This window comes from Vigna unguiculata, chromosome 7 (assembly GCF_004118075.2).
Source record: "Vigna unguiculata cultivar IT97K-499-35 chromosome 7, ASM411807v1, whole genome shotgun sequence".
NCBI lineage: Eukaryota > Viridiplantae > Streptophyta > Magnoliopsida > Fabales > Fabaceae > Vigna > Vigna unguiculata.
Window position 1 is genome coordinate 6101680 of NC_040285.1, and position 122870 is coordinate 6224549.

General features: G+C 33.3%; 6 protein-coding genes across 14 annotated transcripts; 4 read left to right on the top strand and 2 right to left on the bottom strand.

The window, feature by feature from the left end:
• The first annotated feature begins 311 nt into the window (after positions 1-311).
• Positions 312-7519, top strand: LOC114191733 (pseudouridine kinase). 6 transcript variants are annotated; one of them, XM_028081095.1, is made up of 10 exons: positions 326-451; positions 621-758; positions 1158-1283; positions 1462-1564; positions 5113-5160; positions 5247-5347; positions 5496-5610; positions 5723-5805; positions 6207-6768; positions 7186-7519. In XM_028081095.1, the coding sequence occupies exons 2-10, from the start codon at positions 699-701 to the stop codon at positions 7242-7244; spliced, it is 1257 nt and encodes a 418-aa protein (XP_027936896.1). In that variant the 5' UTR covers positions 326-451; positions 621-698; the 3' UTR covers positions 7245-7519. The 6 variants fall into 6 exon arrangements, with proteins under 6 accessions (XP_027936899.1, XP_027936896.1, XP_027936897.1 ...); XM_028081096.1 differs by having other exon boundaries at positions 5250-5347; XM_028081100.1 differs by lacking the exon at positions 326-451 and adding an exon at positions 836-891.
• Positions 7520-17367: 9848 nt separating this feature from the next.
• LOC114190106 (FKBP12-interacting protein of 37 kDa) lies at positions 17368-18951 on the top strand. Its single transcript, XM_028078874.1, has 2 exons — positions 17368-18119; positions 18301-18951. The coding sequence occupies exons 1-2, from the start codon at positions 17681-17683 to the stop codon at positions 18540-18542; spliced, it is 681 nt and encodes a 226-aa protein (XP_027934675.1). The 5' UTR covers positions 17368-17680; the 3' UTR covers positions 18543-18951.
• Positions 18952-25789: 6838 nt separating this feature from the next.
• Positions 25790-26696, top strand: LOC114189589 (late embryogenesis abundant protein D-7-like). The gene is made up of 3 exons (XM_028078194.1): positions 25790-25925; positions 26216-26350; positions 26438-26696. The coding sequence occupies exons 1-3, from the start codon at positions 25872-25874 to the stop codon at positions 26513-26515; spliced, it is 267 nt and encodes an 88-aa protein (XP_027933995.1). The 5' UTR covers positions 25790-25871; the 3' UTR covers positions 26516-26696.
• Positions 26697-28408: 1712 nt separating this feature from the next.
• LOC114189587 (DNA mismatch repair protein MSH1, mitochondrial) lies at positions 28409-70810 on the bottom strand. Its single transcript, XM_028078193.1, has 22 exons — positions 70620-70810; positions 68283-68424; positions 68051-68148; positions 66274-66349; positions 65687-65806; positions 65530-65577; positions 65342-65406; positions 60490-60575; positions 56938-57102; positions 56337-56446; positions 56127-56232; positions 55972-56047; positions 54246-54304; positions 46834-46901; positions 43939-44112; positions 38888-39094; positions 38540-38796; positions 38287-38430; positions 36957-37014; positions 36329-36625; positions 29688-30380; positions 28409-28869 (listed from the first exon to the last, which is right to left on the bottom strand). Exons 1-22 carry the CDS (start codon positions 70736-70738, stop codon positions 28660-28662), a joined length of 3378 nt encoding a protein of 1125 aa, XP_027933994.1. The 5' UTR covers positions 70739-70810; the 3' UTR covers positions 28409-28659.
• Positions 70811-83051: 12241 nt separating this feature from the next.
• LOC114192451 lies at positions 83052-118250 on the top strand. 4 transcript variants are annotated; one of them, XM_028082175.1, is made up of 19 exons: positions 83056-83572; positions 86448-86506; positions 88728-88809; positions 89005-89072; positions 89473-89542; positions 91045-91126; positions 91329-91393; positions 91747-92796; positions 92936-92998; positions 93077-93123; positions 94097-94142; positions 94250-94329; positions 101884-101997; positions 109352-109433; positions 114758-114883; positions 115343-115423; positions 116521-116646; positions 117196-117405; positions 117960-118250. In XM_028082175.1, exons 1-18 carry the CDS (start codon positions 83288-83290, stop codon positions 117256-117258), a joined length of 2589 nt encoding a protein of 862 aa, XP_027937976.1. In that variant the 5' UTR covers positions 83056-83287; the 3' UTR covers positions 117259-117405; positions 117960-118250. The 4 variants fall into 4 exon arrangements, with proteins under 4 accessions (XP_027937977.1, XP_027937978.1, XP_027937980.1 ...); XM_028082176.1 differs by lacking the exons at positions 109352-109433; positions 117196-117405; positions 117960-118250 and having other exon boundaries at positions 83052-83572; XM_028082177.1 differs by lacking the exons at positions 109352-109433; positions 115343-115423; positions 116521-116646; positions 117196-117405; positions 117960-118250 and having other exon boundaries at positions 83052-83572; positions 114758-114884.
• Positions 118251-120340: 2090 nt separating this feature from the next.
• On the bottom strand, positions 120341-120788 carry LOC114190249 (small acidic protein 1). The gene has a single exon (XM_028079059.1). It carries the CDS (start codon positions 120735-120737, stop codon positions 120552-120554), a length of 186 nt encoding a protein of 61 aa, XP_027934860.1. The 5' UTR covers positions 120738-120788; the 3' UTR covers positions 120341-120551.
• Between the last annotated feature and the right edge of the window lie 2082 nt (positions 120789-122870).

Below are 122870 nucleotides of genomic sequence, written 5' to 3' on the forward strand. Positions count from 1 at the left end.
TATAGAAAAATAATAAACTAAAGAAATTTTCTTTTCTTACTCTTATTTTTAACATCTCAACTACAATTTTCAATAACTTTCGTCTTAATAAAAATATATTTCATATTAATTATAATATATTTTATATATTCTCTTATTTATAAAAAAAATAATAAAATAACGAGATAATATAATAATTTATCATCATCGAAAAAATACAACAGACTTAATTTGGAAGTTACAAAAAAGTTGAGTAACAAAAAATAAATAAAAAATCTATCTTGAAAATACCTAAATTTCACATCTGTTATATAAACATCATTTTATAACTTTAGGTTTAGGTTAAAACTGGAATTCGTGGAACCAGTGGGCTCACTTTGTGTTCATCGTAAGAAAGTTTCCAACCGCGAAGAAGGACTCCATGGCGGAGTCCACCGTCCGTAAGGGGCATCAAAAACCCCTTACCTCCGAGGTTACTTTTGCTTCTCTTTTTGCGTTTTGTTTCTTGCTGTCTTCAGTAATTCACTAGGGAGTTATATGTATATTTCATAATGGTTGATACATGATACATTAATTGCGATTAGAATAAACCTGCTATTATTTCACAAACAATTTTCAAATTCCACAGTACTGTTCTTCAGGATTGGTTGTTCCGCTCTGTCTATTTGATGTTTTTCAAGTACTGTATTACATTTAGTGCATTTTGACTTGGAGGCTAAATGATGCTTGAACTGGGGACAAATTTCACTTATCAAAGCAAACGGATTATTGGTACAAAGGTATGGGTTTGCTCGCAGCAACAATCGAGTAGTTTTGAATTGTTACCTGCTACTTGATTGGTTCTGTGCCAGTGTAGGAGTGGAAAAAAATTCAGTAACAGGAATCGAGGGTAGGATTAGGAGAAAAATGCAGGTTTGTGAAATGAGACTAATAAAATGGTTATGCATCCTACAAGCTCTTTTCATGCTAATATTTATTTTTTTTGTTCTAAGTGAAAGCTCATGTTAGCTGCTAATATTTTTTTTTTTGTTTTCTAAGTGAAAAGTCATGTTAGCTGCCAATATTTGTTTACTATCTACATTTTTTTTTCATGTTATTTTGTTTTATTTATCTCTTCTTTTAACTTATCATTGCATATTTTGCAAATTTACTTGATTGTTGTTGTTGATGGTGGTAAGGTTGCGCTCAGAGGCAAAAAATTGGAGCATGGAGATGGAGAAGTAGTAATAATTGGGGGTATGGTGTTGGACATTCATGCTACACCTTCAGTGAGAGCAAATTCTGGGACAACTGTCCCTGGCAAGGTTGTAATCTATCTATACTTTATCTGAGAAGGAAAGAAGAAAAGAAACCTAATAGGGTTCTGTTTGTGTTAACTCAATTGTGTCAATGATGTGACAAGCATAAGCAGTCACTGCCCTGATGGAATATTCTTTATCCTTTTCATGTTTGTATCTATCTTCTTATACTGGTGAATTTCAGGTCTATTATGTTAGAGGAGGTGTGGCTAGAAACGTAGCAGAGTGCATGTCGAAACTCGGAGCTAAGCCATTCATGATCAGTGCTATTGGGTTTGACATGGCCGGTAAATTATTACTATCCCCAAGCATTTTCTTGCAATGCTGTCATTCTTTTTACTTCAAGCATTTATTGTGGTCAAGAGGCACCCTTTATGGCAACTTCAGCTGATATCTATTAAAATCTGTTGGCTGTTCAAAATTTGGATATATGTTTATGTGCTAGTTAGAGTAAAGCACTGATGTAGTATTGTTTTTAGCATAGAAGTAGTATTATTTTCAGCAAAGTGTGGTATAAAATAATTTTCTTAGGGATCTATGGAGTCCTAGAAATGAGAGGAAAGGATTGGAAATGGTCCTTTGATGGAAATTTTATAAAGATTATGAAATCCCCAATCCTACAAATATACATGAATGCCCTTCTACGAAATAGATACGGTGTGCTTTTACCCATAATACTTCATTAATCAGATCAATAGTAAATGACAAGTCCTACTAATTAACTCCAATAAACTTCTAGATTTGACTGACCTGTGGTGGCTTAATTATTGATGTTTGATGCTTAACACTTTGATTTTTTTACTACCTTTAATTACTTAGATCCTTGATTACAATACTAGACTTTCTACACCAGTTAAATACATAAAAATTAGCCCTTGTGTTACAAAAGAATCTAATAATTTAAACAGTAGGAACCTATGAAGCTTTGACACGACTAAGATGTCGCACTTCCCTGCTTCATACGTGTCTCTAACAGGGATACGCAATCGACACTGTGTTGGATACACTGTTTTGGGTCAAGCGCAGTTCTGTTCTTAGACACAGTAGTGGTCACATGGTCCACTTCTTGGACACGCCTATTACTCCCGATTTAGGAGAAACAAATATGAAAAAACTATATATCACAAATTTGATTCACAAAAGAATCACGCAAAAGAAGAAGAAAGAGGAAGAAGAAAAAAATAGTAAATTTTGAAGTAAAGGAGAAGAACTGTCTGTTGTGTTGCAGTTGCAGAAGAAGACGAAGTTTTGAAGTGAAGAAGAACCATTTGTTGTGTTGCAGTTGCACAAGAAAACGTTGCACACATGCAAAAAGAAGAAGAAAAGGAAGAAAGATACACAAAGAAGGGAGAGAGGTACATCAATTTTGCTAAACAAAACTTTTTTTTATTATTATTTTATCCAAATCCTTTAATCATTATTCTACTATTTTATTCTTATAATTTTTTATATTGCATATTATTACATTTTGTTATAATTTATTTACATTACATTTGTTTTCAACAAGTAATGATTTTTTATTTAACTTTTATATTTGATTTCCATATTAAAGTAAATTTTCTATAATTAATTTATTTTTGTTATAGAAAATTAAGATGAATCAAGTTATGGAATAAGAAGATGAAACAAGACCTTTGTGGAGCTATGTTTCAAAGTCAAGAAATATTTCTGGTGGTGGAAATAATATGATGGGATGCACTATGTGTGTTATTTCATATAATGAATCTTATACTCTTGTAAGAGGTCATTTGTTAAAAATTAATGGGGAAGATTAAGAATTTCTCCAAGCATAATCTTGTCAAAACTTGTTGATAATTCAAAGAAAAAGAAAGGCACCCCTGTATTTGATGAAGCAAATCAGACAAACAATGGTTTTACTACAAAACTCAAAGGTTCTTTACAAGTTTTTTTCAATATTCAAGCTAGAGACACTCTTGATGGTCAATTGCGAGGATGTTTTACTTTTTTGGACTACCATTCCATTTGCCAAGAAGTCCTTACCATAGAAGTGTATTTTTTTATGATGTAATGGATATTTATAACCACAATAAATTGAGTGGTCATTTACTTTAAAAGAAAGATGTTATTTAGAAAACCTTTTGCAACCTATAAGAAATTCATGAAATTAGAAAGTTGTGCCAACTGGTAGTGATGTTTGGAGTGATCCTCAAATAAGATCTTTTATAAATTTCATGGCTATGACCTAGAGTGAACCAATGTTTTGGAAGTCAATAGATGGATCTAATGAGATAAAAGACAAACAATTTATTGCTAGACATTATATATTGGTATATATATATATATATATATATATATATATATATATATATATATAAGTGATTAAAATACAATTTGTGTAGCAATAAAATTTTTGTCCTTTATCTCACCAGATCCATCTATTGACTTCAAAAACATTTGTCCACTCCTAGTAGTAGTTATGAAATTTATAAGTGGTCTTCTTTGAGGATCACTCCATCCATTACTAACAATCCTCACCTTTTCTAATTCCATGAGTTTTTATAGGTTGTAGAAGGTTTTCTATGTGACTTCTTTCTTTTAAGTAAAAAAACCTCTCAATTTATTGTAGGTCAACAATACATATCTGCTAAGATTAGAAGTATCAGCATAGAAAATGCACTTCTATAGTGAGGGCTTCTTGCCAAATGAAATGGGAGTTCTGAAGATTAAAACATCCTCATAGTTTCACAATCAAAATCAAGAGTATCTCTAGCTTGAATATTGAAAGAAGTTTGGAAAGAACCTTTGAGTTTTGGGTTAACACCATTACTTGCTTGATTTCTTTCTTCAAATACATGTATGTGGTGGAGGGACCCCTTTTTTTTTTTCTTTTGAATTTTCTATTTTCAATTTTGCTTTCTAAACTCAACAAGTTTTGATGGGGTGACATTTGGACAAATTCCAACTCCTTTGTTAATTTTTAACAAATGAGTTCTTATTTGAGTACAAGATCCATTGAATGAAAAATCACAAAGTGTACTTGATCATATTATTTTCACTACAAGGAGTCTTTCTTAACCTTGGAACGTATCTCCACAAAGATTTTGTTTCATCTTTTTGTTCCACAACATTATTCATCTTAATTTTCTATAACAAAAAATAAATTAAATGTAAAAAATATTCTAGAATATGAAAATCAAATAAAAAAATCATGATTCAAATTTTAAATTGGAAAGAAACGTGATGTAAATAAATTATAACAAAAAGTAATCTACAATATAACAAATTATAAAAATAAAATAATATAAAAAGTTGTATATAATAGAAAAATGATTAAAGGATTTGAATATAATAATAAAAAAAGTTGTTTTTAGCACCCTGATGTACCTTTCTCCCTCCTTTGTGCATCTTCTTCCTCCTGTATCTATGCAATTTTTTTTTGCAACACAACAAACTATTCTTCTTCACTTCAAAATTTTGGTTTTTTTTTGTTACTTCCTCTTTTGTGTAGTTTTTCTGTGAATCAAATCTGTTATAGATTGTTTGTGCCTATTTGTTTCTCCTAAATCGGTGTGATATGTGTTACCATTGCTGTGTCCAAGAACATAACCGTGTATGACCGAATATAGTGTATTTGACACTAGTTCGTGTTTCTGTGTCAGAGACACAACTGAAGCGGAGAAGTGCAACATTGTAGCTATGTTAGAGCTTCATAGAATATACCCCTCCATGGATGCCAACTGATATGTATGTCATTCCAGTCTGTTAAGAATCATCCTGCCAATATTCTTCAATGACTTGTGTATCAGAAGACAATTTGTGAAAATGACATTTGGAGAATAAATTTCTTCTTCTACTATATTTTTTCTTCATCTAGGAAATCTGTTGTTGAATCAATGGAAATCTGCTGGTCTATCTGCAGAAGGTAAGTTATTTTTTCTTGGTGGCTTCATCATCAGATATGCCATTACTGTAAAACAATGATTCTTTTGTTTGTTTTTGAATTTGAAGTAGGTATTTTGAAGGATAAAGATATTGAAACTCCAGTCGTATGCAATTTATTTGATATTAATGGGGAGGTAGCAGCTGGTGTTGCTAGTGTGGAAGCTCTTGTAAGTTGACCATTCAAGTATTAAGCTATCAAGTAATCTCCTAACTTAAGCAAGCTAAAAGATATGTCTTGAAACTTTTTTTGTAATGACGGCTGTGTTAAAAAACTGAAGCAAGGAAAACATATATAATACAATCATTATGTTGCAGGAAAAATATCTGACACCTGACTGGATCTTGCACTTCAGAAATTCTTTGCCTTCTGCTCCAGTGTTAATGGTGGATGCCAATCTGAGTCATCCTGCTCTTGAAGCTGCTTGTAAAAGTACATTGCATGCTAACATTTTAATTCTCTTTTTTTTCCCTCTCTCTGCTTGATTATGAACTCACCACAGATGTTGTTTTCCATTGCATAAATAAATATCTACATTCCTCAGTGGCGGCTGACATGGAGTGTCCTGTGTGGTTTGAGCCAGTATCAGTTACTAAAGCCAGAAGAATCAGTTTTGTTGTTGAGTATGTGAGTGCCGTGCTCTACACAAACTTGATATTCTTTATAAGATTTATCTCATGGTTTTGTTAAAGTTGGTTGTGGTTAATTGGGGATTGCAATAGTCTGAAGTAGTTGTTTAGAGTGGACAATTCACAGTATTTCATAATAACCCTGATTATCGTTGTAAATAGTTTTTTTTGTGTCATCAGCTTTCCTTACTTTGTCTGGAATTTTTGATTCTTGATATTCATCATCTTAATAATGATTATAATATGCACAAATTTAAATATTACCAGTATCACTAGTTTTCTTTAGATATATAACATTGTGGAATGTGCATATGATTTAACTCTATCAACGTCATAGGATAGCATTTGTGCTTTTCTGTAAAAAAAGTTGTTTTTGACACTTGTGAATATTTTGTGTAGGTGACTTTTGTTTCACCAAATGAAGATGAGCTTATTGCGATGGCAAATGCTTTATCTGGTTGTGATGAGTTTCAACCACTTAAAGAAAGTCAGAAAAAAAATATTTCAGTAATGTCTTTGTTTCAATTGCTGAAACCAGCAATATGGGTTTTGCTAGAAAATGGCATTGAAATGGTCCTAGTGACCGTTGGCTCTAATGGAGTGTTTTTATGCAATAAAGGAGGGCCTCGCCACTTTAAAAAGCATACAGAGAAAATAAATCGGACTGGTTTTGGTGGACAATTATACAAGGCTTTCATGCAAAAAAACCCACCTAGTCGCAGTTCTGGTATTTCAGAACTTAATAAAAGCTCTCATCTTTTTGCTGTGCATTTTCCATCTCTTGCGGCATCAGTTGTGAGGCTTACTGGTGCTGGTGATTGCTTAGTCGGTGGAATACTCACATCAATTTGTGCAGGATTAGATATTATGCAAAGTGTGTCAGTTGGTATTGCAGTGGCTAAAGCTGCTGTTGAGGCTGAGGCTAATGTCCCTAATACTTTCAATTTATCGGCTATCGCAGGTAATGTTTTAGCTTTGTATTTTAGTTACATTTTGAAAGTTACGTAATGAATTGATTAGCATCCCTGATGACAAATAATTCATTTTTTATTAATTCTATTGCTTTTCTGTTTGGGGATTGGCAACCTACATGATGACTTGAATCAGTGTTTGAGAAATGCAAAATTCATATAAAGCCTAATAAGTATTTATTTGAAATATGGATCAAGATGTTAATGCACAGCAAAGAGATGTTGATAAAGAGTTTTTTGGTTGGGCAAAATTTTATGTTGTACACTACTTAATATAGTATTTCCTCTTCCAATTATGGAGTAAGATTTTGGATGGTTTTTTTATTGATTGTCGGGTGCTTTTATAACCATTATGATGCCATCTTTTCAATTATAACCCTCTCTTTTCCTTTTTTTGTCTTGTGCAGAGGATGCTAAATCTGCATACTCCGGTGCCAAAGTTCTTTTCCACCAATCGATGTTGTAATTTTGAATGAGGATTATGGTAGATAAACAGCTTGAGTCCTCCTTTGCTCAGAAAAAAATGGTAACACCATCCAAAGGCTTATCGCATTGAAATATAAATTAATAACTATTTTTTGAATTTTTATTAAAGTTTTTAGATATAGGATTGTAGTTGATACACTTTTTTATAACATAACATTGGTATGCACTCGTATGTTGTACTTTATCATGTCATGATGTATATCTCTATGAGATATATACAAAAGAGTTACCAAAAGAAATTTGGTTACAATTCCATCTCCAACTGTTTTATTTATTTATTTATTTTTAATTCGGGTGAATAGTAAAACTATAAAACAACAATCGATACAACACAACGCAACAACAAAGAGAAAATATAACAACGAAGATGGAAAAAATAATGGAAACGACATGAACTAAACTAATAAATCAAACAAAACACGAAACTGTAACAACTGAGAAAAGCAAACACTGAAAATAGTGATGGAAACAGAGACAAAACATATAAAAAAATAGAAAATAAAATACAGAAACAAAATAGAAACACATTACTTCTTTCCAAATTGATAGAGAAAATTAAAAGCACAAAGTGAACAAATCTAAAATAGAATTAAGATCTATGAAAATAACAACAGATATTGATATTTACGAAGAAAGGCACAATCATATGTGTTTTTGACAATAACGTCGTTTTTATTTTGGATTAAATATGTTTTTGGTCCTTCAAGTTTAACTGAAATTTAAAATTAGTTTTTTTTTTTAAATTTTTGATTAATTTAATCTTTTATATTATTTTAATCTGTAACACTCCATTTAATTAATAATGCTAATTAAAGGAAATGTCACACAAAATAATATTGAAAACAAATGACTGGAGTATAGACACTACTCCTTAACGATATAATACATGAGTCGTGGCCTTAAAAGAAAGTTGGAAATCCAGTCTAGAGAGACTAAGCAGTGAAACTTCCATCGAAATTTTATAATACAGTGTGAAATAACATAAAAATGAACTCATCAATCAAATTTGTTTATCTTAAGACCTTGTAGGAGGTTTTTTTTTTTTAATTTTACTTTGTATTTTTATAGTTTGAATAGGTTTTATGCATTTATGAAAAATAAGATTGATTCACTATTCAACATTCAACCGGTTTCTGAGCATCATTATATAGGAGAGATGGTCGAGTGGTTCAAGGCGTAGCATTGGAACTGTTATGTAGGCTTTTTGTTTACCTAAGAACAGAAGTAGGGACTTCAACAACTTCCTTTGGGGTAACTAATGCCACTCTTAGGTGAGAGACTCCGTAGTAGAGTAGCCCTCTCTCTTCACATAATGACTTTACCCATCTCTTAGTTGCAAGGTGGTGGCATTATCATCAATTAAGCGGTGCTCCAAGGCTGAAGGAGCAAGCAAGGGCTTAAGGATTAAGGCTGCCGGATACATATAATTAGTCGGATTCAGGATACATATAATTAGTCGGATTCAGCGGATGTTTGCACTTGTGGTGGTCTTTCCTGCTCTATCGAGCTAAATGTTACCAGTGTTTCATCCCCACACACAAGGTTAGCCCCTAATGGGTTTCAGGCCTCTACTACTCTCACCACTCGAGTCAGCACGCTCTATGTGAGACTAACTGACTTTTTAGAGTGTTAGGATGTAATCCTTACCTTGAATCCTTACTAAATTATATAAATGGGGCACTACCATGAACTCCCACTAACAGGGGTCATAAAATTACGTCCCAACAAATTGAGGCACCACCATGAGGTCTCACTTAGAGGTTCATGGAATTATTTCACCAATCAATATAGGATCATTTCTCATGCCAATTCCATGCTACTTTTATAACCAATCCTTTCCATACATTTCATATGTTAATATCATCTTAAACTTATCCATCACAGACCTTAATTCATGTTACTCATGCATTTTCACTCAATTCATGCTCTTAAAGAGTAATCAATCCAAACATATAGCAAACCCCCAAAAACAGAGAAAGAAACAGAACAAATGCACCTTCTCGCCCAGTTCTCGTTCAGGCGGACGAGTCTCCCTCACGCAAGAGGTTTCCCTCGCTCAGGCAAGCTCTCTTCGCCTAGGCGAGAACTTGAAAAGTGGAACAATGGTGTTGTCGCGCTCTCTCGCTTAGGCGAGACCTCACCGCCTGAGCGAGATGGGCTCTCGCTCAAAACAGGAGCTCGTCGCCTGAGCGACAGCTCGCGCAACACCTGGGAGGGGTTTTCTGATACTCTCGCTTAGGCGAGCTCCACTCGCTTGGGCGAGATTATCAGATCTCCTCTACTGTTCATGCATGTCAGTACACAGATTCACCCAAACCAATGTGGAATATACATTCATATCAGGTTGAGCATCATACACACACCATAAGTACGAAACAGAACTGAAAAGCAAGCAAAACACATCCAAACTCGAAACCCTAGCTTCCCTTACCTAGAAAGGGCTAATAACAGATTGTGACCTCTAAGTCAATGAACCCAACAGCTTCAGGAGCAGATTTATGAACTGGAATAGCGGTACAGAAAGAGAGCGAGGTTACCACAATGAACCTCTGTCGAAAATACGAAAAATAAGATTATAGAGGAACTAGTATGAGCTGAGAGTTAACTTACGTGAAGTAGAGTAGGGGTTAAGGTAGCTTGAACCAGACTAAGGACTAAACTCTAGCAGAACCTCTGAGAACCTCAGTGGAGAGAAAAAGAGGAGTAAGCAAGCACTATTTTGCAAGAATGATAGAAGTGAGAGGGATTTGACTGCCTTAGGGTCCTTGTACACCCTATGGGCCAGCCCTTAGGCCCATTAGATTTTTGGGGCAACTCTAAAATATTAGGACTGGAACATAATCAAATTTGGTTAAGTTTATTTGATATTTTAAACGCGTTTTATGATAATATTTGAGTTAACATTGAAGCGAAAATATGTCAAATAGTGTAAACAATTTAAATACTATCATGATTGAAATGATAAATAAACTTAACAAAATTTGGTTAAAAGAAATAAATTCATGCATTTCTAAAAATAAAGGATTAAATTGGTCAAAAATGTTAAAGAGTAACTAATTTTAAATTTTATTTAAATTTGAGGACCAAAACATATTTAACCCTTGCATTTTCAATGTTGTTTTTAAATTAACGTATTTAAGTTTTTTCTGCACTTTTGCGATATAATATATAATCTAGGTCAATTGTGAAATTACACATGTATATTCGATCTTCATTTCCAATGTTTTGTAAAAATTAGTTTTGGGGTTTTGTTTAGAACACAGTAAAAATGAAACGTACGAAAAAGAAGAAAAGGATTCAGTATATGTCATTAGAGGAAATTTAATATGTTCTGACTTAATTGTGGTTTCTAATCTTAACTTTAAAAAAAACTCGTAGAAAATAACTTAGGATTATATTAATTTTGAAACCTTGAGAATGTTGAATGTAGGATCATACAAATGAATTCCGACAAAAGTAATACTACTGAAAATAATTATGTATAGTAAATCCAATTTATTATTATTAAAAAAATAATTTAAAAACTGAAAAATAAAACATATTAAAATTGTTTTCAATATACAATAAACTTATAAATATATCTATATTATAAAACACATGTCAGCAATGTAAAATATAAATTTTAAACTATGTAAACAAATTAAATAGTTTAAATAAATTTACCAAGAAATGTGAACATTCTTGAATTGAATATTAACGTATAAAATATGATATTAACATAATGAGTACGAAATGTTTTTAATAATTTGAGCTGAAAGATAAAAAATAAAAAAAAATAAAAAACTTAGCGGAATTTATGAGATTAAGTTTTATCAAATTGTCAAGAAACAATTTTATGAGATAATTTGAATTTTGAGATCACATATAAGTATGAAATTCTGTAGATATTTAATTTTACAAACTTTTAAGTTCTGACTCGTTCAGTTTTTACAAGAAATACACAGTGATGAGAATTAAAACATACAAGTGAAGAAGAATTTTCATTTTAGAAATCTTTTATTGGAATATGTTGAAATTCTTATGGTAACAGTAAAGATTCAGAAAATGTCATTTTAAATTCTCATGGTAACAGTAAAGATTCAGAAAATGTCATTTTAGAAATTATATGATAGAATTTAAAAATACTGATACTCGATAATTTTAATAATAAAAGGTTTTAATATAAATTAAATAGTTATAAATGAGATTGTATGATCGATTCTTGTGACAAATTCTTTAATTTAGATCGACCCATTTTTTTGTTCTAGTTTTATTTCTATTTTTTGTTGCATGTGAGTCTTCGTCCATTTACAGACGTCTTTTCAATTATCAATGATCATAATGGTATGTCTTGGTCATTTTTGTGTTGTTCCTAGGTATAGATAGAATATCCTGTAGAGCTAAAGGTGTTTTAATGTCTCTAAGTTTGCTGAACAATTTTAACAAGTAAGGAAAGCTAGTGCTTATCTATGTGTGTGAGTTTATCAATTTAATGTTTGCATGTTATTGCCTTTGAGAATGTAGATTTGGTTAGTTATGATGAATCTGATTTGATTTGTGTGGTTTGGATGATTGTTTTAAGCTTGAGTGTTTTAGTTGATTTTGTGTTGATTGAGGGAATTAGATTATGAGCAATTTAGCTAATTGGTACGAGCTTAATATTTTAAAATTGTTTTTGACCAAGGCACTAATAGGGGAGTACCAAATTGATCAATTGAACATGTCCCATTTTCTCCAAATCACAAATTTTCATCAGCTAATAGTTGATACAACACTGATCGGTGGCTAACTAGCGCTCTGAGCGCCAGTCTCATTGTGCAGGTCTGGAAGCATTTTAGTTATAAGCTGTTGAGCACCATGGTTTGCGAATGTTATGGCACTGAGCGCCATCTTTGCATTACATATCTGGAGCATTTTAGCTCAAAGATGTTGAGCGCCAAAAAGTGTCATTTAGTGTTGCCTTTTTGCGAGAAGAAAGGGCATTGAGCGCCACCTTTTTGTGAGAGGTGTGGAGCTAAGCGCCAATTTGTATGTTAGCTTTGTTTTCTTTTTTAGTTGTTTCATGTTATGAAGTTGAGGTATGTTTACAATGTTCGTTATTATTAATTGAGCTGATAGTATGGTTGTGGATATGTATGATGGTGATGTTTAGGGATTTTCAAGGAAAAATTCTTTGTGGTGATAAGATTAATGTATGTCTTGACATAGGAGATGTTAGTATGGAGTTATCCTAAATTCTAATAATCATTCACATTCAAACAAAGTAGAATGAGTTATGTGGTGAAAGTCGCAAGAGATCCTAGTCTTTGAACTTATTTGGGTCTTAGACACTAAAGGGATTAACCTTGTGAGTAGTAGGATGATAACTACTTTGTTTAGGGTTCTACAAAGCATAAATACTATTGCAAATGCACGCCTCCTCCCGTGAATTTTATGTCAATGACATATATTTAAATAATTGAGTTTAGAATCATCTGTTTTGTGTGCATATTCATTCCTTGTATTTTAGTCATATTTAGTTTGTGTGCGTGTGAATATGTGTGTATATATTATGATTTGTTGATGTTAGGTTAATTCTTTCCTACTCTAGCTTATTCTTTTATATGCTTTGTGTTTTCTTGTATTGTCGTCTCCTTCTTTTACGATGATCACCTATTCAGTGAGAATAGATGAAATTGCAGGTTTATAGACACTTTTAAAAAATAATAAGCCATCAATTAGAGGAGTAAAAGGTCTCATAAAACTTTAGTTTTTGTTAATTTTTATATAGAACTTATTGATTTTGAATATGATGAAATGTTCTCTATTTTTAGTTTAAAGCTATTGAAATGAAATGTTATAGTAACTTGCCAATATTAAAATGTTTTTATTTAGTTAGCTGAAAATACTATTAATGAATTATCAATGAAAATTAATTCTTGACTAGTACTATCCATTTTAGCTCTTTCAATTTATGATAATACTGTATGAATTATTTATAGATAATTACTTATGAAGTTGTATAAATATTTCAACTTAAAAATATAATATTATATTTATACTAATGTGAACAATTTAACTTTTAATTAAAATTACAAATAATAAATTCATTTTATCATTTTTTATGTTTATAATAAAAACTATATAATGTAATTATATAAAAGAACAATCAATTACAATAGAAAAATCATTTTCAATACAATATTCTGACAAATTGTAGTCATTGTCAAAAGTTCTTTTACTTCTTCACTTCTCTTTTCTCACACTTTAACTTTATAATAAAAAAATCATGCTCGAATAAATAAATTGTTTAATTTCTTTAACTAAAATTATGCTTACTATCACAGCTTCTTCAGTTAAAAAAAAAAAAAGTGGAGCCATACTCTTCAACACAACTGCAATAAGAAAGGAAAAAAATAAAGCCATATTTAAAAATGCACCTTCAATTAAAAAAAGTAAAATCCTATTTGTAAATACAACTTTAACTAAAAAATAAAAAATAAAGGCCAACTAGCAAGTACAAATACATCTTCGATTAAAAAAATCGTAAACTTGTTCTTGTAAATACAAATACAATTAGGGTAAGAAAAAAAAGTCTAAAATCATTGAAGTAAGGATTGTATGTAAAGTCATGGTTCCAAATTCCAATCACTTTTGACCCATATCCATAACTTTTTCAAAATCTACCCATTTCAGAAAAATAAAATTACACGGATTCCATAAATTTTCCCAACACTTCTCTGACTTTTGATTCATTATGACTGGTTTTTATAGCAATACGTACGAACGAAAAAAAAAAACATTAACAAAAATGAAATGGTGACAAGAGATAGCATCAATAACAAATATTGGTGACAGCTAAAATACTAAATCTAAAACATTTGCAACCGTAATTCATATTACAGTTCTAAAAATTACTATTAGTTTTAAATGAAATAAGTTTGTTCTATCAATTATTCATGCATAACAAGTTCATTGTCTTTTGCAATTTTCAAGTAACTACTTTTTGAATTATTTTATTTATAACTTCTTTGATTTTCTTATATCATAGCTATTTATCGAGAACATCTATTGAAAATCACTTATTCAAAACTCTTAAGATTGATTTTAACTATCAAGATAATTTATTTCAAAGTTTCGAAACATAAAGTTTTCTCAAATCATAAATATGAGGGTGTCCTATCTTGAATTTTATAAATAATTCTTATGAAATATCGCTTTAGCTTCTTATGTTTTAACATGACTAAAATAAATTATTTCCCTTTCCAAGCAAATTTCATATTATAACACAGTCATAATAATATCTTAAATAAAAATACATCTAATATCTTCTCAGCTCATTGTATATAAAACTTAAATAAACACACACTTGATTAAAATGATCATTAAATTTATATATTTCTAACATTGAACTAAACTAAATCAAAATTTTGAAGAGAGACTAATTCTAATTTTATCTGAAAGTTAACTAAAAACATATTTAATCTTATAAATAATTAACACACATATGCATAATATATGTGTCTTCACTAGTATATATAACTATATATATAAAGTACATATATAAAGTAGATTTTTTTTACCCACATTTACTTATTTTTAATCTATCCTTTACAATATAATTATTTATTTATTTTTTAAAGACTAACAATTATTTTTACATGTTTTCTATAAATTATCCTAACAATTATTTTTTATTATCTTCCTTGTTTACTCCACTTTAATTTTAATAAATATAAATTAATTTTATATATTAACTTAGTGATATTACACTATCATCACCTAATATCATATATATTAAAAAAGATTGTATACCAGAGTTGCTATTACGCCCATTTTTACCCTAGTTTTTATAATTATATTATAATAATAGTAATTTTATTGTTTTTTATTAATATAAAAACAAAAGTTGGCACACATGTTGCACAATAAGATATAATCCATAAAATTTTTCTTTAAGAGATGAATTTGACTCCGATACCGATGTTGAAATTTATTAGAGAGATTATACTATTTTTAACCTAAAATAGTGAAAGTTTATGTGTGTTTATTTTTGCATTCCTAACAAGTCGAAAACATAAATATGACTGTAAACAACACACTTAACATACCTACTTCATAACTTTGAACCACTTTAGTTTGCAAAATTTAAGGAGTTTTGGCACAGTCAATTTGGTACAAATATATATCTACTGAGATGTAGAAAGGACAGTAAGATTTAAATAACATACGAAAGAAGATGAAGAAAAACAGAGATGAATTGAATGATGGTGAGTGATTGAGCTTGCAGGGAAAACCTACACTGCAACCCCATAATCACAGGAATGCTACAAGTCCTTTTCATGCAGGGAATCCAAAGGTGGCATCCACATACCATTATTAATGATTTTTTGTACCTGCATGCAGCCTGTCCTATTTCACACATTCAAATTTTGTTTCTTTGGAACCAAAACACAATCATTAATGTCTGCAAAAAAAAAATAGGATGCTTCTCCAACATGGCTGAGTCTGAGTTTCAGAATATTGTTGTCACACTCTCTAAATGTGCTTCCCATCACAACCTTTCTTCTCCCAATCTGCTATCTGCTATGGACCACTCAGTGCTTCTTTCTTTCTACCAATTTCTCTTTTTTTAAGAATTCATCATCTATGTGTCACAATGGAGTAAATCACTATGTGGGGGTGTTTAAGTGTTACTCATGTGGCTTATGGGGCAAAGTTTATTCTATTGTTCAGGAAAAGTGGAAAACATTTTTTTATTCCTTGCTCATAATTATTATGGAGGGGAATTTTTCCATTGCAAAAGGTAAGCATTCATGAGTTTTCTTTGCCTTTTTCAGTCTGATCAACATTGACTTTTTGTTTGCACAAATTGTCATCTAGTAAGTACACATTTTTTTCTCCCTTGCTTTCTTGTCTCTGAATTTTGTGATCTAGAAAAATAACCCCTATTATTAAGTTCCAATAAACTTCACGAGAGTTATGTTTAGATGTACCATGGCCATGTGGGAAGGAATACGGCACAAGGATATTTGCACTTAAATAAGTATTTACCTCTTCAAAATATTTGCATTTCTTTTGTCTTTTCTCTCTAAATGGTTTTTAATTTGTTAAACAGATTGTTAACTATTTCTTAGAACTTATTTAGGAGACAAATGTGTGAGGAATTCAATAGTTGAGTGAAGATGGGTGAGACGAAGGATATATAAAAAGAAAGACTCAAAAATCCATTATTAAGATTTTGAATGTCTTTTATATAAAAATCGACTCATGACTCGAAATTTATTAGATCTACATTTCCGAGTTCATATACCTATTCTTTCTAGGATATTCACTTAAGGAACTCAATTATATATGTGTGCGAGAAATTCAGGTACATGACCAAGAGTTTCGATTTAGGTGTAAATGAGTAAGATGAACAATATATATATAAAAAAAGGGTTAAATATGTTTTTGATCTCTCAATTTTCAGTCAAAATTAGAATTAGTTCTTCTTCGAAATTTTGAACTAATTTAGTCTTCCAACTTTAAAAACACGTGAATTTAGTCCTTTTAATCAAATTTTGTTAAATTTATTTAATATTCAAAGGATATTTCATCATAGTATTTGAATTAACATTGAAGCGAAAATGTATTAAACAATGAAAACAACTTGAATACCATCATGAAATGTACTTGAGACGTCAAATAATCTTAACAAAATTTGGTTAAAAAGACTAAATTCATGTATTTCTAAAAAGAGAGACTAAATTGGTCAAAAATTTCGAAAAAAAACTAATTCTAATTTTCACTTAAAGTTAAAGGAACAAAAACATATTTAACCCTAAAATAATAAAGTTTTTATGATCTCATTATCTTAAGAATTTGGTATCGTAACATCATGTCTTTTATATATGAATCTAGTTATGGTTCGAGACTCATTAAATCTAAATTTCTCGGTTCATGTACAGATTCTCTCTGATCTGTTCACTCTAGGAACAAAATATAATGCATAAAAAAAAAATGTTGGAATGTGACCAATTGGAATTAGCCAATTATGTTGTTTAATTATTGAGGGTCATAAATCTACCCTCACGCTCGCTCTGGAGAAATATTTGCATGTGAATAGGTGAATTCCTATTTATAATTGGTATGCAGGCTAAACATGTGGTGTGTATGTGTGGAATGTAAATTCTCACAACTTGTCAAGTGCTACTCACGAGTCTCATTTCACCACTTCCATTATTGAAATGTTAGTACAACAACGACCCTTATCTCAGTTTTCATAAAATACGCCAAAATTCTTGGTGCGTTTTCTATCAAAATTCAGGAGCCTATAGCCTACCCTGTACTCAAGTTTTTACACCACCATTCATCCTCCACCATTATCATCATCATAATCTCTTCTTATCTAATCATCGTTATAATACATTTCCAACACGTAACCGACAACCAGACAACCACCTGAGAGGCATAAACATGGGTGGAAGAGTGAGCAAAAGTGGGAGGAGTTCTTCTGAGAAATATGTGATGAATTTGAAGGAGAAAGTTAGGGTGTTGCAAGAGGAGATCAAGGAGATGATGTATGAGAGGGAGAAGGAGAGTAGAAGCTATGAGAGAGACATAATGGTGTTCACTTTCAAGGAGGCAGATTGGAAGCAAGAGGGGAAGAGGCTGAGGGAAGAGGTGAAGCAGTTGAGGAGTTTGGTAGAAGAGAAAGATGAGAAGATAAGGGAGATGGAGGTTGGATTGATGGAGAAGAACAGTGAGAAAGAGTGGGAATTGATGGGAACTAAGCTCTTGGTTGAGCAGATGAAGGAGGAGAGAGCAAGAAGAGATGAAGCTGTGGAAAAGTGGAAGCAACTTTATCTTGAAATCAAGAATGAGCTTGATGAACTCATTCAAAGAACATATGATGGTATCTCTCTTTTTCCCTCTTTATTTTTTATAGTACTTTTTGAACAATTTGCAGAACATGTTCAATGTTTTGGTTAGTTTTTACTTTGTTCTTCAGAAATGTTCATGTTACTGGTATAACTAACCAATGAGCTTGAAACAAGTGTGTGAAGTTGTAATATGGTTTGGCTTATTTGTGACAGGGGATGGTTTGTATTGGAAAGCAGAGGAAAATGACATAGAAATGGAGAATCTGAGGAAGGAATTGCAAGAAAAGGAAGAAACTGTGAAGGCTTTAAAATCCCAATTACTTGCAATGGAGAAAGAGAAGAACAAAAAGGAGAGGGAGTTTGACTTGTTAAGGCAAAGCCTGAGGATTATGAATGGAAAGAAAAGTTCAATTCAAACCAAAGAGAGTTTCTTGAGGAGCAAATTGGGAAAATGAAAATGCAAACACAGTGCACACAAAAAAACTAGGTTTTTTCATATCCAAAATTGAACAATGTGGTTATGTATTACTGTTGTATACTGGGTTAGTGGGTTGGTTTATATTTTTCAAAAAGCACCTATTTTCCTTTCAATTTTTTCTTCCCTTCTTTTTCTGCAGAAAAATAAAGAAGCAGAAGAAAAAAAAAATTCTTCTTTCACCCTTGAAGGAAACAGAACAAGGAGGAAGAGTAGCTACTTTTTTTCTTTTTTTTTTTTTCTTGTGGACTAGTTTAGGTGTTGAATATGGCAGAGTCTAAGGACTAGTGAAGGAAAGATACAGAGAATATGGTTATTTATTTATTTATTTACCTATTTTTGTTTGCATTATTGAAGTTAGTTTCTAATAGAAGTTTCTGTTCCTCTTATTGAATTTGGTATATTTCCCTTCAATGCAAATGCAAAAGAGTGTGGTGGCCACCAAGTCAGTGACTGTTGACTCTCAAAATAGATCATATCAACTATATTTTCTTTTTCTGAATGTTTAGTGTTATTTTTGCTGAATTTTTAAAATATTCGGATGTTATTATATTAAATTTTTTTAATATATTTAAAAATATTAAAATTAACATTTATTAGTAGATTTTAAAAGTTTACACAAAAAAATAGCATAAAAAAAATTAAATTCATTTATGAATATTGATTAACAAATATCAAAAGACAAGAGCACCATGTGACTGTAATTAGTACAAAATAAGTAAATGAATAGCATAGTTGATAGAAAGCAGTGGCATATTTAATGACTATTGGATTCCATTACGAAAAGAGGGAAAAAAAGGAACCATTATCGAAATTAAGAGTAGAATAAATAATTAATTCTTAAAAGCTTTTAATAAATTAAAGAAAGATTGGTTGTTTCATATTCTTTATTTATGCTTTACAAAAGCCATTCTTTTTCAGTTTTTGATAAACTAACGGACAAATGTATTATAGACTTTGGGTTTGGCTTTTTGTATACACTAAGTAATTAGAGGCATGGATGACAGAATAAATATTTTATATTTAATATTTAATGTACCTGGGCAGCAGTGTTGGCAACATATTATTGTACACTTTTATTTATTTATTTTTTAATTAATTTTTATTTAAGATATTAAACTTCGAGTAATTAAGTAAATTATTTTAGTTTACCTATTTTTATCATATATAATATATATATAAATATGTATGTGTGAAAATACAAGCAAGCGTTACCATTTTTCTTATGATAATGGAAAAAAAATTGAAAACAAATTTTTTCTATGATTATATTATAATGAAAAATAATTACCAAAATATTAAAAAAGTAAAATTATAAGAAAAATAATAATGTAATTTAGTTGCAATTTATAGCAGATATTTTCCACCCAAATCTGGACAAATTTGGTGTCTTTGGATTCTCTTTTCAATAAAAAAAGTCTCTTTCAAAAACTAACTATATTATTGTTTAGAGATATGAAAATAAGTTTTAACTCATAAATTATAAGTTTGAGTTTGGTTGTGTTAGAAAATAATTTAAATTTTTTAAATGTGAATTAAATTAAACTTAATTTACTTAATTGCAAGTTAAACATATTTGCATCTGGTTAAATGTAGATTAACCTGCAACTCATCACCAACAACCCTTTCTTAATTTTTTTTTTTCATTTTTTTAACAATTCTTTTTATTGTAATTGTTTATTACTTCTATGTAGGTTAATAATTTGTTGTTTTCAAACATTATAATAATGTTAAAAAATATTTGAATAATTTAAATATTTAATTTATTTGTTTGTCAAATTATATAAAATAATACTTTAATTTTCACCAAATATATTATAGTAATGTTTGGTAACATAGTAAACACTGCTATAAAATAATGTTAAATGGATTAATCCAATAATCCATCAATCTGTGTGGTGAATTGAATCTAATTTTAAAATTTTTATCTAAAAAAATAAATGATACTAAATCGACTCATCTTTAGTTTAATCTCTAATGAACCAAAATCTATGAGTGAGATTGATTCACTTTAGCACCACCACCCATATTTTGCGAATGAAAAAAGAAATATTACATTTAATACCAAAAATGCACTTCGTATAGTTACTGGTAAAGTGAAAACATATGAAGAAGAAAAAGGTCACAGGTCATAAATTATAGTTACGAGACTCTTTTATTTTATGTCCATCATCATATCTTTTTCTTTTTCCTTTTCTATACCATGTCTTTCTTCTTATCATTTTCAATGCACACTTTATAAACATATAAACTAATAGATCAAAGTTATAATACCAAGAACTTTCCTTTTTGAGAACCAACATGTTTAATGCAACTTATATATTTTGAGGTTGAGACACGTCAGTACAACAAAAAAGTATTTCCACTAAACAATATTTTATTATTTTATAGCTCAAAGATAAAGATTAACTTAATTTAATCACATAAAATAAGGTAAGCATGCACTCACCAAAATATCGAAAATTTAAAGTTGATAAATAACTTTATTATTCTTTTAAATATGTGATTATGAGATTAAAATTTATTAGTATTTTAAATAAATTCAATATTTTAAGAAATTAATCATTAGTTCCCTCTTAAGAACACCTTAAAATAAAAAAGGAAAAACAGAACATTGAAATGAAATCCGAGATGTATATGACATTTTGAAAAATAATGAGATTGAATCCGTGATCTATGACATTTTGGGTAGAAAAATGTTCATCACTCTCATCATCAATATTGGTTCTTTTTGTGGAAGGTTATTTGGAGAAGGGGTTGAAAGAACGAAAACCTAATCATGATTTTTTTTTTTTAATGTTAATCATGACAACTAAAAGAAGAACTGTTTTTTTGTAAATTATTCAGTCTTTGAACAATGGAAAGTCCAGTGTAATATATCTATAAAAATGAATCTCATTATTTCAATATATGAATCACATAAAAATTTGTGTATTTAATATTGGATCGAACATTATTTATCACAATGTCAAAAACTATAATTATTAGTCATAATATAATTTTTTCTATTCAAGCATCACAAATTCAATTATGACTCGATTCATTTAAATTTTATTACAAGACAATTGATGTCTCTTACAATATTTAATTTTTATGAAGTGTAAAAAACTTGTAAAATTAATATTTGGTTGAATAAATTTAAATAATTTCGTGACAACAAAAATACACTCTTGAACTGCATGGTTTTGAAAAAAAGAGAAAAATTACAAGCAATGTAAACTTTTGAATTTTTGAAAAGACACTTTAACCCACTTTGATTTCAAATGTTGATTCACACATATACAACGACAAAAGCAACAATCTCAGAATGAATTGTAAGTGTAAAATAATGAATTTTTGATTTGTGGGGGCTTAAACTCTCTCATCACAAAACAACAATCTTCTCTTGCATCCAGGTCCCATTCAGAGAATCTAGGGCATTATTGCAGTTACTTTATGCCATCTTAGTGCAAAAAGTAGAGGTTTTTCTCCGTTTTGCTCGGGTTTTTAACATCTTCTATCTATCGGATTCAATTGTTGTGACAATTTTGGTGAAAGATTCAGTTCAAAAAGGAACAAAAGGTATAAAGAAAAGTTGTACACTCAACACTTTGTGCTGCAGTGCTATATAATGTATTCACATATTGGGTAACGTTCAATATGATTAATGGTAGAAAAAAATTATCGATACACGATTGTTAGTCACATTCATAATGTCGTAAATCTCACGTACACAGAAGAAAAGATAATTTCGTAAAATATAAAATACAAGTGAAATACAAACTTTATCTTATAAATCGATTTTGTATAATTAAGTTAAATAAAAAAATTTACTTTTTAACATAATATAATGTGATAAAATGTGTTGGAAGTCTTACATCAACTAGAAATAAAACACTTTTGAGTGCGGTGAAACCAACAATAAATATAAACTTATCAAGATATTAAAAGAAAAACACTCTTATCTATTCAACCACACAAATTGTATCTAATAAGCTTAATAAGACAGTCTCCTATGAGAGAACCTGATGCTAAGATTATGTTTATACTTTAAACACATAACTAACACCACATTGAAGGGTATGTTGAAATTTGATTAAAAAAAAAAAAACTTATTCATTGAATGACATTTTTCAAAACTGAAAACAGTTAGTCTCAACATAATCATTCAGTATATTACTTTATTTAAATTGTGTTGTTGAAAAGATGAAAAGTAAGCAAAAAATATCGTCTATAAATACTTATATGTACTATTCCAAAAATTGACAAATATACTAAACATATACCTTTATAAAGGTGCTAGAAGCAGTACATAAGCAAAAGTAGAAAATGGGCATGTGAAAGTAGAGAAGCTAGAGAGAATTACATAGTAACCTCTTAAGATTTTGGGAATCTAGGATAATTGATATAATCGATAACTTAAAGAAAACAATCATTATATGCTTCTAGTAGTTAAACTTTTTACCTATAAACAAATGTGTTCCAACTTTCGTTATTTTCATCTTCTTCTGCAAATAACTAACTCAGAGTTAACTCTAATACCAAGGTTAGTTCTCAAAAAGAACTTTGAATAAAGCTTATACAAATATTTTCAAAAGTTTTTTAATAGTTTTAGAAAGTTTAACAATTATTTTCACAAAATTTTATAAAAAAAAAAATAACTCTCACAAAGAGGATAGGAAAATAAAACGTTCTTTATTCTAGAGACTAACTTCACACAAATGAAGAATTACAAATAAATGTTTCTCTCTAATCTTGTATCTAATCACTTAGAAGCTTCGAATATTTTTTGCATAAAACTTATACATGGCATTATTTTTTTTACATGCTTTTATTTTCTCCTTCTGTCATTGTTTTTCAAGAATTTAAATTCTTTGTTGGATTTTTTGGTATTATTTTTCTACCGTGTCTTCGTAATATACTATACTAATTATCACTAATTTTGATATTTTAAAATATATTTAAAAAATATTTAAAATGACAACACAATATATTTCTAATATTTAATAGATAACAGCACAAAATAATTAATATAGAATCTGGACTTGTCTTCCAAAATATATAAAAGTTTTCGTTGGCACCTAGGACAATATCACCACTTTCCACTTTCCATCCAAGTAAGGATAAAACATTAACAACTAAATATTGAAGATTTTAATGTAATTCATAAAACTAATATTGGGTCAAATTGTAACGTTTTCAAAAATTAAAGGACTTAATCGAGACTGTTTTATTAATAAACGAATCAAATTGAATAAAATAAATATATAATGAAAAAATTAAGCCAAGTTTTTATTTTAAATTTATAACTAAAAATTTCTAAATGCCTTTTTTTTAGTACTAACAATAGTTTCATTTCAAAACTTCATTTCTTTTAGTTATTCGAGTTTTAGTTGAGAAGGGGAAGAGAATTTTTTTACTTAATCATAAGAGATTCTGAAAAATATATTTTCTGTATTTTATTATATAAGATAAATATTTTGGGTAGAGGAATATACCATCCACTCACCCATCTTCCCTTCTAAAAACTTTAACTTAAAGACATTATTTAAGGGAATTGAGTTAGTACAATTAGTACAATTTCAACAACAACAAAAAATGTTAATATTATAAATAGGTTGAGATTAATATTCTAAAACAATACATAATAAAATTCCCTGTTTTAACGAACATATTTTATATATTTATTTTATTTTTAATTATATTTTAAAATTATAATATTTATAACAATACAAAAAAAAATCCCTTTTCATATACATTTTATATTTCTATTTTACCTTTAATTATATTTTAAAATTAAAAAATTATAAAAATATATAATAAAAAATACATATTTTACTGTTAATTCTATTTTAAAACTATAAAAAGAAAAATAAATTATTCAAATACTAAAAGTAATCACTGAGTAATTACTCATTATTTTTATATATTTATTGTTATAAATATTTTTTTCTGAAAATATATGTTCCATTAGGTAGATATAAAGCGTATCATGCTAAAATATTTTGTAATGAGATGACCTAATTCATCATTAATTGGTTCTCAATAATTATCGAAACATTTGTATCAAATCTTGATTTGAAAGACAGACCAAACCAATTTGAATAAAATTGAAACAACAAGATTTGAATATATTTTCCATTTTACTTGTTTAACATCATGCATTAAACTTTTAGTAATAATCTATAAGCTAAATGACAAGGAAGATCCATAGTACGAAAAATATATCTTTATTCTTTAATAAGCTGAAAAATATTTTTTTATTAAAAATCACAAAAATTATGTTTGATTCAATATTGAATATAAATTTATCTTTCTATCCGTAAATTACATCCATTCATTTTAAAATTGAAGCATTTGATATTTTGTCAGAAGCTTTTTAGTTTTGACCAAATCCTTGACTTTAGGGTTTTTTTTTTATAAATTTAATTGAACTCTAAGCCTGATTCCATCAATTTAAATGTAATGTAAGAAATAAAATAAATATAGATAAATTCAAAATTTAATCAAAATTAAATACTTTCTAAAATTAAAAAATGAAGATACAAATTGTAAATAGAAAATTTTAAATTATTTAATAAATTTCTTTTGGAATTTTTTAATTTTAAATATTTTTCTAACTATAAAGTGTTAAGAAAATTATTTTAAAATATTTAATCTTAACATTCTTTGGAATTTTTAAATGTATATATATATAGAGAGAGAGATTCCTATTTTGCTATTTCTTCATATTTCCTATGTTGCTCATGTTTTCTTAGTTTGGATGGTGTTATTTGTTAAAAAAAAAAGCGTGAAAAATTCTAAATTGTATAATTCAAAAATCAATTTTAATTTTTGAATTATATAATTTGGAATATATTTTTGATTTTTGAATTGTACATTTCAAAAGTCAAAAATAATTTTGAGATTGTTTAATCCGAAAAGAGTAATATTACGAAAAGTTTTTTTTAATGTACTAGGGAGGTGTAGAAAGAAAGTGCCTAATTGTAAATGTTAAGTTTTATTTTGTAACATTGAGATAAAGTCCACAAAAATTTTGGTACTCTTACCAATAAATCCACAATAAGAAAGCATTTGTTAGTAATGAATGAAAGTAAAGGAAAGATGAAGATGCGTGATTATCTGATATTAGAGGCAAACCTCATTTGAGAAGCAGAAAAATGCGCACATTCGTTAACAGAGTATAAGACGATCCTATATTTATGCATTTCTTACATCACTTGTATATATAAATAAAGCATCTGAAAGAAGATAACACAAATCACCAAATAATAACACCATTTTACATTTATTCCTTCTATCTTTCTTTTTCATCAAATATCAATCAAACATGGCAAGTGCCCAACAAAGCTTCAGTGCAGGCCAAGCCGAAGGCCAGACTCAGGTCAATAAACCATTCAAATTCCATTTCTCAACTCAAAACCCAAAACCTCACTCTCTTTTCTCATATATTACTTGTTTCTTTTAACCCAAAACTTTGCTTGAATGAGTTTATGGATATTTTTATCTGTATTCTACACCACTTTCAACTCAAACATTTTTATATATTTTTATATATTATACATGAATTGAAGATGTAACTCTGAATTAACTTACACAATACATGTGTAACACTTTCTTTTATCTTAGGAAATTGAAAATATTGTTAATGAGTGTTGTTTGATTGTGGTTTAGGTTCAGGCCGAAAATTTAGTCCAATCTACGAAGGAATCAGCTTCAGCAGCTGTTGACAAGGTTAATGAAGCTGCCAACACATCAGGGCAAACTGCTGAGCAAAACAAAGACGAAGCAGCTGGTTTTCTCCAACAGGTTCCTCTTATTTCTCATATCAATGAACATTAATTTTTTTATTAATTATTTAAATAGTGTTCTAATTTTAATTACACGTTTTTGCAGACTGGGGAGCAAATGAAGACCATGGCTCAAGGTGCTGTGGAGAGTGTGAAACACACACTGGGAATGGACAAGAACTGATGAAGCTCCATTTCTGAAAGTCTTTCTCTGATTCTTCAATTTGAATGGAGAAGAAGATCAATTATATATATGTTTCTTTGTTTTTATAGGTTCTTGCTTATTCCTAGTTGTTAGGGACTAGCAAATTAAGTATTTATTGATTAATTATTGTGGAGTTTTCTTGAAGGAAAATTCATTTGTAATAAAAAGTTGTTTATTTATACTTTTCTTGTGTTCTGGATTAACTTTCTGTAGTATTCACTTTTATATATTATTATGGTTTAATTATTAATTTAAATCAGATAATTATAAAACTGTAACTTTTTACTACTTTTAGACAATTTAGATGGTAGTAAATAAAAGGGCTAAAAAAAGTTGTATATGTAGGAGTTTTAAGAAAAAAGGTATATTTTATAAAGACATAGGCTGAATCAGAACTGATTAGGGTAGGGTAGACTTAAAAAAAAAGATTTATTTGCTTTTATTTTATTCTAAAACTATAATTTTAACTTCATAAAAATAATTCTAAAATGACTCAACTTTTAATGTATTATCAAAGATATTTTCTTCAACTTTCTAAATAAAATATATTATTTTTTTATAGCAGATAAACATACTTCATTTAATAGTGAATTTGTTTCAAAATATTTTTTCAATAAATAATGTAATAATTTGTAGTAATAAATTTCAAATTTATACAAAATACTTATAATTGTATATTTAAAAATGGTAACAGCATATAATAGTTATTTATGTTTTAAAAAAACTCAAATAGTTAATCTCTTTTTAATAAATGGTACTAAGTTTTTTAAATTTATGACCAAATTAGTATTATATAAATATTAATAAAAATAATTATTTGCAAATACAATAACTAATACATTTAAAACAGTAACAACATAAAATTAAAAATATATTTGAAAGACAAATATTGTTTAAAAATTGTTATCTTGAAGATAAAGATTATGAACAAGATATAAACATTAATATGAAAAGAAAAGAATATAACTATATATAATATAAAAAAACAAAAATGAAAATAGAATATATTAAAAAATAAGTATAAATAACACTTACAAATAATTATTTCCATGATAAAAATAAAAAATTAAAATTAACTAATATAATATTTTCATTTTATAAATATATATTAATTTAGTATAATATATACAATTTTTAACAAATAAAAAGTACCCCACTCTATAAGATTGGTTCTTGATAGAATTTGTTGGTACTTTATTATTTTGAATGTATTAAGGGACGAAAACAAATTTAACAATACAATAAGAATAAATTGAAAAATAAATAAATTAGAAGGACTATAACAAAATAGCAATGACCCAAACAAAAATTGAAATTTTACAAAAAGAAAATATTAAGCAAAAAAGATTTTTTAAAATATAATCATATCAAATGTACCGTTGCAACACTTAAACCGAATAGCAAAATGAATTTGTCTCAACACTACTAGCATGTTTGATCATTTTTGCTTATTCTCATTCCTAAAATAAAATTTATATTCATATTTCCGTCACTATTTTCGTAAAATACGAAATTTGTATTCAATTCATATAAATATTAAGTAGTGAATGTACTTATGTCCATGTCCATATCCCATCTCACAATATCAAATATTAATTAAATATTTTTAACAAATATTAAAGGTTACAATAAAAAAAATTATATATTAATGTTAAAATGTTTGTGGTTTAAACGATGTAATGTTTAAAGGATAACATTAATGTTTATATTTTTTAAAATACAATGCATTTTTTGAATGAAACTATTTAAAGAAAAAAAAAAGTCTAATAAAAATTGCAACAAGATATAAGAAAGAAAATGAGAAAAACAATCATAGAAAAAAAGAAATTTTCAAATGAAATGAAAAGGAAAGACCAAATAGAATATTTGAGAATAAGTTTTTTTCTACCTAATCTTAATAATTTAAAACAATAGACCAAACAAGTGGGTGTGCAAAGAGACCTTTTTGTAAAAGTACATTAATACAGCTACAGCCACTAATTCTAACAAAAATGCTGCAGACATTACTTCCCAAAGTTCATCATTATGTGCACACCGTACATGCACTATGATAACTAAAGTCATTTCGCCACATAAAACTGGCAGAAAAATTGAATTAGATATTATGAATGTCTATGAACTAGCTATGCACACAGATTGGAAGTGCCAAAGTTCCTATGTTTACCATCAGACATATTGCTCAGTTGGAAGCCTTGACTAGAAAGCTGGTTGATGAGCAGAGATTCAAATTGGCATGCCAAGCTTTTTCCAGGGACAAGGAAATACAGGAATGATGCATCCTGCATACCTTCTTTCAATCTATGTCTTCGAACCCGATTTTCAAGATCATCAGTCTATAACATTTCAATGCAACAAAAAATCAACTAATTGACAAATATTAAAAAAAAAAGGAACTGTGTAACATAATGATAGCATCCAAACTAAACGAATAATTTGCAGCACTTGAGACAAATTACAAGTTTTTGTTATTGTGCTAAAAATCATCACAAAAGATATTTAGAGATACCATAAAGGGGACGGACACCATAAGTCCACAGAAAGAACTGTGGGTCCAATTATAGAATTTTTATTAGTAATTGTCTCTTTTCATGTGATCGTTCATGTGAAAGGGATCAGATCCATCCTACCCAACCATTGGACTAACTCACGCAGTCAGGCTCAATGTTAAGGATTTGTGTTCTTGTACGAAGAGATTAACATTTTCATAACAATGATATTAGAGCCTAACAATGAACCAATGTCTGGAGTTCAAACCTGCAACTCCTCCAGAGGGGACCGACTGCTTTTGCCTAAAAACAGTTACCATGGAATCCATGGTATCCCCACAGCTAAGTATTTAGAACATCTTTATAGCCAGAGACTACTCCCTTGTAAAATAGAAATAAAGAAAAATGCTAGATAGTCAAAATTAATAATAGAAATAGATCAAAATAAGTTGGTGTTATTATTGATTCCTGGATAAATTAGGAATGTCTACCCGTTTGTTTTCTTCAAAAACCAACTTCATATACATAGCTCAATTTTGCCTATATGGTGTCTAGTTCTTTTCTCGCGTTGTAGTATCTATCAAGCAAAGATAAAGGAATAAAACAAAATAAATAAGGAAAAAGGTTACTTCAAATTTCGATAATATACTAAAATTGGTATTTACCTCTCCTACATAGAGTTTCTTATCTGGCCTTAAAATCACATAGACGCTTGAAGAACCTACAACTGATGGAGGTGGCTGCTCCCTCGTACCGATTAGGAGACATTTTATCTCAGGAAGCTCCAATGCAATCTTTTTGCTCTTCCGTTCCAATATATAATCCTGGCATATCACAGTGATGGCTCTTTCAACTTCCTGGCGTAAAACTTCCATTTGATTAACTCCTGATAAGGACCTTTTAGAATGAAGACGTGATGTATTCAAATTATTAAAATTGTTGCAAGTAGAAAACTTCTCCTCATTTGGGAAATTTTCCTCAGCATAAACTGACTGATAAAGATATTCAGCTCTTCTGATAATAGGCTCAGGAACTCCTTCCCTAATGGCAGTTTCAAAAGCAAGACTTTCCTTACAGACTCCATCTGTCAGCTTCCACGTAGGTATTATTTGTCCATCAATGGACGTTGTGCCCATTGCTTTGTGCACAGTGCTTTTGATGTTTAGGGGCAAAGTAAATATTCCATGCAAGTGAGTGGACACAACACCCAGACAACCAATTCTTTCTAGAGTTTCAATGATGCTACCAGCAATACAAGTCCCTTTTGCAGTTTCTGTTCCTCGGCAAATTTCATCAACAAGTACAAGGCTCCTTTTGGTGGTTCCGCCAATGATGGATCGAAGTTCTGACATTTCCACCTGAAACAAATACAAAGAAGATAGATGAAATGTTCAAGGTAACTATGAAAATTGTAATTCCATAAAGCAACAGAAAAGTATTTAATTATATGGATAATTATGTTGACTTCCCCTATCTTGATAATTCCTCTCAAAATTAGAAGAAAATAATTTCTCTCTTATTTAGTCTCATTACATGCATGTGATATATATATATATATATATATATATATATATATATATATATATATATATATATATATATATATATATATATATATATATATATATATATATATATATATATACATTGATTGGATAATTTAGTAAAGTTGCATAGCCTATGGGAATTTCTGATTGGATATAATTTAGGAAACAATTTATGAGATTGTGGTATTGATATGCTAGTAATAAAAACAAGATAAAACCAATATACAAAATTAAAGCTAATGGGAATAAAATCTAAAATAAGTGTTCTGCATTCCCAGATTGGATATAATTCTCTCAAAGTTACTATTGTTCAACCCCTTGGTAAGTATGTCTACAAGCTTTCTGTAAAATAAGGTGAAATAGGGTTTGAGATTAATCTACCTTGTGTAAACCCTACACAAAGGATAGTTTATTTATATTGATAATGGGCCAAACCCAGAAATACATAATGGGCTATAATGGGCTGAGCCCAACTACTAAACACAATATTATATCATCTAACACTCCCCCTCAAGCTGGTGCATACAAATCGTATATACCAAGCTTGTTACAAAGATAATCAATTCTAGATCTTCAAAGAGACTTAGTGAAAATATCTGCTAATTGATCACTTGAGTTGACAAACTCGGTCTTGATGTCCCCGGATAGGATTTTTTCTCGAATGAAGTGACAATCAATTTCAATGTGTTTGGTCCTCTCATAAAAGACAGGATTAGAGCTAATGTGAAGAGCAGCCTGATTGTCACATATGAGTGTCATTTGAGTGACATCTCCAAATTGCAATTCTTGAAGCAATTGCTTAAGCCAAATAAGTTCACACGTGACTAAAGCCATAGCTCTATATTCCGCTTCTGCACAAGATCTTGCCACAACACTTTGTTTCTTGCTTTTCCAAAAGATCAAATTACCACCAATCGAGACACAATATCCGGAAGTAGATCTTTTGTCGGAAGAAGATCCTGCCCAGTCAGCATCTGAATAACATACAACTTTTGTATCAGAGTTGGAATCATATAGTAAATCTTTTCCAGGAGAGCTTTTGATATACTATAATATGCCAATGACTGCATTCCAATGTTCTTCACATGGAGAATTAAGGAATTGACTCACCACGCTAACAGCAAAAGAAATATCAGGACGAGTAACAGTAAGATAATTCAACTTTTCAACTAATCGTCTATACTGTTCAGGATCTGAGAAAGGCTCCCCCTGTTTAGGTAGAAGTTTAATATTAGGATCCATGGGTGTTTCTACCGCTTTAGAATTCATTAACCCAGTTTCCTCCAGAATATCCAATGCATATTTTCTCTGAGATATGACAATACCACTATTGGATTGTGCTACTTCAATACCCAAGAAATACCTGAGTTTTCCAAGATCTTTGGTCTGAAAATGACAACAAAGATGTTGCTTTAAGGTTGTCGCTTCCTGTGAGAACAATGTCATCAACATATACTATTAAGTAGATACATCCAGCACTGGAGTGACGATAAAAAACTGAATGATCCACTTCACTGCGAGACATGCCAAATTGTTGAACAACACTACTGAATTTTTCAAACCAAGCCCGAGGAGACTGCTTTAGGCCATATAAAGATTTGTGAAGACGACAAACCAATCCAGAAGACTCCCCCTAAGCAACAAAACCCGAAGGTTGCTCCATATAAATTTCTTCATTCAAATCGCCATTGAGGAATGCATTTTTGACATCAAGTTGGTGAAGAGGCCATTGGCAAAGAGCAACCATGGCAATGAATAAGCGAACAGATGCCATCTTGGCCACTGGAGAAAAAGTATCACCATAATCCAAACCAAAGATCTGTGTGTAACCTTTGGCAACAAGGCGAGCTTTGAGACGGTCAACAGTACCATCAGGGCCAACTTTGATAGCATAGACCCACCTGCAACCAACAACAGATTTCCCGGATGGTAATTGGACAAGATCCCATGTTCCACTATGCCTGAGAGCACTCAATTCATCAAGCATGGCCTGACGCCAACCAGGGTGGGCTAATGCATCACCTAAAGATTTTGGAATTGACAAAGAGGAAATAGACGAAAGGCATGTATAGAAAGATGGAGAGATTCTATGGTAACTCAAAGCAGCATAATGAGGGGAATGATTACGGGTAGAACGCATACCTTTACGAAGGGCAGTGGGAAGATCAAACTCGGTTGTTGGAACCAGAGGAGACAAATAACTCGGCACTTGATGTGAGTCATGTGTTGGTTGTTGGCAACGGTGTCTTCTGCTATAAACCTGAAGAGGTGGTCAATCCGCAATAGGTACACTCGGAGGTGGTTGAGGAGAATCCGAGGTGGCACTGGAAGTGGGCACACTAGGAGGATCACACACAACAGGGATATCTATAGTAGTAGATGGTGGCTCACAACGAGAAGAGGGGTGTGTGAAGTAAACTGGGTTTGTGAGCGGGGGAATCCTAAGAAGACACATTTGTGTGCTCTCAGAGACAACTTATCCAAGCCAGGACTAAAATCATGAACAAAACATGTGGACCCAAAGACTGAGGAATCATTAGCACAAGTAGATGTATCAATGATTTGTTTTCTTGGCATACGTAAAAGGGCAGAACTACTAGCAGTGAAGTTGGGCACAACAGGAGACCCCAAAATCTGGTCGCGAACATGGGAATATTCATCAGAAAGACCATGTAATGCCAACAACATAAAGAACTTTGACCGTTGCTCATGTTCTTCGGCTGGAGTGGAGGCCGGAGGCAATAACTCATTAAACTCATGGAGAAGGGCATGAATTTGGCCCAAATATTCAGCCATGGGACCAGGACTCCGCGGAGCAACAACCGTGAGAAGATCCTGACAAACACCATAAAGACGCTAAGTGTCATTGGTGTATAACAACTTGGCCTGTGCCCAAACGTCTGAACATGTTTCATATGAACGAAACATTTGTTTCAGCGAAGAGTTAATGGTGGACTTAATGACGATGCATAATTGGGCATCAATTTTCGTCCAGCAGAAAACTTCATCTGCAGCAACTGTAATTACACTCTGGGTGAGATGATCTTCATATCCTTGACTCTTGAGCCAAAGTTTGATATCGGATGCCCATGTCGCGTAATTTGTGCCATCCAACTTGTCAATAGATAAATGCACATTGACGTAGTTGGTATAAATAGAGGGTTCAGACAGCGGAGTGCTTGAAGACGACACACCCGAATTGGCAGCGGAAGAAGCCATAGAGGGAGAAACCCTAAAAATTCAAGGTGCCCTGATTGAAACAACAACCACAGATCCAGAAAGACCTGAAGAAGGCGATTCAGGCGAAGTTGGTCGGCGCAGAAAACGACCGGCGTCGTCACGCGCGGCGGAGAAGGGGCGGCTGCCGGAGCTTGTGACGACGCGTGAGAACTCCGATGGCAGCGATCTCTGCGGCATTGGAGTCGCCTGGCCGAAACGAACAAAACCGTCTGGTCGTTGGTCGAAACTGCAGCTTCGGCGACAGCGACGTCGGCGACGATGACGGTGGCAGAAGCGGCGGCAATGAGCGGCTGTAGTAAACTAACCTAAGCTCTAGATACCATGTAAAATAAGGTGAAATAGGGTTTGGAATTAATCTCCCTTGTGTAAACCCTACACAAAGGATAGTTTATTTATATTGATAATGGGCCAAACCCAAAAATACATAATGGGCTGAGCCTAACACTAAACACAATATTATATCATCTAACACTTTCCATGGTAAGTATGTCTGCAAGCATGGTTTAGGAGATTCACCAAAGTGATGATGAGCCTTAAAAAGAAACAGAACCATGGGGACCACACTTTATTTGTCAAGCATTCTGATTTAGGGGGAGTAACAGTTCTATTGACATCATTGTTACTGAAAATGACAAAAAGTAGCAACAAAAGTTGAGACAATGCCTTGCCAAAGTGTTGGAATTCAAGATTATAGGAAAGTTAAAATATTTCTGAAAATGTAAGTAACTCATTCCAAGAAAGGGATCTTCATATCCCAGCATAAGTACATTATTGACCTGCTACAGGAAACCGGTAAAACAGCATGAAACCAACATGTACACCCGTTGATCTAAATACAGAGATGGGAAGTGCAGAGGGTGATATTGTGGATAAAGAAATGTACCAGAGACTTGTGAGAAGACTTATTTATCTATTTCACACTAGACCAGATATTGCGTTTGCTATGAGTCTTGTCAGGTGATTTATGCATCAACCAAAGGAAACACATTTACAAGATGCTCTTATAATTGTCTAGTATTTGAAAGGGACACCAAGAAGAGGAATTTGGTTCAAAAGGTACAAGAACGTTAGTATTGAGGCATATATTAATATTGAGTATGCAGGTTCAGTAATGAATAGAAGGTTAACTACTGGATATTGCACCTTCCTAGGTGGAAACCTAGTAACTTGGAAGAGTAAAATACAAAGTCTGATAACTTGATCTAGTACCGACGCAAATATTTTAGCAATGGCTCAAGGAATATGTGAATTGTTACTGTACAAAAAAAAAAAATTGTTTCTAACATTATTCATGGAGGTGCAATTGCTCTTTATATAGAATACATTGACATATTAACTGAAAATCCTAATTTACGATAGATATAATCTTTCTCTACAATTCTCAATCAATGATCTTGTACAATTGATATAAAATATATTATCAGTCTGTTAATCCTCCTAATTATGTAACTAAAACTATACAAGGAAATATTAACTCCAACATAATTTAAGGGCTCTTGACACTTATGGTTGTAGATTATATTGGAAGGCTCAAAGATAAAGTGGGATGAGCCTGAGGTTATATTACAACAATAAATTTGCAATCAGCATAGCTCACAATCAGTACAACATGATAGAAATAAACACATCGGAGTGGACAAACACTTTATCAAAGAAAAGCTTGACAGTGGCTTGATTAACACTCCATATGTGTCTACTCAAGGACAACTTGTAGACATACTCACCAAGGGGCTAAACAGAAGTAACTTTGAGAGAATTATATCCAAGCTGAAATGTAGAAGACTTATTTACAAGCTTGAGAGGGAGTGTCGAGATATTTTAAGAGGTTTTGGATTTTATTTTGTTGAGATATTTTAGGAAGCTCCAGATTTTACTCCCATTGGTTTTAATTATGTATATTGGTTTTATTACTAGCATATCAATCCTGCAATCTCAAGGATTTGTTTCCTACAATAGGTTGTTCTTGTTTTCTAAATTACCCGATGCATGTATGTGTATATATCATGTGTATGTAATGAGACTCAATAAGAGAGAAATAATTTTCAACTAAACTTGAGAAGAACCCTTACTGACTCTTTCAGTAAGCAATGATTTTAATGTCTAATACCATGCTTGAGGATCTTTAGATTGTGACTTTGGAGCTGCTGACCATATTTGAGATCATATTCTTGTTTTCTAGCATACACTACTTTCTCTAGTAAACATCACATTACTACTGTGTTTATAAAAATGGCAAAATAATGTGTTAATACTACACAGTAAAAAGGTACTGCAGAAAGTAAAAGACCAACATCCTTGGAAGTCATAGAATAATCCATTTTCAAGTGTTGATAACTAAGTTCTTTTGGGAAGAAGCTTTATCTATGATACTTAATAAGTGGTTATTTCTCCTGGTTATGACCTCATTCTTGCTTTCCGTCCATATTTGAACACTCTGGTGTGGGGTTTGGGTGTAATCAGAATTGTATAATATTTTACTATGGATGAACATGAGACAAAAGCATGAGAAAATATAAAACCTGAAAGGAACTCTTTTTATCAGCTGGACTATCATATGACTTCATATGAAGTGTGATGGAGTCAAAATAAGGAATCACGGCTGATTCTGCAGGAATCATGAGTCCACATATCCCAAGTAGTGCAGCAGCACAAATTGAACGAAGTAAACTTGATTTGCCGCCACCATTTGGTCCTGTCAACAGAAATAATGATTCCATATCAACATCATTACGCACAACACCCTCTGCGATGTGGAACCAATACGGTGATAAACCAACTATCTTCATCCCATGGGTTTTCTCCGACGGTTTCACATCCTGCAACAATTTAACATATAGCCATCATCTCACAAACCCAAACAAATTATGAATAAAAAGTAACTAGCCATTAGGTGATAGAGAAACACATTTATACATCTATGCTCAGAGGACTGATAGACATTTGTAATTGTCTAACAATGATAACCGTTGTAATTGCCTAATCAATGGAGTTATTGTAACTACCTAACAGCTGTAACTATCTGACCAAGATACAACCCATTTACAAGACTGTACAATATACAGAGAACAACCCATAAGTGTATTCTCTGCAAACATAAACATTATCCATCAATAACAATAACAGCACTATCAAGTTGTTACATACTACCTCAAACCCATTCGAATCTGCAAGTGTTGGGAAAACCCATCTCCTTCTTCTCCCTTCACTGAAAGGCATCAATGAATAAATAACTTCACCATTTCAGTACCACAAAACATGGATAGGTAACATCACGTTTTACAACCGCCAATTTCAAAACAGAAGAATTCCACAACATTCTGAATAGTGGAGAATGATTATTTTGTGGTATGCTTCATTTATTAAGAAATAAATAAAGATAATAACAATTAACATGACCATTGATGCACCCTTTTCCATAAACAACCCAAGAAAAGCAAGCATACATGTTAGATTCCCACATATGTCCGCCAAATCAGAGAGCCTATCACAATATGCAATTATCAAGATGAGCTATAGTCTATGATACCATATCAGATTTCATCCTAAAACCTATTGGTATAAAGTGAAGTTACACAACAAATATATAAGCCGTACACCAAGAATTGAGGCAGATGATGTGGGATTTCCCAACACCCACCTTATATTAGAAGTCTTCCAAACCAGGAGAACCTACCAGTATAGGTACTAAGAAGAGTTATAGTCTCTGATACCATGTCAGATTTCATCTTGAAACCAATTGATAGTAAATGAAACTGTCCAGATAACACTCCAAAAGTTAAGGCAAGTGATGTGGGACTAACTAACAATGTACACTGAGACTGATAGCACAACTTTCATGCTGTCTTCCCATTCCTAAATATTTTTTGAACTACTGCTCTTACTTAGCTTTATCATATGACAATGAAATATATTAGTGTTTAATATAGAGAAAATAGAGTTTGAGATTAATTTCCCTTGTGTAGAAAATACACATAGGGACTGTATTTATAATAAAGAAAATATGGACTAAACCCAAAATACATATAAAGACTAATAACAGTAGAAACAGAAAATATTAACATATTAATGATATCTTAACAATTAGTTTTTGTTAAAATATTATTCAGATTAGATATTCAGTGTTTAGTTTTCTATGCTTTGATTCTCTCCACCTTTCCTCACATAAACTGTTGTAAACACTAAACTTTACGAGCTGATTTTGCTGTCCATCTGCATAAATATTGAACAAAATCATATAATGCAATACACAATTTTCATAATACTGTTTCAGGTTTTCCAATGACTTCAATTCAATCATTTGTGCCCTAGGAGACAAATGCCCATGAAACTAAATTTAATCAACAAACTGAAGACAGATACTTGTAGCTTAAACAGATCTAATAAAACGCACTTACAAAAATTAATGCACCACAAAGAAAAATACCAATGCATTTTATCCATAAAAATACAGCAGAAGCAACTGCAATTGTTTACAAACCTTGCATGAGCGAATAAAGCTTTGGTAATAACAAGCAATGTGGATGAAAAGACAAGAATGTTTATACTGTAATGCAATTCAGTAGCGAGTTCCCTTAAAATTTCCAAAACTCGTTCTGTTGCCTTGGCATTTGCTTCATGGTACCTTTAACAAATAAACTTATCAACATATATGATTTAGCAAAAAGAATCACAGGTGTTTGACAAAATAAAAATAATAATAATAAGATACAATTATTCATATAAAAAGGTACCTTGTTAATGCAGCCTCAACCTTCGGTGTGGTAAACCATTCCTCCCCAACCTTTTTACCTTTAGAATCTAAAGCATGCCTAAGCTGTTTAATCTGTTCCTCCCCAGGGCTACCAGACCACAAATTCGGTGTAAAGCGTTTGCCTCTGAACCAAACGGCCTCATGCTCACGAGCATAAGAAATTTCCCCCTTCGGACCTCCGAATGGGGCTATAGTAGCCTTTACTCTAGAAACAACAGGAACAAAATCTTCAGTGACCTGCAATAATATTGGGACAACATTAATGTTGCATAAACAAGAGTCCAAACATGCAAACATGTATAGACAAGGTTGAGTTACATAGACCTACTGCTATGTGCAAGACCTCAGCTGCTTTTTGTACTGCAGTAAACACGTCATCTATGTGGATTCTTTTTATTCGTCCTTTCCATTTAGACTCCGCATCTTCAAAAAATTCATGAGGAATAAGAGAGAAAGAGTTTATTTTCTGATCATTCCCACCATCCAGAGAGATTACTTCACCAATCTTACAAGATGCAACTTCACATCCCGCAACCTGGAAACAAAATAACATTAAGGTAGTCTAAATATTAGGGTATAATCAAATTATTATATGGGTAAGAGTACATATATATATATATATATATATATATATATACACACACACACACACACATATATATACAAAATTGGAAAACTAATTTTGGAAATAGAATAACACTTAAAGTAATAGATCCCTATTATTAAAAAATATAATTGGATTTCAATATTATTTAGGGATATTTATGTTATATGTTGAGAATGAAGAAAATAGGGTTTGAGATTAATCTTCCTTGGGTAATCTATTCATAATAGAGAGAGGTACAATTAAAAAGAGTAACTGAAAATAAATAGAGTAAATAGAAGATATTGTTTGATATTGTGATTAACAATATCTAACACTCCCCCTCAAGCTAGAGCATACAAATCGTATGTGTCAAGCATATTACAAATATAATCAATTCTAAGTCCCAGTAAAGACTTGGTAAAAATATCTGCTAACTGATCACTTGAGTTAACAAACTCAATCTTGATGTCTTCAGACATGATCTTTTCCCAAATGAAATGACAATCAATCTCAATATGTTTGGTCCTCTCATGAAAGACAGGATTAGAGCTAATATGAAAAGCAGCCTGATTATCACACACAAGTGTCATTTGAGTAACATCTCCAAATTGTAACTCTCTAAGCAATTGCTTGAGCCAAACAAGTTCACAGGCAGCTAAGGCCATAGTTCTATATTCTGCTTCTGCACTGGATCTTGCTACAACACTCTGTTTCTTACTTTTCTACTTGATCAAGTTACCACCAATGGAGACACAATACCCAGATGTAGATCTTCTATCAAAAGGAGATCCTGCTCAATCAGTATCTGAATAGCAAACAACTCTTGTATGGTTATAAGAACCATATAACAATCCTTTTCTAGGGGATCTTTTAATATACTTCAAGATACGAATAACTACATTCCAATGATCTTCACATGGGGAATTAAGAAATTGGCTTACCAGACTAACTGCAAAGGAAATGTCAGGACATGATAAGATAATTTAATTTCCCAACCAATCTTCTATACTATTCAGGATCAGATATAGGCTCCCCTTGATTTGGTAGAAGTTTAGTATTGGGATCCATGGGTGTATCAATAGACTTTGAACTCATTAACCCAGTTTCCTCCAGAATATCCATGGCATACTTTCTCTGAGATATAACAATACCATCATTGGACTGTGCCACCTCAATACCCAAGAAATATTTGAGTTTGCCAAGATTTTTGATCTAAAAATGGTGACAGAGATGTTGTTTGAACTGAGAGATGCCATGGTTGTTACTCCTTTGTAAGAACGATGTCATCAACATATACTATCAAGTAAACACATCCATCACTCGAGTGTTGATAAAAGACAAAATGATCTACTTCACACCGAGTCATACCAAATTGCTGAACAACATTGCTAAACTTTCCAAACCAGGCCCTAGAAGATTGTTTTAGGCCATATAGGGATTTGCGAAGATGACATACCATCCCAAAAGACTCCCCCTGAGCAACAAACCCAGGAGGTTGCTCCATATAGATTTCTTCTTGCAAATCACCATTGAGGAAAGCATTTTTAACATCTAGTTGATAAAGAGGCCATTGTTGAAGAGCAGCCATGACGATAAATAAACGAACAGAAGCCATCTTTGCCACGGGGGAAAAGGTATCTCCATAATCCAACCCAAAAATTTGAGTATAACCTTTGGCCACAAGACGAGCTTTGAGGCGATCAATAGTACCACTGGGTCCAACTTTGATAGCAAACACCCACCTGCGACCAACAACAGATTTTCCAGACGATAACGGGACCAGTTCCCAAGTTCCACTGTTATGAAGAGCACTTAGTTTATCTGTCATGGCTTGACGCCAACCAAGATGGGCTAAAGTGTCACGGGCAATTTTTGGAATGATCATAGAAGAAAGAGAGGAAAGACATGTATAAAAAGGTAATGACAATCGATGATAACTCAAAGCAATATAATGGGAAGAGGGATTACGGGTAGAACACATACCTTTTCGAAGGGCAATGGGAAGGTCAGACTCAGGTGTCAAAGCCGGAGAAGACAGAGTAGTTGGCACTTGAGTGAAGTCACATGGTGGTGGTTGTGATCAATTTCGGCGACTATAAACCTAAAGAGGTGGAAAAGGAGAAGCTGACTGTGGAGCAAGAATCGAGGGTGAAGAAGACACAGTAAGAGGGTCACAAACAATAGGAACAATAAAGGTACTAGGAGAGTTGTCAGGATTGGATGGAGTCAGAGGTGAAGATTGACTCGAAGATTGACTCTTAAAATAAAGGGAGAACTCAGCAAAGGTGACATTTGCAGACACAAAATAACGGTTAAGAAAAGGAGAAAAACATTTGTATCCTTTTTGTGATCTTGTAAAATATAGTATGTTAAATATGGAGTAAGAAAATATAATTGTTGACACTTTCCCTCAAGCTGGTGAATCTGTTTCCATTCCCAACTTGGAAACAATTTGATAAATATGAGAATAGCGAAGGGCATAATAGGTATATGTAGAATGTCTATGAAAGAAGAAGATGCAAATCCATAACGTGGGGACCACGAAATCTTTCCCAATCATTGGGTGCAAGGGTTTTGCCTTACTAGCACAGCGAGAGAGGGATGCAAGTTCTGAGAGTGTCAGCCCTTTTTATCAGGTGGAATAGCCATACGTGAGTGGGAAGGTTTTGGTGGTGAATTTGGGGCCAAGAAGGCTACGAAATTGGATTGTCTCCCTCAATGTATCCTTTTTTGTTTTCTACAAATCCAGCTCATAATAAAATTCTTCCCTACTTTTACTCATCTGTGAATGTTATCAGTATTGCTTGATTTCATGACGCTATTAATTGGTATTCAGAGCACGGTTCTGGGAGTGCATGGTCTTCACCTGCAAAACCATGGAGAAACGCATGATTGGGATCAAAGAGCAATTGGAGGAGTTGAAAAACATGATTATATCACGTGACCGATCTCGTATTAGCAGACCCCACTGGCACTGATCACACAGAAGATAGAAGAGGAATGTGGAGGTGGATGGAGAGGTTGATAGCGAGGAGGGAGACGACCGAACCAGTTACACCTCTCGAAGCATGAGTAGTGACTCATCGTGAGACTTTGGAGGCAGGAAATTGAAGATTTCATTATTCATGGGGGAAGATGCTTATGGGTGGATTGTTCGTGTGGAACGATATTTTAAATTGAATTTAGTGGAAGAGGAGGAAAAACTATATGCAGTATTAATTGCTTTGTAGGATAGAGCATTGAGTTGGTACCAATGGTGGGAAGAGCAAAGTCATGAACTCAACTAGGAGGAATTCAAGGGTGGTTTGATTAGACGGTTCCAACCAGGGTTGGTGTAAAACCCTTTCGGTCCATTGCTGAGCATTAAACAAATTAGCTCAGTTATGAAATATAGGGAGAGGTTTGAAAGGGAATTTGCTCACTTGAAGAGGAGAGGATTATGTTGAAGGGATATTCCTCAATGGCTTGAAGGGGGAAATCGATGCAGAATTAAAACTCCACATTGTGGGCACATTGGAGTTGATGGATAAGGCGTTATTGTTAGAGGAGAAAAATAATGCGTCACGGAAAGTAAGGCCGATGAGTTGGGAGAGGAAAATGGGTGAAAAATATATGGCCATATATAATAGAGGCTTCACGAGGTGGGAAAAAGGAGGGAATAAAGAATGAGCAAGTAGCAAATCGATGGAGAGTGAAGGAAATGAAAAGAAAGTAATGGAGGGATGATAAAAGGTGACCCCTCCCTTTGTAAATTGCAAGCTTCGTGGAAAGCTATGGTGAGGTGAAGGCTCTCAATGAAAAAGGAGCTGATACATTCAAAGTTGGCTGTTGTGTTAAATTAATATGAGGATTTATTTTGAGAGCCCACTGACTTGCCCCCCAAAAGGGTATGTGATCATGTTGTGATTCTTAAGGAAAAAGCGAACATTCCCAATATTAGGCCCTATAGATATCCTTACAACCACAAAAATGAAATTGAAAGGTCTGTGAAGGAAATGTTGACAACGAGAATCATAAGACATAGCAACAGCCCCTACAGCAACCCTGTTATTTTGGTTAGGAAGGACAGGGGATGGCGGTTTAAATAAGGTGACATGACTGGGAAGAGCCATGATTGGATCTCAAATCAAGGTATCATCAAATCAGAATGAATGGAGATGTTCCTAAAACTACTTCCAGAACTCACTAAAGACATTATGAATTCTTAGTCATGTCCTTTGGACTTACACATGCACCATCAACTTTCCAAGCTCTTATGAATCAAGTCTTGCGCCCTTACTTAAGGAAATTCACGTTGGTGTTCTTTGATGATATCCTAATATATAGCAAAAATTAGGAATATAATAACATTTAGTGTACTCAGATCCCTATGATTCAAGAACATAATCAAATCCTTATTATTCAAATGTATAATTAGATTCATACTATCCAAGGATATTTCCGTTACAGACTTTAATTATAATTTACTAAATATGGAATAATAAAATCTGATAGCTAACAAATATGGAAATATGGTACGATTTTATTTCATTAAATAGGGAAATTTCTTAACAAATGTTTCTCATTATTAGTCAGTTAATATTGTTCCTGATTGCTACATCTCTTTTTCATTATAAATAAGAATCACATGCATACAACTCACAATTACAAACAATTCGTTCTATAGAGATAAAAAAATTATTTATGGGTCATCCTATAGTTGATATGTTTTAAGAAGTGGGTTAACCCAATTTCCTACCAGTTCTCTAACACTTTTTATTTCAATAAAGTGAAAAAACAAACTTTTCACTCACCAAGGCTTCAAAGTCAATTTCTAACCCAGTTGTTGCCCATGTGGGTGCGATTAAATTTTCCAATATTTCATTGAGCTCAGGGGTTCTATACATCTGCAAAATTTCATCGACCACATTCTTTATTCTACAAAATTCCATATGATTGACCTCTCTCCATTCAAGTAGCTTCACAAGCTGCACAAATACAGTGAACAATCAGACACAAAAATGAACATGCAGAATGGTTAAAATAAAAAAAAAAAAAAAGTGTAAGGTTCTAAATATAAAAGGTAATGAAAATATAGTACAGTAAATTTTATTCCACTTTAAATATTGACTGTGTAAGAGATGTAAATAAGGATTAGGCCAATAGTCTCAGACCAATCTAGGAATAAAACTTGCGACTAATCTCCACTTAATTGGCAGAAAATTAAAAACGAAAAGAACACGAGATATCCTAAAATATTGAAAATATTATTCTCTTGGCTGTACAAATTAGAATTAATCAGACGATTCTCTTTAATGATATAAATCTGAATGAAACTTCTTAATAAAGGCTCAATAACCAACACATAATATTGGAGACCAAAATGGAAAAAAGGAATTTTGCATCATCTAAATAGAAAAGAAAAAATGTCAATTCAAGTCTCTTGCTCAAATAAAAGCAAAAAAGTATGAACCATGACATAAAACAGTCGTGACATACAACACTTTTGCAAGAACTTGTTTCTATCTAAATTTCCATCAACAATATAAAGTTCGGACACTCCTCTTCAATGGTGTGTCTCCCTATCCGACACATATATGACACCAACCCACGTATGACATTGGTGCACCACATATCAGCCAATGCTGAAGTGCCAAATTTAAAAAACGATTTCTAATGTCTGACACAGCTCTGATATGACTCCAACAAAGTTTAATGAGGACAGGCAGTGATTTTCTTATTCTAGAAATCCATAAAACTTAATGAGAAAGTTTCTATTATAATTATAGAAATAAGAAGCAGAGCCTATATAATGAAGAATATCAAGAGTTAGGAACATTTTATTTATTCTTGTATCATATCTTCATATATTATGATATTCTCTGAGGTTGTTAATTCTCCTTAGATGAACCCCGCTAGACAGTGTTTTTCAATAATCATGATCAAGACTAAAATGAAATAGATTCTTTTATACTTTTCAAAGTTTAGACTCATTTTTTTTATTAGGCAACATAATGTTTTAACTATTTATATTAGACTAACTTTTAAATAGATGATTTCGAATATAAAATTTTGAATGTCAATTTAAAAAATTAATAGTAATGCTCAATATAAATATATTCAAGTTGCTATATCTAAAATTTTGGAGGTTATAACGTCCTTATTCATTATCTATGTTCATGTCCATGCTTTATAGAATTTGGATGACCCTGGCCTAAATTTCTTATGTCTCACTTCACTGATCTCATCCTTTCATCATCCAAACCTCACTAGTGGCCAAACAAGTTCATAATCATAATCTAACTGGTGTAATTTCCGTCCAAAACAAGCAGCTAGAGCAGCAGGAACAACTCAAATTGTACTCATCTTTGCTACAAGAGAAAAAGCCTCATCTTAGTTGATTACTCCTTTGCAACCAATCCAGCTTTATACTGTCTAGTGATCCATCTATCTTATGTTTCACTGTAAATTCATTAGCACATCCAAGTCCATTTTAAGTGAATTTGTACAATGAATACCTTCAACTCAAAGCAATCCAACAAGCTTCTTCTTCAATCATTGCAGCACACAAGCTAGTAACTCCTTGGCCATGGTTATCCATGCTATTAATTGTACTTTTCTTAGTTATTCTCAAATCCAAATTGGGCATCAATGTCACGTTCTTCAATAATAGCCATATTAGAACTCAAGATATTAAATATTTCAACTTCTAAACTCCCCAACCTTCTCTCAACTTCTTAATGCGTACCGAATGCTTAACATTAATAGCAAAGTACTCCATCGTTTTCACTAGCCCTTTGCTTCTCCCCTAATTACACAAAACCACGACACCTGACACAATGCTTACTAGTGTCAAGGTTTCAAGCAACAATTCAGTTACTACCAACATAGCAAGTTCTTAAGAAACCTAGTTTCAAGATAGTAATAATAGAATCTTTAGCTGCATTTTATTTGTAGCAAACAATAATTCCTTTCAAAAGCACAGTAAGAAAATGACCAAACAAAAACACCTATTTCTCCAAAATAAGAAAATCCAAATACAAAAGCCTTTAAAGCCCCAAAACATTTCCAGTACGAAATTTCTTTTCTACTTGCTACTAAAAGTTTTCAAGGCCAACGTGCGTAGCAATGAATTATAATATATAAGTGGGGTCTGACCTGCACCTTACAAATCGTTTTTGACGTTGAGTTATTTATAAACTCACTTAGTAAGAGGTTTCTTTAAGGATAAAAAAATAACTTTATTAATGAAGAGAGATGATATAGTACAAAGTGTACTCAGCATAGACATCCAAATTAGTTTACATACCCAAAAGTTGAGAATCATGAACTGTGTCATGCTTGTTTCATATATATTTAAACATAAAAGTATAATACAACTTAGAAATTAAAGCTAACATTAGTTCTTCAGATTGAATAATGAAGCATCAATTAGTGAACAAAAATAAAAACATTAATAATCCTTTTATTTTCAGGCCAGCACATGTGTTTATGCTAGAGAGCAAGAACTATAATGACCAACCTTCAAAAAAGAAGCACTTGAATATAGTATGAACAATAATTTTTTGCAGGTAATCAATATGAGCACCTTTAAATTTGCAATTCATCATATTGAAGGTTGCAATCATAGTACAACTAATTTTCATTCTATATTTGACAAAAAAATAACTGCTTTACAGTATATAGGATACAAACAAGTTAATAATAACCTTTGCTGAAGAAACACAAGTAAATTCTGGAATTGAGCACGTTAAACTGCTCATAAGTTTGCATGTTTCTGTGAAACAAAAATAATGAAACAAGTCCAAATTTAGGTACAAAACGCCATTATAATAATAGCAATATAAATGTAAAGTACATAATTGAGAATATTTTGAATTGCAATAAAAAGATTGAAATTAATAAAGTAGTATAGCAAACCTTTTGTACAAGTACATTACTCTCTATTGTAATATAACTAACAGACCTAAAGAGATTATCAAACATTCAAAGATCAAGTACAAGATCCATGGATAAAGAGACAGGGGATAAAGAATTCAACAAATCCAAGAGGATGCAAAGCGAAGATCAACAAGATTCAAGACTAGAAAGCTATTAAAGCGTTTCTACTTTATTTTATTTCTTTAACATCTTACACGTCCTTATCTCTAATATTAACAACCCAGCATAAAATCAAGTGCGAACCTTGTCTTTAATCTATTAATCACAGTTTAGTATTTTTTAAACTGGATTTTCAAATAATAAAATATTATAACAAATAATAAAATATTATAACAGTTTAAAAATCATAAAAACTATAAAATTAAATATTTATATGTACAACAACAATTCAAAACAAGCACAACAGCTTAACATTTCAAAACAGCACAGCAGCTTAAAAATCAACAGAAACCCATATAATTTCAACATAAATGATAATTTTAAAATCAAAATATATAGTTTTTTGGTTTTAAGTATTTATTTTCTCATTTTGTTTAGGTTGAAGGAATATAAAACAGAATATATAGGCAGATAAATAATAACAACTCTACATGTGATACAGCCCGACATGAGATGCTTCTATATGTGTGGTAAAGGAAAATTATTTGAAGTGACATTCAATTCCTTTATTCTAGTTATTCTGAAAGTCTTGGACCAATTGCATTTTATCTCTTATTTTATCTTCTTTCTAAGGTATTCTTCTTTCTTTTATAGACTTTTGTTTCATTATTTTCTACTATTTGTGTCCAATTATTCATTTTATTTACTTCTAAGCACATGTAATATTTTATTTATGACTAGTTGAGTAAAACAAATGTCGGCACCAATACCAAATTCTTCTAGTTCTAACTTAAAAATTACAAGTTCATTTCAAAAGATGTTCAACAAGTTGATTATGCTTCTTTATGGGCATATGTCAATTTATTAGACAAAGGGACAGACGGGGGAGGAAACAAGAGATGGTTTTGTAATTTTTATCAAAAAGATTTTAAATGTTCTTACCCTAGAGTAAAAGCTCATTTATTGAGAATTCATGGGTCTAGAATTAGTGTGTGCTGCTCAAACATCAATGAAGAATATTTGGTTGAATTGAATCAATTGTTGAATTGGCAGAAAATAGAGTTAAACCTAAGCATGTTCCCTTGCCCACTAAAGATAGATATGAAACTATTTCATTAAAAAGGAGGAAGAGGGCTTCAACATAGAGGATAGAGACAATAAGAATGCTCTCATAGCTAGAATGCTTTATTCCTCTACTATGCCTTTTAACCTTGCAAGAAACCCCTATCATGTGAATTCATATTTGTTTGTTGCAAATCATATTATCAACGACTTTATCCTCCTGAATACAATGCATTGAGGACCACCCTATTACAACAAGAGAAAACACACGTTGAGAGGTTACTTAGACCAGTTAAATCAACTTTAAACGAAAAGGGTTAGCATAGTCTTTGATCGATGAACGGATTTACAAAGAGGATCGTTAATTTATTTTATGGCCAATAGTGAGGGGGTCCTATATTTTCAAAATATGTTGATGCTTCAGATGAAATAAAAAATAAGCATTACATAGCTAGCATAATGACTAAGTTATTAAAGAAGTAGGGGAAGAAAATTGTGTGCAAGTTATAACAAATAATGCTCATATGTGTAAAGTTGTTGGAATGATCATTGAAGGTTTATTTCCTAAAGTTTTTTGGACACCTTGTGTTGTGCACATATTGAATATCACCTTGAAGAACATATGAATAGCAAAGAATGTTGAAGGTAATGATATTGTCTATGGTGAATGTAGTTGGATTATAGAAATTATTGATGTTTCTCTTATCAAGAATCTTATCATGAACCACTCCATGAGATTGGCCATTTTCAATTGTTTTTCACATTTGAAGTTACTTGTTGCAGATACACGCTTTGTATCTGCTATAGCGATGAGAAAGATTTTAATTTTTGAAACATTAATTGCAATCCATGGTCATTAGCGAAGAATGGAGTTCTTATAGAGAGAATGATATGGGCAAAGCACAAGCTATTAAATATTTTGTTTTGAATAATGTATGGTAGGAAAAAATTACATATATTCTAGCTTTGATTGACCCTATATTTAACATGGTTAAAGCTTGTAATTCAGATAGTCCTACTCTTCATTTGGTCTATTGAGATGTGGGATACCATGATAGAAAAAATGAAGACAGTTATATATAGGCAATAAGAAAAAGAAGGAAATGATACATAAGCATTTTATGAAGTAGTTTACAATATACTAATAGCAAGGTGGACTAAAAGTTGCACTCCTCTCCATTGTGTGGCTCATTCTCTGAATCTTAGGTAAACGTATCTTATCAATACATATTTTTTTTAATAATTTACATCTAAATAATTAGAAAGTTACTAATTTTTATATATAATATTTTATCAATTTGTATTCATAGGTATTATAGTGATAAATGACTTCAAGAGACTTCAAATACGATCCCCAAACATGAGGATGAAGAGATTTGTAAGGAGAGGAATAAGTGTATGGAAAAGTTTTTCACAATTAGTGACGAGAGAAGAAAGGTTGCACTTGAATATGTAGATTTCTCATCAAAATCAAATAGATTTTCTTCTACTCAATTGATATCTAGATATTAGATCTTAAATATTGGTGGGTGGGTGGTGCAAGGTTCTTTTGCCCCTCTCCTACAAAACCTAGCATTGAAACTTCTTGTGCAACCTTGCTCATCATCTTGTTAAAGGAATCGGAGTACTATTCATTCATTTACCCGTTAAAAAGTAATAAGTTGAATCCTAAAAGAACAGAAGACTTGGTTTATGTTCATACAAATTTGCGACTTTTGTATATGAAGTATGAAGAATATAACCAAGGAGCATTAAGATGTGGACACTAGTGGAGATGCATAGGATGACTTTGATGATGTTAGAAACCTTAGAGCACCAACATTATCTCTTCATAAACCAGATATGGAAGTTGTCTTATTTACAACTGATTCTCAAGGAGGGGATGAAATTGACACTATTCTTATTTCTAAAATATAGGCAATAAATAGTAATTTACAATTTTTATTTGTTAAAATGATTAAAACTATAATTTGTCATTTCTAATTCATATATACAATTGAGTTTAATATATTTAGTATATTCAATTTAGATATTACTTATTAATAATTTTTCAATTGTGGCATGATTTGAAAAGCATTACAATATCATTACATATTTTTCAAAATAAAATGAATTGTCTTATCGAATACGTGCCGTATCCTATATTTTTCAAGATAAGATCAATCGGCGTCTAATAATCGTATAGTATTTATGCATTATAGGTAGTAAGTAGTTGCATTGAAAAATTGATATACATTGTACCTATGAACTGTTACCACTAATTACCTAGACAAGGTCTTTTTCCTGTACATTTCGTGTTCCTAATGTAATTTTCTTCAATAAATAACAAAGATCCGCCGAGGGATCATCAATCTCTGAAACTCTTTTTAACATATTTTTAATCCTACGTAGAACTACACATTCGAGAATTTTGACAAGCTGCGGTACAAAAAGGAAATACAATGTATGTAGTTTTATAAGCAATCCTATGATATTGATAATGAGGAGACATTAACTCTACTAGAAAAAATGAATATTGTTAAAATCATCCCTTATTGGTAGCTTATTTTGGCAGGAAATTGCAACAATTTGATGCGAAAAATTGTCTTGCTTGGACATCTAGAGAAAGAAGTCTACAAAGAGATTCGTCTCAATTTTAACATAATAAAGTGAGCATATTGAAAAAAAAGACTTATGTGGACTTAAGTAGTTACCCTGTACTTGATTTGGTAGACTCAATCAAGTTAAGATCTCCTTGGGTATCAAGAGAGTCAAGATGACCATACTGTGTTAATTAGCCGTATCTTTAAAGGGAAACACCTTTAAAGAGAAACTTACCCTACCCTTGGTCTATGTAGATGACAAGATTGTTATAGAAGATGATAAATAAGAGAAACAAATCTAGAAAGAGATAGAAGTTACTTGAGGTAGAAGTTACCTGAAGAAAGACATCTTCATCTCCAAAAGAAAGTATGTACTTGACCTTCTCAAAGTAACAGGTAAGATCGATTGTGTTAAATGTATTTACAATACATGGGCCTATGCCCATCTCCTTGTAATATATTTGTGCAATTCATATATAATATCTTCCTAACTTGTGCTCAAACATATGAGGACTCATCAACATGTTATTCATCTTAAGTTTAGACAAATTGCAAGGTCATTGGAGTTACCATATGTTGAATATAGAGAAAATATGGTTTGAGATTAATCACCTTTGTGTAGAAAATACATATAAAGGTTGTATTTATAATAAAGAACATATGGGCTAAACCCAAAATACATATGAAGAATAATAACAATAGAAACAGAAAATAAGATATTAAAGATATCTTAACACTCCCCCTCAAGCTGGTGCATACAAATCGTATGTACTAAGCTTGTTACAATATAACTAATTCCCGATCCTCGTAAAGACTTAGTGAAAATATTTGCTAACTAATCACTTGAGTTAACAAACTCAGTCTTGATATCTCCAAACATAATCTTTTCTCAAATGAAATAACAGTCAATGTCAATGTGTTTAGTCCTCTCATAAAAGACAGGATTAGAACTGATATAAGTGTCACATATAAGTGTCATTTGATTGTAACAGAGGGTAAATTATCTCGAGAGGACAAAGAGGAAAACAAAGATTTGTTACCAATAATGTGATCGATGGCACCTGAGTCGGACACCCAAGGACCAACAGACGAAGATTGAGTCAGACCAGCAAAAGATGTACATGTGTGGGCAAAAGAAGCCGTGAAACTAGAAAGCTTATAATCCTCACTCCATTTGAGAAATTCATTGAAGAGAGCATATTTGTCGGTGGCGGAAACAAATGAATGAGGATCCGCAGAAGATGGTTGTGACGGAGGATCAACGTGTGCAACAACAACAGATCGAGGAGGATGACCATGTAAGGCATAACACCGATCAATTTTGTTTCTATTGTTATTATTCTTCATATGTATTTTGGGCTTAGCCCATATGTTCTTTATTATAAATACAGTTAGAAGTGGAGTTTTAAGCCTAACTCAACCCCATAAAACCAGCTTGTAAGGTGAGGATTGCACCCACCTATATATTGTGAATTGGCCTTATCTCTAGTCGATGTGGAACTTCCAACACACTCCCTCACGCCGAGGTATATTCATCTCGTGCGTGAGACTAGAAATTAGTGGGTGGTCCATTAGTGGCCCAATAGCGGGTGGAACAGAATGTCACAGAAATCTCGCTATGATAGACTTTTTTTTAAACTATGGCTCTGATACTAAAGCAGAGTTGGCATGGACAGGTGGATCAGCAAAAGGTTGACAAGGCACACGCACAAGGGTGGAACAAGTAGAGGAAAAATTGGGTATAACAGTAGAACCCAAAATTTGATCACGGACATAGGAATATTTTTCAGCAAGCCCGTGTAACATCACAACCATGAAGAAGCGTGATCATTGCTCAATTTCCTGAACAGGAGTAGAGGCCCGTGTAACATTAAGCAGGTCGTGATAGACACCATATAGACGTTGAGTGTCATTGGTGTACAGTAATTTGGCCTGTTCCCAAACTTCATAAGATGTGTCGTAGGCACAAAACAATGGTTTCAAAGAAGCGTGAATCGTATACTTGAGAACCATGCAGAAGTAAGCATCAATTCTTTTCCAACGAGGAAACTCACTAGTATTAACATCAGTCACTTTGCGGGTAAGATAATCAAGATACTCCTGACTCTTAAGCCAAAGTTTAACATCGCACACCCATGTCGAGTAATTCATGCCATCTAACTTATCAGTGGGCAACTGCACATTGACATTTGGAGGAAAAATGGACGAATCAGACATAGAGGCAATGGAAGTGGACGAAGTAGCTGCGGAAGATGCCATGGAGGAGAGAAAGAAACCCTAAAAATTGAAAGTGCTCCAATGGAAACACAAAGCCCAGATCTGGAACGCCGGTCAAAACTAAAACTTCGGCGACGGTGGCGGCCGACGGCTTAGGAGTGACCGGCCATTGTGGACAGCGGCCGGCGACGGTGGACGATGGCCGACAGCGCTGGCAAACCAGAGACAAGGGCAGGAAAAAAAATTCTTAAGCTCTAGATACCATGTTGAATATAGAGAAAATATGGTTTGAGATTAATATCCCTTGTGTAGAAGATACACGTAGGGGCTATATTTATAATAAAGAACATATGGACTAAGCCCAAAATACATATGAAGAATAATAACAATACTATAGAATTGGGAGTGATGAAAGTAGTTCTACAGTGAATAAGGGTCAATATCATAAACTTGTAGGGAAGCTCCTTACACTAGATCTAACATAGCTTTTGTCATGAGTGTATTCAATCAGTTCATGTGTTATACAAGGGAGTGATATTTACAGGATACAAACACAATCCATCAATATTTGAAGACAAGTCCAAGAAGAGAAATGTTATTCAAGAGGAATGAGAAACTAAATATGTAGGTGTATGTATATGCATATTATGCAAGGTATGTTAATATAAAATGTAGTTGCAAATTCTAGTGCAAAGGTTGAACTTTGAGTGATGGCACATGGGATGTGTGAATTGTTATGGTTGAAAATTATTTTGAATGATCTTAAAGTTAAATTGAAGATCCTATGAGTGTCTATTGCAATAATAAGTCAGTTATTGAACTTGCCCATAACTCAGTTTCAACAACCAAGTACGTAGACATAGATCTACACTTCATTGTAGAAAAACTGGCCTTATCACCCCTGTCATGTCCCACTTGGGACTCATTTCATTTTACAAAGGGTCTTCCCACAACAATGATTTCGAATGGAATATATTCATTCACAAGCTTAAGAGTGTTGAGTAGAAGAAAATATTTTGTTCAGTTACATGAAGTGTGTGTAGTCATTACCAGTGTAGTACAATAAGATACTAGATATCTTCGTAATCATTCCTCTAGGAGAGCTTTCTATCTAACGTGTCTATATATATATATATAATGTACGGTTTCCAATTCAATTAAGATCTTTTTTTTCCTCTCATATAGCCAAATCCTTTTCAAGTCAAACAATTAAAAATTACCCTGAATTTTGGATGCAATCTCATAAGAAGGAGGATTCAAGAGAAGATTCCTTATATACCTGCGAAGCAAAACATAAATTAAGCATCTAATGTGGATTATAGAATTAATTGCCAGGACACTACTTTGAGCTAAAGTTAATTATTAAAACTAAAATAAAAGGGGGGGAAATAGGAAAAATAAACAATTCAAACTGAAAATTGTAGTCCAGTTGAGTCAATGAATTACACAATTAAATGGTTCAAAACTAGAAAATATAAACGAAATAAACAGCTAACTCAACACAGTGAGACAATATACCCACATCTTACAACGAAGCTAACTTCACCCTTCCATCACTCCCTTGAAACTTTTTTCCTTTTCTAAACTTCTTTCCAGTGTTAAGGGGAACACAAAAACTTTAGGTTGCAAACTAAATAAAAATAAATAAAACAACCAAACTAAATGGAAAATTAAAACAATCAAAACAAACAAACCATCATGCAAACGCAAATAAACCAGCTTTTATAACTTTGGACTTCTTTCATAATAGATGTCTTCTTCCCATGTATAGGGAAATTTAGCTCATGGATTGCCTTATAGATAACTAGCTTGTTCTTTGGTCATGGGTTTTGGTTTGGTCCCCCTCATGGATTTTCTCATTTTTAATGATATTTCATGAGCTTATAAAAGAAAAATCTTGCAAATGCAAAAATGCATCAACAAGAAAAAAGAAAATTTTAGTGGTTGTCCATAATAAAGAATTAATAATGAAAAAACATAAAGTTTGAGGGACAGCAGACTCAATACCAGCATATCAAAAAAAGAATTTTCGCTGTTGTGAATCTCTTTGGTTCTTTGGCAACAAGTAACATGCATTCTATTCTACTATTGCAGAACTCAAATTTAGTACGGCCTTTTTGGTTGTTTGCAGCCAAGGAAGTCAAATAAGACTACTCAAGTGGGTTGGACTCCCATTAAAATGGGATGGATAAAATGCAATACAGATGCAACATAATTTGATCATGGAAGAAAATCAGCTTGTGGTGGTATCTTTAGGAATTCGAAAACAGAAATTATGGGTTTTGTTTCAATAATTTTACAACTACAGTCAGCCTTTGAATCAGAGCTTATGGGAGCTATACATGCTATCAAGATTACTATGCAAAAAAGGTGGAGAGCTCTTTGGATTGAGACTGATTTCTTGCTTATTATGAAATCTTATTATGATAGTTCCTTGGTACCCTGGAAGCTAAGTAATAGATGGCTTAACATTTTAGAGTCCATCAAAAGTAAACGTTTCGGATTCTCTCATATTCCCAGATGATGGTTTAGCAGCTTATGGTTTGAGATCTTCTGTTTTTTCTAGGTGGACTATACCTACTTTTATTGTTTCTGACTTTTGTTGAGATAGGTATGGCCTTCCGCACTTTCATTTTTGTTAGTGGATTTGGTTTGCCTCCCCACTTTTGAATTTTATTTCCCCATCATAATTATTCTAAGAATCTTGCATATGATTGATATTAGTTTTAGAGCTAACTTAGTTGAGTTTGCAACTTGTATACTGATGTTATAGCATTCTTTCTTTCCTTTGATTTAAAAAAAAAAAGGATAGAACTAGTATTTTATAAAATGAAAAGGATGACTATGTAATAAATAGGAAAAGTTTAAAGGCAAGTGGGTCAAATAATTATCATGGAGTAATTTTAAACATAATACAACAAAAGAAAAAAGGAATCCGTCACTCACAGAACTGGTAATCCATTGCAACTTAGTGGAAGTAAGACTTTTAACAAAGAAGGTATTCCTTCCGTTTGAATGGCACCTAAAATGCAAGACACTGATTTAGGAAAAAGCAAATGACATGAGAAAAATTGACAATCCATCATTATTAATATACAAACCAATTTGAGTAGATGTTCCAAGAGTTAAAGGTCGAGCCCTATGTCCCGATGATACAGTTGCATTTCGAAAATTAACCTCAGCACCAAGGCCATAAAGCTCCTTTACCTATGTTCAAAAGTGAAATAAACATGTAATATTAAATGACTCATTAGTGTACCATTCATTTAAAAAAGGCAATTGAAAAAAGTATATACAATTTGTTTAAATACCTTGACCAAGAGATCAGAGAGAGGGTTGCCATCAAACCATTCAAAATGTCTAGAACTACATTCTCCCCATAACAGACCCCCCTCACCAAATTCTCCCCATTTGCATGTTCCTATGAAAACAATATTCAAATGCATAACAAAGATGAGGGAAACAAAAAGTATTTATGTCTACTAATTATCTCTCTATTCTATCAAAGTTACTCCAGTCAGGTGGAGACCTCCAATCAATACTTGGGTTAAATGTAACATTGGTAGAGACCTCCAACCAATATCTAAAAATGATCTCTATATACTCTGTTACATTGACACCATTTTCTGATAAGAACAATTACGTAACCAGAACCTTGATAACATTGGTCACAGTTTTGGATTTTATTTTTATTTTAATTTATATATATATCAAATAAATATTATAACAAAAAGGAGAAAGTACAACTATATACAGGATAGAATCTACCAAAGCAAAAAATCTTTTTATATAAAGGAACATCAAATCTAACATGTGAGCTCTGACATGTCCTTCACATAAAGTCACCTTGTAAACCAAAATCCGGCCCAATATTTTCATAAAAGGAATAGCGTAGAATGAGAAAGTACAAACCACAAGAATCCTGCTTTAAAGATGTATGCAAAAATAAGTGATGATATTGACAAGTACGAAGCTTTGTAACAATTGCTTCTTCTGTCAAGCAATCTTCAGAGGAATATGTTTTCATAGTCTCTAGCACCATGTTAATGCAATAGCCCCTCGCAGAATAAGATATTCCTACAATAAAAAGACATGTTTCAAGCTTATCATTTCAATGTTATTATAGTTATAGAAATACGGAGCAGATCCTATATTCTCCAGTTTAGAAGAAAATTATTTCTTTCTCATTATATCTCATTACATACACACACACACACACATAATATATATATATATATATATATATATATATATATATATATACATTTGTTGGATAATTTTGAAAATAAGAACAGCCTATTCCACGGAACAAATCTCGGAGATTGTGGGATTCTTATGCTAGTAATAAAAACAAGATAAATGTATAAATTTAAAAACAACAGGAATAATGTTTGAAACCTCCTAAAATATATTTTGACACTCACTCAAGCTGGTGAAAAGTGTTCTCCATTCCCAGCTTGGACATAATTCTCTCAGAGTTACTATTGTTCAGCCCCTTGGTGAGTATGTCTGCAAATTCTACTTCAGTAGAAACATATAGAGTGCAAATCATGCCACAGTCAAGTTTTTCTTTGATAAAATGAATGTCCACTTCAATGTGTTTAGTTCTATCACGTTGTATTGGGTTGTGAGTTATATTTATATAAAATTCATGTTAGGCATCACTTATGTCCTCTCAGCTAGAATGACACACCATAGTCCAACAATCATTTGCCATCACATGAAACAATTTATTGAAAAACAAAGAACAAATAAAATAAAACAAAAACAAAGGGTGGGTGTGGCGGGTAGGGGAACCAAACCCATGTTCAAGAAAATACAAACAAACTCCCTTAAAACTTAAGAAAAACGAAATAAAGGGAGCTAATACCTATTATGAAAAAATTGTAGCCTAATAACGTGGGGAAGAGACTCGAACTACTAGAACTCGTGTCTTTTATCAATCCTCAAATTTGCAAGCTTATTTGCACAAGAATTTCCTTCACAAAAGATGTATATTACTTTGAACACCATAGCGTCACAAATCTTCATGAATTTCCACCATCTCCCTCAAAGTGACCACGGAACAATTTGAGGACATACAAAGACTCAACAAACCAAAGTAGAATCAATTCCAACCACATCCGCCTATAATCATCAGTCTAGGATTTCTTAATAGCCAAAATAACCCGCATTATCTCAGCATATAAAGAATTTTGAGTCTAGGGATTTTTGCTCTTGTGGATTCCAAGAAAATCCTAGTTGTGGCTAGTCCCAAAGGTTATTCTTTTCCACCTTGTGTTTTATATGTTGATGATGTCTTTGTTTTCTGTAAAGCTAACAAAAACACTCTGGATCACCTAATGAAATTCCTCCATTTGTAAGGAATGGTTTCTGGACAACGGTCGAATCCTGCTAAGAGTCAATTTTATAGTATAGATGACTCTACCCATTTCAATAGGAAGATTAAACATTTACTTGGCTGCAATATAGGCTCATTTCCTTTATCTTATTTAGGTGTTCCTATCATGTTGGAGGACACCAGAAACTCAATATTTTCAGCTCCTGGCTGATAAAATTCATTTGAAACTTGCCTCTTGGAAATGTAAAGCTCTTAGTATGATGAGAAGAATTCAATTGGTGAACTCGGTTATTATTGGTTAGTGTTAAGCGGAGTCAATTGTGTAATAATAAATTTGAAGGGGGTCTGCATGTTGTGAATACTCAGGTTGAAAATAAGACTTATTTGCTTAGATTGGCTCGCGATTTTTCTTCTAGCTATATGCCTTGGCCTTTATTATGAGAGCAAGATTTTTTAAATCTACATATAATAAGATTGTTGTACAAGTCATCCTCTATTTGGCTTGGCATTAATGATTGGTATGATACTATCTCGGATTATACTGATTGGATTGTTGATAATGGTGATTAAATTAATTTCTGGTATGACAAATGGTGTTCTAGTAGCTGTATTTCTCTTATGGTTGGTGTTCCTAATTAGAGAGAGCCTCAAGCTTTTGTCAAAGTATTACACGCCTAGAATGGTAGTGGTTGGTCTCTCTCTCCTCTCTTATATAATATCCCTAGTCAGCAAAATCTAAAACATTTTATTCTTATTGAATTGTCTGATATCCCTGTTTGATATTTAGATGATTATGGCTATTTATGATTTAATGAGTCAGAAGCTTGCTAGAAATTTATTTATTACTCCCACTCTTCCTATTGATTGGGGAAAGTTTATTTGGATGAATTTCATCCCTCCTGCCAAAACTTTGGTTCTCTGGAAATTGTTGCATAATAAAATGCCTTCTAATTCAGTAAAGACGTGTGTCTATGTGTTCGATGTGTACTTTATGTAAGCAACAAGAATAAATCACTTTTCATATTTTCTTTGAATGTAACATTCCCCCGCATATCTGGTCTTGGGTGCTGCAAGTTTTCTTTGGTACACACTTCTCTTCCTTTGTTGATTTGATACAATTTATTAAAGTTGATGGTAGTCCTTTAGTGAAAGATATATGTCTGGTTGTTGTTATTTATTCTAGATTTAAAACAAAAAAAGTATAGATCTGGAGTTGGCTATAAAAACTATAAAGGGATATGTTAGGCTATCTGCTAACTCTTCTGAAAAGGCTATGCACAATGATATGATTGATTTTTCTATTTTGAAGCTCTTTGATATTCAAACTAGACCTAGAAAAGAAACTAGCACTCTTCAAGTTATTTGGAATATCCCTGTTGTAGGATGGATCAAAAAATTAATACGGATGGAACTACTAGAAGTGCATGCTGCTTGTGGTGGAAATTTTTGGAGGTAGTCAGGGGGATATATTTGAAGTTTTTTGCTTATTTGGGTACTCAAAATGCTTTACAAGCTGAGGTTATGAGGGTTATTTTGGCTATTGAGAAATATGGATGATGGTTATAAGCTGGTGTGGTTGAAATCGGGTTCTACTTTGGTTTGCCAAGAATTTTCATCTCCTCAAATTGTTTTGTGGTCACTTTGAGCGAGATGGAGGAAATGCATGAAGAGTTGTGATGCTTTCAAGCTAAAAGTAGCCCACATTTTTCGTGGAGGGCATTCTTGTGCAGATAAGATTGAAAATTTGGAGATTGACAGAATAAATGAGTGCCAATGGTTTGAGTCTCTTCCTCGGGTTATTAGGATAGAACTTTTCATAATAGATTTCAACTCCCTTTTATTTTTATTTATTTATTTAATAAATTGTTTCATATGAAGGCAAATGATTGTTGAACTATGGGGTGTCAGCCTAGCTTAGATATCATAGTTCAAAGTGATGTAACACAAATTTTATTAAAAAAAAAAAGGCTAGTCCTCATAATCTCTTACTAACAAAAGTTATGTCATATACAAAATATTTGTCCAAAGTAATAAGTGGTGCAAAAAAAAGTTATAACTTTAAAAGAAACGGTCACCAATATTCTAATTATTACAAATAGGTAGGAAAAAAAAAATATCAATACCTATTACAGGCATTGGTTCTGGAAAGTTGAGATCATGATCAACTGCAGCAAGTCCATATACATATGGATTTCCAGGATGAGCATGCCTAGAAGTTAAACATGAAATAAATATCATGACACATTAAAACTCAAAACTAATTTGAGATAAAAATATAATGGAAAAGAAGAAAATTAATTTTCATGACCTCTGTAACCTATAAATACTATGTAAATGGTGAATATGGTTATCAGGAAATGCACTCACACCTTTATGCACCAACATGACAACATAAGTTGATCCAACTAAAAGAATCAAACACAGCCAATGAAATAAAAGTCTAAGGTCATTAAAATTTACATGTGTTCATTTCAAGAAAAGAGAATTTTTACTTAGGCTATATCTATAGTCAACATATGATCTCAGCCTATAAGCCATCCCTGGGATTGGATATCTAGAGCACGTGGTGATAGGACTAGTTTGTGTTTCCATTGCACTAGGAAAACCATGAGGCTATGTATGATAGACTTTATTTAATATTGCAATGGGAAAGTCATGAGATCAGATAAAATGCAAGAGATTACACAGGCTCTCAAAGACTTTAGATAGCTGATACCATGTCAGAAATACTTTTTCTGATATTATTCATACAAGAGCAATTGTTCTTAAATAAAATACAAAGACATGAGAAATGAAAATACTGATTTATGATGGATATATAATTTATCCCTACAATTAAAGATCAATGATCCCGAAGAAGAAATATAAAATTGAAAATGATATAGTAAACACCAAAAAGTGACAACTTCTCTCACAACGCGAAGTGGCATCTCTTTTTTATTTTATTAAATATTTAATGAAACTACAATAGAAACTAAAAAACCATGAAAAAAAAAAGAAAAGCAGTTTTGTCGAAGCCTTCTATCTTCAATTGTCTTCTTCCACTCCTTCAACCTCTCGTCTTCTTCAAGGTCTGGAGAATGTGAAAAGTCCTTATTCCTCTGAAAAATTGTTTCATTCTTCTTTTCCCCTCTTTTGGTGTGTGTGGAAAGGTTTTTCTCTTACCCAACATGGGAAAGGTGTGTGCTTCATCGTTGGAATCAATTTTGGCAAAAACGACCCATTTTTGGTGTAGTTTGTAATGGCGCGGTGAATAATTTTGGCAAAAACGACCCGTTTTTGGTGTAGTTTGTAATGGCGCGGTGAATATAGTGGCGTTAAGTGGTGGGTTTAGTGCTCGTCGTCGACGGGAATTGGGTTCACTTATTCGTCTTTTTCCCCATTTTTGTGTCGGTGGAAAGGTTTTTCTCTTACCCAACGTTACGAAAGGTGTGTGCTTCGTCTGTTGGAATTGATTTTGGCCGAAAGGACCCATTTTTGGATGGATCCCCTATTGTGATAATATTATTACTGTGACTTCAATGACCTCTACATGTACTAACTCCATCTGAAAAGTCCTCACTAAATAATTGCTAACCTACATTAACTGGTTTGCACATGTAAGTAAAAGTGTACAAAAAGGTCATGCCTGGAGGTGTAATGATTTGGGTCTTAAGTTGAATTATTCATCCTTAAGGTGTTCCACGTTAGTTCTGTTTCCCACTTGCTGCACCCCAACTAAAATGTGACATTACTCACTTAAGTTATGTTGACCACAATATATGTTAACCTAGATATCAATAATTACCAACCCATGTTATTCAAATTGCAATTCTTAAGCAAAACAAATTGAAATTTTACAACAGGGTGATGATGTGCAAATCCCATAAAGTGAGTTGGCCGTTATGAGACCACGGGTTTGCAGATGTGTTGACCAATTCATTTATATTTGTGTGCAGAATGGAAAATCACTTTTTACTTGAGCATATGAAGCTTTCATGTACAACACGCATACTATGGGTTTGCACTTATTTTGGCAGTGGTTTGTACATGTGTTTCCCCACTTCATTTATATTTATCTAAAGTTAAAGATAACATTTTTTATTCATAAAATTAACCTTTCATGTACAACATAAAGGGTAGGAGGGTCAGGAGTTATAAAATGATTTAACAAAATTATTACAATGATGAAGTGGAAATCACATGCAGTGAGTTACCACTTATTTAGGCAGTGCTTTGCAAATGAATTACATAATTGGTTTAAATGTTTTGCAATGTTAAAAAATCTCCACTTTATCTTATTGTCCCATCATCACCTTGTTATTTTTCAATATGTTGTGCTTAAGAATTGCACCTATTACCCTTTATTGTGGACAAAGCCTCCCTTCATGAAGTCAAAATATTTTTAACTCTGCAAAACATTTAAACCAATTCTGGACTCATCTGCAAAGCATTGCCTAAATAAGTGTTAACCCACTGCATGTGATTTCAACTTCATCATTGTAATAATTTTGTTAGCTCATTTCATAACACCTGACCTTCCTACCCTTTATGTTGTACATGAAAGGTTAATTTTATGAATAAAAAATGTTATCTTTAACTTTAGATAAATATAAATAAAGTGCGGAAACACATGTACAAACCATTGCCAAAATAACTGCAAACCCAAAATAAGTTCAAACCCACAGTATGCGTGTTGTACATGAAAGCTTCATATACTCAAGTAAAAAGTGATTTTCCATTCTGCACACAAATATAAATGAATTGGTCAACACATCTGCAAACCCGTGGTCTCATAACAGCCAACTCACTTTATGAGATTTGCACATCATCACCCTGTTGTAAAATTTCAATTTGTTTTGCTTAAGAATTGCAATTTGAATAACATGGGTTGGCAATTATTGACATCTAGGTTAACATATATTGTGATCAGCATAACTTAAGTGAGTAATGTCACATTTTAGTTGGGGTGCAGCAAGTGGGAAACAGAACTAACGTGGAACACCTTAAGGATGAAAAATTCAACTTAAGACCCAAATCATTACACCTCCAGGCATGACCTTTTTGTACACTTTTACTTACATGTGCAAACCAGTTAATGTAGGTTAACAATTATTTAGTGAGGACTTTTCAGATGGAGTTAGTACATGTAGAGGTCATTGAAGTGACAGTAATAACATTATCACAATAGGGGATCCATCCAAAAATGGGTCCTTTCGGCCAAAATCAATTCCAACAGATGAAGCACACACCTTTCGTAACGTTGGGTAAGAGAAAAACCTTTCCACCGACACAAAAATGGGGAAAAAGAAGAATAAGTGAACCCAATTCCCGTCGACGACGAACACTAAACCCACCACTTAACGCCACTATATTCACCGCGCCATTACAAACTACACCAAAAATGGGTTGTTTTTGCCAAAATTGATTCCAACGATGAAACCTTTCGCATGTTGGGTAAGAGAAAAACCTTTCCACACACACCAAAAGAGGGGAAAAGAAGAATGAAACAATATTTCAGAGGAATAAGGACTTTTCACATTCTCCAGACCTTGAAGAAGACGAGAGGTTGAAGGAGTGGAAGAAGACAATTGAAGAGAGAAGGCTTCCACAAAACTACTTTTCTTTTTCTTTTCATGGTTTTTTAGTTTCTGTTGTAGTTTCATTAAATATTTAATAAAATAAAAAAGAGCTGCCACGTCGCGTTGTGAGAGAAGTTGTCACTTTTTGGTGTTTACTATATCATTTTCAATATAAAATATATTGTCAGCCTATTAATCCTCCTAACTATCCTCTTAAATATGGAATGCAATTAAATCTTCTAATTATGTAATGAAAACTGTACAGAGAAATATTAACGCAGCGCAAATCATGGGATTATAACAGGAATCAACACTATTTTCAGAGATGAGCCAAAAAAAGTAAACCTGAACTTCCCTAAATTCACCAATCATACAATAAAAGATACAAAGGAGCACTCTCTTTTCCACTGAATTATTCCAGTTACAAAATTCAATTCTCTGAAACCGAACTTCCCCCACCGACCCCCCCTTTTTTCCCCCTGAACTTTCTATAAAAGGAGACCTAACCTAGCATACACTAAGCTGAAAAACTACCTAACAACTGTATTTCTAGTTATTGTTTTTAAACGTCTTGCTGTAAAAAACTCGCATTCTTTCTTACTGACATGTTTATATGCTTCTGCCCAACACATCCAATAGACTGACTACCCACTGTCTACCTTAATTTTTATATCTAAATGGAGTTGTTGAACATAAACACCCCACATTGTGGAACTTGGTCTCACCCTCCTAGCTCAAGCATCATTACCCCTTAAAGTTTTGGGACCATTCATTGACTACTAGTGTCTACCTCATATATAGACTACTCACTTCCTGCCTTAATTTTGATATCCCTAACTCTAAATTGTTTGGTCAAAAAATCAAATCAGAATTATCTTCGGACCCTAATTATTTCAAACAAGATCAAATTAGAATAATCTGATTAATTATTCAATCTTCTAGAAAATAAAATTCAGTTGTCAACTAATTCCTAGTATAGACATGCAACTGCCAACAGAAAAAATAGTGGAATCAGAGAATTTACTGAGTTTGTGGATCGTCTTTTTATGTGCCAAGTTTCAGCATTGGGTAAAGTTTCAGTTCTTTTTTTCATTTTGGGCCTCTACAAACCTACTACGCCCATAATCCCTGTAGTAAATAGCAGTTTATTTGGATCAAGGTATGCAGGACCCAAGTGAAACAACCGGGTCAAATGACCAATCTGAGTAAACCTAAAGAACAAGGGGCTGGGCTTATCTTGCTGGTTGAAATAGGAACCCATGATTATCAAGCATGTCCTTGAAGTAAACAATGTCATTCTAATAATTAGCAAAATGAAAGTTTATTTTACTCACTAATAACCACAGAAAACTCTATCAATTGACCACAGAAATCCATAGAGAGACCACTGGCATTGAGAGAGTATTGTACTAACCCAGATATAAAGCGACGTTTCCTGGATCGTGCTTGAGTTGGGCCCTGAACTTCCTCCACGATGCACTGTGCAGACCAAGATTAATTAGCAACAAGTATTCATAAAACAGTAACATTGCAAGTAAACAGAATAATGAAAACTTTAAAAGGTGAAAAAAGTATGGAATACTATTTAATTGTTGAACTCACCACTGAATAACCATTTTGAGTTAAATCATCTAAAGTTTGTCGAAGATTCTATGACAAACAAAAGAAGAAAGATATTGTTATATATATAAGAAACTCAGCAAAATATTTCATATATATTTAAAGTCCATGAGAAAATAACATAGTAAAATGTCAATACCATAACAGGACAACCAGCCCTTGGTACACTATCGGATTGGAGACCACCACAGGGATTTAAACCAGCATATTCAACAAGAACACATGCATCTATCCCCCAAGCTTCGTAGAATTCCCCAACCTTATCAGTAATTTGAAAATATATGAATTAATACATGATACAAACAGAATATTTACTTCATGAAGGATAGAAATGGAATACTACAGAACCAACGGAAGAGAAAACAGAAATTTTGTCAAGATTTAGGAAGGGGAAATGCATTTTTAGTCCTACCACTTTCAGTGAAACATGGACAAGGTCTTTATACTTTCATATCAATAAACAAAGTCCTCAAACTTTAAGAACATGCGAATTTAATCCCTCCTTTCTTATCATTTATAATGTTTCCTGAATTTACGAGGGACTAAATGCATATAAGTTTGAGGACTAAATTCATCAACACAAAGGTACATAGAATACACCATGTTTAACCAAAAGTATAGGCACTAAAAACACATTATTCCCAATAAAAAATCAGGCTCCCTTCAAACAAAATTTATTAGGCCACCAATGCTAAACTCTCAATGAATGACATAACTATTACTTACTCTGCAAAGTAATACTTGACGGGGAAATTTCGACTTGAACTGCAACAATTCCCAGTTGAGCGTTCCTTCCTTTACACTACACATGGAGATTGATTCTTCCATCAACACTCTCGTAATAACACCATCCTCAAATTACGACAATAAAGGAGTTCAAGTATGTTTGAACAATAGCCCATGTAAATGACTAAGAACAAAGGATTATCAATTATAGACTGTCGTATATTGCATTCTTGATGACATTGGTCCAATAGTTGTGTTCTTGAATCTGAACAACAGAAGAATGCACTTTTTTGCTGAATTTATGGGAGTTATTCATGCCATTGAGTATGCAAGAGGTGCCGGATTTAGAAGACTCTGGTTGGAATGTGATTCAAATTTGGTTTGCCAAGCTTTCTCTCTTTTGGACCATGGTCTACTAGAGGGCGTTAGAGAAAATATGTAAAGTTTTGTAGTGGTATTGAGTTTGAGGTGTCACATATTTCTCGAGAAGGAAATCATTGTATACACAAGTTAACCAGCTTAGGCCTGTCAACCAGAGAAGGGATAAATAAAATGGTATACAACTATGCCAACTTTTATAACTTTGGACTTCTTTCATAATAGATGTCTTCTTTGCATGTATAGGGAAGTTTAGCTCATGGATTGCCTTATAGCTAACTAGCTTGTTCTTTGGTTATGGGTTTTGGTTTGGTCCCTCCATGAGTTTTGTGTTTCTTTTTTTCTCATTTTTAATGATATCTTCATGAACTTATAGAAAAAAAGTAAGGGAAATAAATACATTCAATTGAGAATAGAACAGAAGTGCAGAATAATGCCAATCATACATAAAGTCCTATGGAATTTGTTGGAATTGTAGTCAAGATCACAAGACGATCATGGAATAGTGTGACTCCTCGATTTAGCACACCTTGTTCGATTCAATGAACACACAAGATCATGCCAGAGTGAGATGATCTTAGAAGCCTACAAAGACGCTAACTATGCAGATTCTATAGACAACAGAAGATCTACCTTTGGATATCGCACTTTTCTAAGAGAAATTTTGGCCTTGGGGAACAAGAAACAAAAATGTTGTGACAAGATCAAGTGTAGAGGTAAGTTTAGAACAATGACATTAGGGATTTGTCAAATACTATGGTTAAAGAAAATTTTAGAAGACCTGAAGATTGATTTAAAATTGAAGTAGATCGACATTTCTTAAGGAAAAAATTGATAATAAAATAATATGTACCACCATTTGTATCCTGAGGAAATTAACTTGCAAATGTATTGAAAAAAAGAGCCAAGTGGTGCTACATTCCATGTCTATTGTTGACCATCCACTCACCAACTTGATGGGGAGTGTGAGAATCCCTTGATTTATGTTGTAGATAATATTTCTTTGTACACTTTTAATTACATAATTTGGAGAATTAATTACATTCCATAAATAAGAGTATAATTTGGAGGATTAATAGGTTATATTTATTATACAAGATCATTGGTCTTCCTTTATACGGATAGATTATATTCATCATTCGTACATGAACTAAACTGAAGAATGAATAAGAGAAATTGAACTGGTATTTAATTATCTCATCACACGTAAAAATAGGAGTACTGAATCATAAACTAGGATGTTCCATTATTAAGTCTTTGAATTCTATTTAAGAACAATTGCTCCTCTATGAATAATATCATAAACGAAGCAACAATTGATGTTTTCATATTGTTTTGTTATATAAAACTAAAAGAAATGCATAAAGTAGTAATTTCAATTTCATTAGTGCTCACTCACCTTCCATTTTTCAATTTGGAATCCAGGCCAAGCAAATTAGAAAATTCAAGTTTTTCAATTAGTTGGACGGTTGAAAACTTTTTGCACAATTTCAACCTCTGCCATAATGTGAGAAGGAAACAAAAGTAAGAATGAAGTTTTATTGTAAATATGACTTTATAAACAAACCAACAAAATTCATGAACAGTAACTTTTGCTTTAACCAAAAGCAAAAAAGAGTAGATGGACCTACCTCCTTCCACCACAATATGTGAGGAAGATCTTTATCATCTAAAGCATTCTTTGGTACTTTTGGCTTCTTGGTGGTCCTACTGCTCCCCCTTGAAACCTTGTTTTCCATATAACTCGATACATTCTTTACACATCTATTTAGTCTGTTCAATAAGAAGTTTCACATTTTATAGATATTTATAAATTAGAATTTCACCATGTCAAGCAAATATTAGATCAATGTATATGCTGGTGATGCAAGCTTTCTCCAATCAAAATTTAGTTCCTCGGTGTTTTAAGAATCATTTGAAGAATATGTTGTATCAACTTAAGAGAATTAGATTTCATGTGTCTCACATATATAGTTTAAGAGGGAAACTATTATGTTGATGAATTTGCTTCTTTTAGGGTTAGACACAGATGTACTGGGTGGTGGGATCTTATTCCTGTTTTTATTCAGTTTGATCTCTATAAGAATAGATGGAATTTACCTTATTATACGTTTGTTTATTGAGTGGCTTTTGGTATAGTCCCTCATTCAATTTATAATTTTTTATTCTTCTTTTGTACTTGGATATGCTGCAAACGATTAACATAATATGGAGTGCCCACCTAGTTGGCATTGCAAATAATAGAGTGATTTTTTACATACCTTCTTTGCTTTATAAAAAACTTCATATTGATCTACTTTGCACAATAACATATAAAGCAAGAAGGATGTAGCTAGAATGAACTCAAGGTCCAAAACTACTACTAGCATCAATAACTCTTGCTAACTCATGAGATGTTGTTCAAACACCAAAATCTCACACGAGATGTTTATGACTTTTACCGTGTCTCGAAACTATACTCAACCGGAGACTGTTTGAGTTAGTTTTTCACCTTCATACAAAATTTAAAAAAAAAAAAAAAAAAAAAAGAGATGGAAAATTCGATTTCACCATGGCATTCACAATGAAGCCATACACCATCCTTTTTACAAATTTTTAAATACAATGTTTAGCACAAAAAGATTAAGCAGTAAAGATGATGATATTCATAAAATTTAATAACTACTCCCTTGTCACAATGCAATTGAAGCTATTTTCACAAATTAAGAATAACAAAAAAAAAATGCCACTCATTGAAACAATTTTACTTAAATCATCTTACCCTCTCAATAAATACATTACATTTGGGGGGAGATTAGAAAATAAAATAATGATAGGTGACTTTATGTATTTTTGCTTTTATTTGTCTTTGTCTAGCATGTTTATTTAAAACATAAGCACTTCTCTACATTTTAAGAAGCAAATTATTAAGATAGTGGAATTTAAACCAAACAAAACCTCATCTGTATATTGTAATTTTTCACTATTTCTAATCGATGTGGAATCTCCAACACACAGCCTGACACCAAGGATTGAACTTCATGACTGTAGGATTATATACTTGTGGGGGTGATAGTCCTAAAGCAGTGGCGTAATTGTCCCAATGAACTTGACTAGGTTTTGCTCTAAATGGCTCACTTACCATATTAAGATATTGGAATTTAAAGCTAACTCAATTTCACTTATATATATTATGATTTTGTCTTATTCTTAATCAATGTAAGATCTCTTACACAAATATTGAGTGAGTTTGTTTGTTCGTATTCTTTACAAAAAAGCTAACTCGATAAAATAAAAAGCTTTCTGTTTTTGTCATCCAATTGTCTGATCTGCTTATTTTTTAAAATAAGCAGTTTTATGCTTATTATAATAAGCAAATTGTATTTGCTTCTCAAATTACTGATTATTTTAAAAATTGTTTATTTCAAAAAAAATTATTCTAGAGTTTAAACAAACTGGCCACATCTATTTTCTTAAATGGGCTCTTTTTCTCTCAAATTGCTTATTTCAAAAACACTTATTTTACCTTAACCAAACTAGTCCACTATTTAATCGAAACCTTAAAATATCTATCACATTAGAATCTTTCTCTTACGGGTAAAACTGCAACCATTTTTAGACCGAGATCAAGGAAGTATAAAAGTCAATTTTCAACAAAAAATGTTTCTGCAAGAACTAAATAGTGTAGCTTTTTTGTAGCCATGCGATGTATCACCGGTTTCAAGAAAGATTACTCTTTACTGAAGAATAAAGAATACAGAATACAAGTGAGTTCATGAACATAATATGTATTGGTTAAAGTGAGTGCCACATTTAATCATGTTTCGAATCACTTACTGGTACATAATACAATGTTAAATTGAATAAAGTTTCATTATAAATACAATGTTTTGACAGATAAAGTGAATATTCACCAAATAATCTAACATAATACTAAATACAAATTCTATATGACAAAATATGAAACGAAAAACACAAGAAAAGATTACCGGAGGAAGCGAGAGGGAACGCATGAAATGAAAATAGGAAATGGCGAATGAGAGAAGGGCGAAAGAGAGCGGCAACGAGGCAAGAAAACGGCGACGTTTCTAGTGACTACCCTGTACATTGCGGTGAAGGGTAGAGAGAGAGTGCAAGCACAGAGAGTTCCCGCCACAGACACGAAGGGAAGGGTTTTAACAAAAATGAAAAGCGGAAACCAAAACGATATTTAGAACGATATTTATTTTGTTAGAACAACGAGTGTTTCTCTTCTGTCTTTTTCAAAAGTAGATGATCCTTTTTAAATTGGCCAATTAAAATAAATTTTTTACTTAAATAAATCTTGCCTTGTTTTTGGGGAGGGATTTCAAGATTCTAAAAAACTCAAATGCATAGTATTTAAATTATTTATAATAATTTATGATTAAATTATTTTCATTTTTTAAATAGTTTCTTAAAAATATTTATATTACAATTTTTTATTTGGATAACATAATTTAATTTATCTTTTAAGATAAGATAAAAAAATTTATTTTAAAAATTTTTGTATAACTTAGCTCTACCATTAGGGATGGCAACGGGGCGGGAACTGGTTTCCTTATCCTATATTTATCTCCGTAGAAAAAATCCATCCACATCCACATACTTAAATCCAACGGTTTTCAAACTTTTGTCTCATCTTCATCCCCATCTCCACCGAGTAACGGGTATAATCTCGTACTCATACCCGTTATTTTACTACTTCAATATTAATTTTAATTAATTTTTATAAAATAATAAAAAATTACGGTAAACGAAATGGGATTTGTTAGATCGGCAGACACTCGGTGTGATCCGATTAACATTAGCCAAGAATGTTGCATTCAACATCATGAACGAGAACATAACCGTAGATTTGATGAAGGCATTGTCAAATATGTATGAGAAGCCATCTGCAGCCAATAAAGTGTATTTGATTCGCAGACTAGTCAACCTAAAAATGGGTGAAGGTAACTCGATTACTAATCATATTAGTGAATTCAATACAATTATTGCGCAGTTGACATCAGTGCAGATAACATTTGATGATGAGGTGAAAGCATTAATTTTATTATCATCTCTTCTGGAAAGTTGGAGTGCAACTGTTACTACAGTTAGTAATTCTGCAAGTAATAGTAAGTTGAAGCTTGATAACATCCGTGACTTGATCTTAAGCGAAGATGTTCGCAGGAAAAGTTCAGGGGAATCTTCCAGTTCTAGTTCCGGTTCAGCATTGAGTACTGAAACTAGAGGAAGAAGTAGCCAGAAAGGTCGTAATCAAGGCCGAGGCAGATCAAAGTCTAGAGAGAAATCAAAACCAAAATTCCGGAATGATATCACTTGTTGGAATTGTCAGAAAAGGGGTCACTTTACAAATCAATGTAGGGCTCCAAGGAAGAACAACAACAAGAGGCAAGATAGTGATCAATCAGCAAATGCAGCAACTGATGAAATTGAAGATGCACTATTATGTAGTCTAGATTGTTCTATTGATTCATGGATTATGGACTCAGGTGCGTCATTTCATACTACACCTTCTTTAGAACTATTATCTAACTATGTTCCAGGAAAGTTTGGGAAGGTCTACCTTACAGATGGGAAATCTCTTGATATTATAGGAAGAGGTGATATCAATATCAGAACCTCTAATGGAAGTGTGTGGACTTTGAAGAATGTCAGACATATTCCAGCCTTAAAGAGAAACTTAATATCTATAGGGCAGTTGGATGATGAGGGGCATTACACCACCTTTGGAGATGGACACTGGAAAGTAATGAAAGGTAATCTTGTTGTTGCTCGTGGGAAGAAGCAAGGATCTCTTTACATGATTGCAGATGAGGATATGATATCAGTTGCAGAAGTTGGCAACAGTTCCTCTTTGTGGCATCAGAGACTTGGGCATATGAGTGAGAAAGGAATGAAGCTCATGGTCTCTAAAGGTAAAATACCTAACTTGAAGCATGTTGACGTTGGACCTTGCGAACATTATATCTTTGGAAAGCAGAAAAAGGTTAGCTTCTCCAAAACAAGTAAGTCGTCTAAAGTTGAAAGACTAGCACTAGTGCATACAGATGTTTGGGGGCCAGCTCCAGTGAAATCTCTTGGAGGTTCACAGTATTACGTAACCTTCATTGATGACTCTACAAGAAAGGTATGGGTTTATTTTCTTAAAAATAAATCTGATGTGTTTTCTGTGTTTAAAAGGTGGAAACAGGAGGTTGAGACTCAAACAGGTTTAAAGATTAAATGTTTGAAGTCTGATAATGGTGGAGAATATGACAGTAATCAATTCAAGGAGTTTTGTTCAGAGAATGGGATCAGAATGATCAAGACGATTCCAGGAACACCAGAACAAAACGGTGTGGCAGAAAGAATGAACAGAACCTTGAATGAGAGAGCAAGATGTATGAGAATCCAGTCAGGATTACCCAAGGTATTTTGGGCAGATGCAATAAGCACAGCAGCCTATCTCATAAACAGAGGACCATCAGTTCCTTTAGGCTATCAGTTACCTGAAGAAGTATGGTCTGGAAATGAGGTAAACCTTTCACATCTGAAAGTTTTTGGTTGTGCTTCATATATTTTGTTGAACTCTAATAGTAGAGATAAATTGGACCCTAAGGCAAAGCGATGCTATTTCATTGGCTATGGATCTGACATGTATGGCTACAGGTTTTGGGATGACCAAAACAAGAAAATTATCAGAAGTAGAAATGTTACTTTTAATGAAAACATGTTCTATAAGGACAGGACTGCAGAATTTGCAAATGCAAATAAAAAGCCAGAGCAGGTATCATTAGAAGAAGTTTCAGAAAGTGATGTAGCCAACAGAAGGCAGAATACAGATGTAGAGCCTGAGTCAGAGCCCGAGTCAGAGTTTGGGTCAGAACCTGAACAGATAGTAGAGTCAGTAACTCCTGAATTACCGACTAGAAGGTCTAGCAGAACCATTGTAGCACCACAAAGGTACTCCCCTTCATTGCATTACTTGTTGTTGACTGATGCTGGTGAGCCAGAGCATTTTGCTGAGGCTATGCAGGGAGGTGAATCTATTAAGTGGGAGCTAGCAATGGAAGATGAGATAAAGTCTCTTCAGAAGAATAAGACATGGTCTTTAACCAAGCTTCCAGAAGGAAAGAAGGTTTTGCAAAACAGGTGGGTCTATCGGTTAAAAGAAGAACCAGATGGCAGCAAACGATATAAGGCCAGACTCGTAGTGAAAGGGTTCCAACAGAGACAAGGAATTGACTTCACAGAAATTTTCTCTCCTGTTGTCAAGATGACTACCATCAGAGTTATCTTGAGTATAGTAGCTACAGAAAATCTTCATCTGGAGCAGTTAGATGTGAAAACTGCATTCCTACATGGAGATCTTGAGGAAGAAATCTTTATGGCACAACCAAAAGGTTTTGAAGTACAAGGCAAAGAGAATCTTGTATGCAAGCTTCATAAAAGTTTGTATGGGTTGAAACAAGCACCGCGACAATGGTATAAGAAGTTTAATGAGTTTATGAGAAACTCAGGATTTCACAGATGTGAAGAAGATCATTGTTGTTATGTGAAGAAATATATTGATAGTTATATCATTCTTGCCTTGTATGTTGATGACATGTTGATTGCTGATGCTAATATGGCAGAAATTGACAGGTTGAAGAAACAATTGTCAGAAAATTTTGAAATGAAGGATCTTGGTCCAGCCAAGCAAATTCTTGGTATGAGAATTTCCAGGGATAGATCTAATGGTATTCTAAATTTATCTCAGGAAAAATATATTGAAAAATTGCTTAGCAGGTTCAATGTTGGAAATGCTAAAACCAGGAATACACCTTTTGGAACTCACTTAAAGTTCTCAAAAAGGCAATCTTCTCAGACAGAGGAAGAAGAAAATCACATGTCTAAAGTGCCATATGCATCTGCAGTAGGGAGCTTGATGTATGCTATGGTTTGCACCAGACCTGATATAGCACATGCAGTGGGAGTTGTGAGCAGGTTTCTATCCAATCCCGGAAAGGAGCATTGGGAAGGAATGAAGTGGATATTGAGATATTTGAAGGGCACTTCAAAGATGCATTTGTCCTTTAAAAGAAGTAATCTCACTTTACAGGGGTTTTCTGATGCAGATTTGGGAGGTGATTTGGATGGTAGAAAGAGCACAACAGGTTATATTTTTACGTTGGGTGGCACAGCTATCAGTTGGAAGTCCAAACTTCAAGGAAGAGTCTCCCTTTCAACCACTGAAGCTGAATATATAGCTATCTCAGAAACAGCAAAAGAGATTATATGGTTGAAGAATCTTCTAAAAGAATTAGGAAAAGGGCAAGATGAACCTTCATTGTTCAGTGACAGTCAAAGTGCCATTTGTCTTGCTAAAAATCCAATTCTTCACTCCAGATGCAAACACATTGAATTGAAGTATCATTTTATCAGAAACTTGATAAATGATGGAGATTTGATTTTGTTGAAGATTCCAGGTGCAGAGAATCCAGCTGATATGTTAACCAAGACTGTCACAACAACTAAGTTGAGGCTTTGCATTGCCTCAACTGGCCTTCGAGAAGATTGATGATGAAGGCACTACACTAGGTGGTAATGTAAATCAAACCCCAAGTGGGAGAATTGTTAGAATTATGGTGCTTGATTTAGTCCCACATCGCTTAGAATAGTGAGTTGTGGTTCTCTATTTTACTATATAAGAGACTCTATGTAAAGCTTTAAGATACACCAAAAATACAAATACTTCCTAGTGTAGTCGTGGACGTAGGCATACACATTGTAGCCGAACCACGTTAAATTCTCTGTGTCTATTTTTCTCTCCTTTATTCTTTCCTTTATTGCCTTGTTCCTAACACTCGACTCAATCTTTGACTTGTGTTGATCCGTCTCAACCTTCAATCTGGGTCTAGTCATCTTAACTTTCAACCTAACTGACTCATCTCGACCTTTGACCACAACTGACTCAACTCGTCATACATATTAGGATTAATTAACTCAAATCGACTTAACCTTCAACCTAAATAGTGAGACTAATAGAATAAGTAAATATTTATAATGTTTTAGAGAATCAATATATCAAATTATCTCCAAGAGAAAACATAATAACTATAAGTGGGACATACATAAGTGTAAAAGCATTATTATTGGTTGTGAAACGATGGACAAAGGTAAAGTTTATTCTTGCTTGGTTTATATATATATATATATATATATATATTATTTAATGTGAGACTTTTAACTCACATTTTGACTATTTTCAATAATCTTTTCTCAAGGGTGAGTCATTTTCTTTTCTTCCTTTTTCATATGATATATTTCTCTTTAGGTGTATGGTGACCATGACCCCTTTTGATTATGATTATGTGGCCAGTCACTTTGGTGACCCATTTTTAATTACGGTTATGCGGTCAATTACTTTGAAACTGACTTTGATACCACTATTGGGTATGTATATTCATCATATGTGAGTTATAGTCATCAAGGAATCGTGGTTCTATATATACTAGTGTAAACACAGGCGCTATCGCGCCTGTGTGTATTTTTTAAATATGAATGATATTATATTAGTAGATGATAATAGTATAATGTTATTAAGTTAATATATAAAATAAATGTATATTTATTAAAAATAAAATGAAATAAATAGAGAGAATAATTGTTGATGAATAAAAAAAAGATAAACAATTTTATAAAAAATAGATAAAAATAATTATTAATTTTAAAAAATTAATAAATAATAATATTGTAAAGGGTATATTTGGTATTATGAAATGTGGACACAAAAGAGGGAATCCTCTTTATATATTGTTATAGATGATATTGAAGTTTTACCCTTAAATCAATGGTGTTATACTTACAAAGTGTATAGTATTTAATTTTGTTTATTTTATCAAATATGAGACTTTTGACTTACACTTAACCTAATTTTGACCCTTGTAAGTGTCATGTAAGATACTTTTAAAATTTAACGGTAAATAATTGTGTGAGAAAGAAATGATTCTTTATGATCTCAAAATAGAATTACTTGTTGAATGTATATGTTGATATTATGGTTTAAATTATTCATATTAAAATAAGATGGGACATTATACTGAGATGTCGTCACATGAAATATCCGAAAATTTGGATAAATTTTCGTAATAAAAGATGTCTCATTAACATTTGTAAATCTCACTGTAACATTTTCTAATGTAAACAGAAAACGAGCTTCATAGATAGGAGCAAAACATTTGTTTTGTTAGATTAATGCACTTACCCTTTACATGCATCAATGAGATTTAGACACCACTTGAAGAATAAGTTGTTGATTAAAGACAGGTGTATTTATTTTTTCTAATTGGATCAAAAGCATTTTGAGTTGTGGACAGTATGTTTAGATAATTATTATTTTAATTTAAGATTTTTTTAATTAAAAGTAAAGCAGACGATAAAATATATACAATAACAAATAATTACCTGTTATAAAATAAAGGTAATAGGAGAGACAAAGGAGAGGAAGAATAGAGAATGAGAGAGTAGGGAGCAACTTCTGGTTTTATGTGTGTCTAATTACTGATAGGACGAGTCCTATTTATAGGTACAATATGGTAACCCAGAAAGGATATAAAATCAAATAGTAAATACAAAATATTACATCATAAAGAGTAATGAATAATATGATTATCAATCATATGAGTAATTGTATAAATCAATGGACGACCATTAATTCATAACACTCCCCCTTGGGTGTCCATTGATAAAAGAATGTGCCTCGTTAAAACCTTACTAGGAAAAACCCTTTGGGATAAAAACCTAGTGAAGGAAAAAGAGTACATCATTCTATATAATATTGTTCTTTGCATCTTCTAATTTCTCCCCCTCATGTAAACTTACATCATTAAGATGGCGGAGTCCAATCCTATGAACCAATTGCTCAAAAGTTCTCCTTGGCAAAGACTTTGTAAATAAATCTGCTAGATTTTCACATGAGCGAATCTTTTGGATCTCTACATCACCATTTCTTTGAAGATCATGAGTGAAAAAGAATTTTGGAAGAATATGTTTTGTTCTGTCTCCTTTAATATATCCTTCTTTCAATTGAGCAATGCATGCACTATTGTCTTCATATATCGTTGTTGGTTTCATTTTTCCCAAGGATAAACCACAAGTTTGTCGCACATGTTGAATTATAGACCTTAACCAAACGCATTCACGACTTGCCTCATGTAATGCTAAAATTTCTGCATGATTTGACGATGTTGCTGTTATTGTTTGTTTCACAGATCGCCATGAAATCGCTGTGCCACCACATGTGAACAAATATCCTGTTTGTGATCGACCATTATGAGGATCTGATAAATAACCTGCATCTGCATAACCCATTAGATCTAATTTTGAATCATTTGGGTAAAACAAGCCCATATTCATAGTGCCTTTAAGGTAACGGAGTATTTGTTTTACTCCATTCCAATGTCTTCTTGTAGGTGAAGAACTATATCTTGCTAACAAATTTACAGCAAATGCTATATCGGGTCGAGTATAATTAGCAAGATACATTAGTGCTCCTATAGCACTAAGATATGGTACTTCAGGACCAAGTAGTTCTTCATCTTTTTCTTGAGGTCTAAAAGGGTCTTTATCAACATCTAATGACCTCACCACCATTGGAGTGCATAGTGAATGTGATTTGTCCATATAGAACTTTTTAAGCACTTTCGTTATATAAGCTTCTTGATGTACAAGAACACCTTTGTTTAAATACTCAATTTGTAATCCCAAACAAAACTTTGTCCTTCCAAGATCCTTCATCTCAAATTCTTTCTTTAAACAATCAATTGCCTTTGTGAGCTCATTAGGAGTTCCAACTATGTTTATGTCATCTACATAAACAGCAATTATGGCAAATTCATTCTCGGATCTTTTCATATAAATACAAGGACAAATAGGGTCATTTTTATACCCTTCCTTTAATAAGTACTCACTTAGACGGTTATACCACATACGTCCTGATTGTTTCAATCCATAAAGGGACTTATTCAATTTTATTGAATAATCCTTTTTAGAATTTGCTTTGTTGGGCACATTAAATCCTTCAGGGAGTTTCATATAAATATCATTTTCCAAAGAGCCATACAAATAGGCTGTAACAACATCCATGAGGTGCAGATTCAAACCTTCTTGTGCAACAAGGCTAATTAAATATCTAAATGTTGTTGCATCCAATACTGGAGAATATGTCTCCTCAAAATCAATACCAGGTCTTTGTGAAAAACCTTGAGCAACTAACCGTGCTTTGTATCTAACAATTTCACCATTCTCATTTCGTTTTTGTACAAAAACCCATCTGTACCCAATAGGTTTTACACCCTCAGGTGTGCGAACTACAGGTCCAAAAACCTTTCGTTTAGCAAGCGAATCTAATTCTGCTTGGATTGCATCTTTCCATTTTGGCCAATCATTTCTTTGCCGACAATCTTCAATTGTCATTGGTTCTTGATCATCATTGTCACTTATGACATCCTTTGCTACATTATATGCAAAAACCTCGTCAATATTGACTTTATTTCGATTCCATATTTTATGATTCATGACATAATTTATTGAGATCTCATCATTTTCAACAATTTCAGGTACCTGAGGTTCTTCTGGAACCGAATCATTGATTATGTCAAAAGAATCTTTTGGGACTTTTACCCCCTCGATTAGGCCATCTTGCCTTTTTTCCCTTTTTCTCACACGAGGATTTTTATCTTTGGAACCCAAAGGCCTACCACGCTTTAGGCGTGTTTGAGATTCATTTGCTATATTAGATTGTCCAACAGGAATATCAATTCTGATTGGAGTATTAGCAGCGGGTATATGCGACTTAGTTACCCTTTTTGTGTCAGTAAAAGCATCTGGTAATTGGTTGGCCAATTTTTGTAAATGAATTATCCGTTGAACTTCTAGTTCACACTCTTTTGTACGAGGATCAAGATGAGATAATGATAATTCATTCCAACCAATATCTTTTTCCAGTTTCTTTCTTTCTCCCCCTAACGTTGGAAAAATTGATTCATCAAAATGACTATCAGCAAATCGAGCTGTAAATAAGTCACCTGTTGATGGTTCAAGATATTTTATTATCGATGGAGAATCATATCCAACATATATTCCCAAACGTCTTTGAGGACCCATCATAGTCCTTTTTGGTGGGGAAATTGGGACATATACAGCACACCCAAAAATTCTTAAATGAGAAATATTTGGTTGTTGACCAAAAACCAACTGTAAAGGAGAGTATTTGTGATAACTTGTTGGTCTGATGCGAATCAATACTGCAGCATGCAGAATTGCATATCCCCAAGTAGTCATTGGAAGATTAGCTTTCATAAGTAAAGGTCGTGCAATCAATTTTAGACGTTTTATCAATGATTCTGCAAGTCCATTTTGAGTATGAACATGTGCTACTGGATGTTCAACTTCAATTCCAATTGACATACAATACTCATTAAAAGCATGAGATGTAAATTCACCAGCATTATCAAGACGAATTTTCTTAATTGGATAATCTGGGAAGTGGGCTCTTAACTTGATCAATTGTGCTAATAACTTAGCAAATGCTTGATTTCGAGTTGATAGTAAACAAATATGTGACCATCTAGTGGACGCATCAATTAATACCATGAAATATCTAAATGATCCACATGGTGGGTGTATTGGACCACAAATATCACCTTGTATTCGTTCTAAAAATGAGATTGACTCATTTCTAATTTTTTCTGGTGATGGTCTTATTATCAATTTTCCCTGCGAACATGCAGTACATGAGAAATCATTGGACTGAAGAAGCTTTTGACTTTTAAGTGGATGTCCACATGAGTTTTCAGCTATTTTTCGCATCATGATATATCCAGGATGACCCAACCGATCATGCCAAACAAGAAATTCATTCTTATTTGTAAGCTTCTGGCTTACAATAACATGCGTCTCAATCGCATTAATATATGTGTAGTACAAGCCATAAGAGAAGGCTGATAATTTCTCCAATACACATTTTTTATTTGACTCAATTTGAGTGATATAAAGATATTCAACATCTCCTTCATTATTTGTCTCAATATGATATCCATTTAGACGAATATCCTTGAAACTTAATAAGTTTCTATTGGACTTAGGAGAATAAAATGCATTTTTAATATGCAATCTTGTACCTCTTGGCAGAAGTACTGTAGCTCTTCCAGAGCCTTCAATTATATTTGTAGTACCAGAAATAGTACTAACATTGACTTCTCGCATTACCAAAGTAGAGAAAAATTTATTACTCTTGAGAATTGTATGAGTTGTTGCACTATCAGCAAGGCACAGATCCTCATCATTGGTGTTAATGCCAATATTCATTCTTCATATAAACATAAATATCAATATTAGAGATTACTTTGTAAGATGAGAGAAAGAAAAAAAAATAAAATAAAATAGAGGATTTTATTCATAAAAACATAAAAACTTGTACATATAAAAGCAACATGAATTAAATATAAAACATTGTCTTAAAAATTAATCATAAAATAAAATTATTTTCTAACACTCCCATCACCAATAAGGTGATCAATGCTTCCATCGGGTTTAGAAAAGAAATCACCAATATCAAGATGAGTAGTATCCATATGATCATAATCAGAATCACCATCTTCATAAGCAAAGTGTGTTTCTACATTCTTCTTTTTAAGTGATTCTTGGTAGAGTTCAACAAGATGCTTTGGTGTATAACAGGCACGGGTCCAATGACCTTTACTACCACAACGGTAACATATATTTTCAGCCTTTTTGCCATTATTTTCACCCCTTTCTTTTTCCTTTTTCGCATTCTTGTTCCACTTCTGTTGATGAAGTTTCTCTTTGAAATTTCCTTTATAACCATGTCCACGACCATGATTAATAGCACGACCACGACCACGACCATGGCTACGACCACGGCCAAAATTACGACCACGATTATTATTATGGTCTTGACCTCGTCCATGATTATATGGATCAGATGTTGCTGCATTCACTTCTGGGAATGGAGCAGAACCAGTTGGTCGGGCCTCATGATTTTTCATCAAGAGCTCATTATTTTGTTCAGCCACAAGAAGGCATGAAATCAATTCAGAATATTTGTGAAAACCTTTTTCACGATACTGTTGTTGCAAAAGCAAATTAGTTGCATGAAAAGTTGAGAATGTTTTTTCCAACATATCTTCATCAGTAATTCTTTCTCCACATAGAGTCAATTGAGAAGTAATTCTAAACATTGCAGAATTATATTCACTTACAGTTTTAAAATCTTGCAACCGTAAATGCATCCAATCATAACGAGCTTTTGGCAAAATCACGGTCTTTTGATGGTCATATCTTTCTTTTAAATTTTTCCATAGTACAGAAGGGTCTTTTATAGTAAGGTATTCAATTTTCAACCCTTCATGAAGATGGCGACGAAGGAAAATCATAGCTTTAGCTTTATCTTGTTCAGATGCTTTATTTCCTTCTTTAATAGCATCACCCAGACCCATTGCATCTAGATGAATCTCAGCATCTAAAATCCATGATAAATAATTGTCCCCCGAAATATCAAGGGCCGCAAATTCAAGCTTTGCAAGATTTGACATGTTTTAGAACTAGCACATAAAATATTAATATAATCAAATTTCATGTATGAAATTATTAAAATCAAATAATAATAATAATAATAATAATAATATGACAGAGAAAAATAAATCAAACAATTATCATTACACAACAAAAAAAATGAGATAAAGTTTGTGAATGAGAAAAAGATTAGAAAGAACCTCGATTAAGGAATATAGAGCGTTGTTCTTAGGGAGAAAGAAGAAAAAAAATATGCCTTCACGCTCAGTTGGATAACCCTCGTGCTGATAACGTGTTATAAAATAAAGGTAATAAGAGAGACAAAGGAGAGGAAGAATAGAGAATGAGAGAGTAGGGAGCAACTTCTGGTTTTATGTGTGTCTAATTACTGATAGGACGAGTCCTATTTATAGGTACAATATGGTAACCCAGAAAGGATATAAAATCAAATAGTAAATACAAAATATTACATCATAAAGAGTAATGAATAATATGATTATCAATCATATGAGTAATTGTATAAATCAATGGACGACCATTAATTCATAACATTACCAAACATTGACAAATTTTCACTGATTCAAAAGATTTATTTTTATAGTGTTACACGTTGCATAATTGTTAACTATTAAAGAATTCTTAGTTATTAAAAATTTAATTCGCGCACACGTCTTCTCGCTAGTTCAAAAGAATTATTTTCTATAATCGTGTTTCACGTTACATAATTTTTAGTTATTAAAAATTAACCATAATTTAAAAACAAAGTAATTTTTTTCTCAACGTGGTGTAAAAGAATCCCTAAAATTATAACATAAAACACCCATATAAAAAAAAAGTGTCACCGTCCATGGAAAGGAAAGTGTTGACATGCTTTCCAGAACTAACCAGAATACCCAAACTGAGTAAGAAAAGAGCACATACTTCTCTTCCCTTGGCTATACACGAAAATCCACTGTCTATTTTCAACCAATTACCCTTTCCATTTCTCTGAATTACACCTTTTGCCACTCCCTTCCTTCTATTCTCTTCCATTAATATTATCTTTCTCTCTTCCCGCCTCTTGTAATGTAACAAGAAAATGTCCTCCGTCCAATTCCGTTACGCTCTCTCTCCTCTTTGTCCCACGCTTCCTCTCCCTCGCGGGCCAATATTTTCTCGCACCTTCCCTCGTCGTTTTCATGGAAAATTGCGCGTTTTCTCGACCGCGCGGAGGAGGCGAGTTCCTTCAATCTGCTGCTCCTCAAAAACTGGTTCTGAGCTTCAGCGGCTTGCTGTTCCTGAGGACGATGATCGGCCTCCGTTCGATATCAATCTCGCCGTTATTCTGGCTGGTTTCGCTTTCGAAGCTTACACAACTCCACCTGTACGTGTTCCTTTTTGTTGATTTTGTTCAGTTGTAGAAAATAGATGAAACTTCGGCGAATAGTGAAACCTTTATAATTGAAGTGCTAGAAGAGTTTCTTTCATCTATTTTCTTTTTTTTTTGGTAGATGCTTTAGTGCCTCCTGAGATGATGTTGATAGATAATACAGTATATTTTATATTTATAGTTATTAAAATAATAATAATAATAATAATTATTATTATTATAATATTGATGATTGATCATTTTGTTAATCCGTAGTTATTTTTTTTGTTAATTTGATTGGAGCATACTACGAACAGTATAATTAATATTGCCTTGATTTATTCTTTAGGCATTATTGAAGTCATCTTGCGATGGCAAAAGTGTCATTTTAAAATTTTAGGTTTAACGTTAAAACAATCTAAACCGCAAACCGTTGGTATTTTCTCAAGGTATTAAAATAATCATCAAACTTAGTAGGCAATTGTGATTGAATGACTGTGTAAAATTGCTTTACACTATGTTAATATCATCTATTTTCTAATAAAATTGTAGGATTGATGATTGATTTTCACTTATCATTATAAAATTTTAGGGACTGAGAATGCTCAATTAATTAATTTTCAGAATGCATAGTATAGAGAATATATAACCAACATAAACAATCACAACTCACCATTAGATAAAAAGGAATCTACCCGACAGAAGGTAAAAGTTGTACAACAATGTAATAAACTTAATACAGCTTGGCAGGTTTCTAGTCCCTTCAAGAAGACAGGGGATATCATAGGGAAAACAGTTCTAAGATTAAACTAGGCTATTGCAATTCACGACAACAACTAATTCTTCTTCTCATTTCTCAATCAGATATTTAAAAGATTTACAAATCTCATAGTTGGTCGTCCATGAAATCCGGAAGCAGAGAGTAGAATCTATAAAGATAGTTTGTAAAAGCATGTGTCCGTTGCAACTAACTTTTATTCTAGTGCCTTCTAGTGATCCTCTTTTCCTTACCATAGAGTGAAATATAATCTTGAAATTGTTAGGCCTTTTAGTGATTCTCTTTGGTCTGGTATCAACTATAATCCTTGAAACTGTTAGGCCTTTCTAGTAACAATCACACCGTTACAGAAGAAAGTAGAGAAAGGAAGTAATCACTCACATTTGTATTATTTGTCAATGAAAGCAAAATACAGAAGGATAACAAATCCCACTGCACTGAGCTAGGCTCCTATAAAACAGCCCATACGATTCCTCCTCCTCTCCTTCACGAAAAAGGGCCTCCTTAACTGTCCATTTGCCCTCCATGATTGATTTTCTCCCACAACATAGTATTCTCTCTCCTCTAACTGCCCTACCCATTAGTTATGCCACCTCAGTCATCTAATTCTTCTTTATCATATATACTCTTCCCCATCGTGTCTTGCTCCTTAGTGGACCAGCGGTTCATGAAGCCCACTTATTGTTTGGAAAGTAGTGTGGAGTTCATCTAGTTCTCCCAATTGGTATCTTGGGGTGAGACGGCGATCCATTAAATAAGAACAAGCTTGGTAGGAGGAGAGGTGGGGAGGTCAATCTTGGAGTCAAGGATTGAAATAGGCTGAACTAAAGGATGAATATCAACAATACTAGAGGGGAGCTATCCTGCGTTCACTAATGAAAGTCCTTGATGCAATTCTAGTAAGGAACAATGAAACACAAGGTGTATTATGGATGAGCTATATATTCACTTCAAAGAAAATGAGGTCCTAATGTATGGTATATTCTATGAAAGAAGCAGGGTCCTCAGTGATTTGTTGAAACAAAGAAAAGAAAGTAGGACTGTGTTCAAGGGTCACAGTATAAAGATGGTGGAGAACGGTTTTCAATAGCATGAAGAAGACTTGACCAAGAAGTGACAAAGCCATTCCAAAACGTCCATTGGGACCTAACTTCATACAGGTCTGTCCATGTGTGGGTATGGGTAGATTGTGTTTGTGTAAGATGTTGGAAAGTATCCTCCAAATGGTGAGTGACAAATTTTATAGTGCTGTGCTGTGCCCTGATAGGTTGGACTAGTGGATAGGTTAAAACAATTCTAAGAATATACTAACATATTGCTAATTCAAGGCAAAAGATAATTCTCCTCTGTTTCTCATTTCTTAATCAAATATTTAATTTATTTAAAAATCCAGTGATTGTTGGTCTGTGAAATCCAAAAACAGAAAATGGAATATGTGAAAGATATTCCATAAAAGCATGCAACTATGTTTTGTTCTAGTACCTTCTAATGATTCTCTATCTCTCTGCATACAGTGTCAAATATAGTCCTCGAAAATGGCTGGGCCTTTTTGGTGATTCTCTTTAGTATGATGGGTTGGGCTATGTTACTATTAGGAGAAGCAAAAGAAATTATAACAATTGACCATCTTATTCCATGAGCTTTAGAGAAAGAATTTTTGGTGCTTGAAATTTATAATATCCCTAAGTTTGCAATTTGATTATTAATGGTAATTGCTGACAGTCACTTTAGACCTTAACCTAGGCGTGTGTTATTCGATTTGGTACTTGATTTTGTTGGTCGTCAATTAATTTGATCTCTAATGTAATTAGGTAATGTTGTTAATTGAAAGATTAAATTTCAGGAAATATTTTTATATATTTTACTCTTCTTCTATTGTGAAAAATAAGCATTATTAGTTAGTTTATAACATGGTTTATTTTTAGAGAGTGAAATAAAAACTGAAATAGATAAATATGTGTGCTAATTATATTATTCTTGCTATTTCTTCATGATATTATGAGTTGAATGGAATAAATCGATTACTGTTATAATGAAGATAATGGTTGCTTTTAATGATATTTCCAAACTCCTTTCCAAACCTTTTCTTTTTCTGCCCACAACATGTTGCAGGAAAATATGGGCAGGCGGGAAGTTGATGCTGCTGGTTGCAAGACAGTCTACCTTTCTGAGTATGATTCATTTGCATTCCTTATTTTCATGGTTGCACAGGGAGCCGCTGTTCTTTCTTTTTTGTCAGAATTCCTTTATACTGCAGTTAATATTTCCTTGTACAGTTTTAATTACATTTCATAATTAGGAGGATAGATAGGATGAGTAATAGGCTGAGATTATATTTTATATTTATTGTACAAGATCATTGATCCTGAATTATAGGGATAGATTATATATCCATCATAAATGAGGATTTCCAATTATTATGCCTATTTATTCTTTTGAAGAGCAATTTATCCTCCATGATAAAATCAGAAATAGTTTTTTTGACACTTTTATTACTTTACTATATAAAATGCAGTTTTTATAGAATCTTGTGGTGAGAAATGACTTATATTCATATGATAGAACCCCCTGCATGTATTAGCAAAATTGAGGAACACATGCATAATTACTACCATCGCATTTCATAGAGATGGACTCAAGCCCTTACAAAATATAACAAATACTCCCTCTCCAGCCAAAGCATATAAATCACATGCACCAAGCCTGTGATATATGTAGTCTATCATAGGGCCCTACAATGAGTTGGTGAAGATTCTTGCCTGTTGATCATTAAAATCAACAAATTAAGCGCTAATGTCTCTATATAAAATCTTTTCTTGGTGAAATGATATGTTTGGTCCTCTTGTGAAATAATAAACTTGAGGCAATATGAATAGCAACTTGTTTATCACAAATGAGAATCATCTAGTAACTTTCCTAAATCTCAGTTCTTTAAGCATCTATTTGAGTCAGATAAGCTTACAAGAGGCAAAAGCCATATTTTTGTACTCTACTTTTCTATTATTTGGAGGTGGATCTCTTGTTAGCAGGTGCAACTTCCCAATCTGCATTTGAGTATCCACAACTTGAGTCTGATTATTATGTAGGGGCTTCTTTAATGTACTTAAGAACGTGAATGGATTGCATTCCAATGTCTTTCACATGAAGAATTAAGAAATTGATTGACCATACAAAGCACAAAAGAGATATCAAGATGAGTGAAGTGGTTTAGTTTCCAACCAGTCTCCTGAATCTCTCAAGATTTGAAGGTGGCTCCCCCTGGCCTAATAGTAGTTTAGAATTGAGATATATAGTTGTGTTAATGGGTTTGGAATTTATTAGCCTCCAATCTCCTCTAAAATATTTGTTAAACTTATGATTATTATTGTATTGTACAAGTTTTGTGAACTTGTTTTTTGGGTATATGTACATAGCATAAGTGATTGGGTGTTATAGGATATAACTTTTCCTTGTATTTGTCACGAAATAGGGTTTCTCTTGTTGCCCCTTTCATTTCTCAATTCATCTCCTTAAATAATACTGTTAAGGGATTTTGTGTCCTTGTACGAATGGGTTAACCTTTTCGTAACAATGGTATCAAAGCTTTGCAACGAACCCAATATCTCGAGTTCGAACCTTGGGGAGGAACCTACTCCAACAAAGAGGGAGTTCCGAATTCACCCGGCTGTCAAGTGCCAGCCTCTGAAGGAGGGGCATTTGTTAAGGGATTTTGTGTTCTTGTACGAATGGGTTAACCTTTTCGTAACAAATACATAGCATTTACCACTATTAATGATAATTGATCCTAATTCCTAATCTTTTTACAACCTAAATCAGAAATCTAAATATATTCAATTATTATAAATATGCATATAACAGAGCAACAAATTTTTAGGAAAATAGTAATGGTGGTTCAACTGACTCATTGCCTAACACTAATGTACTCTTTCCTACTTCATAAATAGAAAATATACATTAGCTAAGTATGTTAATCAATGTTTTTTAATCACATCAAATTCAAGTTGGTACTAGGAGCCATGTAGGTTGACCACCACTGTCTGTTGTCTCCATTTGTTGTTTGTTTCCGCCTCTTTATCCCCATGGGAAGGCACAAATTTTGATCTGGCTCTAAATACTATGTAGAAAGCAATGGCATGTATTCATGTTATAGAATTCCCTTTTGTGTATTTACAAAATTGAGGAACATATATACACGACAAGCATGGGTCCAATTCCATATATAAAATATATCTATAATGTATCTAATAAATTTGATGGTGTCACTTGATCCTATGTTGTTTGCCTTATCTAATCAAACAAGGCTTCTTGTTGTTGTTGTTGTTGTAGTATTATTTTCTCAAGATTTCCTTAGAATAATGGCATGTTTAACAAGATTATTTTGGGTATCTGCAGGGAATTTGTTCATGAAATTTATGATGGTCAACTCTTTATAAAGTTGAAAAAAGGGTTCAATTTTCCTGCCATGGATCCATGGGTTGGTTATTTTATTTCTTTTAAACTAGCACCCTTATTATAGTTCTCTGACGATATGAAATGTGTACTACATTTTACTTCGATTTGTATCTGACAGTTATCCCTGTTGCCACCAATTTTTTAGTTAATTCATACAACTGCTTATTTCTGTATAATTTCTATTAATTATTTATATCCGTTATTTTGGTGCATCCAGGGAACAAGTGACCCATATGTTGTCATACAGCTGGATTCTCAGACGGCTAAAAGTGGTATCAAATGGGGGTGAGCATTTATCACATTTCTGTTTTGTTCATTTCACTTATTCAAAGGCCACCATCTCATGGTTAAGAGTCAATGTTACATTGCTTAGTTTGTGCTATTTGACTGTTTTGACTTTTCTTTAAAAAATCTTTGATATTATCCCTGGAAGCATTTCCCTAAGTTTGGAGTATTTTGGATTATCATTTTCTTTCAAATTTGTATATTGGCTAAATGGGTAAAAGAATAATATGCAGGGACCAGTTTTTTTAATTCATAAAATCCCACTGAGTGCTTGTCTTCCACTTCCTTTGCTAAAATTGAATGTCTTAACTTCAGCTGTATCTTTGTATAATGTTCTCCAGATTACTAGTACAAACCATCATTACATTGCATTCATTTATGTACAATTCATTGATGGCAGGACAAAAGAGCCAACATGGAATGAGGAGTTTACATTTAATATTAAGCAGCCTCCAAGCCAATCTTTACAGGTTAACAAGCATGATCATTCTTTCTCACATCTATTCGCACATACATATTCAATGGAAGGTACCATTGCAAGATTTTGATATTAAAATCACGTATCAGAGAAAAAAAATAAGAAAAAATAAATTTGTATAGTTAGTCGGGTCAGCTGTCAATTAGTAGAGCAAAGACTACTAATAGAGGAAGTTTGTTAGTAGCTAGGAGGAGAATTGCATCGTTCTGCGTGGAAGGGTTTAGGTTCCTTGAAATACCTGGGATTTGTGCAATTGAGAACTGTTTGGGTGAGCAGTTCTTTAAGCTCAAGAAATATTCTTGTTTCTCTGATTATTGTTCTAAATCCAAATCTGATTGTTCGGGGAGATGTGTTTGGGCAGACGACAACGCTCGAAACATCTTTTTTGTATAGGGGGATGAGTTATGCTTGGTGAGAAGATGGAGGCAACTATAGTGGCATTAAAATGTGATGCATCAAGGTGGTTTCAGTGTTGGGAATCTTGCAACCCAAATCTGGGTTGGGAAAAATTCAAGGTGGCATTAATGGAGAGATTTCAACCTGCATTTGAGTAATCCCTTCTAGTCATTATGAGCTTTGAAGCAAGATAGTTTGGTGAAAGAATATTTTACCAAGTTAGAGAAATATGTTGGTTCTGTTCAAGGTTTGGGAGAAAACAATTGCTGGAAATCTTTATGAATGGGTTGAAAGACAATGTGAGAGCAAAATTCTGACAATCTTTCTTAAGAAAAAGAGAAAATGAAAGCAAATCCTTTGCTTTTTATCATGCCATTCCGGAACATGAACCCAAAGAGCACCAAGCTTGATATGCAAATCATCCAATATCATAGACTTTTGACCTTTTGCAAGAATGAATCTTCCATGTAGATTGAATCCCCTTGTAAACATCTTCTGGGATAGTGATGGCTAAAGAATCTCCTTTCTCCCATGCTTTAGGTAGCTGGGATAGAGTTGGAGCAACCACTCCGCAAGACAAAGCTTGAAGACAAGATGTAGAGGCTTTTGGTGGGATTGAAGGCTGATCCTTGAGGATTATGGGACATTTCCAAGGATAAATGTAAGGTTCCTCCATTTCCTTGCCAAAACCAGACACCAATAGCTCAAGGACAAATATAGATGTTGAAATCTTGGAGAGAAGATGACCACAGATTCCATCTGTGTATGTCATATAGTTGAATACATACTAAATGGAAAACATAATTCTATTTATAACATAATTAGATTTTTACTTTCTGTTCTACCTTCCACATATCTTCCCATCCTTATTGTGGTAATTTAACATTGCTCCATGTTTAAGTTTCCTACCTCTTGTATGTTTTTTTCTGAAGTCATTATGTCATGTTACAGATTTTATTGAGTTATAAATTAAGCAAACAACTTTCTGTGGTATATCATCTGGTTTCAAGAATGAAAAATACTGAAAATATATGTTTGAAAGTAAAACTATCTGGAAAAGTTCATGTCAATATTCTAAGATGTGGCAATATATCGTAGGTTGCAGCCTGGGATGCAAACCTTGTAACTCCTCACAAACGCATGGGCAATGCAGGCGTTGATCTAGAGTGGCTCTGTGATGGTGAGGACCAGAAAATCTATTGACATTTAGTTAGTGCAGTGTTGAAAGATTCTTGTGTTTCTTAAAATTTTGAAATGAGTCAATTTCTTCTCTCCATTTTCTTTTGATACATGTTCATCTGTCAACAGTAGTGTATAAGTTACTTATGAATACTGTTAAACTTATGGCTGCAAAAACTCAGCAAAAATGCGTTTTTCTATAGGAGATGTGCATGAAATACTGGTCGAGTTGGAAGGAATGGGTGGTGGCGGAAAGGTTCAGATGGAGGTATGTTTCTTAAGAGTACAAATTTTATGGGGAAAAGTTATTTCGTGTATGATTTTGTAGAACAAATATTACAACTTACAACTTCATATGGCAATATATGCATTTGCATATTGCATCACTTGCATTAAACTGTTTCCTCTTTAGCTATCTTGTATTATTTTAATAAATCTTCATAGGTTTTAATGTAAAATTTGACTTCTTGAACTTCAATCAAGACTTTTGATATAAGCTATATGCTTTATGTATTTTGAAATATTTATGTATGTGCTTAGTTTGGCATAAATTCTGTTGTGTTGTGTAAAGGAGAGGTTACATTGTAATGAATCATGATTGTGATAACTTTTGGATTTCAGGTAAAATATAAAAGCTATGATGAAATTGATGAAGAGAAAAGGTGGTGGAAGATACCTTTTGTTTTAGACTTTTTAAAGATAAAGGGTTTTGATTCTGCATTCAGAAAGGTTATTGGTTCTGATACAGTACAGGCCCGCCAATTTGTGGAATATGCATTTGGGCAGTTAAAGTCTTTTAACAATTCATATCTTCTGAAGGGCCAGAAGTCGGATATTAATAATGATGAGAACGACAGTGAAGCTACAGGGGAACTGACTGAATCTGCTTCTATAGTCAATATTCCTTCCATCGAAGGTGGTAGTTTGGAAGGCTCCAATGAGGCTAGCAGGGAACAGAGGAACTCAAAGGAATTTGTCAAACATGACAATGATACTGAAAATGGACATGTTTCTGAATTGCCAACAAAAGTTAGTGAGGAAGAATTATCAAATAAAATTTTTTGGAGGAATTTTGCTAATGTTGTTAATTCTAGCATAGCTCAAAAGTTAGGTATCTCTGTTTCAGAGAAATTTAAGTGGGATGGATTGGAGTTTTTAAACAAAATTGGCTCACAATCGCAAAATATTGCAGAAAGTGTTTATGTCCAATCTGGTCTTGCAATGCCTGGCAGCACAGATGATACGAATGATAAAACAAGTGGCCAACCTGCCATTACCGTGTTTCAGTCTTCACTTCCAGAGGTTAAAAAAGCAACACAAAATTTGATGAGGCAGACTGAGTCAATTTTAGGAGGTTTGATGCTTTTGACTGCAACAGTATCCAAAATAAAAGATGAAGGGGGTTCATCAGAAGAGAAGAAAGTGAAAGAAGATTATACCAAAGCAGGAGACAAGGACATGCAATATTCCAGTAGTCAGAAGTTTCCCAGCTCACAGAGTGGAATAGTGCTGGATGATGAAATAACTGAAGAGATGAAAGAACTTTTTTCTACTGCCGAAAGTGCCATGGAGGCTTGGGCAATGCTAGCCACTTCACTGGGCCAACCTAGTTTTATTAAGTCAGAGTTTGAAAAATTATGCTTCTTGGATAATGCATCCACAGACACACAGGTGTTTTGTTTATAACCTCTTCAATAAGTCCATTTCTCTGTTTTCTGTGAATTTTCAATAGGCAATGCATGTTTGTGATATATTGCCAATGTCTTATTCTATGTGCTGCTTTCTATTTTCTAATCTTTAGAACTTTCAGGTTGCAATTTGGCGTGATTCTGCACGAAGAAGGCTGGTGGTTGCTTTTAGGGGAACAGAACAGGTAGTTTATATTCTTGTTCTTTAAGGTGGTTTATAGCACCTAGACAGTTAAAGATGCATATATTTTTTTATTTTTCAGTCTCAATGGAAGGACTTAAGAACTGATCTAATGCTTGTGCCAGCCGGGTAAGATTATTTTCCATCCTAGTTGTGTGACTCTTTTAGTGGTTTGGTTTAGTTTTCAGCCATGTAGGCATTGCTTTCCGATCATTATATCTAACTAGTATCTCATTGTTTTATAGTTTTAATCTTGTGAGTAATTGTATTTGTATGTATTTGATAAATGCAATCATATGGTACTGCTTGATTTTTTGTGATGTTGTTTGAGATCCCAAATTGGATAGAGATATGGTCAAATTTTACAAACCTCACCTTAAAAACTAGTTTTGTGAGGTTGAGTGTTAATGAGTGGTCTATCCGATAGCGGGTGAAATGATATGTCTAACAAACACAAATTTCACTAGTATAGGTTCTAACCTGACTCTGATACCATGTTAAGAAGTGAACTTCAAGTCTAATTCAATTCCACAAAACCGACTTGCAAGGTGAGGTTTGCACCCATTTATATACTCTAAACTGGTCTTATCACTAGTCAATATGGAACTTCTAACACCCCCCTCACACCGAGGTATATACATCTCGTGTGTGAGATTAGATATTAAAAAGTGGTCCGATATTGAGTTAAGTTTAAAGTCTACTTCTTAAGATGATTTTAGAGTTTATTATAGTATATAAGTGGGTGCAAACATCATTTTACAAGTTGATTTTTGTGAAGTTGAGTTAGGCTTAAAGTTAACTTTTTAATAGATATATTTGATTATTTTGAAACAAAATATTTAGCAAAAAAAAAAAATGATAATAGATAAATTAAAAATGAGTAGGAAAGTTAGTGAAAAGCTATAGATGCATGTTTTGGGGAATGAAGGCAGCAAGATAATTTTAGTTCATTGAGAAAGTACTCCATTATTGTTTCTATTGATGGTATTGACTATTATTACTTCAAAATGTATTAGAAATGTCAGTTTTTCAAGTTATACCATCTAAGGTGCACAAACCATATTATGTCCTTTCATGACTAACTTTTCCATGACTTTCACAGGCTAAATCCTGAAAGGATTGGTGGAGATTTCAAGCAAGAGATTCAAGTATGTTAATTGTTGTAAGGTTTATGGTCAGACATGTTTGGTAGGTTTTTTGAAGGCTTTAAGAACATATTATTCGTTTGTTGTTGATGGTGCTATGGTTTTTGTAGGTTCACAGTGGTTTCCTAAGTGCATATGATTCAGTAAGGACCAGGATCATTTCTCTTATTCGGCTTGCAATTGGTTATGTGTAAGTCTTGTGAAGAAATTTTGTCGTACTGAGCACACTGCCTTGTAATTCTGCTGTATTTCTTATAGTACTTTGACAATCCCTTTGCTTTCCAACGTGAAGCTTTTATAGTTGACTAAATAAGTGCTTATATAAGTTAAGTGACGAATGAATTACTTATTGTCTTGAACGATCTATCCCAAAAGCTTAAGGTTGGGGTGTAGGTACAACTTGAACAAGCAAAAATATAATTTTATTCATAACTATGTGATGGGTTCTATTTGGAGGTTATGATTTAGGTGTGACAGTTGTTGTGTTCTTGATAAGTCCTAGGGCTGGGCAAAAATAACTGCACTGTACTGAACTACCACAAACTGCACTGAACTAAAAAACAGTTCGTATGAACTGCACTGAACTGAAAAACAGTTCAGACGAACTGAACTGAACTGTTTTTTCTGAAAAATAAACTGGACTGAACTGCACTGTACTGAACTGCACTGCACTATAATATGAACTGTACTGAACTGTTATAAACTGAACTGTTTTATGAACTGCACTATATCAGAACTGAACTGCACTATTTTTTAACTGAACTGCACTATTTTTTAACTGAACTGCACAATTTTTTACTGAACTGCACTATTCTTGAATTGAACTGCACTAATTTTTAACTTAACTACACTATTTTTGAACCGTTTTTGAATCGAATTGCACTGATTTTGAATAAACTTCACTATTTTTGAACCGAATTGTACTATTTTTGAACCGAATTGCATTGATTTTAAACTGAATTGCATTATTTTTGAACTGAATTGCACTGTTTTTGAACTGAATTACATTATTTTGAACCGAATTGCACTAATTATATATGATTGTAATACGCAATAATAATATAAAGTTTATAATTTGAAAGTGCTTAGGAAATAATACTTGAAATAAGCCTCATACTTCAATACACCAAAATCAAAATATTTATACATCTTAATACATAGGTTCTCTAGTAGGTTCTCCCATAAACAACATCAAAATGTTAATACATCTTAATACATTTTCAATCATCTAAATTAATTGCACTTGAAGGTCCCACTTCGTCTTGAGAAGTTATATCTACACAAAAAAAAAATATATATTTTAGGCTTTCATATAAAGTATCAACTAAAAAGTATATAAAGTTTTGATATAAACTCACCTTGCTCAAATTCATCAAGCTCTTTAGGATCCTCATTGAAAAGTATAGAGAAAGGTGTTCCTCTTAACCAATCTTGTGTGCAAACAAGTACTTCCACTATTTTAGGCGTTAGGCAACTACGATAAGGATTAACCACCCTTCCTCCTGTACTGAATGCACACTCTGATGCTACGGTAGAGATGGGAATGGCTAACACCTCTCGAGCCATGTTTGCAAGGATAGGAAATCTAGTTGAGTTGACCTTCCACCAATGCAAAACATCAAGCTCAACTGACTTTGTATAAGGTTCAGGATCCTCTCTCAAATATTTATCAAGCTCTGATATATAATCAAATCTACGTCCTGTAGCTCTTAGGTAGAAGCTCATTCCATGAGGATCATCATCTTCATCATCTAGTTGGGATTCTTGTTGGCTACTTTGAGAACCCTCCTCAACCCCTTGATATTGATCATAAAGTGTTTTTAAAGATGACAATAATTTTGATTTCAATCCACTGGCCATGCTAGGTTCAAATATATAGTCAATGAAGTAATTAACAAAATCCAACTTACTCCTTGGGTCAAGCACAACAGCAATCAATAATAAGATATTAATTCCATTGGGATTTCCCCAATATTTGTCATACTTACCCTTCATCCTCATTGCCATCAATCTTATGCTCACATCAGTACTCTCAGAATATTGTCGAATCTTTTTACCAATTCCAAACACTTCCTTCATATACATATGACTAGTGACATAAGAAGAACCAGAAATCCGCATGGTAGAGTCATAAAACATCTTTAAGAATGGTAGAACAGACCTCGCATATTCCCAATCCTCTTCTAGTGGCACACCACTACTTTTGGCCATTTCAGCACCAAATTTCTTATCTTGCATATCTAGCAAGACAAAGGCATCTTTGTACTTCAAGCTTGCCTCTAACATTAGATAAGTTGAATTCCATCTGGTTTCAACATCAAGGCAGACAAGACCTCTATAAGAAATTCCCTCTTGTTCAACACAGGCCTTGAATCTAGCAAATCGAGCTGGAGAAGATTTGACATATTTAACTGCACTTCGAATTTTTGAAATTGAATCTTTTATCTCTTTTAACCCATCCTTCACAATCAAACTTAATATATGTGCGCAACAACGCATATGAACATATTCTCCCTTTAAGACAAGACAATTCCATGATAACATCCTTCTTTTGAGGTATTGGACCCCAACATCATTTGCTGTAGCATTATCCACAGTGACACTAAGGACTCGCTTCAACTCCCAGTTATTCAAACAAGCCTCAACATGTTTAGCAATGAGCTCCCCTGAATGACCTGTTGTTTGAGAAAAATTCAAAATTTTCTTATGAAGCTTCCAATCTTCATCAATAAAGTGAGCTGTTAAACTCATGTAGTTTAGGTTTTGGATTGAAGTCCATGTGTCTGTAGTTAAGCAAACCCTCCCACACTGCTTTGATAGAAAAATTTTTAACTTTGCTTTTTCCTCTTCATAGAGTTCCCACATTTCACGCCTCAATGTAGTGCGGGATGGGACCTCAAACCGTGGTTGCAAGGATCGTACAAAGTCACGGAAGTCTTCATCTTCCACAAATCGAAAAGGAAGCTCGGACTTCACAAACATCTTCACCAACTTCATTCGAGATGCATTTTGGTCAAACTTAGAAATTGTTGGTGAAGGGCCAACACTAGCCCCTTCTGTAGTTGATGATGACATTTTTTTCCTTTTGAATGCTTCTCTATTTGGATTTTCCTTGCATCTTATCAAATGATTCCTCATCCCACTTGTTCCAGCCAAATATTTAATCAAATCACCACAGTAATTGCACTTAGCCTTCTTCTCAGAATAAGGGTCTTGTTTGGTAAAATGCTCCCACACATCTGATCGACCTTTACTATGCTCAGTTGATGATGTAGCCATAAAAGGAGGTAAAAGATCAATCCCAGAAGTAGCTGGTGTGAGAGTTTCGACAGTTTCTGGCAATGTAAAATCCATCTGATCCAAGATTGCAGCTTATAAACTTGATTGTTTTGTTCTCCAACCTGAATTCATCTTCTCCAACCTGATTACATATTTATATCAGTAAAAAAAAAAAGAAATGTTCCAAGAGACCATTGGCTACTTTTCATGTTAAATTTCATAACAACTCCTATTGTTTACTACAGTAACAACTGGTTTGCTCTTAACACTAACTTCTGCAAGTTTTGAAACTTTCCAAAAGTTGATGGAATAATCCCACTGAAGCGATTATATCCCATCACCAATTGAGTCAAGCCAATCAGATTTCCCATTGTTGTAGGAATATCTCCTGATATCTGATTTTCTCCAACATACAACTGGTTGAGTTGGGTGGAGCAATTGACCTCCAAAATTATTGTCAGATATATCCAACTTTTGCAAACTACTACAATTTTTCAATGATTTAAGAAACTTCAAATCATTAGTTGAATTGTCACCTAGATTGTTTTGAGACAAACCTAAATAAAAAAGATGTTGTAGCTTTTCCAAATCTGGAACTTGTCCTGTGAATTGATTTGCACCTATCTCTAGTAGTGAAAGGGTAGATGCATTTGAAATGGAAGGTGGGATTGTACCTGAGACTTGATTTAGAGCGATGTAAAATTGTTGGAGATTGGGGAGAGTGTGGAACATGTTGGATGGAAGAGATCCAGTAAACTGATTTGCTGTAGCTGAGATCACAGTCAGAGATGAGATGTTGTATAAGCAAGAAGGAAATGTACCAATGAAATTCCAGGATAGCAGAACTCCATAAGGATCACTTGATATGGATTCTTTGAATTTGAGTAGTGCCAAATGATCAGTATGGTTGCCTGATGCAGAGACAAACATGTTTGTGCTAAGCCATAGCTTCAATGCAAAGACAGAAATCAAGTGGACAAATATATAACAGAATGCATGAATGATGAGAAAAAAATGCTTCATTTTGGTGAGGAATCAGAGGTTGCTAAATGGTTATACATCTACTCATTTCATTGATATATAGCTTTATAGAATTTATGATTTAATGTGATCAATGAAGAAGCGCAAGTTGTTTGATCATGTCAATAATTGGCAATTAACTATCAAAAAGAAAGCTGCAAGTGTTCAACATGGGACCTAGTTTATCATGGTATATGGACCATGTTTAATGAACTAGTTTTTATACCCGTGACATTTTAAAATGTATTTTTTTTTATTATAAATATAAGATTTCAATAAATGACAAAATAAGAATACTAAAAATTAGAATTTTAAGATTTTAATTATATTTAATATCATTTCATTTAAACACTATTCAATAACCTTCTTTCAAGTATTTAGAAGTACAGAAATTCTTTTATCTACTTTCAATTTTGGTATTTTTTGTTAGATTTTGATCAGGAATTTACATTTGAGGTGCATGTAAACTATGAAGAAAAATGACGTTGGTTACAAGCTAAATAAAAAAAAGAACTTATATATCACAAAGAAAAACAAAGATGATTGAGAACCTTCAGAGAAATTTCAAAACAACTTGACATGTTTTTGACCTTAGCTAATTCTATTTTTGGCTCAATAGGATTATATTGAAACTTTTCCCTGCAGTGGCCTTTATGGCCAAATCCATCCAAACAGTACTCTTTTCCATCTTTCTCATCTCCGATCACTTAACCTTGCTTTCAACTATTTCTATCCATCTCATTTTTCATTTCACTTTGGTGCCTTTGCCAGCCTCACCTACCTAAACTTATCTACTTCTTCCTTCCAAGGTCAAATTCCTTCACAAATCTCACACCTTTCCAAATTAGCCACCCTCGATCTTTCCTTTAACTTTGATTTAACGTGGAAAGAAGACAGTTGGAAGAGACTACTCCAAAATGCAACACATCTAACAGAGCTTGTTTTGGATTATACAGACATGTCTTCAATTTCAACCAAGACTCTCAATTTGTCTTCCTCTTTAGTTACTCTTAGTCTTCCAGGGACTCAGCTAAGAGAAAACTTGACAGACGGTATCTTTTGTTTACCAAATCTTCAACACCTCGATCTTTCATATAATTTGTACCTTAGAAGCCATCTTCCAAAAGTTAGTTGTAGCACTACTTCTCTTAATATCTTAGATCTTTCACTTTCTCAGTTCCAAGGCTCAATCCCTCCATCCTTCTCTAACCTCTCACATCTTACTTCATTGGACCTCTCATGTAACTCTCTTGTCGATTCAATCCCATCCTCACTCCTAACCCTTCCACGTCTCTCTTTTCTCAATCTCCTTAGTAATAGTCTTAGTGGTGAAATCCCAAATGTCTTTCCACAGGCAAACAAATTTAAAGAATTGCATTTCAATGGTAACAACTTAGGAGGTGAGCTGCCATCAACACTTTCAAATCTTCAACATCTCACTCTCTTGGATCTTTCAGTTAATAAATTCAGTGGTCAGATCCCAGACGTGTTTGTCGGGCTAACCAAATTGAATGTTCTCTATCTGTCATATAACAATTTTGAAGGAAAAATCCCATCTTCATTGTTTGGCTTAACTCAACTTTCGGAACTGAAATTTTCTTATAATAAGTTACAAGGCCCTTTGCCCGACAAAATATCAGGATTTTCCAGTCTAGTTAGCTTATCATTTGATAACAACTTGATGAATGGGTCAATTCCTTCATGGTGTTTATCCTTGCCATCTTTGGAGTATTTGTTTCTATGGAAAAATGAATTCACAGGGCTCGTCTATGCAAACATATCAAATTCCTTGATGTATCTAGATTTCTCCTACAACAAGTTACAAGGTAATATACCAGAAATAATTTTCAACCTTGTAAATCTTACTAAATTAGATCTATCATCCAACAACTTAAGTGGATATATTCACTTTTCACTTTTCTCTAAGCTTCCAAATTTGGAATATCTTCTCCTTTCCCAGAATGATCTGTTATCCCTAAATTTTGAATCTAATGTCAACTACACTTTTTCCTCGTTACTGATGTTGGACTTATCTTCTACAAGTTTAGTTGAATTTCCAAAATTAGCAGGAAAAGTACCACTGAAACTGGGTGAGGAATGGTATCACTGAAACTGTTGTTACTAACATCCAGAGTTAGCAGATTGGGAAAAGATGAGAAATTGAGTGTGGAGAGTACCTTTTATGCCATGATTTCTTTCTCAACTGGGTTTCAAGTTATTGACGAACAAATCCCTAACAGCAGGTTCATCCCAAAAGATTAGAATGATCGAATTGGAGAAAAAAGAAGAAGCGAAATGAAAACCTAAAGATATAAAGAGATCACCTTCGACGGCAACAATCTTCAACGGCGACGAAACCTTCGACGGCGGCGAAACCTTCGACGGCGGCGAAATCTTTGATGGCGGTACAACCTTCGACGGCGGCGAGCGACGGAGACAGATCTGTTTTGGTCATGGTTGAATCTCGGTGGAGAAAAAAGAAGAAGTGTGTGTGGACTGATCTGGATCGAAGAGAAAGTAAAAATCACAGTTCAGTGCACTGGATGTGAACAGTTAACTGTTTGCAGTACAATTTTTCTAACTTTAACTACAAAACAGTACAGTTTAATTTTACTGTTAATAATTCAGTTATTTTTGGTTTAAAACAGTACAATTAACCTAAGTACAGTACAATTCAGTTATTTTTGCCCAGCCCTAATAAGACCTGAGTCTTATGTGGAATTATAACACTTATATGTAAAAAATAAATGCTTTAGAAATCAACTCAATATTAGAAACTCCGGGGTGATAGTTGTGTAGAAAATTACTACTGCAGAAATCAATTCTATATTAAAAACTCCAGGAAGGCAGTTATATGTAAAAATTAACTACTGCTAGTTAGTTATGTGTTAGAAACTGTAGCATGAAAATATGTGTGGAAAATAACTGCTGGTAGTTGTGTATTTGGAGTATTTGTGATTGTTGGTTTTGTAATTATTGGCGAGTGTGGAGTTGTTTGTGATTTGTGGACAGAGAATATGGTTGTAAGAGATGTTTGTCTCTAGGATAGAAAGTCTATTGATGTATTAAAAGTGACAGGGGAGACTTTTTTTCTCTAGGACAACAAGTGTATTAAACTATTATTTGTGATTCTAGTGTTCAATGTTATATTTATTACTTTTTTATCAATAGCATTTCAATCAATTATACACACAGTTTGGTTGACAGACCTGTAGGAGGGTATTAAGGTTTCGGTTTGTTGCATATGGTCTTTGAAGGAAAAATCTCCTTAAAATGGGTAAACCTTTGTTTGTTGAGTGCTTGTACAGCAAATGTGGTCATTAAACCTGATTGTTTTGTTAATACAGTTACTGTTTTATATCTAGTTCTTGAGGCCAACACTATGTCAACAGTACATCTCAAAATTTGATTTCCTTTGACAAACCAAAGTTATTTTTTGTTCCAGAGATGAACATTCCAAGTCACCTCACAAATGGCATGTTTATGTGACTGGTCATAGTCTGGGTGGTGCATTGGCGACCTTGCTCGCACTTGAACTTTCATCTAATCAATTAGCAAAGTAAGTTTATTATTTCTCATATACTTCATTTCTTTAATTTATAACTTTTTATGCTTTTATTTGTTTGCAAATGAACACGCACTTACTAGCAAATTTTTTATATACACTTGAAAGAGATCAGACATGATGAGAGGATATTTTATTGAGTTGAATGTTTAAAACAATATACCAGCTTCTATATAGAGAACTCAACCCCCAAAGTAATGATTACAAAGAGATCTCTAGAATGAATATACTTGAAAGGATTAATATGAAAGAAAGAAGATTTTTATTCAAAATTTATTCATTAGAAACAATATGTAATATAAGATGAAATAGGGTTTTGGGATTAATCTCCCTTGTGTAAACTCTACACAAAGGACAGTTTATTTATATTGATAATGGGCCAAATCCCAGAAATACATAATGGGCTGAGCCCAACTATTAAACACAATATTATATCATCTAACACTCCCCCTCAAGCTGGTGCATACAAATCGTATGTACCAAACTTGTTACAAAGATAATCAATTCTAGGTCCTCGAAGAGACTTAGTGAAAATATATGCTAATTGATCACTTGAGTTGACAAACTCGGTCTTGATGTCCCCGGATAGGATTTTTTCTCGAATGAAGTGACAGTCAATTTCAATGTGTTTGGTCCTCTCATGAAAGACAGGATTAGAGCTAATATGAAGACCAGCCTGATTGTCACATATGAGTGTCATTTGAGTCACATCTCCAAATTGCAATTCTTGAAGCAATTGCTTAAGCCAAACAAGTTCACATGTAGCTAAAGCCATAGCTCTATATTCCGCTTCTGCACTAGATCTTGCCACAACACTTTGTTTCTTGCTCTTCCAAGAGATCAAATTACCACCAATTGAGACACAATATCCGGAAGTAGATCTTCTGTCGGAAGGAGATCCTGCCCAGTCAGCATCTGAATAACATACAACTTTTGTATCAGAGTTGGAATCATATAGTAAACCTTTTCCAGGAGAGCTTTTGATATACTTTAATATGCGAATGACTGCATTCCAATGTTCTTCACATGGGGAATTAAGGAATTGACTCACCACGCTAACAGCAAAGGAAATATCAAGACGAGTAACAGTAAGATAATTCAACTTTCCAACTAACCGTCTGTACTGTTCAGGATCTGAGAAAGGCTCCCCCTTTTTAGGTAGAAGTTTAATATTAGGATCCATGGGTGTTTCTACCGCTTTAGAATTCATTAACCCAGTTTCCTCCAGAATATCCAATGCATATTTCCTCTGAGATATGACAATACCACTATTGGATTGTGCTACTTCAATACCCAAGAAATACCTGAGTTTTCCAAGATCTTTGGTCTGAAAATGACGACAAAGATGTTGCTTTAAGAGGGAGATGCCAAGGTTGTCGCTTCCTGTGAGAACAATGTCATCAACATACACTATTAAGTAGATACATCCAGCGCTGGAGTGACGATAAAAAACTGAATGATCCACTTCACTGCGAGACATGCCAAATTGTTGAACAACACTACTGAATTTTCCAAACTAGGCCCGAGGAGACTGTTTTAGGCCATATAAAGATTTGTGAAGACGACAAACCAATCCAGAAGACTCCCCCTGAGCAACAAAACCCGGAGGTTGCTCCATATAAATTTCTTCATTCAAATCACCATTGAGGAATGCATTTTTGACATCAAGTTGGTGAAGAGGCCATTGGCGAAGAGCAGCCATGGCAATGAATAAGCGAACAGATGCCATCTTGGCCACTGGAGAAAAAGTATCACCATAATCCAAACCAAAGATTTGTGTGTAACCTTTGGCAACAAGTCGAGCTTTGAGACGATCAACAGTACCATCAGGACCAACTTTGATAGCATAGAGCCACCTGCAACCAACAACAGATTTCCCGGATGGTAATTGGACAAGATCCCATGTTCCACTATGCCTGAGAGCACTCAATTCATCAAGCATGGCCTGACGCCAACCAGGGTGGGCTAATGCATCACCTAAAGATTTTGGAATTGACAAAGAGGAAATAGACGAAAGGCATGTATAGAAAGATGGAGAGATTCTATGATAACTCAATAATGAGGGGAATGATTACGGGTAGAACGCATACCTTTACGAAGGGCAATGGGAAGATCAGACTCGGTTGTTGGAACCGGAGGAGACAAATAACCCGGCACTTGATGTGAGTCATGTGTTGGTGGTTGGCAACGATGTCTTTTGCTATAAACCTGAAGAGGTGGTCTATCCACAATAGGTACACTCGGAGGTGGCTGAGGAGAATCCGAGGTGGCACTGGAAGTGGGCACACTAAGAGGATCACACACAACAGGGATATCTATAGTAGTAGATGGTGGCTCACAACGAGAAGAGGGGTGTGTGAAGTAAAAAGAAGACTCGTCAAAGGTGACATCAGCGGAGATAAAATGACGGTTGAGGGAAGGAGAGAAACACTTATACCCTTTTTGTGAGCGGGGGAATCCTAAGAAGACACATTTGTGGGCTCTCGGAGACAACTTATCCAAGCCAGGACTAAAATCATGAACAAAACATGTGGACCCAAAGACTTTAAGAGGTAAAGGGTGAAGAGGGTGGTGAGGAAATAAAATGGAATGAGGAACTTGGTTGTGCAAGACTGAAGAAAGCATGCGATTACTAAGATAACAAGCAGTAAGAACCGCATCACTCCAAAAATGTGAAGGAACTGCACCATGAATTAAAAGAGTGCGAGTTGTTTTGATAAGGTGCCTATTCTTGCGCTCAGCCACTCCATTTTGTTGGGGTGTATAAGCGCATGATGTTTGATGAAGAATGCCCTGAGAAGCCATAAAATGTTTGAAGGATTGAGAGAGATATTCACGACCATTATCACTCCGCAAATTTCGAATAGAAACCCCAAACTGTGTTTTAATTTCATGAAAGAATGATTGAAAAATAGAGAACAACTTAGAACGATTTTTCATTAAATATAACCAAGTACATCTTGAATAATCATCAATAAAAGTAACAAAATACTGAAAACCTAAAGTAGACTTAACACGACTAGGTCCCCAAATGTTCGAATGAACTAATGCAAAAGGGGACAAAGCCCGTTGTGAGACACTACAAGGAAACGAACTACGACTATGCTTTCCTAATTGACAAGACTCACACGGCAAACTAGAGAACTTGGACAAGCTGGGGACAAGTTGTTGCAGTTTGGCAAGGCTGGGATGACCAAATTGTGCATGAAGAAGGGATGGTGATTCCATTGCTGCGCCAACATGTGAAGGAGGACAAAGATGATACAGACCATGAGACTCACATCCGGTGCCAATCATGTGTCTCGAACTTCGGTCCTGTAAACAAACAAAATCTTTGGTAAAGGAAATAATACAATCAAGAGAACGAGTTAGCCGACTGACAGATAATAAATTGAATGGAGACCCAGGAACATAAAGAATATGATCAATGGATATGGATGGAAAAATATTAACAGTACCAACACCATGAGATGAGACTCTAGACCCATCAGCCATTGTAACTGAAGGTAAATGATCCGGACAAGACAAAGAAGAAAACAAAGATTTGTTACCAGTAATATGATCTGTGGCGCCTGAGTCAAGAACCCAAGGACCAAGAGAATCAGAGTGAGTCAGGCCAACGAATGATGTACCTGTGCGTGCAACAGATGCAGATGTAGTGGAACTAGAACTTTGACGTTCCTCATACCATTTGAGAAAGTCGTTGAAAATGGCAGGGTGCCCTGCGGTATCAGATGAAGCAGGATCCACAGTCGCTGATCGGGGAGGAGGATCAGAGTGAACTACTGCAGACCGAGGAGGACGTCCATGTAGAGCATAACATTTGTCAATCTTGTGGCCTAATTTGCCACAATGGTCACACTTGGGTCGTCCCTTTCCCGATTTGCGAGAACGATTGCGATCATCTCGCCGAGAGACCAAGACTGAGGAATCATCAGCACAAGTAGATGTATCAATGATTTGTTTTCTTGGCACATAAAAGGGCAGAACTAGTAGCAGTGAAGTTGGGCACAACAGGAGACCCCAAAATCTGGTCGCGAACATGGGAATATTCATCAGAAAGACCATGTAATGCCAACAACATAAAGAACTTTGACTGTTGCTCAAGTTCTTCAGCTGGAGTGGAGGCCGAAGGCAATAACTCATTAAACTCATGCAGAAGGGCATGAATTTTGTCTAAATATTCAGCCATGGGTCCAGGACTCTATGGAGCAACAACCGTGAAAAGATCCTGACAAACACCATAAAGACGTTGAGTGTCATTGGTGTATAACAACTTGGCATGTGCCCAAACGTCTGAACATGTTTCATATGAACGAAACATCTGTTTCAGCGAAGAGTTAATGGTGGACTTAATGACGATGCATAATTGGGCATCAATTTTCGTCCAGCGGGAAACTTCATCTGCAACAACTGTAGTTACACTCTGGGTGAGATGATCTTCATATCCTTGACTCTTGAGCCAAAGTTTGATATCGGATGCCCATGTCGCGTAATTTGTGCCATCCAACTTGTCAATGGATAAATGCACATTGACGTAGTTGGTATAAACAGAGGGTTCAGACAGCGGAGTGCTTGAAGATGACACACCCGAATTGGCAGCGGAAGAAGCCATAGAGGGAGAAACCCTAAAAATTCAAGGTGCTCCGATTGAAACAACAACCATAGATTCAGAAAGAGCTCAAGAAGGCGATTCAGGCGAAGTTGATCGGCGCAGAAAACGACCGGCGACGCGCCGTCACGCGCAGCGGAGAGGGGGCGGCTGCCGGAGCTTGCGGCGGCGCGTGGAGGCGCGTTAGAACTCCGATGGCGGCAATCTCTGCGGCGTTGGAGTTGCCTGGCCGAGACGAACAAAACCGTCTGGTCGTCGGTCGAAACTGCAGCTCCGGTGACGGCGGCGGCGCGGCGGCGGAGGCGAGGGCAGAAGCGGCGGCAATGAGCGGCGGCGGGACGGTGGCTGTAGTAAAGTAACCTAAGCTCTAGATACCATGTAAAATAAGTTGAAATAAGGTTTTGTGATTAATCTCCCTTGTGTAAACCCTACACAAAGGACAGTTTATTTATATTGATAATGGGCCAAATCCCAGAAATACATAATGGGCTGAGCCTAACTATTAAACACAATATTATATCATCTAACACAATACATCGGTCTTTATATATAGAAAACTTTAACCCTAAAGTAATAATTACAAAGGGATCTCTAGAATATTCTAACAACTTCTAGTGATACATTTAATATTCTACCAACAACTTTCAGTAATGTATTCAATGTTCTTCACAATATTAATAGCTGACTTATTATCACAATAAAGGATTATAGGTTCTTCACATGCCATTTTAAGATCATTTAGAATACTTCTCAGCCATAACAATTCACACACCCCTTGTGTCATAGCTTGAAATTTATCCTCTGCACTAGACCTTGCAACAACATTTTGTTTCTTATTTCTCCAAGTCGTCAAATTTCCACCCAAGAACATGCAATATCCTGAGGTGGATTTCCAATCTGTGATAAACCTTGCATAATCTGCATCAGTATACACTACCATTTTAATTTTTTCATTCCTCTTGAACAGTAATCTCCTTCCTGGACTTTTCTTCAAATATTGAACGATTCTGTTTACAACTTGTGGATGTCTCTCCCTTGGATCATCCATGAACTAACTAACTACACTCACAACATAGGCTATGTCAGGTCTGGTGCGAGCTATGTAAATGAGCTCCCCGACAAGTCTTTGATATTGGCCTTTATTCACAATAGACTTGCCTTTATTACTTACAATTCTATGGTTTTGTTCAATAAAAACACCCTTGGTTTTACTATCTAACGTGTTTCTTTGAGAAGATCAAGGACATACTTTCTTAGGGAGATAAAGATGCTTTTTTTCGAGTAAGCAACTCCTATTCCTAGAAGTACTTTAATTTTCCTGATCCTTCATTTCAAATTGAGCAGTAAGCTTTTCTTTTAAGATTTGTTTCTCTATTTATCATCACCTCTAACAATCATATTGTCAACATAAACCAAGACTAGAGTAAGTTTTCCTTCAGGGGAATGTTGGCCACTAGGATATAGATATATGTTGAAAATTTGGAGAAAGATTTTGAAATCTTGAAGCATGAAGGATTATTTTCTACCTATTTAAACAACAAATTGAAACATAGTTTTTAGTTTAATTAAATTAGAAGTCTTGTGTTTGATTGCTTAATGTGATGGCAACTGATTGTTGAACTATGGGGTGCCAGCTTGAGATGTCATAGTTTCTAAGTGATGCCTAACATGAATTTTATAAAACCTAAAATAAATTAGAAGTCTTCTATCCTCCAAATCTTGGATGGATTAAATGCAACACAAATGACATCTTAAAGTTTGGGAATTTTTCAACTCGTGGTGGCATTTTTAAGTTGAAGGCTGAGAATAAGGGATTTTTTATTTCTAGTCCTCTTCAGATTGGCATTGCTTTTGAAGTTGAGCTTATGGGAGCGGGTTTTTCTTTGAAGGAATCTAATCGAAAGTTTTTGAATTCAGTTTGGAATGAAACAGATTCATTACTCATGGTATAATCTTACAGTGATATTATGTTAGTTCCTTGGAGATTATGGAACAAATGGAATAATGCTACTGGTTTGGTTAAAGATGTGAATTTCAATTTTTTCTCGTATGTATAGAGAGGTCAACTTGTGTGTTGTCAGTTTGGCCACCTGGGTATTATAGGTGTTGATTTTATATGGTGCGAGGGAATTTCCCTTGTCTTTCTTTCTTATGATTGCATAGATAGAAGTGGGCTTCCACATTCTTTGTTTTTCTTGCGGGTTATGGTTGGGTTATCCACTTTTGTATTTCTTTTCTTTATGATATAAGGGATGGTGCAAATGATTGATAGAGGCTATAGTCTTAACTTATGATTATAACCTATACAGTGATACCTTAGCATTCGTATTTTCGTTTTAAAAAATAGAATTTGTGTACCCTTTGAGAATTTTATAATTGAATCTGTGTAAATTTTCATTAACTTTCAAATGAATATCTATAACGAGCTAACAATAAGCAAGTTTCTGAAACCTGAAACCGAGGACCTATTTAAAAGTTTTCTGAAAGATAGTATACGTAGTGATATTATACATACAACTTGTTTGAAACAGCTGGCAATAACTAACTTTGCCAAGCTGACAAGTTATTTAGCGTACAAAGCACTTTTATGCAATGAACTGAGACAATATGTATATATACTATCACTAAAAGTATAGGAGCTAACAATTAATACACCCTAATATTTATAATCACTATTTCCCCCATTTATTGTCATGACAGTTTCTGTATGCCGTTACCTTTTTTTTTGTCTACTAGGCAAGGAGCAATTTCTATTACTATGTACAACTTTGGTTCTCCTAGGGTTGGTAATAGAAGATTTGCGGAAGTTTACAATGAGGTTAGAAAATAATATAACTATTTTGTTAATGATGTTTGCCTTGTTGCTATATTGAGTTGATTGTCCCTTATGATCTTCGTTTTTGTTCAAATTCTATATCTTCCTATATACTATAATGTTTGACTGAGAGATATTTTGTCTTCTTTATTAGTTTATCATGTTTAAAAAAGTAGACAATTTTTTGACTGTTTACATTTTTGTAAAAATGATGATTGTGTGATGTACTGATTCTAAATTATAATCATTTGATGAAGAGCTCAAAGACCATCTACTAGTATTAAAATTAGTTAGATTGTCTACCTTCTACCACCTTTAGGGGTGTTTTGTCTTAACTCTCTTTGTAGTTTTCTGTTATTCTGTTTCCTTAGTTCAATATATAGATAATCTGTATATGCTATACATGGTGCATTGAGAATGTGCTTCGTGTATGCTACAAAGTTGCATCCTTTCATTCTTGTTCATGTGTTTTTCTTGTTATTGTTGAACAGACTGTCTGCTAGTATTAAAACTAGTTAGATTGTCTACCTTCTACCACCTTTAGTGGTGTTTTGTCTTAACTCTCTTTGTAGTTTTATGTTTTTCTGTTTCCTTAGTTCAATATATAGATAATTTGTATACGCTATACATGGTGCATTGAGAACGTGCTTCGTGTATGCTACAAAGTTGCATCCTTTCATTCTTGTTCTTGTATTTTTCTTGTTATTGTTGAACGAACCCAACAATTGGTACCATTTATGAGAACAAGAGGAAGAAAGTTAAGAAGAGCAAGGTTTGAAGACATGACCTCCAAGTTTGATATTGTGAATGTTTTTGGTGAGAACAACTTCGAATTGTGGAGGATCAAGATGGAGTTATATTTACAATAATGATGTGGTGATATGAGAAAGGTGAGGTGAGCATGTCAACATTGTTGTCTTAGAAGAAGACTGGCATGATCAACAAAGCTAGAAGGCCATAAATCTGTGTTTTTGGGATATGACACTTAGAGAAGTCATGAAGGACAAAAACTGTTGCATCAATGTCGATGAAGGTTGAGTCATTATATATGACAAAATCTTAGGTACATAGATTTTGTTTGAAGCAACAATTATATTCATCCAAAATGACTGAATCAAGAATAATGGTGGAGCAAGTAGCGGATTTAAACAAGATTATAAATGATTTGGAGAACATTGAAGTGAAGTTTGAAGATAAAGATCAGACTTTACTATTCTTAATGCCTTGCCTAAGATATTTGAGCATTTTAAAGGCACGTTGTTGTTTGGGAAGTGTTAAGAAGTGAATTTTAAGCCAAACTCAGCCCCACAAAATTGCTTGCAAGGTGAAATTTGCACTCACTTATAGTACAAAATCACTTTATTTCTAGTCGATGTGGGACTTCCAACAGACCCCACTCATGCCGAGGTATGTACATCTCTAGCATGGAACTAGACACTAATGGGTGGACCGATACCGGGTGGATAGGATCTAACCCATGACTCTGATACCAAACTCCTACCAAATCAGGGGGGAGCCTATTTCATATTCTGAGCAGTATAGAAGATTGGTTGGAAAATTAAATTACATTACACTTTACAGTTATTCGTGTTGACATTTCCTTTGCAGTGTGGTGAGCCAATTTCTCAATTCCCCATGAAGAGCATTGAGATGCAATTATCCATATATTAAAGTACATTAAAGGATCTTCTAGAAAGGGTTTGTTATATGGTTTCAATAACCATACAAAAGTTGTTTTCTATTCAGATGTTAATTCTTCAAGATCTCCTTTTGATAGAAGATCTACCTTCATGTATTATGACTCCATTGGTGGTAACTTGATCTCTTGGAAGAGTAAGAAACAAAGTGTTGTGACAATGTCTAGTGCAGAAGCACAATATAGAGCTATGGTCTCAGCTACTTCTAAACTTGTTTGGCTTAAGCAATTGTTCAGAGAGTTATAATTTGGAGATGTCACTTAAATGACATTTATATGTGACAGACGGATCTACATATTAGTTCTAATTCTAATCTTGTCTTTCGTTGAAGGACCAAAAACATTGAGATTGACTGTTATTTCATTCGAGAGATGATTGTATCTAGAAATCAAGACTGAGTTTGTTAACTCAAATGAAGATTGTTGATATGTTTGTAACAATATCTTCTATTTACCATATTTATGTTTGGTTGTCATATATACTTTTATTATTCTTCATAGATATATTACCCTATGTGTATTTTAGACATAAGGGAGATTAACCCTAAACCTAATTTTCACTATATTCAATAGGAAGGATTATACCATTACTCCGGGGGAAGTACAAACCTCAATTTTGAAGAAGGGGCTACTAAAGCTTCAAGAGTCTAAGGTATACAATAATGGTCGAGTTTGTAAGGGAGTAAAACAAAACATTCATATGATGAAATGGAGAATCAAGGTCTTGAGTGTTACAATTGCCACAAGAGAAGTCACTAAAAGGTAGATTGTCTAGAGTTGATAGGCAAGCAAAACCTACTTGGAAAGTCTCAAATGATGTGGGACGGGTAAGTATGTGTCTAGTATACCATTTGAGTATGCCCGCGTAGACCTTTGAGGTCCTAACACGAGCGCAGACTCATGGTAGAAGGTCTTATTTGCTCACTATCATTGATGAATACTTGCTAAGGGGGTTGATTTGTATATTTACAGATTGAGAAATTTTAGAGATGTAAAGAGTGGTACGCCATGATTGGTAATTAATAGTTAACCAAAGTTAAAGTGTTTAAAATTGACAATGGATTGGACTTTGTATCAGAACAATTTAATGAGTTTTGTAGGAAAGAAGGTATAAGGTGCCATAAGTTGTTCATAGGTATACCTCAACAAAATGGTCTTGGTAAGAGGATAAACAAAACAAAATGGTCTTGGTAAGAGGATAAACAAAACCATTTTGGAGCAAGTAAAGTATATGTTACTGGGTGTTGGTTTGCGTAAGTCCTTCTGGGGGAAGCTATAGATGCGACCGTCTATCTAGTAAACAAGAGTCCATCATCGGCAATGAAGTTTAAGACTCCTATGGAGGTGTTGTGTGAAAACCAACAAATTATGATAATTTGAGGGTTTTGGAAACTTGGCATTTGCACATGTCACGAGAGATAAACTTAAAGCATGGGCAAAGATGTATATCTTCATTGGATATGTTGAATAAATGAAGGGTTATAACTTGTGTAGATTAAATCCTGGGGAAACTAGATGCTTCATTAGTTAGGACGTCACATTCAATGAGAAATGATTATGGTGTGTAGAGATTTAGATTAAGGCAAGATAGCTCATGTTGAGGTGAAGTCTTCTGGTGTTCGATCAGATCGTCTAGAGGGGTTTGATGATGAAGTATCAAACAACAAGAATCAACCTTTTTCTTCTCACTCAGGAAGGCTAGGACATGTGAATTTGGACTCTGGCTATCAACTTATGTGTGATACAGAGAGGCGATCAAACTTACACAGAGGTTTAAATATGTTGATCTTATTTGGCATGCTTTTATTGCTATTGAAGAGATATAATGTTCAAAGCCTAGAAGTGTCGATCGATGCCGTATAAGGCTTAGAAGGTTAGAATTGACAATTGATAATGTGTCATGGAAGGGAAGTTGAATCTTTGAGAAGGAACCAAATGTGGACACTTTGTTGATCCACCCAAAAATCAAAAGGTGGTTGGATGCAAGTGGATATTCAAGAAGAAGGAAGGAAGATCAGGTGTGGTGAAAGAAATATTCAAGGAGAGATCTAGTTCAAAAAGGTTTTACACTATTGGAGGGGAGAAACTATAATAAAATCTTCTCACCAATGGCAAAACACTGTTTGATAAGAATATTGATATCAATTGTTAATTAGTACAAAATGGCGTTAGAATTAGAACAATTGAATATTGAGATAACTTTTGTGCATGGAAACTTGGAGGAGACCATTTACATGCAACAACCAAAGGTATTTGTTGAAGACGAAGGAAAGGTGCGTCTCTTACAAAAATCATTGTATGGCTTAAAGCAAAGTCCAAGGCAATGGTACAAGAGATTTTATTATTTCTCGAGCTAGACGGGGTTCCAAAGGAACAATTATGATAGTTGTGTCTATATCTGAAAAGAGAAGGAAGGAGTGTGTTATTCTTACTCCTATGTAGATGATATATTTATAGTTAGCTAGTATAAAAATGAGACAAAAGAAATCAAAGAAAATTAATCTCAGAGATTGAAATGAAAGATCTTCGTCCCTCAAGGCAAATACTGGGGATGGGCATATGGAGGGATCAAACAATTGGAGTTTTATATGTATCTTAGCAAAGATATTTGAAGAAGGTTGTTAAGAGGTTTAGGATGCATGAATCTAAACTTGTGGGTACACCATTGGATCATCACAGAAGCTCTCAGTTACCCAAGCTTTTAGGTTTGAGGAAAGTAGGAGGGAAAGGAAGACTATTACATATGCCAATGAAGCAGGGATAATCATGAGTTGGATGGTGTGTAACAGATTAGATCTGGCACATGCCATTAGTGTGGTTAGCAGATTCATTGCAGATCTTGGAACATGTTCATGGGGAGGTAGATATATGATAAGAACAATATCATATGGACCATTGTATAGATACTCTACTCATAACAAAGAAGTTATAGAAAGGTTTGTAGATGTAGACTATGTAGGGAATGTTGATATCAGTAAGTTGATTTTTGGCTATTTTTTTACCACTATTTGGTATTGCAGTTTGTTGGAAAGCCAATTTACAACCAGTGGTAGCTTTATCTACTACCCAGGTTGAGTATATCACGTTCACAGAAGGGATGAAGGAGACTTTGTGGTTGAAAGGGATGGAAGAAGAGCTGGGTATCGTGTAATTATATGTTATGATAGTCAAAGTGTCATATATCTAGTTGATCATTAGATATACCATTAGTGGACTAAACACAATGATGTTAGATTGCACTTCATTGAGTTTGGGGAGGTTAGGATTGTGGAGGTAGCATTGGAGGAGATTCCTACATATGTGTTAACGAAGTCCATACCAAGATCAAGATTCAAACGTTGCTTGGAGTAGATTAAAATAAGGTGATGCGGGATCTCTTCCATGATTTGAGTCAAGGTGGAGAATTATAATGTATTGGCTCTGAATCATAATCGCCTGAAGAAGTGCACCATAGAGAATGTCTAGTAGCACCTGTATTAGCCTGCTATGTGTATGCTATGCACGTTGCATTGAGAATGTACTGTGTAGAACTCTATGTTATAATACAATTGCTTTCTTTCATTGTTGTTCTTGTGTTTTTCTTGTTATTATTGAATGAACACAACATATTGTTTTCCTCCTGTATATGCAGAGAGTTAAAGATAGCTGGCGAGTTGTGAATCACAGAGATATTATACCTACCGTTCCACGGTTAATGGGTTATTGTCATGTTGAGCGACCTGTATTTCTTGCTGCAGGGGTTTTAGGAAATGCCCTAGTGAGTGATTATTATAATTCTTTGCACTCGTGAATCTCTCCTTTAAAAATCATACTATTTGCTTTATCATCTACTGTCTTGAGGCACTCATGCTTTTTTGTTGACAATTTTACCAGCCTAATTGATTTGGCTATTAATGGCAATATTTAGGAAAATTGACTGAAATTGTATGGTTAGATTTGTTAGTCTTGATAGTTCTACTATTTAAGAAAATGGCTATTAGGGGAAATGACTGAAATGAAATACTTACATTTATTAGCCCCAAAATTAAAATGGCTATTATTTTGGGTATCACCCTAGCATCGACAGTTATACAATGTAATTTATCAAAAGCATGGCATTATATTTGAAGTGAAAGTCAGTTGTCAGTGACTAAGAGGAATAATTTCTTGAAGTTTAGAAGAATTGTGCGTTTCCAAACGCCTACTCTTACTAATATATCAAATGCGTGTCATCCAGGAAAACAAAGATATTTTGGGAGATGGTTATGAAGGTGATGTTCTTGGGGAATCAACACCGGATGTTATAGTCAGCGAATTTGTAAGTTTCTTCTTTTCTAACTTCGAAGGAAATATTTATTCTGATTTATTCACAAATTCACTTATAATTATAGTTGTTAAGATATCATTAATATCTTATTTTCTGTTTCTATTGTTTTTATTCTTCATATGTATTTTGTACTTAACCCATATTTTTTTTATTATAAATACAGTCCCTATGTGTATTTTCTACATAAAAGAGATTAATCTCAAACCTTTTTTTCTCTATATTCAACAATAGTCATTAATTTTTATTTCACATGAATACTAAATGTTATGTTCCAAATATATTAAGGGTTTGTTAGTTTGTGCTACATATAAGGAATTAATTAAAAAAAGCATTTTAAATGTTTTTATGATAATTGAGTTTTTCTTAAATAAAAAAGCATTAGTTTGTGCTACATATACCAATAATCTGTCCTCCACAGCCCAACCCTTATCTTACTTTCACTTCCTCTACCTCTCCCCCTTTACTCAAAAACAACTCTCTAGATACTAATCTCTCCTCAAACCCTCAAAGTCTTTATTTTTTGAAGGGAAATACTAAAGTTGTTTCTCACATTGACTGGGTAGTGTTGTGGTGGCATAAAGTTGAAATCAAAGTGATTGTCAGAATTCCATCATTTATGCTGCAGTTAATACATTAATAGGAGATTTAATTGCATTTCGTATTTAATGTACAATATCTTTGATCCTGATTTGTAGGGATAGATTATATCCATCATAAATTAGGACTTTTAGTTATTATGTGCATGTATTCTATTTAAGAGCAAGTGCTTCTCTATGAATAATATCAGAAACAGTTTTTCTGGCAGTTTCCAATTTTTGCATGAAAAAGTTGTTTAATAATTTGGCCTAAATATGTGTAGTTTTGGCACCTAGAAACTGTACACATCAAGTCATCCCCTGTAATAGGATACACACGCACATATCCGAAGGGTCTAACATCGTAGATATTCATTGTATCATAGAGTACTTTTTTCTTCTCAACCTATCAAAATGGGCTATGTTTATTTGCACCGTTGGCATATTCTTCCTTTTAAGAATCTAGAGTTGGTCTTTCTTACATGCTCACCGTTCCCAACCTTGATGTATCAGTTGAAGGGTGAGAAGGAGCTTATTGAGAAGTTGTTGCAAACTGAAATAAATATATTCCGCTCAATCAGAGATGGGAGTGCTCTGATGCAGCATATGGAGGATTTCTATTACATCACATTACTAGAGGTACAGTGCAATCTCATAAAACTATTCAATTTATCACTTGCCTAATTCTTTTGTTCTGCTGTTGTCATTCTTGTCTAGTCTTACTGGTAATAGAATACTTCGGATTTTTATTTTTTTTTGGAAGTAGTCTATTATAATAGTTGTAGAAATGTTGGATAGTATTCATATGAATGAATACTTGGGTCACGAGCAAAACAAATGAACATATTATATATAAACTGTTCATTACATTGCATTACATAGAGATGGGCCTAGGTTCATATATTGAAAATACATCGAACAATAGTGATATTAAAAGAGTGAAATTTACAAATTGGAAATTGTATTTTACTGCATTATTTCTTTTGCAAAAGAAAATTCTTTAAGAACTAAAAAATTGACCTCCTTTTCTATGATTAAAGATCAAATTAACATCGGTTTTATTAGGGGGACTAAAATATTTATTGACTCAATTTTTTAATGTTTATCATGCAGTTTCCTTTTCTTATTAGTTCGTTCATTCATTTTATCTGTTATTAATGTTTGGTACTGTATTATTATTTAATTCAGAATGTAAGATCAAATTACCAAGCAGTCCCAAGGTCAGAACAAGATCAAAACTATAGCTTATAATGATGCAACAAGGGTTTGCTATGGCTGGCCAGCTTCAGTCTCCGGTACCCAACTAGAAGTATACTTGATAAAGTTGTATATAGGTGTTGAGAAGAGCATACATGTATATTTGAGATCGCTTGCGAGCTTGCAGCCAATTCTTTTCTGGTATAGTAGACTTTACTATGTTAACCAACTGTTATACATACATTTTATTTACCTTTTTAAAAAATATTTAAGATAATCAATTTGTTGGATTGCAAAAGTTGTATAAAAACCTGTTTCTTTGATTTACTGTGAAATAACTGAACCTTATTAGTTGTTTTAGTACGTCATTCTCCCAACTCTGCCATATTTCAACTTGAAGGATAATGCATCTGCTAAAAAAAAATTATATGGCAGTGTTACAATCTCGCCGTTGTTTTTTCAACAATTTTTAACACTCATTATTTAATGCTAATGGAAACTAATGAAAGGTTACCATCCTCTACAGTATTCCTTGTGTAACGTGTTCTTTAGGAAACAGATTTCATTTAGTTTTTTAATTTCATTCTATAGTTTTAAAATGGTTGAATTTATTTTCCAGAACTTGTAAGAAGACAGTAAAACTTGTAATTTATTCTTTTCCTCAGTAATGAACTTGAATGTGGCTGTATGTTGCATGATTAATATTCTGGAAGAAGATTTTCTGTTTTATTAATAAAACCTACTTGAATTGGCAGCCAAGGAAATGGAAGCAATGAAGTATGTCCTGTATATTTTGCAAATGGAACCGACAAGGAATGGTGAGTTACTAGAGACTGAAGAACAAAAATTCTTTACAGCTTCTGTTGTTTAAGTATTATATTGATTTGGCTTGTGAAATTGATATCATAGCATGCATGTCAAATATTCAAAGACATATCTAATCCTTGTTCTGATCTTAAGAATCTATAGCCTCATGCAGAATGTAATTTATGTTGTAAATATGCTTATACAAACATTTTATGTTGTTCAAAGATTCAGTTATGGTGGTTGAGCGACTCAAATTTTTATAGATTGATTTGCATTGCTAGTTTTTATTGGATTAAGAGTCACATTACCATTCAGTGAAGATGTAAAAGATAGACGGTGAACAATGATTTTGTTTATGATTACTTGTTTTGAATTGAACTAATAGACATAGCAAAGGCAAATTCTTCCTACCCCATGCAAAAAGAATCTACTTTTGCCCTTTCTGAATTTTACAATAAAATGACTTCCGGGATTTCGCGGAAGTCTTTTTTTTTTCTTAACAAAAAAGACAAAAAAGACTTCATATAATTTAACAGTTAAAAATAATTTCTAAATTGTATAATCTAGGTGATTCAAAAGTTATTTTCCTCTTAACAATCTTTAACTTTTAAAAGTTATTTTTAATTTTCAGATTCTACAATTATTTTTTACTTATTTTACTTATTTTTAAAGATATAGTCAGACATGTCATGATTTAAACATTTCCTCCGATTACTAGAATGTAAACATGTAATTGATTTCTAAGTTTTGTTTATTATATGAAAGAATTTGACAAATAAAAAAAAAGTCTTATTTCAAGAAGAAAAATCATGTGAAACTAGTATAGTCATCAAATGACAAACCATTTCACATATATATACTAAAATTGGATGTAGTCCCTCAGACATGAGCGTGAATCAAATTAAATAATCAATTCAATTGAATAATTATTCATATATTTTATTTGCAGTACAATAAGAAAAAAAATAACTGCAAAAACTTTAATTTTCTTATTTTTGTTTAAAGTATGTTAATGATTGAGGTAATTAAAAATATATTTAAATTTTAATAACTGTCGTGAGTTTATTAAAAAGGAATATTAATATTAATATATAATTAACTTTTCATTAATCTGTAGTTAAAACTATGGATTTATAACACACTCGAGAGGAATTGGTATAATTAACACTAATAAATCATTATTACTAAAAAACCAAAGACATTTCAATTATTCTAGCCATTAACAAAGTTAAGAAAAAAAAAACTTATAGTAAGTTCTTTTTTTCTTACTGTACTAAAAGTAAAATAATAAAATATGTCAATACAACAAATATTGAACCGACTATTTACCCATCAAATCAAAAGGATAAACAATTTTTGTATTACTAAGAGGATATGCGACATGCTTTGTAAATTGCCATACATCATCCTTAATGATTCAATAGACTCTTTCAAAAATAAATGAAACATAAAAAGGTATGCCTAAAACAACAGTGGAGAAACCAAAGGAGGACTCGATAGTAATTTAAGATTGGAGGCAAAAGGTAATCATTTGTCATTTCGAACTATCCTTGCTTCTTAAGTCTTCAAGGCAATAAAAGGAAGCCTCAAAACAAATAGCTAGAAGCATCGTTCCCATCCCCCACATCTATGACAGTGCCTCAGCTAAAACATTCAGCAGATGCAAGAAACACCACGCAAGATTTATCTCCCACTCATTTGATTTAAAAGTACATTGAAATCTCAACTCACTAAATTTCAGTAATGAATACCCCCTTAATACTTTTTCACTTACTCGCTTAAAAGAAATCCAAAGAACTTCTCATAAATATAAATTTTGGTTCACAACTACAAATGCGATCACGATGTTGTCATTGTGGAACTGCTCACAACAGCAACTGTGCACAATTGCTAAACGAATTTAAATCACAAAACTAAAATGCATTGGCAACTTTGTAATGCAACCATAACAAAGTCGCAAAAGAAAATCAACACCATTTTATTTCACAGTTTATAAAGACACAAATTAAATTTCAATCTTCTTTTCTAACTTCTAAATACTAGAGATTGAATGAGTGCTACTGTATCAGATATTGCAAGAATGCAAGAGGCACTTCTATGTGGTTCCTTGGGAAGCTACATGATTCATCGACGAATAATTGTAAAAAGATGCATCAATAGTGAAAATAATTGTGGAATCCTTTTTCTCTGTTATGTGCAAACATATAATAAGTTCATACAGCTGCAACTGCAATAAACAATGCAGCAGCACGATACTCGAAATTTAGAACCAATTCCCTCCGAAGATAGATTAAGCTTTGGCTACAAGACCGTTAAAACAAACAACAATTAAAGAAAACTGATACAAAAACCACACAATAATCAAATAAAACCAAGGTACAGTTAATAACCAAACACAATTATCATATTAACACGAAAATCCCAGAAATAGAGTACAACATGTCCTGTTATTTATTTTTCGATTCCCTTCACCATCACAGAGAGGAAAGTACAAGATAAAGAAACCCTAACCCGGAAATTATTTAACCCCTACGTAATGATTAGTTGATATCAGCATCATCGAAATCGTCTTGGAAGTTGTTGAAGAAATTCACATCCGCAAGTTTGAGGTCGGCGGTGATGACACCCTCGGCGAAGGTCTCGAGAGGGTCGACGTCGTCGACGTCCATCGCCATCGACGATACCTGCTCATCCATCTCCCCGAATAGTTCCATTGCTCTCATCATCTTCTCTCACCTACACTCTCTGAAAAATTGAAACCTGAAATTAGGGTTTTTTATACATAGTCTGTGTCTCATTATAAATATAATATTATTAATATTAAATATTTCAAAAAATAATATTTTGGGAATGGCAAGACAAAACTAGATTAGAATAGTTTAAAACACATTTCGAATTTGTTTTAAAGATTAAGTGGAATCTATTTTTAAATTCATTTTTTTCTGCATCAACTTTGAACCAAAGGTAAGAGTTGAATTGAATCATATTCTCTCTTGTCTTATGAAAAATGCATGTTCAAATAATAATGAATTTTAATTGTATATTTATAATATACGAAAACGAGATGTTAGAAAAAAAAAAATTAACCTAATGAAAATTTTATATTAAGAATACATAATTTCTTGGTTTTGAATGAATATTTAAGATAATAAGAGGTAATATTAGGTCATTGACTTAAAGTAAAAGTATAACATGTACAAGTTCAAATTAATTTGCCGAGTCCATATAATTTGGGTTGAAACACGAGTCAAGATTTAAAAAATTCATAGATCAAAAGTTCATATAAAAATAAAATCTCAACGAAAATATATAATTTTTAAAGTTCATAGATCAATGGTTTAATTTTTAAAGTAACATATCTTATTTAAAATGAAAATGAAAAAAAAAAATTATACCAATAAAAAATATTTACTCAACACAATTTCATACTAATATAAACAAAATAAAGTCAGGTTAACTTAAGTCAAATTAGATTAGGTTGATGTCATTTAAAGATGGTTGACGTAGACAAGACACGTTGAGACATGTTAAGAGCTTGAGATGTTTATGTTAGGTTGAACCTATGTTGACCAAGTCAAGTCTCAGTTAGGTCATATTGAGTTGGGTAGGGATAAAGTTTGTTCGAGTCTACCCCAGTTCAAGATGGATAAAGTTTGATTAGTTCCAAGTCGAGTAGGTTTGTGGAGTTGGATCTAGGTTAAGTTGGGTCCAAGTCAAGCTAAATTTGATAAGGTCCGTGTTATGTTGAGTTGAAACGAGCCAACGTCAAGTTGAATTGAGTCACACCTAAGTCTAGACGAGTCAAGTCTAACCATAAATCGAGTTGAGTGAACGACAAGTTGGACTCACATCAAGCTAACTCAAGTTGGGTCCACGTCAGGCAAGTATGGTCAAGCCTATGTTGGATTAAGTCAAGTTAGGCCTATATTGGGCCTGTATCAAGTTGGGTCCATTACATGTTGACTCATTTTGAACCCACCTTGGGCTCAATTGAGCCTAACCCACCTTGAGTTGAGTCAAGTCAGGTCCATGTCAGACCTAGTTGAGTAGAGTTATGTCTACATTAGGTTAAGTAAAGTTGACCTACCTCGGGCTTAATCTAGTTGAGTTTGCGTCAGGTTAAGTTTAAATAAGGCCACTGAAGATAAGTCAAGTTAGGCCCTCCTTGGACCAAGTTGAGTTGGGAAAACTCAGGTTGAGTGGAATTGAACCAATTCAAATTGCACCTCTTTGGGTTGAATAAAATTTGATCACCTCGGGCTAAGTTAAATTTGACCCACCTTTGACTGAATCAAGTTGAACCCTTATTAGGCCAAGTCCAATTATGTCTTTGTGGGGTCAAGTTAAGTCGGTTCCACCCTAGGTGAGTTAAGTCAAGCTCATGTTGTGTCAAATCAAGTCATAGCTATGTCAGGTTAAGTCATGTGAGGTCAACATTGAGTCTTGTAGAGTCAATCCTATGTGGGGCCAACATTGAGTCTTGTAAAGTCGATCTTATATGGGGCTAAGTCTAGTTAGATCATATCAAGCTAGTGCAGCTAGACAATGTTGGGTTGAATCGAATCAAGTGCATGCCAAGCCTAGTTTTGGTAGACCATGTCAATCTAGGTTGAGACAAATTGATCAAAGTTAGACCGACATCAAACAATGTCGAGTCAAACAAAACCTAAGTTGATTTAGGTCGATCCAATTGACAAGTAAGATTAAATCCTAACTTTTTTTTATCTAAGTTACATATATTACACATAAGTTTAAGAATTCGTGGTATTTTAAAAATAATTAATAAGTTAATTAAAGTCTTATAACATGTCAAACACACTTTTAATATTGATCTTAAACCATTTTATGTGTGGACTTTG

Excerpts from the sequence above, each read along its gene's own strand:
- LOC114191733 (XM_028081095.1), top strand. The coding sequence starts at position 699 with ATGATGCTTGAACTGGGGACAAATTTCACTTATCAAAGCAAACGGATT. Across the intron at positions 1,565-5,112 it reads TATTGGGTTTGACATGGCCG|GAAATCTGTTGTTGAATCAA; the intron begins GTAAATTATTAC and ends TTCTTCATCTAG. Across the intron at positions 5,806-6,206 it reads TCAGTTTTGTTGTTGAGTAT|GTGACTTTTGTTTCACCAAA; the intron begins GTGAGTGCCGTG and ends TATTTTGTGTAG.
- LOC114190106 (XM_028078874.1), top strand. The coding sequence starts at position 17,681 with ATGGGTGGAAGAGTGAGCAAAAGTGGGAGGAGTTCTTCTGAGAAATAT. Across the intron at positions 18,120-18,300 it reads CATTCAAAGAACATATGATG|GGGATGGTTTGTATTGGAAA; the intron begins GTATCTCTCTTT and ends TATTTGTGACAG.
- LOC114189589 (XM_028078194.1), top strand. The coding sequence starts at position 25,872 with ATGGCAAGTGCCCAACAAAGCTTCAGTGCAGGCCAAGCCGAAGGCCAG. Across the intron at positions 25,926-26,215 it reads AAGCCGAAGGCCAGACTCAG|GTTCAGGCCGAAAATTTAGT; the intron begins GTCAATAAACCA and ends ATTGTGGTTTAG. Across the intron at positions 26,351-26,437 it reads CAGCTGGTTTTCTCCAACAG|ACTGGGGAGCAAATGAAGAC; the intron begins GTTCCTCTTATT and ends ACGTTTTTGCAG.
- LOC114189587 (XM_028078193.1), bottom strand. The coding sequence starts at position 70,738 with ATGTACAGGGTAGTCACTAGAAACGTCGCCGTTTTCTTGCCTCGTTGC. Across the intron at positions 66,350-68,050 it reads TCCAAATTGAAAAATGGAAG|TGTAAAGGAAGGAACGCTCA; the intron begins GTGAGTGAGCAC and ends CTCCATGTGTAG. Across the intron at positions 44,113-46,833 it reads CTTGTGTTTCTTCAGCAAAG|CTTGTGAAGCTACTTGAATG; the intron begins GTTATTATTAAC and ends GTATTTGTGCAG.
- LOC114192451 (XM_028082175.1), top strand. The coding sequence starts at position 83,288 with ATGTCCTCCGTCCAATTCCGTTACGCTCTCTCTCCTCTTTGTCCCACG. Across the intron at positions 91,127-91,328 it reads TCTAGAGTGGCTCTGTGATG|GAGATGTGCATGAAATACTG; the intron begins GTGAGGACCAGA and ends GTTTTTCTATAG. Across the intron at positions 114,884-115,342 it reads GGGTTTTAGGAAATGCCCTA|GAAAACAAAGATATTTTGGG; the intron begins GTGAGTGATTAT and ends CGTGTCATCCAG.
- LOC114190249 (XM_028079059.1), bottom strand. The coding sequence starts at position 120,737 with ATGATGAGAGCAATGGAACTATTCGGGGAGATGGATGAGCAGGTATCG.